The sequence below is a fragment of the Podarcis tiliguerta genome (assembly GCF_965153285.1).
Source record: "Podarcis tiliguerta genome assembly, chromosome: 4".
Taxonomy (NCBI): domain Eukaryota; kingdom Metazoa; phylum Chordata; class Lepidosauria; order Squamata; family Lacertidae; genus Podarcis; species Podarcis tiliguerta.
The window spans coordinates 93044887-93189065 of NC_139537.1; the positions used below are offsets into that span (position 1 = coordinate 93044887).

At 43.7% G+C, this 144179-nt stretch overlaps 2 protein-coding genes across 9 annotated transcripts; both read right to left on the reverse strand.

The window, feature by feature from the left end:
• Positions 1-10770: 10770 nt before the first annotated feature.
• On the reverse strand, positions 10771-47443 carry SLAIN1 (SLAIN motif family member 1). 3 transcript variants are annotated; one of them, XM_083435838.1, is made up of 8 exons: positions 46577-47443; positions 37639-37778; positions 27529-27678; positions 25703-25852; positions 23699-24046; positions 18924-19079; positions 15902-16205; positions 10771-12130 (listed from the first exon to the last, which is right to left on the reverse strand). In XM_083435838.1, the coding sequence occupies exons 1-8, from the start codon at positions 47041-47043 to the stop codon at positions 12055-12057; spliced, it is 1791 nt and encodes a 596-aa protein (XP_083291964.1). In that variant the 5' UTR covers positions 47044-47443; the 3' UTR covers positions 10771-12054. The 3 variants fall into 3 exon arrangements, with proteins under 3 accessions (XP_083291964.1, XP_083291965.1, XP_083291966.1); XM_083435839.1 differs by lacking the exon at positions 27529-27678 and having other exon boundaries at positions 46577-47145; XM_083435840.1 differs by lacking the exons at positions 25703-25852; positions 27529-27678 and having other exon boundaries at positions 46577-47145.
• Positions 47444-54900: 7457 nt separating this feature from the next.
• SCEL (sciellin) lies at positions 54901-120185 on the reverse strand. 6 transcript variants are annotated; one of them, XM_083435846.1, is made up of 23 exons: positions 119583-120185; positions 109203-109275; positions 107473-107590; positions 103880-103942; positions 103033-103101; positions 98555-98623; positions 97966-98025; positions 95638-95703; positions 92031-92084; positions 90209-90247; positions 89532-89603; positions 83232-83300; positions 82423-82482; positions 81201-81260; positions 80412-80471; positions 66413-66469; positions 65432-65494; positions 63963-64049; positions 62570-62638; positions 61397-61471; positions 59574-59682; positions 58335-58437; positions 54901-57529 (listed from the first exon to the last, which is right to left on the reverse strand). In XM_083435846.1, the coding sequence occupies exons 2-23, from the start codon at positions 109243-109245 to the stop codon at positions 57513-57515; spliced, it is 1482 nt and encodes a 493-aa protein (XP_083291972.1). In that variant the 5' UTR covers positions 109246-109275; positions 119583-120185; the 3' UTR covers positions 54901-57512. The 6 variants fall into 6 exon arrangements, with proteins under 6 accessions (XP_083291972.1, XP_083291974.1, XP_083291973.1 ...); XM_083435848.1 differs by having other exon boundaries at positions 81201-81257; positions 119583-120128; XM_083435847.1 differs by having other exon boundaries at positions 61397-61468; positions 119583-120128.
• Between the last annotated feature and the right edge of the window lie 23994 nt (positions 120186-144179).

Below are 144179 nucleotides of genomic sequence, written 5' to 3' on the forward strand. Positions count from 1 at the left end.
CTGGTGGTGGAGTGGGATGTCAGCATCGCCCTTGAGCCAGTGTCACCAACTGGACTCATCCACTTCGGCCCCGACTGGGCTAGGCGAGCTGGGTAGCACTTCCAGAGACCACCTTCCTCACAGGAACAGGTCTAAGTGCTGTGGACTCACAACTCAGAGCTGTGAGCACCGCAAATCACTCCACCAAGAAGACAGTCGTTGTACAGCAGAGTACAGCAGAGCATAAATCACTCGGACGACAGCGCTGAGGAATATCTTCTTTTATTCACTAACAGCTACTGTACTATACAAACTATATACAAATGGAGATGCTGGACTGCACTGAGTGTTACAGCTGCTTTCTGCAGCGACCTTATCTACACAGAGATAACACTCAGTCTTTCCGACACACTGACTGACTGACTAACTGACCGACTCTCTCTCTCACTGACCGACTCACTCTCTGACTGTGGTGCTGGAACAGAATATGTAGATATCAGAACACGCCTCCTCCTCTCTGCAGAATCAGCAGACTGCTCAGGAGATTCTTGGGTATGGGAGGGGTGAAATCTCCTCATGGGAAACTGAAGGTACCCCTATAGCACGAGCTGAAGCACACTCATACAAGGGAACTTTCTGCATCCAAGATAATGTTCCTGTTCAAAGATCCTAAAGCAGCACCCGCATTTTATGCCATTTCATCACTGATCGTGTCATGTGACGTCACGGTCAGCTTATTGTCCTAAATCTCTTTCAGTCATGCTTCTGAATTCTTCCCTCATGTCTTCAGTACAGTTCATATTGTTGCCATTTGCCGCTTTAATTTGTTAAGTTGGTTCTGAGTTTTCAGGCCTGTCCTCTAAAGCCTCTTTATATCAATTAAACAATTCCAGGCTGCAAATTGGAACTTTATGCGTTCCCTTGCTAAACAGCTGTTTGGCGAAAACAGTAGTAGATTGTGCACTGTGCTTTGGTAGAAAGATAAATGAATCTACCTTATTACAATTCTTCCATCTCTCCCACGGGTCCCTTTTCTAGGCCAGTATAATATCTGCTATTAAAAAAACCCCAGATGCTTGTTATCAAAAGTTTTATGTGGGGTTTGTTCAGGGTGCTGGGAATTGCAGTTCTGTGAGGGCTCTCCTAAGAACTTTCAGCACCTTTCACAAACTACAGTTCTCAGGATTCTTTGGGGAAAACCATCACTGTTAAAGTGGTGTAAGAGTTCCATAAGCTGTGGAGGAATTGGTCACAGCCTGGCAGAATTTCCCCCATACCCGTGAGGTTAAGTGGTGAGAGATAAGGCCCAGGCTTGGGCATAGATGTGATGAAACGGGCATCTGACCTTGGTAAGACAAGCATCCTGTTTTTCAGTTCTCATTGTGTACGTGGCTCAACTTCTATGCATGCGTCAAACTAAGGTGAGGAAATGCCTCTGTACAGTGGTACCTCGGCTTAAGTACTTAATTCGTTCTGGAGGTCCGTTCTTAACCTGAAACTGTTCTTAACCTGAAGCACCACTTTAGCTAATGGGGCCTCCTGCTGCTGCCGCGCCACCGGAGCACGATTTCTGTTCTCATCCTGAAGCAAAGTTCTTAACCCGAGGTACTATTTCTGGGTCAGCGGTGTCTGTAACCTGAAGCGTATGTAACTCGAGGTACCATTGTATAACCCTGTGTAATCTATGCACTGTTGGAATTCACCTTGGTGTCTTCCTCAACAGCTGTTGCCCTTTGCCAAATAACTCTCCTACTGTGTTTCTCATGGGAAGTGGAAGTTTTTCCCCATGACACAATGTATGGTGTGCATGTGACCTTGAATGAAAATGTCCTCTTTATTTTCTTGATGGCGGACAATTAAACTGGATGCGCTCTCTGCTTCCTCTCATAGGTCCTTGCCCAGAGCTCCCAGGTTTCACTTTTGCTCAGGGTTTGCGGGAATATAAGACAGGTGTGGTGACAGTGCACCTGAGAGCCCATTGCACAACTGCCCTATCCAAACCAGCAGTCATAGAAGGGAATAAAGTAACAGAAATGATTAATGGGTTTTGTGACCAAAAGATCATTTGCTTTTGGAAAGTGACAATGAGAAATTCCAGCCTTATTACAGCTTTGAAAGTGACTTGCTGTTGTTGGTTTTGTTCTTGCTACTGTGCCTATTATACACTGTGTGTGCCTATTATACACACACAGAGAGAGAGACACAAACATTAAATGGGCTCAATTCAATGAGAATTAAGCATTTTAAAATCCCTTCGACCTTAGTGAACTGTATATATGTTTAACTCTATTTAATTTTGACTGGATTGTGCCCTATATACATGGCAATAATAAGCAGCTAAGGTTGTAGTCCTGTGCATGTTTGCCTGAACACAAGTACCATTGAGCATATTGGGAGAAATGTGTGCAGGAGAAATATGCAAAAGATTGCACCATAAATTTCATAGGAATACTGTGTGCATTGCATCCAGTTAGTTACTGCACACCAATCCTGTATCTCTAGAATAATAGTTCAAGTGGAAAATGTTGCTTTATTTTCTTTCAGAAATTCATTTCTCTGTTAGATTTTCTTGAGAGCTTGTGATACGTAATTTCAGCAAAAAATAGGAATGGAACGAAATGGCTTTGCTCTGGATACGTTAGATTTTGGTACTGGTGGTGTGATATTTTTGTCTGCTTTATCAACACATGTACAGATGGATAGTTTGGTTGCTTGCAAAATCATTGCCCTCTCCCCACTAGAATCTGGAAGGAGCTGTATGTGAAAACGTCCAAAGGGAGCCATCTAGTGTCTTAAAAAGCATGCTACTCAGCAGCAGAAAAAATGAGCGAAGACAGGCTGGGAAGCTTTCTAGTAGGAAAGCAGGAACAATCAAATTACAATTGGGACTACATGCCTTCACTGACGGCTCACTTGTATGCATGTCCACTTAGAAGTCAGTCCCATGGCAAATTCAATGCGATTTACTTACAGGTTGGTGTGTAATAGGGTTGCGGCCTATATCTGGTCCCCCTTCCCATCCCCTCCCCCCCCCAACTCACAAGCAACTGTGAAAGGATCCCTCCACAATAGGATCCCACTGTTGCGAATGACTCAACATCTGTTCCAAAATGAGTCTCACTATTGGACCTGGAGCCACAGGGGTGGCGTGATCCATGCAGGGGGGTGGGGCATCACATGGGGGCACTGTGGTAATCCGTGCACAGGGGCACCGCGGCAAGCTGCCCATAGAGTCCGCCTGGCAGACACAAGCCCCATGCTGCCATTTCAGGCAGCGCAGGGCCCTGAGCAACTGCGTCACTCCCAGGAGAGATGCATGGCTTGGGTGGGCTGTAGGCGAGGCCCCACGGTAAGTGCCGCCCCCCGCGGTGTGCCATTTTGTCACCCCCTCAAGGGTGACACCTGGGGGCGGGCTGCACCCCCCTTCCTACGCCCCTGACCATTTACAGGGTCTCTTATCACAAAGTGACTCCAAAGAGATACTTTTTGTGCAGGGCTAGGGCCAGTTTGGAGGGATTCTGGGCTCTGTTAGGATTTTTATCCATCCGTGCTGCTCCAGCAGTAGAACTATGTTTTGTGTATATCCTGTGTGTGACTGAGAGAGCGTGAAACAGGAAGTCTCAGCACTGTTGGAAGTTAGTTTCACTTCTGATTGTGTTGCTGTTCTGGACTGATGCTCAAAGAGCACAGACGTGCTGATGGATTCTCTGCATATATAGACTGTAAATAAAGTAGTTTTAGAACTATGATTGACTCTTTCTTCTGCTATGACATGCCAGAAGTGCTCCTCTCAGGAGGGAGGGGTCGCTTATTACCGGTCTCTCTGGACTGAGAGAGATTTACAGCCAGGGAGGACCACTAGAGAGATGCCCTGGTGTCTTGGGAAGTTGGCAGCCTTCCCGGGCGTGTTTCCAACAGGCTCTGGGGTCACCCTTGCTTCACCCTTGAATCACCCTGCGCTCCCCCAGCTCCCTGGGAGTGGAGGGCTGGGTGGCCAAGCTGCAGTTCACACTAACAGGAGAACTGTCAGGCAAAGCATGGCTGCCACTGCCCTCTTTATAGGCCCTGAGGTTGTTCCGCTATACGCCATTTGCTCATTCACAGATAACAGGCCATTTTTATTGAGGGAGGTCTGTTTAATGTATGTGTTTTTTCTCCTCCGAGTTATTTTATTGTGCTGAATCTTACTGGAATCTTGTATCTATGGCAAATGTTTGATATTTGATCGAGTTTCTCTTTTCCCTTCCCTTTTTATCCCCACAACCACCCTGGGAGGTGATTGGCTCAAGATCAGCCAGTCAGCTTTATGGTCTGTATGGGGATTTGAACCCAGGTCTCTCCACTCCTAGAGATCAACACTCTGCTGCACTATACGTATTGGCATACACTGCAATTATTACATTATTAATATGTATGTATGGTCATAAGGTCGGCGGTTCAAATCTCCGCGATGGGGTGAGCTCCCGTTGCTCGGTCCCTGCTCCTGCCAACCTAGCAGTTCGAAAGTACGTCAAAGTGCAAGTAGATAAATAGGTACCGCTCTGGCGGGAAGGTAAACGGCGTTTCCGTGCGCTGCTCTGGTTCGCCAGAAGCGGCTTAGTCATGCTGGCCACATGACCCGGAAGCTGTACGCCGGCTCCCTCGGCCAATAAAGTGAGATGAGCACCGCAACCCCAGAGTCGGCCACGACTGGACCTAATGGTCAGGGGTCACTTTACCCTTTACCTTTACGAACCAGTCCCCACATACAGAATATACTCTCCATGCTAAACAGCATCAAACAACAATATTTTAAAACTAGGATGTTTTACTTCAAGCCAAAATATTGGCAGATAACTTTCTAATGAATGCCCGAAACTTCACATTCCTTATGCCACCACTTCTGATAGAAGCCAATAATGAGCATTACTCATAGTAGCTCTCCCCGCAAGATGAAATGGTGAATTTCTGTATCTGAACACAAGGCAGGAAACAACCTGCTGTGTCAGCAGATGATATTGGCAAGATGACGAAAGAGCCCAGAGGATGACCAAGGAAAATTCAGAGTGCATAGTGCCCTCATGTGGACAGCAAAATAATTACCATTCACAGTGACAGGAAAAAGCTTAAATTCAGTTTCAGATTCTGTTAGTACAGTGGTGCCTCGCAAGACGAATTTAATTCGTTCTGCGAGTTTTTTCGTTCTGCGAGTTTTTTCGTCTTGCGAAGCACCAATGTGTATTGACGGTTTCCCATAGGAATGCATTGGCGGTTTTAAAAAGAAGGCGTAAGACGTTTCGTCTTGCGAAGCAAGCCTATAGGGAAATCTGTCTTGCGAAGCAACTCAGAAAACGAAAAACTCTTTCGTCTTGCGAGTTTTTCGTCTTCTGAGGCATTCATCTTGCGAGGTACCACTGTAGTTTGAATTCGAAAAGAATCACAAAATGATGTTGACTTAAGAATGGAGAAAAGAAATTGAAAGAAACCAGAATTAGGAGATTCATGCATCCCTAGACTCCACTGAGCTTAAACTAAAAGCTAAGCTTACACTTTTTGTCTGTAGACTTCCCCATCAGCTAGTTCTGCACTGTGGGCTTAGCTAATGTGGAACTCTATACTTTTTTGCCTCCCTTTTCCAAAGTTAGGTTTAGTTTAGGTCCCTGGCTGAAGTTTACTGCAGCCACTCAGGGCTTCTCTGCTAGAGGAGAGCTGCAAGTTTTTACAGGATATTCTCTGGAAACCAAGGAGCTAAACTGCAGTTTTCTAAGGGATTACCCAGCTCAGATTAGAGTGCTCCTGCAGATCCCCAGTTGCTATACCCTTGTTTCACCTCCAGCTGATGAATAACTCAAATGATTAAATATCATTCACCTTCTACTCACACTGACATTTAGCTCACCTGTCTGCTTAACTTCCTTTTACCTTCATGCTTAGTCACTTGGGTGGAGATGCTACACAAGCTAGATCTTCTCCCTTGCACTAATCCTTTGCTGATGGGTCACAAATGGACTGTTTTCAAAAAAAAATCAAATCAATAAATCCCTTCTCTTATTACAAACTGTGCCTTGCAATGAGTTGCTTTGGGAGAAGGCTGGACGTGTTCGGTAATGTTTATGGCAGATGCTTCTGAATCTGCTGTCTGAATTGGACATGTAGATTATGCGTCATTATGAAGATGGTTTTTTTTTGGGTGAGGCTCACAGAGCACCTAGGCTTAATCAGCTGAGAACTTTAGATTTTTTTCAAGGACCCCTTATTCCCTGAACTGAGGTAGCAGCTTTTTTGTGTGCAAGGGGGCAGGGTTGGGGAAGCCATCCTTAAAAAAAACCCCTGATGCCCCACTTATTTCACATAGGCTTGCTTTTACTCTATGTTTTTGACCTAGCCCACTACTGAGTATGTAGCCCTGGGCTCAGGGGAGTGATGCTGTTTCCCCTGCCCGGCCCCCTTGGTGTACAGGGTTGCAACCTAACTGGGAAGGAATCTGAGATGTGCCGAAGTGCAAGCCTGCTGAAATAGCATGCCATCGGCTGTGACATTCCACCCAGGGGCGTAGCGTGGGGGGTGCAGGGGGGGCCGGCCGCACCGGGCGCAACATCTGGGGGTTAGGGTTAGGGGCCGCAAATCCACGGGTCAGGGGGCGCAAATCCACGGGTTAGGGGGCGCAAATTACTTGCCTTGCCCCGGGTGCTGACAACCCACGCTACGCCACTGATTCCACCCTTTTAATTGGACTCTTTAATGGACTCGAACTACTGTCACGAGGAAAAAGCACACTGCACATGCTCAAAGGCACTTTTCTTCACCATCCCATGGTCTGGCATGTAAAACTGATTCCGGGGCTAAGCCCTGGTATAATTTAAAAGCCACAGCTGTCATGGATTTGCAACGCAATGTACAGGGGAAAAAATGCAGCAATTGAGATTTGCACAAGTACATGCTTTACTTCTATGGATTTTAAATTAAAATAATAATAATAATAATAATAATAATAATAATAATAATAATAATAATATATTTATTTATATCCTGCCCTCCCCGGCCAGAGCTGGGCTCAGGGTGGCTAACACCAATAAAATTACAGTAAAAGCATAATAGAAAAAAAAAACCAATTTAAAATTCAGGTTAAAATGCAATTTAAAATGCAGCCTCATTTTAAAAATAGCCCATAGATCAAAACCTTAAGGGGAGGGAAACATAAGGGTCAGACTGAGTCCAAACCAAAGGCCAGGCGGAACAGTTCTGTCTTGCAGACCCTGCGGAAAGATGTCAAGTCCCACAGGGCCCTAGTCTCTTGTGACAGAGCGTTCCACCAAGTCGGGGCCAGTACTGAAAAGGCCCTGGCCATAGTTGAAACCAATCTAACCTCCTTGAGGCTTGGGACCTTCAAAGGGTTGTTATTTATGGAACTTAAGGTCCTCCGCGGGGCATATCAGGAGAGGCGGTTCCATAGGTACGAGGGTCCTAGGCCGTATAGGGCTTTAAAAGTCAAAACCAGCACCTTAAACCTGACCCTGTACTCCACTGGAAGCCAGTGCAGTTGGTAAAGCACGGGATGAATGTGATCCCTTGGCAAGGACCCTGTAAGGAGCCTCGCTGTGGCATTCTGCACTTTACCTTTAAAGGCAGCCCTGAGTAGAGCGAGTTACAATAATCAAGCCCGGAGGTGACCATCGCCTGGTTCACTGTGGGCAGATCAGGGTGAGAAAGGTAATGGACCAACTGCTTAATACGGCAGAGATGGGAAAATGCCACCTTTGCTGTGGCTGCAACCTGTGCCTCCATGGAAAGGGAGGCATCGAAGGTTACACCCAAGCTCTTGACAGAAGGCCCTGGCACTAATTGAGCCCCTGCAAGAGATGGGAATTGGTCCCCCAACACCATGTCGTCCCGACCCAGCCAGAGGACCTCTGCCTTCGAAGGATTTAACTTCAACAAGCTCCCGCACAGCCATCTAGCCACAGCTTCCAAGCATCTGGTCAGTGTGTTTGGGGCCGAGTCAGGGCGGCTGTCCATCAACAGATAAAGCATATTGATGACAACCCAGCCCAAAGCTCTGGACAATCTGGGCAAGGGTTAATGTCTTCTTGCATCTGTGGCAGAAATTGCTGCTTGAGGGAGATGTAGATTTGACTGAAGTGCATTTCTTATTCAATTTGCATGTGAATGCTCTGATTCAGAGATCCATATTGCTCCTGAACTGAACGAGGAGGGTTGAATGAGTTGAACAGCGGGCCCCCTTGCTATTAAGAGATTAGACAGTTCCTACCAGCTTATACTTCTGTAGTTGATAAAATGATATGCCATGAACACACTCTTCACACTTTTGCCAGTGTGTCTTTCTTATGCATAGAAGCAGATGCCCCCCCCCCCCCCCGTTCCCAGCCAGCAACTGTGGTCCTCTGATGAGGTGCTGTTGCATACCTCCGAGGTGTGCGTAGCATACAGCATAAACTGGGCTTTTAGTGTTGCAACTCCAGCCTTCTGGAGTTAGCACTTGAATTCAGGTAAGCAGCTACTGAAGACAATTTTTGTGTGACCCAACCAGTCCATGGAATTAACTGCATAATTATAAAAACAAAACAATTTTATATTTAATATTTCATTGTACAATGCTCCAATAACTTTTAGTTGTGAACCAATTTATAATTCTGCAAAATAAATGTGAAACGGCCAGGGTCCTGCTCATTTTGAAGGGGAAAGTGACCAAAACCATACTAATATGACTTTCGTATCTGATGTAGCACACAAGATTGCCTTGAGGTGGGTGGAAAGGGAAGATGAGTTTCTGTAAAGTGACCCTCACATAGTGTGTATGGTTATTGTAAAGTGGAGTTTCTACAGGACCCAAAAAGAACATGGACATTTAATTAGTTACTGTTTTACTCCCTGGTTTTAACAGGGCCAATTGAACTGAGGAAGGCACAAAGTGCCAGCAACAATTTCTCCACCTCATTGATTTGCCCTTAGGGGAGCCCAGACCCAGGTTAGGGCTCTGTAACCCACAATCTCCCACTATGAACAGAAACAAGAAACTGTAGCAGTTACCTCCTTTTTAAAATGTTCCTTTCCAGCCACAGAGACACGCACAAATTGAACTAAACAACTCTAGGCTGATAAGAAATTAGGCCAGGATGGTAAACTGAGGAATGTTGTGCTCCATGTCTTTTCACTTTTGCTCATTTAGGTCTTTGTATGCTGCAAGGCAAAAAGCCAGAACACCTTATAGTGCAACATGCTGAGTGTCATACCAGCGACCTGTGGCACTGATGCATGGTGCGCTAATGGAGGCTCCGGTGACAGGGTTCAACAAGTGACCTTTTTCAGTCCACTTCTGCGACCCTGGAGGACAGCCCTGCAAGTTCAAGTTTCCCACCCACCCTTTTCCAAATATACCTGGCCTCAGAACACCAGGTGCTTTCAGGTAGAGCTATGAGGGGGAGCAAAGGGTGTGCGGTGCAGGAAAATATGTCTGAGTTACGTAATAAAGGAGCTAGGAGTGGGACCCGCAACCCCATGTTTCAGTGTTCCAGCTAGCCATGTTGACTGTCAGAACATTCCATTATTCTCCACCCCACAATGTAATGTTCCTAATTCTTTGGCCACCAAGAATGCTTAGAGCTCAGTAATTTTGTCCACCCTTCTCTCCGTTGGTTTTTCTGTATCTTAAAGTGGTCAATGATGCTAAGCAGGAACAGGGTTGATTAACTGAAGCTCACAGGTGTATGTTTGCAGTTTGACCTACTGTATTTTTTGCTCTATAAGACTCACCTTTTCCCTCCAGCTGGAGGCCCAAGTTTGGGAAAACCTGCTCTCGCCTCTCCATTCTTAGTATCGCCAGCAGCCCTGTTTCAAGCAGTGGAGCACAGAGAAGAAAGGCAGCAAAAGTACCGTATTTTTTGCTCTATAAGACTCACTTCCCCCCCCAAAAAAGTAAGGGGAAATGTGTGTGCGTCTTATGGAGCGAATGCAGGCTGCACAGCTATCCCAGAAGCCAGAACAGCAAGAGGGATTGCTGCTTTCGCTGCACAGTGATCCCTCTTGTTGTTCTGGCTTCTGAGATTCAGAGTATTTTTTTTCCTCCTCCAAAAACTAGGTGTGTCTTATGGTCTGGTGCGTTTTATAGAGCGACAAATACGGTACTTAGCTTCACACCTGTGGTCTCTTGCCTATTTGACTAATTATTTTCTGCACTGGATGCAGGAAGGGATGTGATAGGATAATTGATTATTTGAAAACTGTATTTAAGTTGATTAAAATTTTTGTATGCTGCTGGTGAGGAGGAGTGATAGCTTGCAGCGTTCGCATTATGTTTTTGAAATAAATCTAAGCAAAGATATTGCGGACAGCCTTTTATTTTTACGCCACTGCGCACACTTTGTGTTGGCACAAAAGTCCAACACTCTCCACTTAGGTTTTATTCTGCCCCCTAAAGATTTTGTGTAGATCTGCAAATTGTGGGGCTCCCTGAAGGATGGGGCTATATCAAGACCAGCACCTGGGGACTGAGTTTGCTCTTGGTATATAGTCCAGTATCCTGCCCCCGGCCATCGCTGGGTGGGCTTCAACCACCAACCTCCTGGTTAACAGCCAGGTGCATGGATCAGTTGTGCCACCCATATGTGGTTATGGAGGACAAATGGAACACCTAAAAGGCTGGATTGAGCAGCTGGAGTACCAAGTGCCTGTAACTTACACTGTCAATTTTTTCCAGTCATAATTTGCTCACGCTACCACAGGAACTCTCCATTCTACTAAGGAAATAAGAGGCAGACTCACTATTTCTATTGCACATCCAAGAATGGCATGAGATTGCTGAAATAGATTTCTTTATTTCTGAAACATTCCAGATCAGCAGAATACAAGTTGTAATCAAGTATTAAAATCATATCCCCATAGTAAGAAAGCATTGATTAGTGCAATTTTTTTTTCTTGCAAAAGGTCTATCAAAAAAGTTTTACTTCCATGAAAACCTGTTTGTTTTCACCAAACACAAGTGTTAATAAAACATTGCAATTTTATTCTTTATTACAAAGTATCGAAACCCAACCATTTAAGAGACCATCGCATCTTTCAAGTGCAATGCAATTTACGCCCTCTTTATAAATACAACACCCCCGTGATAATAAATTAACATTGGAACAAGGAAATGAGAGACAGGTTCGTGTTGACCAGGAAGTCATGGCAGTTTCGAGCAAATACTTTAGTGTGTGCTCTCACAACATAAACATACAACACAGCTGTCATCTTGTCCATCATGGCCCCAATCCAACAATATATGTACTCAAGAATAGACCTGGCATGTGATGTAAGGGGGGGGGGGATACTCTTTTTCAAGTCCCAAGAGTGGGGAAAGGTCTAAATCCAGACACCTCGCCCCATCTCTCTAACATACACACAGGCCCAAGAACAGGTGAACTGAGTATCAAAGAATCTGACTGGAATTGGATGTGACTTCTTAAGCAGCTGAAAACCATCCATATTCCCCCATGCAGTTAGAAATATGTGTATGGATGTCTGCATCTGTGCGTGGATAGCTGTAGCTGGATTTGGGGAGATTGGCATGGTTAGAAACATATTGGAACATAACAGTACCTTGCTATTAAAAAGTGGGGGGGGGGTAGATTTATGGCACACACAAAATGCTTTGCTACCCTATGATTCAAGCAAAATGTGGGGTGTGTGTGTGCAAAAATACACTCCCTTGGAAAGGCTACAAAAGAAGAAGCAGGTAAGGATATGGATCTATTTTGTCAATTTGCAAGGGAACTCGTCTTAGCAACAAAAAGTAGTACACAAATCAAAGAGATCTGAACACTGTTATGGCAAAGCACCCAGAAGTCACATTTTGGCTCCCCCCAGTGGGACACTTTATGCATGTGTTTTTAAAAACCTAAACCATAATGCTGCAACGTTAATTTGACAACACTGCTGTTTGTATGTTTTTCTGAGCAAACAACTAAGTGTAATATGTTTAGCGACCAACGACAATGACAGAAGAGTAAGAAACAGCCCTGTGTTATTCACCCAGCCTCTCACAGTTATATTTACCCAGCCAGCTGGGTAGGAGAATCTGAATTTCGGCTCGACCCATTGTCAATAGCAGCCATCCCTCCAGTTGCCGTCCCGTAGAGTACTAAGCGAAGAAAGAGGTTTTGGCGGCTGGAGAAAACTGTTTCAAGAAACAAACCATAGTTCAGGGTAAGCACTGGGGAAAAGAGTGACAACACACATTACAGAGAAGAAACTACTTTGTCGATGCATCTGTTGCCTTTCACAATGCAAAAGATGGGGTCAAGAGAGCCTTTTGACTGCGTGACTGTGAGGAAAGCAGCTAAGGCTATAGCTTCAAAGCACATTTTCCCCACTCAAAGAAGTTTGGGCACTGTAGGATTGCTGGCAATTTTAACTCTGAAAGCAGTAAACTACAGTGCCCAGAATTCTTTGAGGGAAAGAATGTACTTTAAAGGTGCAGTGTGTAGGCAGCCCCAGTTATCTACGTTGTGAAGGGAAGGATATCAAGAATCAAGATAGGAAGCCCCCGGGAGATGTTATGACTCCTAATATCTAAAATGACACAGTAATAAAGAATTCAGAATTTCTCTTCTATTTTCCCCATGGACTAAACCAGGGGTAGGCAATCTAAGGCCCAATCGCCTTCTCAATCCAGCCCACAGATGGTCCGGGAATCAGCATGTTTTTACATGAGTAGAAATTGTCCTTTTATTTAAAATGCATCTCTGGGTTATTTGTGGGGCATAGGAATTGGTTCATTATTTTTTTCCAAAATATAGTCCAGCCCACCACATGGTCTGAGGGATGGTGGACTTTTTCACAGCTTAAAAAGGATGCTGACCCCTGGACTAAACTGCCAACTGAGGATGGACCACTAGTCTACACCTTGTTGAAACTCACTTCTCCTCAGCGCTCCCCCACCCCACCCCGACATGAAAAAATGCCTAGGCTGCTAGTGGTAGATTTCAGGGGCCACTTCAGAGGAACAGAGGTACTAAATTATAGCTTAAGAGAAGGCAACACACAGTATCTGTCTGTCATCCCTACAGAGTTTGGAAAGAGGCTTTAGCCTTCTTTTCATTTTTAAAAATGAACCATCGCTCTCAGATAAGAGGCTTCTGATAGTCCCTCAAAGATGGAACAAGTAGGTTTTTCAAATACAACAAGACACATGTAAATTTTATGCAAAGCTGTGTCAGTCGGCTTCATCCACATACAGTGTAGTGGGCCCAGAAAATCCTGACCATACATGTCAACCATGCATCACAAGTGATGAAATATGCGGTGCAAAATTAGTGATTCAAAAGGTTAACAAATGGCAACACAGAGGCACTAAAAACACTCAGTTTGGTCTACAGTTCAAATTTTTTTTTTTAAGTATTAACAGAGCTGGGAGGTTGGCTGAATCACAAGATCCATGACGAAGGTACACATCTTCCAGATTATGTATGAAGTCTTCCTCACGTAACCATTTTACCATGTGGTACATGCTAAAAACATGCTCCATGTACATACCATGCATTTGAAGCACACGGCTTCTCTCAAAGAATCCTGGGAAATGTAGTTTCCCAGCACCCTTAAACTATAGCTCCTACAATTCTTTAGGGGCAGTCATGTGCTTTAAATGTATGGCATGTGCGCAGCCATAATTTGTGAGCTACTGCTAAGAGAGACCATTTTCTCAACAGCTGTAAACATGCAGAGTTCCTTCCAAAATATGAGTGAGCTTCGAATCCACCTTCCCCGCCCTTTTTTCAGTAATTTTGGGAGACATGGTAGCTCTGTGGTAGATTCAGCAACTGTGTGCCAATGATTTTGCAGATTTCCAGACAGTGTTTTTGGATAGACTGTCCAAGGTAAGAGGTACAAGGTTAATATACTTTACTGCCAATTATAGAAGGCTTCCCTGCATCTCCCACATGCTACTATTTCAAGAACGATGCAGTTCTCCCTGACCCAGTGCTGAACCACCTTAGCAGCAATCCATGCACACAGTTAAGTTGCTCAAATCCTACTGAAGCCAAAGGTATTTTTAAGCTGCCCAGCAGTGGGCCAGAACTTAGCCCTTGGGTTGCTACCTTTAATTACAGATATCTAACATTTAGTAACACTTCATTATCAAACTATCAACACAATTAAAATGGATGTCGAATTGTTAAATGGCTCTTGGCTTAACGAAACGGGATAACTTAATCAGGGTTCTCCCCAAGGAAATATCGTACTGTAGTAGCTGACAGTGTTCCAGCTGCTCCGTTAGAAAAAAAACAAAACATAGCTGGTCTGCACAACTTGTGACCTACAAAACCAGGCACAGCTCATCAGCCACAGGAACACAGGCTGAGGCCTCCTTCTATTGAGTCAGACCATTAATGTACCTACCCAAGCATCGTCTGTCTCATCAGGATCTTTCCCATCACATGCTACTTGGAGATGCCTGAAATTGGTCCTGGGGCCTTCTGCATGCCAAGCACATGTCCTACCGCTGAAGTATGCCTCCTCTCCAATGCGACGGGCTCTGCTAGGGGCTGTGTGATCTCTATTTGCTGCTCGCTAGCAGGGCAGCATTCTCTTTAGTGGGTCGCAGGCTACGTTTATACGATCCCTGGCTTCCTTTTGCTTTAAAATATTCTTAAAAGGAGGGAGTTGGAAAGCACTTTTCTTATTCTTCTTGGGAAAGTCTGCTGATCAACCCCGCAGAAGAGCAGAACAAGAGTAGGCCTGACTCTCCAAGCCAACTGCAGCTTTGTTTGGGCAACTCTCAAAATCTTATCTCCAGTTGGTTCGGCTGCAGTCAGGCAGCAAAAAAAAAGAGAGAAAAAGTCTATTTCCCTCAAAAATTACACATGGCACAGCGTAATTTATTTCTGAAGGATATAGAAAGTGTTGCATGAAAGGGACTTATTGCATATTATTAAAGGCAATTTCTCATTCCTTTTTTGCCCGCGGCAGGTGCTTATTTAAAGACTACAACATCCTGTTCTCACATGGGCCAACAAAATACCTGCGGGGAAACACACAGGTGGGACCTGAGTACAAGAGCCTTCTCCTTTGCTGAGGTTTCCAACAACAGCTAAATTTGTGGGGAGTGACTCCTCTGAACTAAAGTCTATACTCAGCCCTAGAAAAAGTGGTCATGTGAGGCTTCTATTATGGGCTCAGGTGGTGGCCAAGTGCATCCTTTTTAGGTAGTCCATAAAGGCAGCCCTAAAAGGGACGGGGGTGGCGCTGTGGGTTAAACCACAGAGCCTAGGACTTGCCGATCGGAAGGTCGGCAGTTCGAATCCCCATGACGGGGTGAGCTCCCATTGCTTGGTCCCTGCTCCTGCCAACCTAGCAGTTTGAAAGCACGTTAAAGTGCAAGTAGATAAATAGGTACCACTCCGGCAGGAAGGTAAATGGCGTTTCCGTGCGCTGCTCTGGTTCTCCAGAAACGGCTTAGTCATGCTGGCCACATGACCCGGAAGCTGTACGCCGGCTCCCTTGGCCAATAAAGCGAGATGAGCGCTGCAACCCCAGAGTCGGTCACGACTGGACCTAACAGTCAGGGGTCCCTTTACCTTTAAAGGCAACCCTATGCATGTTTACTCAGAAGTAAATTGCAACTTGCTTTTCTTTAATCACCCTCTGTCCCCCGTAACAGAGTTGGTTATAACTTCAAGAAAAAGTATTGATCTACAACAGACTTGTTAAGCTAAGGCATTATATTCAAATCTGCACTGTTCAGCCTATATCCATTTGATAGCAGTTTGGCTCTCATGACTCTCCCAGAGAATCCGAGCTATTCCAGGGCTGCAAATTCTCACTCAAGAGATGTCCAGCCTCCTCCTGACAGCCTTACAGCTCTTCGGAGAGCGCTGATCGCTCAACTAGCTGTCCAGTTGCTGCATAAATACACTCCAATTTTTCCCTTTAGCAAGTCAACTCCTACCTTCGGATTGGCTGTGCAATTTTGCTTCTGGGTATGCTGCTCCCTCCTATAGCCAGGGAAGGCCTTGGGAGGCCACTGCGAGCTGCAATGCTGGCGTTTGCAGTCTTGTTTGGCATCGGGATGCCTGTGTTGGAGTGTAGCTGTAAGTTGCCGGACAACGGAACACCACCACCGCTGCTGCTGCTGCTGCTGCTCCCTTGAACGGTTGGGCTGACATAGGCTGTGGCTTTGAGAGGCTGCCGAACCGATATTGGAAAGTGTCCCACACTGTGAACTCTGTGTTGAAGTTGCCCTGGAGAAGGAACTAGAGAAAAGGAGTGCAAAAAATAATAAACACCACAAAAAACCCAAGGGGTTACAGAGATCTACACACTCCTGAAGGCAACCCTAGACTTGTCAAATGCATTTATAGGTCAAGTACGTAAGACAATAAAGCCAGCCCAAAAGATGCAGTAACCTAGAAAGAGACAAGGCTTTGTTCCACGTATATTGTTAATATTTCCTTGCTGTGTTTTGCTCAGAGCAGCATTTCGCCCTCACAAACCTCCAGTGGAGCAGGCCGAGAGATTGCAGATAGCCAATTACTAGGTTATATTATTGGGGACGTGCGTGGCGCTGTGGGTAAAAGCCTCAGTGCCTAGGGCTTGCCGATTGCATGGTCGGCGGTTCGAATCCCCGCGGCGGGCTGCGCTCCCGTTGTTCGGTCCCAGCGCCTGCCAACCTAGCAGTTCGAAAGCACTCCCGGGTGCAAGTAGATAAATAGGGACCGCTTACTAGCGGGAAGGTAAACGGCGTTTCCGTGTGTGGCTCTGGCTCACCAGAGCAGCGATGTCACGCTGGCCACGTGACCCGGAAGTGTCTCCGGACAGCGCTGGCCCCCGGCCTCTTGAGTGAGATGGGCGCACAACCCTAGAGTCTGTCAAGACTGGCGCGTACGGGCAGGGGTACCTTTACCTTTTTAGGTAATATTATTATATGCCAAATTTTCTCTGTCGTTCCGTTTTATTTTATATACCACCTTATGTCACGCAGACTTCAACGTGCGCCAATAAAAGTACAGTGGTACCTCAGATTACATATGCTTCAGGTTACAGACTCCGCGAACCCAGAAATATTACCTCGGGTTAAGAACTTTGCTTTAGGATGAGAACAGAAATCGTGCTCCGGCGGCGCAGCAGCAGAGGGAGGCCCCATTAGCTAAAGTGGTACCTCAGGTTAAGAACAGTTTCAGGTTAAGAACGGACCTCCGGAACGAATTAAGTACTTAACCCGTGGTACCACTGTATTGTACTACAGTACATGAATTCAGAACCATTTCTTTCTACTTCAGTAGGAGCCATGGGTGCCTATCCCCTAGAAAACCCTGGGAACTGTAGCTTGGCAAAAGTGCTTCAGATCCCTTGTGTACCTTGCAGAACTACAACTCACTTCACGCATCTCGCGGAGTGAACTCAAGTCCATGGAAAATTATGCCGCAAAATATTGTGTTAAACTTTTAAGGTACCGCAAGGCACTGCGCTGCTACAATTCCCAGGGGAAGCAACTGTTGAAAACAGTTCTGTGCGTCTATCTTAATTCCAGCACTGGTTCCCTAAAGAATTCTGAATTCATTCTGGCCAGTTCCAGCGAGTCAAATTCTTACTCAGCTAGAATTTTAAGCCAGACTGATGTAAATATCTGACACCCTTCAAAAATATTGTCAAGGCAGAACACTGCTACTCAGTATCTGTTACTTCAAAAAACCACATCCCCTCAGCTTCATGTTTCACAGCTAAAAAGTGACAGTACAGATTTAGCAGCACAATCTAAATTTGGCTTGGTACAAATTGTCACTAGGAATCAGCGCTAAAGCACCGAAGACATTATGCAATTCTGCTCTCTGGTGGTATCAGCTGCTGTTTTATTTCACCAAGTTGATGGAAAAGTCATACGGCAGCCTCAAGACCTTGAACTACCTTGTTTGGTTGTTTAGCTGAGGGGAAGCTGTTTGAAAGTCACCTTCCAAAAGGCAGAGGAAGAGTGACAAGAAGGTGAAACCCCAAACTACACAGCATTCAGTTACCGTATTTTTTTGCTCTATAAGACTCACTTTTTCCCTCCTAAAAAGTAAGGGGAAATGTGTGTGCGTCTTATGGAGTGAATGCAGGCTGCGCAGCTATCCCAGAAGCCAGAACAGCAAGAGTGATTGCTGCTTTCACTGTGCAGCGATCCCTCTTGCTGTTCTGGCTTCTGAGATTCAGAATATTTTTTTTCTTGTTTTCCTCCTCAAAAACTAGATGCGTCTTGTGGTCTGGTGCGTCTTATAGAGCGAAAAATACGGTACCTTTAAAAAACCAAGAAAGGGGCAAAATAGCACCAAACCACATTTACCCTCAATATATATATATATATCAATATATATTGATTTTTTTCTTTTTCAGTGCCATCAACGGCTGCATTTTGTGCCAGAACATTTTAACAGACTAATCGGTTTGGACTAATGTATGCATTCCTTGTATGTTAAACAGAACCACACTTGAACCTCGCCACCCCCAATCCTTTATAAAGCTTAGTAACTTGTTCCTGTTGAATGGGTAAAATGGTTTTTTTAAGCACACAAACAATTTTGACCCTTTAGGAAGGGGGGAAAACCCATTAAAATGGCTACAGCTTTGCTAAGCCATACACAAATGCATGCTAGGAAAACCCAGACATGTCTGGTATTAAAGGATCACTGCCCATCATTCATCCCAGAATACTGGTGATTTAAAATATAGTGGTACCTCGGGTTAAGTACTTAATTTGTTCTGGAGGTCTGTTCTTAATCTGAAACTGTCCTTAACCTGAGGTACCACATTAGCTAATGGGGCCTCCTGCTGCTGCCGCGCCGCCGCCACACGATTTCTTTTCTTATCCTGAAGGTACTATTTCTGGGTTAGTGGAGTCTGTAACCTGGAGTGTCTGTAACCTGAGGTGCCACTGTAAAGCGCTGTACCCTGACAGCCTCCCATCCCACAATGAAATATAAAGATTCCACACTTACTGCAGGACTGTATTCTTGACATCCCGTTACCAGCTCCATGCAGATTAGAATCAAAGCTTAGGCTGTTCCTCACAGTGATGGCAGGGCCAACATTGGTACTGAGGGTTGGGGTGCTGGGCATCCGAGCCAAGTTTGGCATGCTCCTTCGGAGCTTGTCTGCAACAAAGGCAAATCACTGTCACTTATTAGGAACCGCTTGTGGTCAAGTCGCCTCTCACCAATGTCTCATAACATAAAAAGAAACTCTCTTTGACTGGGCCCAAGGAGAACTTAATGTGACATTCTGTCCTCAGCAATGGCAACAACGGCTGCATTTCAGCAAGGCAAAATTCCACCTACTCCATTCTCTGTGCCACCTCCAGGAGGAGCTATGATACCACCACCACCTAATATCCCGAGTCTTCCGCGGCCTGGTATGATGCCAGCGTTTAGGGAAGCTTTTAATGTTTAGATTCCTGTATTTTAATATTTTGTTGTAAGCTGCCCAGAGTGGCTGGGGAAACCCAGCCAGATGGGCAGGATATAAATAATTTATTATTATTATTATTATTATTATTATTATTATTATTATTATTCACGTCCCAGAAGTTAACTTGCTGGCTAAGTAAGGTACTAAAGGCAACAGCCGCTCTGACTCTTTGTTCTCAGTATCTGATATCTGTAGAACCGCTGTCTTAAGAGCTGCAAGAAATTAAGTTAGGGCAAAATTATTTTGACATTGAAAAGTCGAAGGTACCTAGTTATATGCTGTTTTTGTATTTACATGAAAAACCATAAAAATCATTGGGCAAAGTTCAAAGTACTGTCAACGGTAGAAGTGCTATGCACTAACATGGAAGGCAAGAAACCTCCCTGGAGGAAGGATAGCTTTTCCTTTATAATATGCTCATGCTACCTTCAGACTCTTGATTATACTCCCAATAGAGCCAATGCGTATGTTACTGCAGCCACATATAAGCCTCTTCCCCAGGGATAGGGAATGTGTGGCCGCCAACACCCATTATTGAACCATCTTAACTTTGGAAACTGAAGACCATAAACCTGCCTAACACAACATCTCCCCAAGTCAGATGCAGCCACCAGCCATGGACACGGGCTACACAACCACTCTGTTGTTCCAGCCCCAGCCAACCAACAGAACATGAGGTTTGTTGAGCCATCACACAGGGTAGGTCACCAAACTTGGCTTGGTGGGCCATATTCAGTTTCACAAGTCAAAGGCAACGTAGTATGTACATGACATTCAAACCAGCCACACTGGGGGTGGGGGGGGGGAGGGAGATTCTCCTTCTCCTGCCTTTATGATTCTGGCATTGCAGGGGGGTTGGACTAGAAGGTCCCGTCAAACTCTATGATTCTATGAAATGCCCACCTCCTGCCCAGTGTGGTGTAGTGGTTAAGAGCAGTGGACTCATAATCTGGTGAACTGGGTTCGCTTCCCCGCTCCTCCACATGCAGCTGCTGGGTTACCTTGGGCCAGTCACACTTCTCTGAAGTCTCTCAGCCCCACTCACCTCACAGAGTGTTTGTTGTGGGGGAGGAAGGGAAAGGAGATTGTCAGCCGCTTTGAGACTCCTTAGGGTAGTGATAAAGCGGGATATCAAATCCAAACTCTTCTCTTCTTCTATTTGTCATACTGCAGCTAGATTTAACTGCGTGCGCTTGTGTTACAGCCCTGCCAAAAGCTATTTGCCCAGAATGCAAAACTGCACACTGAGAACAATAGTAACTAGTTTACGCATGGCTGCTTGTACCCAATATGCTGCTTTGTGACAAGACTTCCACTTACATAATGGAATTTCCTTCTCCTCTTCTCCCTGATTCAGCCTCCTGCACACCCTCAGAATCTTTTCCCGCGGTTTGGGGGAACCTCAAGAGTAGATTTGGAGGGTGCCCAGGGAGAGGGAAGGAGCGGGGAGCCTCACTGCCTGCAGATAACACTGCTTGTGCAGCGCTGGAAGCAACCCAATATGTTAACTTTCCATAGAGATGTTTGCTACAGTTGACACCAGTCGCAGTGACAATTAGTAGAGTGCAAAGGCATTGGCATGCGTTATTCAAGACCACCAACGGGGTGAGAAGGAAGATGATGAAGTAAAGGGAAGCCATGATAAGCTAAGTAAAGCGTCCATGCTAGAGGCAGTATACCACAGAGTATTAGATGCTGACGGGGAACAAAAAAACTGCCTCCATTTCTAGAAGGACCTGCCTGGCTACTGATGGCAGGGATGGTCCTGTGGTGAATCCAGGTGAAGCCATCTGCTTCAGGCAGCACCATGAACGTTGTGGGAGGAAATAGTTGAAGGCAGGGACTGGTATCTGAAGGATGCTGCATGTACCTGGTGATGCACCCGGAGGGGGCCAATTCAGGCAGCGAAATGCTTTGGCCTGACACCAACCACTGAGAGCAGAATGCTGGACCAAATGAATATACAGTCCAATTTAACAGATGTCTTCATAAGTTCTTATGGAAGGAAACAGGTGAGATAAGAGAGAGAGAGAGAGAGAGAGAGAGAGAGAGAGAGAGAGAGAGAAGCAGGGTAAGGGGATAGGAAAAACTGCTTCCAGAATGATGCCACTATGCTAGATTAATGTGGGATATAATGACAAAAAGAACAGCAAAACCCCATGACAGATGATCAGATAGAAAAGGGAGACAAACTTATTTTCTTAGGACTACATTTGCAACATATTTAAACAGCTTCTGGGCACCGATCACCGTGATCACTTATGATGTATTTATTATTCATGCTTATTTTACATAGCTATTAACTTCTAATTAATAATATAGGTTCAGGGACCTGTTTCTACAGCTAGATATTCAGCCTGTATAATTAATGTAAAATGATTGAGAAATAAGAATAATGTTTAACGTTTACTTAACGCTTTAGGGTGTTCCCCCCCCAAAAAAGTCTTGCATCCATAATCACAGGAAATCTTTACAAAGCGTAGATTATTATTATTCTCCAATTGCAGAGGGGAGCTATAGCAGCTTAAGCCTGCCTGCTCCATTAACGGCAGAGGTAAAACTGTACTGGGGGTGGGGGTGCTGGTTCAGTGCTTAGCCTTCCAGGCTGCACAGTGGCGTAGCGTGGGTTGTCAGCACCCGGGGCAAGGCAAGTAATTTGCGCCCCCCGCTGCACTGTCCCTCCCCCAGATAGCCCCTCGCTCTCTCTCCGCACCGCACCACACGCCTGGCACCCCCGCCTCCACAGTGGGCGGCGACCCGGCGGCTCGGATTGGATTCACACAGCCAGCACTGCAGTGAGAGAGAGTGAGTGAGCCAGGTAGGGGCAGAGAGCTGCGAGTGCGAGCGAGCGCCCCCCAGATGTTGCGCCCGGTGCGGCCGGCCCCCCCTGCACCCCCCATGCTACGCCACTGAGGCTGCATAAGTGTTGATGAAGCAGATGAAAGTCTGATGTGTGCTCACAGGCAGAGATTGTACAGCAGCACTTCCGCTAAAAACTTACTCAGAGGAGACTCAAAAGTTCATCCTGTGCAGCCTACTGTATTCATTAAGATTCAATATAACAGAATTCTGGCATGCGCCATCTTTGGGGGAGATTCACAAATGAAATGCATGTCCATAAGATACTGAACCTTCCCTTCTCAGGAATCATACCCAAACTCTTCCAACAGGTTCTCGATTACTACTAGATGAGTGTTACACTACTGCATCCATATGTAATCAGGGCTCTACACTGCCCCCATTTTCACTAGCTGTTAAAAAACTGTTAAATGAAAAGGGGGGGAATTAAATATGAATGATAAAATGCTAAAATATTTTAAGTACTGAAATGGAATTGGGAAAAGTACGTTACATTGAGCAGCAAGTAAAGGAGGGACGAGAAACGTCATGGAAGCGAGGTGGGAAGTCAACTTTTAAATTTGTATTAAATTGGAATTAATTTGATGTTGATTTGTTAAAATTTTTGAAAAGCAATAAAAACAACTGGCTAACAAAAAAACTATTTTACTTCAGAAAGCATTCTCTTCTGTTGGCAACCAGTATTAAGGAAGGCAAGATTGTGTTGAGACAGTTTCCAGTGTGCACTGCTTAATGGGTGACATACAACTAAGTCCTACTCAGAATAAACTGATTGAAAGCAATGGATACTGGAGACCACACACTGACTCTGCCATTATATACACACACACACACACACACACACACACACTTTAGATCTTTATGAATAGCATTCAGTACTGTTTCTTCAAAAGGGGATTCATAAACTAAACCAAAGATGCCCAACTGGCAAACTGAATCTTGACTCTACATCCTCCTGTCTTCTAATAATGGTGTTGTAAAAGTTTAGCTGACTATTTCCCTTGTAAGAAAAATAAAAGTGATGGGATGGGATGGGAAAGCTCTGGCCTCTCAGGTGCTGACGAAATCCAACTCCCCTCAGCAACTGGGATGATAAGAGCTGTAGTATCACAAAAACTGGAAGATCACAGGTTTTCCACCCCTGTTTAAAACAGTGAGTGATGTGACCAGCAAGGGAGACAGAGACAGGGACACTGAGGATCTACACTTTAACATTTCACCTCTAAGTTATAATGACTCGGGACATGTGTCCCATAATAGTGGACCATGCATTGGAGACCTGTTTGTGGTCTTCATATTTCCAGCCTCCAGCCATTGCCTAGAGAAGTGAATGCCCACCAGGAATACAGAATTTGGCCAAAAGAAACCTGCCTCAAAATTAAAGATTTGGCACCAGAAGGGCAAAATAAATCCATACATCAGAAAACAGCCAGCCAGCCAACTTTACCTCCATTAATCCTGTTTGGTTGTGGCTCAAGAGGATTCTGGGCTTGAGGAGAGTAACACTGTTGTTGCGGATAATTGTTTGAGGGGAAATATGGGGAGGTCGGGCTTCTCCTACAGTCCCGTATACTGGAAAAAGTCTGTGAATGGGGAATTCCTCTTTGGAAAGGGGAGCAGCGGGTCAACCGAGGCTGCGGAGGGGGCAGGTGGTCAAATTCTTCCTCTTCGTCCTCAAGGCTGTAGCGATCAAATTCCTGGTCGCTGCTTGTCCCTTTCTTGCTCGAATGGAGAGAGACGCTGGAGCTGTTTCTTGATACAGATGCTGAAGTAGACGCATAATCTTGTCTCAGACCTGGTAAGTGTAAGGAAAAGGCGAGGTGAGAGCCCCAAATGGTCAACATTTGTAACAAACATCACCCCTTCTGCAAGAGTCCGTTTTCGTATGGAAGGCATGGGTTCTGCAACTTACTCCCATGTCTACAAGATGCATGAAAACATGAGGCAAAATGTAAATGCATGCAAGTGGGAAGGAAAACTATGGAACACCAACTAGACATACACGGATTTTCACGTCCTATTCCAAAGAGGGGAATGAATATGAAGTTCTTAATGAAGGCAGAGCAATATATTTGAAGTGCATTATGAAGAGAGGTGGTCCTCAAGCAGGCTGATTAAGCAAAGAACTAGCTCTGTGTGAACATACAACGTAATTCATCATAGTCCTGTGAAATGCATTAATATGAGAGATAGACCAAAAACATTCTTCACACACCTGACATTCCTAGGCTCCCCCGCTGTGGCACCCAGACTATGGAACTCCCTGCACTGAAAATCCTATATTCCAGCAGCAGGGAATCTCCAGACATCGAAGTGTTAGACTATAGCTTCTATCTTCCCTACCCATTAGCCATGCCGGCTGTTGCAGATGGTTGCAAAGAGCATACATATCTATTCTGTGCAAATGGCTCACTCAAAGCTATGTGCAAACTATGTCATAGTGACAATGCTGCAGAAAATAAATCTAAAGAGCATCATTTGAAATTCTCCAGATGATCTGGTATTCTCCTTGTACCTTCTATCTATCTAAAACCTGCAGGATACCTTAGTTAGTCAACAGAGCATGAGACTCTTAATCTCAAGGTTGTGAGTTTGAGCAAAAAGATTCCTGCATTGCTGGGGGGGGGGGGTGTTAACTAAATGACCCTTGTGGTTCCTCGCTACAATTCTATTATTCCAGCCTCCTTGAAATCTCCCCCCCCCCTTATTGCTCTGCTGCCTCCTCCTTAATGCCATTGGCTGATCTGCTGTGATGTCACAGCAAGCCTTTACAGACACGGGTATAGGTGTGATTCCTGCATTGAGGGGGCTGGGCTAGAAGACCCCTGAGGTCCCTTCCAACTCTACAGATATAGGATTCTATGAAGGATCCCTCTGTAACTATCACCCCCTTACATGCCCTAATGTCACAGAAGACCTAGACAGCCTTGAGCAAAGTTGGTGAATTCTGAGGGGGAAACAGGAAAGCTTTGAATTCTAAGACCTTTAACAGCTTGTGCCCAATTAACCCCCTTCGTGTGTCTGCGTATGGCATGGGATTCTGAACGACAACTCCTTGACGCAGATCAGACCAGTGCTTTCAGAGCCTTTCAAAGAAAATAAGATGGCATTTTCTCTTTGTGAACACAATTACCCCATAGCCCACTTAGCTCCCCCTCAAAAAACAAATTAGGCTCCTTTTCTTCACAGTACTAAACATGATACATTACTCAACCATATTTAAGACTTATTCATGCTAGGAATTTTTTTGGAGGGGGAACATTCAAGTGTAACAACATGAAAGCCAAACCAAAGCACCAACATGGTGTTATTGTTTTTTTAAAAAACCATCCCAGACAATAGCTTAGACAGGCCTAAAATCAAGTATTTTCCCTGAGGCATTAACATGCAGCTTTTAAAAGAAGTGGGGGGGGGCAGAGCGGAGGGAGAGGAATGACAGTTAATGGCCTACTCTCTTCTTGCAGTCGAGCCATGATCTGGACGTCTGTGAGGTCTTGCAGTTTATATCCCATGGAGATGGAATCGTCTTCTAGTTCTGAGGTGCTCAGTTCACTGTCTATGGAGGACTGGGGGCTGAGAGGGGAACTTCTAGAAACACAACCTGTAGAACAACAACACAGCAAACCCCTTAACTTCAAGCGACGTGCAAAAGCATCTACTTTTCAAGCAACGATGATGCTACATTCCGTTATTTACTTTTACTTTTACTTTTACATTGTGAAGATCTTTAAGTCTATTTAAAATGGTCCTGTACTTTGGTGTTCCCGTTAGTGTGGAAAAGAAGCAATTCTGCAGCATGAATCTACAGTAGAGGGAAGACTAGTGGGCTCAAGTATACGATTTCAAACATTAAGAAACAAAAACAAAAGTCTCAGTGCAAATTCTGGTGTGAATTTGGATTCCTGGAAGGCCCAGATTATTATTTTTCCAATGCTTTTAGCCCTTATGTAAGTAAATCTGAAACGCAGCATATGAAGGAAGATAACCTAAGAATGTCTGCCTTTCTTCTTTTCTTCCAGACAGATCATTATATTCGTACATCCCTTAAATGCAACCCTTAATTTACTGATGTCTCTCCTTCTGGTGGCCCCAAACATACACAGGCCAGACCCACATTATTGCCATTGCTTAGTAGTGTAGGTGCTGGCCCTACTGTCGCAGCCTGATGTTTCCATGGGCCATGGGCTAGAGCAGATCACAATAACTCTAAATAACAGCAGAGTGGGGGGACCCCTTTGTTCAATGTAACATGGAAGAAGAAGCTGTCCATGCTCTCCAGGGTACATCCTGTGTGGATGGGTGGGAGGAAGGGATAGTAAGAATTTTCCTGTTCCTTGGGAAACAACATGAAGACAAAAGTAAGAGAATGAAAGAAAATGTATCCACGAAGCAGAATTTTAAGTCTAGGTCATGGCATTGGCCCCAGACCTGTGGGACCAAACTAGATGCAATGGGGGCAACCATATATGTTTATACCCATGTTTCCCTCATTCACATACACCGTGAAGGAATGGGTAATTTTTTCTGAATGTGAAAAGCAGTGCATGCACGAAGGCAGCTAAATCCTTTCGTTTTCCTTCTTTACTTCAATATTCTCCATCCCCCCTTCCCTCCATATTTCCACCTGTCCCCCAATGTCTGCATTCAGAGCTGGGATGGGCAAAAAGCTGCTTCGAATCAAAGCAGGCTGTAGGTGGAGAGCTTGCAGAGTGCTACCCAGTATCCCAACCCATCAGTGGCATAGGCTAGCCAAGGTATTTGCAAGCCACCTGCCATTTTGGTTCCCTCAACATAGAGGCACTGTGGAGCAGTGTGGGGATGTCAAAATAGCGGCTTCCTACCCGCCTACCGCTGTTGCTCCATAAATCTGAGTCAAGATAAGGGTAAGTGGGGAGGACCAACTCAAGGACTCAGAGGCCTTTCCCAGAGGCTCTTGACCAGTGTTTCCCAAACTTGGGTCTCCAGCTGTTGTGTGACTACAATCCCCATCATCCCTGACCACTGCTGGGGATGATGGGCGTTGTAGTCCAAAAACAGCTGGAGACCCAAGTTTGGGAAAACCTGCTCTCGCCTCTCCATTCTTAGTATCGCCAGCAGCCCTGTTTCAAGCAGTGGAGCACAGAGAAGAAAGGCAGCCAAAGTATATTACATAGCTCCCCCCTGTCATGCTTAGTTTGGCCTCTCAAAGCTACATACGTATCTCAACACTGAACCAAAGTCAACAGGAACTAGTTAGGCCTTATTACAGTGCTATGTTAGTAAGAAAACAAGCATTACCTGTTCTTTCAGGTGTTAATATTGCTTTATTGAAGGTTTTAGAGAAGGCAGGAGTGTTAAAGCCATTGCTATATGGAGTGAGCCTTGCAACAGGGCTATAGGGGAAAGCCAAGGAGACAGACGTAGAGAAGAGACTCCGCCATCGACTAGCTGTTAACAGACATAGTAAAGGAAGAGATGAGGTTATATTTGGAGCAGACTCTTATCCATTAGGAAGTTAGACATAAAAAGCTTAACAGCACAAATCTACACACATCTGCTCAGAAGCTAAGTCCTATTAAACACAACTTAGCCCCAGGTAAGTGTAGATATGATTGCAGTTTCAGCCGCAGTAGACGAGAGAGAGAAAACAGCAGGTGTTCAAAGACAAAATAAATAAAGGTTATTAAAGACAGGATGTGAATCTCCAGAAACAGATTTAGAGTGCAATGTTTCTAATTTTTTGCCTCTCCCAGTACACAGCACTATTGATGATGTCAGCTATCTCAAGGCTTAAGAGACAAGATTTCAAGTATTTCAAACATTAAAAAATGCTAATGCAAGTTTGTATATAAAGAAAGTGAGAGATTGTGAAAAGATTTTGATAATGGACAAAATCATGTTATTGTACATAGTGGAGCCAGAAATGGACTAAATTGGCACGCAATTAATTAAGTTTATTATGAATTGGAACTGCTCTTTTCCTTACTGAAATTACTTAGTAAATGCTACAGAACAGATGCTGAGCTCACTGTATTTGTTTCTAGTATCTTGACAAGGTATTGTTGTAGAACAGATTTTAACTCAATATTTCATTAAATTGCTTTAATATTGCATTTTAAATTGTTGTAGCCCACCCTGGCACCTTGGTTGAAAGGAAAGTAACAAATTGACTTAATAAAGCTGGATCATTGTCTTGATTTTCTTTAAGTATATGGTGTAACAGATAATACATATGACATTTATTTGTACAAAACATTACTGGGTGTGGTTAATTGGGACATAACTGAACTGAGAGTTAAGCTACAGGGCACACAGTAAAGTACAGGCTCCCTCATCAAGTGCTAAAAACAAACTTAATCCCCTTCATAAGCTTTTAAGCCATCAGACACAAATATTTCTTCCTTTTAACAACATGAAATTCCAAGTTACATAAGCATGAATATATTTAATGCATATCTGCACACTCTGAAGTAGACATCTCTCCCATATCTATCAAATATGCAACATCAGAAAGCCTCAGTAATCTCACAGCCACATCCAGGGCAAGGCTTAAGGAATTTTTACATATACAGAAAATGATATTCAAAATAGGATTCTTAAAGGTAGAATAAAATTTCTCTATGTATCTAAGAAAGCTACTAGTGTGGTGTAATGGTTACAGCATCAGGCTAGGACCAGGGAGACAAGGGTTCAAGAACCAGGTATACCACTCTGGGCGAGATAAAAATGTAACAAAATAAAGGAAAGAAAAGCAGGGCAACATCCGTATTCTCTACTCCTCCAGACACTGTTCTGTAAGTTCAAAATGTCATGCAAATCACGCCCCCCCCCCCTCGCATGCCATTATACTCTGGGACAGCATTACCACAACCTGCCATTAACAGCATCACAGCTGTTGTTGAGCAACAAAATATTAATATGAAATCTACAGAGAGATGTAACATTCCAGGTGTGAGACTCTGAGTCTTACAACTTTTTTTTAATAAAAAAAATATATGGGTATCTTCCGTATTAGTGAACCTGATAGCACGTCTTCAAGCAAAATTTGGCAGGGCCACGGGATTCAGATTTAAAAGTAGTTGAACGTACTATTAATACCACCTATTATTAAAACAATAGGGCCAACCCCACACATCAAATGTCAACATGCTATAGAAGACTCCTAGGACTTGCCACTGAAAGTTACGTGATGTCCAAGAGTGTCAATCTCATATCATTTGGGTACCAATATTTTAAATGGGCACACTTTCCTTTAAGTCCCACCTCATTCCAGGGCAACAGACATCCCAGAATACACTGGGCATTCCCACTGTCAATACATTGCACTCAATGAACCACAGACAACACAGATCTATGGAGTTCCTTGTTTTTTAAGCTTTGATGCGGCAATCCTGTAAATGAGACACATGATCACTGTAGTATTGGGCGCCACTTGGGTCTACAATCTACGCATGTCAAGTCCCATCATGCTGAACAAAGCACATTAGCAATGAACGGCACCCCAGCCAGGCCTCCTGTTTTTAGGACTTGGTCACAAGTTACAGAGGCCTCCTTTGCCAAAATCAAGCCGGGTCTATTAATTCATGAGCTTTAATGACTAAATGAATTTTCCACAAATGCAAAATATATTTTAGGATCAAGCAGACAGCTGCCACCTTAGAAGAAATCTACAGTATACCTGTGATTTTAAAACCACTGGCAACGTTTTGTACTTCTCATTATAAACCAGCAAAAGGAGGCAGACGTTAAAAGGCCTTTGTGATTCTCCTTTTAAACACAAGACAGTTTTGTAACAGCGTGGTCATTTGCCAAGGCCAATTAATGGCCTGCATGCTCTCACCCACAGATGCAGTCAACAACGCAACTGCAAACCGCATTCATTATTTTGCACAATAACTCCTGTGACAAGACTTGTCCTGAACAAAGCTACTGTTATTGCAGCTGTGACTCTTAAGAACCACACGAAGAACACCACGTTTGTCACTAAGGAAATGGATGAGAGGTGAAAATATACTCTAGAGCCATCAGCCGTTCTTCAGAGAGGGGCAAGATCCATCCTTGCTTGGCACAGAAAGTGGGGAAACAGTGCTCACCTATTCTCATCCTTATAAATGCAACTGGAATAATTTGGCGGACTGTCAGCTCAGACACACACATGCCAGATCACTAGTTTTACATGATAAGAAGTTTGCAGCCCCAAACAATTAGATTGGCCCATGTACTAGATATCCATGCCGAAAGGTGTCACCCTCTCTGCTTTGATAACAAGGACCCCTCTGTTCACCAATGCTACTCAAATTCTTAGAAACTTCCCTGGGGATTGTTATATGGTGCAGTTAGGCACAGCCAGATCCTGCACGTGTTTTGCAGCCCCTCAAGACATGCCCACTGCCCCACACGTCAGTGAAGGCACCCATCTCAGTTCAGCACTTAAGCCCAACTTTAATCATAGAATCGAATCATAGAATCATAGAGTTGGAAGAGACCACAAGGGCCATCGAGTCCAACCCCCTGCCAAGCAGGAAACACCATCAGAGCACTCCTGACATATGGTTGTCAAGCCTCTGCTTAAAGACCTCCAAAGAAGGAGACTCCACCACACTCCTTGGCAGCAAATTCCACTGTCAAACAGCTCTTACTGTCAGGAAGTTCTTCCTAATGTTTAGGTGGAATCTTCTTTCTTGTAGTTTGGATCCATTGCTCCGTGTCCGCTTCTCTGGAGCAGCAGAAAACAACCTTTCTCCCTCCTCTATGTGACATCCTTTTATATATTTGAACATGGCTATCATATCACCCCTTAACCTCCTCTTCTCCAGGCTAAACATGCCCTTAGCCGTTCCTCATAAGGCATCGTTTCCAGGCCTTTGACCATTTTGGTTGCCCTCCTCTGCACACGTTCCAGTTTGTCAGTGTCCTTCTTGAACTGTGGTGCCCAGAACTGGACACAGTACTCCAGGTGAGGTCTGACCAGAGCAGAATACAGTGGCACTATTACTTAAGAATATTAACCACCTAAGAATCCTGGGCACTGCAGTTTGCTAAGGGTGCTGGGAGCTTTTTGAGAGACCCCTATTCCCCTCACAGAACTACAATTCCCAGAGTACCCTGGGGAAGAGGGATTAACTGTTTAAGCACTCTGCAAATTGTAGCTTCACACGTTTGGGCAGGGCTTGATTGGCTAAAGAGGTGTGGCGGACAGGGTGAACAAGCTATGTGCTTTATACCTGATTGATCAATGGGTTGCCCAGAACAGCTACTGGTGAAATGATGGACATTCACAAGTGTTTTTTCCCATGGTAGAGAGAACACTGGGTTGCTGAGATGAAGATGTCCCATTTGTGGGGTGCAGAGTAAATAACAAGGTGTGAAACTAAGCACTGAGTAATAAAGGTTGTGCTCTGGACTACATTGCACCGTTAACTTTGTTCCAGGTAAAGATAGTGAAACAATCACTTCAGTTCCTCTGCATCCCTTCCTTTTTGCAAGCCAGCCTAGGAGCAAGGCAGGCTGCCCATGGATTTCACAACGAGGAGGTGGGCAGGGAAATGAGGCTGTGTCCAGGAAGACTTAAGGCAGGAGGGAGAGGCACACAGACAATGGACAGAGTTCATTGTGCAGCTGCTCCATCCTCCCATTATTGTAGCCAAGCACAAGAAAGATCCTGCCAGCATGATTTCAGAGTTTGGAAGCATACACAGGTATCACTATGTGTTTCCAGGAAAACTTCCGTAAGATTTTAGATAGTTACGACACTGGGACTTGTATGGGAAGCCACTGTTTGCAAACAGTATATTGCACTAACTTCAAACCATGGTTTCACATTCTGGTTTTTAGGCCTCAAACAAACCATGGTTTGTAGGCAAGCTTGGGTTCAATCATGAGTTAGCTAAGCTAGGGATGAAGAACATGTAGCTGTCTAAATGTTGCTGGATTCCAACTCCCATCAGCCCCAAAGAGGGGTAATGGGACTTGGAGATCAACAACCCCTGCAAGACCACAAGTTCCTCAGTCCAAAACAAAAAAAAAAAAACACCACGGTTTCAAGTGACATTTTAACTGGGTCACAGAACACAGTACGCCACAACCAGAGGTTCTAGACTACTTGCCATGGTTTTAAGCCAAAGTGTGTTCTGCACTTATAAGGAAGATGGCCATTATCTAAACCAGGCTTCCTCAAACTCGGCCCTCCAGATGTTTTGAGACTACAATTCCCATCATCCCTGACCACTGGTCCTGCTAGCTAGGGATCATGGGAGTTGTGGGCCAAAAACATCTGGAGGGCCAAGTTTGAGGAAGCCTGATCTAAACCTTTCAGAATATGAACCATTTCTTCCTTGCAAGAACAAAATATAACCATAAGCGTTAAAGGCAAAACCATATTTCCACAATGTGCCCCCCCCCACATATACAGCAAAAGGGCAAATGCAAAAACAACCGTTCCCCTCAATGAGTAAGCACTGTTCAAGAGGCACAGAAAAACTTGCTGCACCAACTTCTACTAAGTCAACATTTGATGAGAAGTGATGGTGCAGCTCAAGCGTGGAGGCTTAAAAAATGAAAATATAACTTACAGAGGCACTTGGGCCAGACAGAAACAAGAGAAAACAGATCAAGAGCCTTTCCTACCGTGTCTGGTATGATCTAGCTCTTATAGAAGAGTCGTTTCTCAAAGGAAAGACAAGTCACATGATTCCCTAAAGCCCGTATGCATGTCACATAAGAACGTAAGGAAAGCCTGCTGTATCAGGCCAATGGCCCACATAGTCCAACGTCCTGTTTTCACAGTGGCCAAACAGATGCCTATGGGAAGCCTGCAAGCACAAAAGCACCCAGTCTCCAACAATTGTGTGCTCTTTTTGTATGTGGGTATGTGCTATAAAGGTAAAGGTACCCCTGCCCGTACGGGCCAGTCTTGACAGACTCTAGGGTTGTGCGCCCATCTCACTCAAGAGGCCCGGGGCCAGCGCTGTCCGGAGACACGTCCGGGTCACGTGGCCAGCGTGACATTGCTGCTCTGGCGAGCCAGCGCAGCACACGGAAATGCCGTTTACCTTCCCGCTAGTAAGCGGTCCCTATTTATCTACTTGCACCCGGGGGTGCTTTCGAACTGCTAGGTTGGCAGGCGCTGGGACCGAGCAACGGGAGCGCACCCTGCCGCGGGGATTCGAACCGCGACCTTTTGATCGGCAAGCCCTAGGTGCTGAGCCTTTTACCCACAGCGCCACCTGCGTCCCGGGAGGTATGTGCTATACTTTCCTTTAAAAAAGAACGAATTATGGGTTCTTGTTTGAAAATGGAAACCTATATAAAGATAATTTATTTTCTTTCTGTTTGTCCTAGAATTTCAAATCCCTCTAAATTGCTCAAATTGTTAGGCGATTGGGCAAATTTTATTTTTTTTACACCCCTTCATCAACTAAATTATATACTTTTTTCTTGTGAACTGCCCTGAGATCTTTTGATGAAGGGTGGTATATAAATCTTATCATCATCACCACAAGCATTACTGCCTCTGACTGTGGAGGAAGAGCGTGGGCCTTCATGGCAAGTAGTGACCGACAGCATCGTCCTCCATGACCGAATCCTCTTTTAAAGTCATCGAAGTTGGTGGCCGTTGCTGCTTCCTGCAGGAGTGAGGTCCATAGTTTAACTCGGTGGGACATAGTGATTTATTTTACCTGTTATGAATCTTCCAACATTCAGCTTCACTGAATGTTCACAAGCTCTAGTGTTCCGAGAGAGATCTTTCCCCCCTCCACTTTCTCCATGCAGTCAATCACGATATTTGGATGAAGTTTGGCTGGACCACCTCTGAACAAGAGCCCAGAGGGTGGGACAACAAAGGACAGGGCAACAACTTCACACAAATAAGCAACCTCACAACAGCTGGAATTTACCATATGGCAGACCCATCGTTCTACTATGATTAGGGGCCAGCAATCTGGCCTCCTGAGAAGGACTCCTCTTTTCTTCTGTTGCCAGTCTAGCAGATGGAAAAGGTGTGCGGAAAACACAATCTGGGGAACATGACTTGCAGAATTTATTCCCCCTCCCCCTCCTGATAAAATTAGCACTGACTTGTGAAGGGCAAGTTAGTCCCTAGGGCTGTTTCTTACTGGAACTTTCCTGGGTGCATCTTTTGAATGAGGAAGCAGAAGAAGAGAAACAACAAGCCGTACCCAAGAGCAATTAGAGACAGTGATATATAGAAAGAGACTGCAAATGCGTGTGAAGCAGCTGAAATATGGATTTGTGCTGATGGCTTGTTGTTGTTGTTGCTAGCAAGACAGCTGATGAAACCATTGCCATGGTTATGAAACCTCTGCACAAAAACCCAGTGAAACACAGTAAGAATGTGAATCACAGATTTGTGGAGTTGCAAGGGACCCCAGTCCAACCCCTGCTATGCAGGAATAATGAAATAAACTATCGATCAGTAAAAATAAGTCACAGAATAGGAATGGAAACATGTCCTTATAATCGTAAGAACATTATAGACTACTGTCTCACACTAGGTCCGCCTATTGGTCTGTCTTGACCCACTACTGTCCACTCGGCTAGGAAAAAGTCCTTCAGGGTGTCCAGAAGTCTCCTCCATCATCTACTACCTGCTCATTACGTGGAGACACCAGATATTGAACTTGGAACCTTGCATGTGTTCTACCACTGAGCTACAACACCTCCATTTATTTCTGCATTGCATTTGGTTCTCCAAGAACTGTAGTTTCAGACAGAAGGTGCAGAAAGAAGAGTCTAGGTAGGCTGATGCAAACCATCAACTAACGACGACTGAGAGGACTTCCAAATATGCCCGGTAAGTTCCTTCATGATACTCTCCTCCACCAACTTTTGCCGTTTGCTTAGTGTGGCCGAAAATGCCCGCGTTATGTAACCTCATAGCTGCCTTTTCCTAAGAATATTTTTGTCAGAGGAACCAAATGCAGCAGAGACCTGCAGCCAAATGTCTTGGTGATTATCTCAAATCAATATGTTGAAATTCCGTACCTCCAGAGCTTGCATGACTCTTCAATCTTCCCCCCGCCCCCAGACGGTACATAGTGTTTCTTCTCACTCGCTTGCCATTCTGCTTCTCAGTTATCTACTTCCTACGGGCCCTTATTTCTCAGTACTGCTCAATCTGTTCTGCTGCAGCTGCCCTGGAGGTCCTTATTCCTGAAACCTCCAACTCTGGGACCCTCTCCCCACTTATACCCTTCTGCACATAGCATTCAACCTTTCCCAGGGCTAGACCCCCGTGTGAGGTTTTAAACCTACACACTATAGCTTCCCTCACAGCAGACGCATACTGTCAGCTCAGTCACTGCTTAGAAAGAAAGGGTGGCTGGCAGGTACCAGACAAGAGATTGTCTTGCTACGGATAGATACACAAAGGACAGGGTGCGCTTTCAGAGGACATGGAGCTGCGACCCAAGAGTTCCTGAAATGGCCCAACCATTGCAATGTGCGACAGATATCACAGGGGAAATGACACTCTCACAAGCACTCTCATAAGCTTGTTGCTTATAGCCACCTCCAGACTCTCAGTATTTTTGCAAGAGGGATTCAATCACATAACAGAAATTTAGGTTTGTGCAATGAAAGCACTAGGCGTTCCTTTTTATTCGTTATCGTTTGTGCTCATGGTGGTGTTGGAGCTGTCCTGTGCAATCCTGCTTTCAATTCTGTTCCATGCCTGCTGCAGGTTTGGGGCAGACGTACGGCTTAGTTTCCAAATAGGGGCACATCCTGTTGATTCCTGCTAAAATTCTGTACTGTTTCAGACCATAAGTGTCCAGGATTGGGCCGGGGGGTGTGCGTTGTTCTCCTTTTGTTGCACATTATAGCAGAAGAGTGCCCCGCCAGAGGCATTAGGGAAGCATTGTAGAACAACTAAGAGAATGCAGTATAAATCCGCTACGAATGCGTTATTATTTTATGAATGACACACTGCAGAATATATTTGCCAAAAAGAAAAGAAAAGCCATCAGTCTGAAGGAGCCCAGAGTCCTCCATGTGCTCAGTTCATTGGGCCATTGCAGAATAAAATTAAGATACTATCATGCTCTCACACACAAAGCCAAGTATTTGGCAAGTTTCATGCCAGAATATACTTTCAGTAACAAAAGCAAGCACCTGAATGGAGCATTTCCCCCTTTCTTAAAAACAAGTTCTCAAGAGATTAACATGTGTTCATCCCTCATTTGCTTCTGAAACCTCAGCATCCTGAGGCTGAAGTAAAACACAGACTGTGGAAATAAACATGACATGGGGAAACAGAAACTCTTGAGTGTTATTAACGCATATAACAACTCTCTCAGATGCTGCAGAAAAACAAAGGAAATGATAAACGAGAGATCAACTGACAAGTTTCACAGGGAATTTTGAAAGTGAACTGATCTCCTATTCATTATAAAGATTCTTTCTGTCGGGAAATCTGGCCAGTTTTACTTAATGAACTCTTGTTTTGTGAACAGTTATCGCTATAAATTTGTTTAGCTCTTTTAGTGTTGCACGCGACTACAGTTGCAATCCTGTATACACTTACCTGTGAATAAGTCTTACTTAACTCAGTGAGGCTTACTTCTGAGCAGATATGTATAGGCTGTAAAGAATAGGGTTTAGCAGTTTTCATTTTTAAAACCACCACCACAAAACTATTAATAAACCCACTGACATTTTCGGTACCAGCATTTCCTCATGATGGTGACACATGATCACACACACACATACACACACACACGGGATATTCTGATGGTCCAGCATGCTCTATTTATTTTTATTAAAATTATCTATATTCTATTTTTTAGGTAATTTGCCATCCCCACCAAAGAAACCCTGTCTTTAAAAATCAGATACCAATTCAACAAGGGGAATCGGATTAAAACATATACAAAGTCAGCAGTAAAAAAAAATCAATACAATGTTGTAGCTTTGTCAGTGCAGATATGATAAACCCACCTTCTCCCCAATTTACCTTCAGTGAGGAGGGGGTGGTCTGGGTGGTGGGCAGCTGGTATCTGAACCCAGACACTCATGTACAAGCTCATTGAAGGTATAAGAACAGAGGTGTACATGCAAATGTACATCACACTGAAAGCAAAGAAGCACATCCTTATTTAGATGTGAATCTGATTTTAGGACATAAATCCTCAAACAAGGAAATCTGGGACACTGCAGAGCTCCCATAAATATTTGAGACTGTGGGGCAGAAAGCTCTGAAGAAAAACAGCACCTGGTTTCAAACATCCCTACTTCGGCGGTTTTCAATGTGTAGGCCACAGAAATACAGAACACCTTGAACACAGGCAATCCTTTACGCCGCTACTCAACTGGACCAGCCTAAAACCAGTAGGAAGAGATTCTCTGAGAAAGCAATGGAAACACAATGAATAAAAACCCCAAAGCTACCTTGTTCCAACCTGAAGCAGAGAGAGCGTTTTGCAGCTTCCATCTCAGGGCTTGGATTATCTAGAACATGGCGACACCACTGCAAAGGGGTCAGTGATTTTTCTTGGGGTACGATGCTCTTTGTTGGTGCAACATACAACCTAAATAGAATCAAAGAAAAGCTTTAGCACAACACATAAATTTGATGCTTCTAACGGAAGATGTACAGCACTACAAAATCAGAGACGGTGGCATATCTCAAATTGAAATTAATAAATAATAATAATAATAAAATGTACTCTCATTCTAATTGGTTTATAATTACTATGTTTGGAGTGTACAGCCTTGAAGGCAAGCCTCAAATAGGTCCGGAACTGTATCTAAACTAAATAGCTTTCAGAAAAAACTACAGTCCTATTTAATGGTCAGGTAAAGGTAAAGGTACCCCTGCCCATACGGGCCAGTCTTGACAGACTCTAGGGTTGTGCGCCCATCTCACTCAAAGAGGCCAAGGGCCAGCACTGTCCGAAGACACTTCGGGGTCACGTGGCCAGCGTGACATCGCTGCTCTGGCGAGCCAGAGCCGCACACGGAAACACCGTTTACCTTCCCGCTAGTAAGCGGTCCCTATTTATCTACTTGCACCCGGGAGTGCTTTCAAACTGCTAGGTTGGCAGGCGCTGGGACCGAACAGCAGGAGCGCACCCCGCCACGGGGATTCGAACCGCCGACCTTTCGATCGGCAAGCCCTAGGCACTGAGGCTTTAACCCACAGCGCCATAAAGTTAAACAACCCTTCCCCAACATGGTACCTTCCAGATGTTGTTAGAACTCCCATCATCTCCAGCCATTGGCCATGCTGGCTGAGGCTGTCTGGGAGCGGAGTATAATGTCATCTACAGGGCAACAGGGTTTGGAAGGATGGTTGAGCCACAGTGAAATCCAGTTTTCGGCTAAGCACATAAAACATGTTGGTATAATCTGAGAGTTCAGAAAATTCTAGAATACTGAACTCCATTCTAGATGTTAATTCCCTATTTGTGCAATTTACTGGAAACACAATTCTGTACTTACCTTTTGGTCCCCTATCTGAGCCTGCTACCCTTTTGAGAGTGCATATCGCAAGTCCCTCTAACTGAAGAACAGTAAGCCTGAGATGTGCATCTGGAGTGTGAAGGGGCATATTCAACATCTAATAATAGCTCCTCTTGTCATATTCTTCGAAGTGAAGAGTTGCTTGTTAAGGATTTCAAAAGAGGTAAGCAGACAGAAGCTTTTTAATACCTTGGGTGCCATCCAGAGAAAGTTAAGCACTCTTAACTTGGACAAAAACAAGTTAAGAACTCATCAAGAGTCTTTGTACAGATTACATGGCCATAAGCCCAGGTTCATGTCCAAGTATATACTAGACAGGGAGCTGCAGCCAATCTTAACTCAGAGAGGTTAAAGAATCACATGACTAGAAGGGAAAGGTCATCTAATTTAACCTCCATGCAGGGAATTCCGCTTCTACAGCACCCCTGTCAGAGGCCAAGGCCTCTACTTCAAAAACCTCTAATGCCTAAGAGTCTACCATCTTCTGAAGGCAATCTGTTGCATGGTTGAACAACTTGTACCCCAGGAAGTTTCTCCTAACGTTTGGTGGAAATCCCCTTTCCTTGTAAATTGGACCTGTTGGTTTGGGTCCTACTTCTGAAGCAATATATATCTATATATATCTATATCTATCTATACACACACACACACACACACACACACATATATATACATATATATACAAATTTGCTCCATCCGTGTGAAAGCCCATCAAATATCACATCACCTCTCAATCGAATTGTGATTTTGCCACCCTAGATTAAAGTCAACTCCATTCTGCCATCCTTTTGTAGGGTGGTTTTGGGGTAGGTGGGTGGGTTCAGAGGAAGATTCCCCTTTTCCATGAACCATACAACTGGGTGTTACAAACAATGAAGGAAAGGGCTTCAGTTAAGAAAACTGTGAACTCTGTCGACACGAACGCTGTAAGAATGAAGGTCAAATGTGGCCCTCCAGGAATCTCTGTCCTAACTCCTCCCTGGCGCTGTTTTGCACACTCCTTGAGCGTTCTTGCCAGGCTAGAACGCACGTTGGAACTACACTGGCAGCTGTCATAAGGATATTTGGAATGAGGCATCAGTAATATGTGGATGACACCCAGCTGTCTCTCCAATCCATTGGAATAAGGAGAGGAGGTTGAAGTGCTAGACTGCTCCTTGGAGGCAGTAATGGGCAGGGTACAGGCCAATGAACTGAAGGGGAATCTTGAAGAGGCAGAGGGGTTATGCGTTCCAAGTTCTTGAGTCCAGGAGGAAGATGGCTTCTCCTGGGCAGGTTACACTCCCCTGGATGGAGCAGGTTCATAGCTTGGGGTGCTACTGGATCCAACACTGTTGCTGGAGACTGGGCAGGCTCAGTGGCTAAGCACACCTGTTTCCATCTCCAGCTGGTTTGCCAGCTACAGAGATTGTCACTGTTCCCCATGCTCTGATAATCTACAGACTGGACTATTGCAACGCAATTGGACCCCCAAGGATGTACTCTACAGGAAGCTGACTTCAGGAACCAGGTTCATTGGCAGACCAACTCTGTGTTGTAGAGTTGTCTGCAAACCCAACATGAAGGCTGGCAACATTAATATTGCAATGTTGGAATCCTTTGCAGATGACTGTAGTGACTAGAGACAATCATTTAGGTTGTGTATCAGTAACCAGAGGAGGAATGACTGTTGGGAGGAGCACAGCGAGAATAAATGTCATGGTACACCTGTAGCAGCAAAACTAGACATCTTTATCTGCCCCAGATGCAACAAAACATGTCTCTCCCATAGCAGTCTTTACAGCCACAGCTGGTGCTGAAACTCAACCATGGTTTGACTTCACCCCTGAAGCCACACTCTTTCACTGTCTCCTGAGGCAAACAGATGTCAACCATTAACCCCAAGGTTCATTCCCCCATGGCTATCCCTCCACTCCCCACAGACACTGCCCACCCCCCACAGCAATTTGAAAGGCCAAACGTTAAACAGAAGAAGTGATGCAAAACTAACCATATTATCTATTTTACATAAATCATGTTTAAGAAATCAACCACATACACAGCTTGGCTTTTCTTTTTTAAGACGAATGCACAAAGCCCAAAGAAATCAGAAATTGTTGTTGTTTAGTCGTGTCCGACTCTTCGTGACCCCCTGGACCAGAGTACGCCAGGCACTCCTGTCTTCCACTGCCTCCCACAGTTTCGTCAAACTCATGCTGGTAGCTTCGACAAACTGTGCAACCATATCATCCTCTGTCGTCCCCTTCTTCCCAGACAAATGACCCACATTGAGAAGGTCATTATGTGGGAGGGAAAGGAAGGGGCAGGCTACTTTGGGAGATTAATAGTAAACTCCAGCTGCAGCCACAGGATGGAAGTCCATAGGTTTTGAATGTCTGATGTTCTATTGTGTTTGTATATTTTTCTGGAAGCTGCCCTGAGTGTCTAGGGCAACCCAGTCAGATGGGTGGCTAATAATAATAATAATAATAATAATAATAATAATAATGGCTTGCACCAACTTAGAATCCACTAGGCTTAGATCAGTAAGGTGGGTCCTGGGCTGAGCCAGAATGGGAGAGCATATCTCCAGCAAAGCCAAGGATGTGGGAGTTAAGCTGGCCTGGCTGTGCCAGGAACCTCCTGGCTTAGCTGGAGAGCCACTGGATCCTAATCCACTCACCCCAGCAGAGCTTGCTACAGGATTGCTCTCTAAACAATGCAGCCTTTGATTTATCTCGGGGAAAAACTGTTCTATTCTACTGCAAGCCTCACTGAAATCTACAGGCCAGTTGCCAGTACAGTCTAGAGTCCTCTGTAGACACCTCCATGCTGCAGTCTTCAAAGGAAGAAATACAGATGTGTTTTCTTGACAAACAGTTCGCGATATGCAACTGCCAACATGTCTTCAAGATCAAAGTTTTAATGCCAAGAGCTAAATGCAGAACCCGACCAGAATTCAGAATAGCAGCCCTTGGAGACTAGTTTTAATCAAAACAGGAGTTTCACAGTGTGAGCCTATGCATGACTACTGAGAAGCAAGTCTCATTTAGTTCAATGGGACTTATTACCTAGCCAAGGTCTAGCCTAGCAATATAGCAAAGACAGCTCTGCTGTGGCAGAGAATCCTCCTCCTTATTCAACACTTTCCCGAGTCTAGAACAATTTGCAATTAACACCTGTTCATGCTCCAGCTCCATGAGAGAGAACGGGTGGTGGTTACAAGTTATAATTTGTAATAACCTTGAAATATGCCTACTATTAAGTATGAGCTGGTGTTTGCACAGTTATTTCCAGAATCTCATAGAAGTTAACAGACTTCGCTGCTAATTAAGCTAGAAATAAAGGACATCTATATACCAATACTGATTTGAGTCTTTCTGTGCACTTACCATTTTACAGATGCATTAGAGATACAGGCAGACTTTAGGATTAAAAATACCCCTTAGGAACACATTCCACCAATACTCAATGGCATGGAGCCAACAAGGGACTGAGGAACAGGAGGTCGGAGAAAAATAGATATGCAAGTTCAGAAAGAACCAGTTCATGATCTGGATAGATCACATCCTTGTACACACTTAGGAGCTGTTTTCCCCCAATGTCCCCAGGGGCTGAGGGGAGAGCTGTCCGTACAATCAGTAAAAAAAATTAACAAGTGCAACACCTCACTGCTCTACCATCCATGAACCAGAACGGAGAGTTGTGAATCTACAAATAGCCCACCTGAGGACTGAGCCAGGGGCTGGTCTTAATATTAGGCAGAATATGTCTGCAATCTCAATTAGCTGGCTTTGAGTGCCACAAAAGGAAAGCAAACTGTTAATTGTTTAAGTAAGTAAACAACTATTATTCCAACTTTACTCTTGGGAAGTGGTACCTGCAGGATTTTTCTGCCTTCAGTGCCAAAACAACTTGGCTGGCCTGTGACACAATGCACTTTGTCTGGTGGAGGTGGGTGAGAGATGACAGGAAACAAAAGGTCCCAGGCCAGTTCTGGTCCAATCAGAAGAGGGGGAAGAGAGAGAACTGAATGCCTGTTAAGGTAAGGTTACCAGATTTTTTCCAATGAATCCAGGGACACTTTTCAACTTCAATGGATTTTGTATGGGGACAGATTTGTAAATCTGGGGACTGTCCCCGGGAAACGGGGATGTCTGGTAACCTTATGTTAAGGCGGGGTGTGGAGGAGAGTGAGAGAAAGATGGAAGAAAAACCAGGAGAGGGAATACGAACCAAGAAAAAGTTCCCGAACAGAAGCACTCCACAAGGCAACATTTTGTTGCAGGACCCTAGCTGCTGACCTTTAATTGTCACAATACTCTTGTTTTCCTCCCTAAAGTAAAAGTAAAAACTGGCTATGTAACCACAGTTACAGCCCAATCCAGGGTATGTGTATTAATAAGGAATGCCCTTTGACACCAGCTGCTACAACCCTCACTCATCCTCAGTGGCGTAGCGTGGGGGGTGCAGGGGGGGCCGGCCGCACCGGGCGCAACATCTGGGGGTTAGGGTTAGGGGGCGCAAATCCACGGGTTAGGGGGCGCAAATTACTTGCCTTGCCCCGGGTGCTGACAACCCACGCTACACCACTGCTCATCCTGGCTAGGACAAAAGGTGGTGAGGAAGTAGAAAAGGCAACTTGGAGCTGGCATATTATATCGGAATTGAACCCCATGTCATCAACTGATGTCAGAGGGGGCAGTTCAGGATCCAGCAGATCCCAGGCTAGCTCAACCTCTTCCCATCCTGCCACCAAAACACCAGGGAAGCCCACCAGCAAGAAGAATGGTATCTTTGCTCTTTCTCCTCTGGGGACTTGGATCATTGCTCCATTTAATTCCTGACACCCGGTAGCAGTTCTGCGGGATCTTTGCCAGTTCTGTTATCTGAAATTTGTTAACTGGAATGATTGATCCTGGTGCCTTCCACATGCAATGTGTCAGCCACCTGAAAGTCATCTCTGGAAAACCACCAGGGGGTGAGGAAGAACCACCAATTACCTTCAAATTTCAAAATATTTGCTGCCTGCTCGCCAGGGGTGATTATTACTTACTGCAGGCAACCAGGGGCACAGTTCCACATGCCTATTTACAAAGAGTAAACTATGATTACTTGGTGGTGAGAAAAATACACTCTGTATATGTTCAGATGTGCTTCACATTTTCCATGACTGAGCCTTGATTTTTATTTTTATGTGCATCTGAGCTCTCCCTAGTTATCACTAACTCAAGTCCATTTGCAGGTCAGTTACCTTAGAAATGCAGCCTTAAATCAAGGCACTTTACAGCACTGAAAGCACACAACCCATTGAATTTTGGGAAATGCTCCTTTCTGTCTTCATATATAACTGCACCTAGTTGATTTCCACCAGTCCTCTTGCCGGTTACAGTGATACATACTCTACAAAATTATATGTAGCCCCCTGGAATTAAAAATCATGAATGCATCTATTAACCACACTGGATGTGAGCCAGTTAGAATTAAATACATGTAAATGCCACTGATTATAATGGGGCAGAGAGAGAATGAGGCAACTGCTGGCTCATTCTCTCCTATCAAAATCAGTAGGATTTAAATGTGTTCAGCTTCATGTGGATTGACATCCATTCACAAGAGCAGATGTGTGTTTTGTGCGTGTGCAGACAGAAATCATTTGCATTGACATATATTCTGTGCTATATACTTTGAAAAAATGAGGCACATCAAGCTTGGGACAATTATGAAGTATTATTCTCCGTACTTTGAAAAAGTGGTATAGAATTTAAATTTTTTTAAAAAAAGAAAAGGTAACATTAACACAATACCATCCTACAATGCATCAGTCTTCAACTGGTGGGTTGAACTGCGATGTACAATTATGTCACAACTAGAGTCAAGGTGTGTTGCACCAAAGTGACTAACATTTTGGGGTTTTTAAGAAAAGGAGCAGGAAACTGATAGGGAGAGTGCAGAATGACCAGAGTAGAAGAGAAAGACAGATTACCAGAAAGGACTATATTATATGTGAACGTATTTAAACCCTAACAGCTGCTGCTTCTAGGAGAAAAGAGGATTGGGAAGGAGGCAATTTTGAGTGAATAAGCTGTTTTGCGCCTGTGATTGAGCATGCATGTTCACACTTAGCCCTTCTTTCACCTGACACCTTGTTTGCAGCTCTCCCCACCCCACTCCTGCAAGGATTCCAGATGCATTTTTGAGATGCAAGCATGCATTACAGAACCCACTGGGGAGGCAGCATATTGGGGTGAGGGGGAATTGTGGTGGTAGGAAACTGGCGAAGGAAGGAATACTCAAGCATTCCTCCCCCCGCGCTTCCCTGGAGGAAACAGCCATCAAAATTTGAATATACAAACATTTTTGTTTAACATATAGCTTGCCCCAGACAGAAATGTAAAACACAGATAAAGAAGAATCCACAACAAGAAATAAAATGAGAGTGGATTTTTGTTGCAGACAGGAATTAAAACAAGGGTCTGAAAAGACGGAAGGTTGCTGCTACCATCTCTGCAGTATTTTTTTAACAATGGGAGGGGGCGGTTTGCAGGCTACTTCGACTGTCACACTTTACACAGTTTGCTGCAGCTGTATAAATCACTGGTGCTACCTCCATTTTCATTCTGCTTCCAGAGCTACTCGGCAGCTTCGCTTCACAAAGCATCCATTCAGGAGCAAGCAGCAGCCCTCTCGGATAAGGGTTGCTGACCACAGTCCTGAAATCCCTTGTGATCTTTTCAAAGCAATGGGATCTCAAGCTTCCACAGAAGCATCAGTACTAACGAAGCGTCATTTTCAAGGCATTCCCCATTATCTTCATTGCCATTTATGACATGCATAAAATGCTAATTCATAAGATGCATCAAATAAGCCCCACTGATTGCCTTTGGGGGTTAACTAATTGGATGCAAGCTTTGAACAAAACCACATTTTTTTGCATGTCAGGTTTCCCTCCTCCTCCAAACTGCCAGAGCGGTGTTTAAAGGTAGTATCTCAGCAGCACGGCTCAACAAACGTTAAGGTGCTCAACCAAGAAAAAAAGGAGCAAAAACACGTTCAGTTCAAACCACTGATTCCATTCTTACTTCCCTTTCAGAATATAAACTATTACTTGGCTGCTGCCCCCAACCCGTTTTCAGCGATAATCCTGGAATTCTATATTAAATGAACATCAAAAAGGCTTGTGGTGGCAAAGGATTTTCTGTGGGTGCAATGAAAGCTTATAACCATTCTAAAATTTGCTCAGGTGTCGGAAGACCTCTGTTTGGTTTTGCTGCAACCAACTGCTTACCCCTCTGGAAATCACATTCAATGAGAGCATGCCATTGCTTTTGAGCGTGATCTACTTGATCAGCCCAATGCAAGAAGACAAAACTCCATTCTTAACACCCCAGTCATTAGGCCGAAGCGTTTGTGAAGGATTCGGGGTGGGGTAGGACCCCATAAATATAAGCATGCAGCTTCTAAGCAAGCAGGCTCAAGGAGGCAAATCCTGGGCTTGCGGGAAGCAGGAAGCGACAACACGAGTCCCCTAAGCGAGCCCCCCTTGGCGGGGGAAGGAGTTAATAACGATGACCGAGGAGACGTTAAGGGGGTGAAAAAGGCTGATTTAAATCGCTGCGAAACAGGATCAAGGGGGATTGCGGAGTTAATGCTAATAAGGCAGCCTTGAAAAGCGCCAGCTGGGGAGAGAGGAGGGGGCTTTCCTGAAAGGGCCCCAGGCGATGAGCAGGGGAGGGGGAACCCTTTCCTTCGGTGAGGATGGAAGCAATAATACTTTTATTATTATTTATATGCCGCCCATCTGACTGCGTTGTCCCACTCTGGCGGGGGGGGGGGCGGTTGGATCTGGAGCCTGCCTAGAAATGCACCCGAGTGGGGCACCCACCACGTCTCGTCGTCGCCGTCGTCCTCCGGATCGCAGCACTCGACCCCCTGCAGATCCAGCACCTCCACTTCATCCAGGACGGTGTCGGCTGGGGGAGAGGCTTCGTGGCCTCCGGGGCGGCAGCTTCCTTCTCCTCCTCCTCCTCCGGGGGGCGACGGCTTGAAGTAGACGAAGGGCTCGGCTTGGCACAGGAGCGCGGGCACCGGGCTGGGCATGCAGGCCGTCGGGGAGGTGCTGGGGGTCGCGGCGGGCGCCTGGGCTGCGGCGGGGAGCAGCAGGAGCGCGCCGGCGGCGGCGGCGCTTCCCGGCGAGGCGGCGGGCGAGGTGGCGGCCGCCCGGCTGCGCAGCTGCTCGTTCTGCTTCTCCAGCTTGCGCACCAGCTCCTGCAGCTTCTTCACCTCCAGCTCGGCGCTGACGGCGCCCGGCTTCACCTCGGCCACGAGGGGCTTCAGCACAGCAGCCTCCATCCCTCCGCCAAGGAGGCTGCAGACGCGGCGCCTGCCCGCCCGCCTGCCACCTCCAAGACGCGCCTCGCCGGAGACGCGCCTGGCGCGCAGCGGCGCTCGCTCGCTCGCCCGCCTGCCTCCCCACCCTCCGCCGGGCCGAGCGAGGCGCACAATGGGAACAAAGCAGGGCGGGGAGAGGCTAATGAGCGGCGCGCGGGGCTCTGGGCCTGCGCGGAGGGAAGGGGAGCGCGCGCGCGCGAGGAGCTGGGAAGGGGGGCGGGGGGACGCGCAGACGTCGCCCCCGTGGAGGGAAATGGTTCCCCCCACGTCTACGTTCGCTGGGTGAGGAAAGGGGTCGTGGAAGTCCGGCTGAGAGGGGTGGGAGCCGAAGCGGGCGCAGACGTCCAGTTCTGGCCTGGCCAGGAATAGGCGGGAAGGGGCACGTGCTGAGGGCGAGTTAGTGCTAATGGCGACGTTTCCTAGCAGGGGGGACGAGGGACAAAGTTTGAGGGAAGAAATGCCGTTATTTATTTTGAGGTATTTTTTAAGGCGCTAATAATAATAATAATAATAATAATAATAATAGTAATAATAATAATACCTATATTTATCTTTATAAATACTGAGAAGTTCCAGTAAAAAAGCAATGCCAAAAGGAATCATTGTGAAACCAAGGGTATAGGACGGTATATAAATTCAATTAATAATAATAATAGTAAAAATAATAATATTGAGGGGGGAGGACCAATTTTGTCCTCTCTCAAGGTGCCATGTTACCAAAGTCTGCCCCCACCCAAAGGAGCCTAGGGTGGCAAACCCATTAAGCGATAAAATAATTGAAACATCTAAGATCTTTAATACTCATAAAATATGAGGTAGCTGACCAACACTGAATCAAACTGGATTATCTGAAAACACTTGGTTATTATTAGTGATTGTTTAACCCACGCTGTACAGGAGGGTAATTGACTGTGGCTGAAATCTCAGGGAAACAAAATGGTGGAAGTTGATGGGAGGTTTTGCTTCTGCACATGAGCCTGGCAAACCGCTCTGAGCTGAAGCATTCCTTCCTCACCCACCCTAGAATGTTTAGTTCACATTGAGTTCATGAAACATCGTACCCTGACCTGTTCTTAATGCATGGTTGACCACATCTATGGAATGCGATAGTTATGCCCTTTTAAGTTTTGCTATATCAATCACTAGTAATAGTTTAATAAGGAGGTTTTCATACCTGTCCAATTCTGTGTTCCCTTTCCCAACCTTTAATCTATTGATGATTAATGCCTATATGCAACCCTTGCATATGATTTGTGTCAACCAATCAGCAACAAGCACATATGTGGCAATGCTGTAATATTCAATAAAAGGGACTCCCCGAGACATGCTCGAGAGATGCCTCCCATATGACACTTGTCACTCATCTGTCGTTTATTTCAACCCAACAGGAAGTAAATTCTGTGCGTTGGGAATTACAAGCCCTGGCTAACCCTTGGCATTGTCCCTGCTTCTCAGCGGACCTGTGAGCCTCCTGAGTCAAGAAGGCTGCTCATACGCTGAGCCACTGTTTGGAAATGGCCTTAAAGCAGGATGGGGTGTCAGTTGTGCACCTCTAGCCAAGCAGCACACCATGCTCTCTGGCAACTGAATGGAGCAGTAATTCTGGGGTCGGTGTGCATCGTGATCAGCTTCCTACTACACAGTAGGTGCCCTTGACGTGGAAGGTTGGCAACTCTACCTGCCACCAACAGCGATCTTTGTGCTGCTCACCGCAGCCTGGTATTCTGATGTTGAGAACAGGCAAAGTGGTTCCTAGCATGGAGATCAAGTGATTAAACAAGCAGCCTGTGTTTAATGTCTGTATGCTGAAAGTGCAGAAGCAAGGTCTCTGCAAAAGCAAAGTGACCCAAAAGGTTGAATTAGGCTGCCGCTTTGGTTGATATCCAATGCTAGTTATCCACAGAGCAGGACCCAATGAAATTGATTTCAGTGAGTCGTATAACTTGGCTAGCTTATGCCCACTTGCCACCTGGGAGTAAGCCCCAGCTGAGCTCAATGACTTTTTGAGTAGCCGTGTCTAGGACTTGCACATCGTTTCCAGTGAAATATGATAGCTGTGACTAACTCATCCCACTGATTTCAGCTGGAATGAACTGTTACTTAGGCTGCAATCCTGTACAACCTTACCTGGGAAGAAGCACCATCTTACACTCAAAGGCACATACTTCTGAGTAGACATTATAGGATTGTGCCTTTAGTCTGGATACAACCCACAGTAAAATCAGAGTTCAGAAATTATCCCATTCACAAGCGTTTCTAACAATCATTTGGTAGCAAGGTATACTTGCATAAAACTATGGAATGCTGGGATGTTGAATTTTCTTTGCTTAGTCTCTGGGACAAGACTTACTCAGACGTATGGAAGCTTTGGCCCTCAATATGCTGCTAAACTACATTACCCATCACCCCTGGCCATGCTTGGTGGGGCTGAAGGGAGTTGTTGTTCAGCAACATTATGAAGGCCTAAGGTGCCCCATGCCTGGACTGGATGGCCTTCAGAAACAGTACTGAAAACTATTGTTCCAAATACACCACAAAAATGTAGGCTTATATCTATTGCTGAATTAGGAAGCTCCCAGAATTACGTTCCTTCAAAAAGGCGGAGAAAAGATAACAAACCATATAATTAGAAGCTGAAACTGCTAATTTCAGGGTTGTAATTATGCAAATGTAACATTGCTGAAACACAAATCACCAATATAGGTTGATTGTTTTAAACGACTGATAACCTAAGGGGAAGCTGCACGTGTGCTTTCTATACCCAATCATTTGGAGGGAAGAGGTCCTCTTAATTCATATGTATTAACATGCAATGATTCCATTGTAGATGCACTGTAGACAAAGAAACACTGGAAAGATAAGAGTTTCATATTCTAAGACTGCGTTTTCATGAGCAAAACGCTAACATTGGGAATAGAATGCACATGGTTAGGATGGTAATTAAATTGCATTTACAAAATGCTTTTTTGTTTAAAAATACACAAAACGTACAATAAATCAAATAAAGGATTTGATTTCTATAGAGCTAACTCAACAGAATGTATCTTTCGTATAAATGAATAGTTTTGCACCGTGATTGCAATTTACTCATTGGAGTTGTCCTGAGGGTTATGAAGTCCAGGTCATCCAGACTCGGCGGACAGCATGCTGTAATTTATTTTCACAGTACAGTAGTACCTCGGGTTACATATGCTTCAGGTTACATACGCTTCAGGTTACACACTCCTCTAACCCAGAAATAGTGCGTCAGGTTAAGAACTTTGCTTCAGGATAAGAACAGAAATCGGGCTCCGGCGGCGTGGCAGCAGCAGGAAGCCCCATTAGCTAAACTGGTGCTTCAGGTTAAGAACAGTTTCAGGTTAAGAACGGACCTCCGGAATGAATTAAGTACTTAACCTGAGGTACCACTGTACAGTACTATGCAGATAAAATTGCACGCCTCCACCTCAGTCTGAAAGCCAGCTTTGTTGCAACTAAGTTGCTGGCTCCTACTCTGAGGGCATCTTGTTTGCGTTCAGCGGATCAAGATACTGTCTTTAATCCTGTAACAGACCCTGGGACCTTACAGTGAAGGGCGGAAAATCAATCAATCAATCAATCAAATCATGTCCATAAAGTGCATGTTTAGTCATTCTTTGCTGGGGGGGGGGGGGGGAGATGTCCATATGGGTTCAGGAAGTTACTAATGCCTCTTTAAAAGATAAGATAGTCTCAGCTGCTTGGACAACTCCATAAGAAATTCTCTTTGGAACCTGAAAATTGTTCTAATTGCTGGCTAGTCTCAACTCTTCACATTTTGGGAAAAGGTTCCCAGACACTCTTGAAGGACACATTATGTGGATCCATTTCAGTCTGGCATCTGACCTGGGTTTATTCCTGAAACTACATTGGGTGTCCTGATGGACAACCTGCGCTGGGAGAAAAAAGAGAACCATGGTGACCTTTCTAATTCTCCTGGGCATCTCAGTGGTTTTTGATATCATGGGCCAAGGTATCTTTCTGGACTGTCTAGGTTAGCGATTGGGAGTATAGAAAGCACCCGTGCAGCATACAAATGTGAAGCTATGGGCAATCCTAACTTGTTGGATAACTTTGGCTCAACCCAGAAGGAAAATACCCACACAACTTTGGTGGTAGCAAATACCAGAAGACATGCAAGAGCTGTGTGCCATGGCATTTATGCTATGCAATACAAAAGGACCAAATATTGTCTTCTGTGCTATTTCACATCTACCTCATGGTTGGGGACCCTTCAACCCGTGAGCCAAAGTTATCCAATGAGTTCAGATTGCCCATAGCTGGACCTTTGTATGCATTCATCGTGTAGTCTTTTCCTTTTTTATCCTATCTGGGATCACTTCTCATAGGGCAGAAGAATCTATTCAGCATATCCTGAGCGGTGTGGTGGCAATGGCGGGACTCAAATGTTCTCATTATTTCAATATTTATTTATTATTACCATGTCCGTAATAAAACCAACCCGTATCTTACGCCATATTTAAATAATGCATAATCTTGCATTCTTGCTATTCGATTATTGCCATTCGATTATAAGCGACACATCAGTGTCCATAATGATAGATACAGATGTGATGCTTAATGGGTAGTTTGGGATTTGACAATATAACTCCATAATGTCCCTTTAATGACTGTTTGTTTCCTCAGTGAGTTGGTCTGCTTTATTGTCTTGATTGGCCGTTTCAGCTTCAGGAGTAAGTGCTGGGAGTATGGGGGCTGAAGGCTGATACGCCTGCCAGAAGTAGCACAGCTGCAGAATTTATTAACCATGCTGGCCCCTATTAGCCTATTACACCTGGCAGGTGATGTAACATCCTTCACACCCTCCCAATAACTTATGGAACAGGTGTGAGGCATTTGGTCTAAGGTATACACAGTTCCCTGATGGGGCCTGACTTTTTGACATAACAGGAGGGGGAAGTAATTTATCTTGCTTGTGCTACGTTATTCTGCTTAACGACTGCTCCACTGCTTTTTATTACGTATTCAAGCCTGCTACTTAATAAAAGCACTGAACTTCTTTCCGCTAGAGGCGTTATTGCCCCAAATCCAAAAGAACTATTGCATTTGGCAAAACATCATCTTGTTCTGCCTCAGGTCTCTTGGCCTCAGTCAGGTTGTGAAGCTCACTGGGTGACCTTAGCTAGTCACTGTTTCTCAGCATCTACTGCCTCACTGGATTTGTGAGAGGACAGAATTTGGTTTAGTCTGACATATACCAGCCTGAGCTCTTCCAAAGCAAATGGAATAAAGACAGACACACCCAACGTACGAAGCACAAAATGCCACAATGGGCCAAACATGCAACGCATAAAACCTGGCATATAGAATAACTTCATCACCAACACCAGCTTCGCAAATGAATGCTTTAGTAGTGTAGAACCATGCTCTGCTTTTTTAAAGTTAGGACCATCCTCTCTCCACACAGGAAAAACCCAGGCAGGGGAGAGAATGGCAAAACGAATGGCCTGTTCTGATTGATTCCTTTCCTTTAGGAATTGTGCCTTGATTAGTAAAATAAAGAAGTAGTTTCATTATGTGAATGGGAAAATGGACTTGATGAGTCACAGATACCCCTATAATTTATGAGTGCATTCTTCAATGTGGCTAATTTAATCTGTTATTGAAGAAAAACCATTCGTTAAAACAGCTGCCAGCAAACCATTCCTTTGAGGAATCCATCATAAAAACATCCAAAGAAAAACGAAAGCCTCAAGGCAAGTGATATGTAAAACAGATGTAAAAAGAACTCCTGGGTTGTGGGGTTTTTTTTTACATCAGCATTGAAATGACCCCCCCCCCCCATTTTGTTTTTGTTTTAAATAAGAGATTGTGTACATCCTATAAAGTTACACATTCCAGAATCCATTAAAGCACCCTTTATTTCATGGCTCAGTTATTAGATAATCTATAATAAGAGCAATAAAACACAACATGGTGCAGTTACCACAGCTGCTTAGCAAGGATTTGTAAGTGTGAACCAGCCCTTATTGTTCATGCCTTGCTGAAAAACAAGACATAGCCAGCTTATGGTGTCGATGGTCTTTGATCAAAACCTTGCAGAAAAAGATGCTCCCAAACATCTTTAATTTTTGAATCACTCGAAGGGCAAAAGAGCTCACGTTCTTTCTCAATGGCCTAGTGAAAACACTGGATGCAGCGCTCCTCCAAAGCCTACATTCACCACGGATGCCAAAATAAAATGTCATCCAGTTGAGATCAGGCTTTAGAGAGAGATTCTTATTGCTAGGGGGAGAAAGGCTTACAGTGTGTTAGGTCCTACACAGTATGTGATTTTGATGTAACCAATTAGCCATGCTTAGAAGCCGTGCAACGTAGAATCAGTTAGAAAAGGTGCTTGTGTAAATTGCATGTAAGAGGCTACATACATTGAAGGGGCTGCTCTCCCTGACATCCCACACACTGGGCAGGGAGCGTGCATAGTCTTCCACAATAGCTAGAACTCCAGTGGCACAGATTTCCAGCTTGCATGGAAAGTCTACAGGCATTGAGATTTGAATGTATGGGGTTTCCCAATAATAAATGTTGGAAATGTAAAGAGACTGAAGGTACATTCTTTCACCTTTGGTGGACGTGCCCAAGGATTAAGACCTGGGAGATGATCTATAATGAAATGAAAAAGGTATTTAAATATACCTTTCTGAAGAAACCAGAGGCCTTTCTCCTGGGCATGGTTGGCCAATTGGTGCCAAAGAAGGATAGAGCTTTCTTTATGTACGCCACAACAGCAGCAAGAATACTCATCGCAAAGTATTGGAAGACACAAGATCTACCCACCCGGGAAGAATGGCAGATGAAGCTGATGGACTACATGGAATTGGAGGAAATGACTGGCAGAATCCGAGACCAGGGAGAAGAGTCGGTGGAAGAAGACTGGGAAAAATTCAGAGTATATTTACAGAAATATTGTAAAATTAATGAATGTTAGAAGAATGCTTGAATGAAGCTATATGGTTTTAGCAGAAACATTATAAGGAATTAAGTGAAAACTGATTGGCAATGGGCCAAAGTGGAAAATTTAAAGTTAGATTGTGTTAAGATTAATTATAGAACAAAAATTTGAGAAAGATGGAAAGGATTTGCTGAAATAGCTATGAACTAGAATACAAAAAAGGGAGGTGAGAGGAGGTTGATGAAACAAGTAAATGAAAAGTAAGGATATGGAAACATTGGATATGTTTTTAAATTTTGCTGTGGTTTTTAATGTACTGTTTTTTCTGGGTTTTTTTTTTTACTTTTGATGCATTGATTGTTACATTTTTTAATGTTTTTTGTTGTCTCCCCCCCCCTTTTTTCTGTAATTATTAAATTTCTAATAAATATTATTATTAAAAAAGAAAATGAATGCATGGGGTTTCCATACATGGTCTGTGCACATCAGTGTTTGAGTTCAGTGAAGTGCTGGGGACAGCCCAGCAATGCAGCCCTGCTGTGGCCTAAGTTGTCCAGAAATGGCTGTGGTCCTGAGGAATGACATCATTTCTTAAATACAGAGGCAGGGAAATCTCTGAAAAGGTATCTCTGCCTGACAGAACACAGTGCATGCCTGGTAGACTGTGTGCAGCAAAGTACATATAATAAAATATCACCTTCTGGTGTGGTTTTCGGTAGTCTGACTATTTTTACCCATCCTTGTAGAATTATATTTCACTTTGAAAAGAGCTTCTAATTGGCTTTCCTCCTTCCTCATTGCTGAGAAATCTCCCCAGAGCAGTCTGTTATGTACATACTTTGAAATTCGGCGCTTCCTTTGAAAAATGTATTATTCCCTAGTCACACTTGATCTTTAGTAATCTTTATTGGAAAGATTCAGGCAGGGGAAAATCAATTTCAAACAACATTGATATGAGAGACAAGTAACAAATAAAATAACTGTACAACCACTTCTTTTTCCAATGTCACTGAAACACTATTCTATGTGGATTATTTTTAGGATTGTATATGAACAAATAGGCTTTACTATGCACTAAATGGTAATTTTAATGGCTGCATCGCAATAAACCTCAAGCTCACACACTTCCACCCCCAGAACAATCATGGAGAAACTAGAAAACTTTACTTCCATTTTTGGAACCACCAGGGTTTAGCATTCTGTCCAAACCCTAAACCTTGGTTAATTTTAACTATGACCTGCGAAGGAAAGCCAGTTCCATAGCCCATGCTATTACCGTAATTTGGCTTGTTTCAAACAAACAATAGTTAGGGTTCATGGCAATTTGTCTGGTTCACATGAAACAAGCTGCACTTAATCAAAAATGGAAGCAAGATCATACAGTCACCTTTGTTCTAATCACAACCATGGTTTATCTCAGAATGTCTGGATTCAACCAGGATCTTATTTTTAAAAATCTTTTATATCTTTGGTTTAATAAGTTCTACATAACAGCAAACTTTCTCTACTCTTTATCACTAGTGGAGTTAAGCTGTTTGCATGCACTAAGACTGACGAAAGGTAGAGAGAGAGAAAAGAATTCACCTTTACAATTCTATACAATTATAAATCCATTAGTTTTAAATAAAACAGTGCAAGCTGAGTCCCAATCATTAGAATATTTATCTCTCATATGCGGAGGATGAGTGTTTGCAGGATCATTGTATCTGCAGTAGATTTTAATGGAGATGGGCTGAAACTTTCCAAGCCAAATATATGTATGTATCCACCAGGGCGTCCAGTCCCTGCTGCTGCTGCTTCACAATCACCACCTTAGCTCACATTAGCATTTATTTCAGCTGCCATACTACTCCATGCAGAGGTCCTGCCTAACTGAAGTATACTCAGAGTCGCAAAGTGATTTCATGCTAGCATAACTCATTCATTGCCTACTCAGCCCAGTGATTACCGGAAGACCTCTATCCCACGGGTGAGCAACCTACAACCCTCAACCTCATTTTGTCCACTCCATCACTTCCTGAAATCAACCCCTTTCTGCCATCCCATTAGACTTCCTTCCTGTTTGTTTCCTTCTTACTTTCCCTATTTTTTTAAAAAAGTGTTTCCTCCCGATTCCTTTCATTGCAGGTTCAGTACAATTGGAAGGGGGAAATAATTTGATAAGAATAAATTGATGCCTTAAAAAAAGGTTTGTCCTGGTTGTATGGCTTAAGGAAAAGACCTCCCCTTCCCTGCTGCCGTGGGTTTGCACAGGGCACCCATGTCAAAAAGGAATTACTTGCACTTGCTTTCCAGAATAGGAGCTGTGTCAATTACTGTGTTGAATAATAATAATAATAATAAAATTCTGTACTCATTTGAAAGTAACCCCATCAAACTCAGTGGAGCTTACTTCTGAGTAGAGCGGAATAGGATTAGGAATTCTGAGACAGCCACAGAAGCAGAGCAGTCTTTATTCTTGATTAGTTAACCCAGGACATTTTTGTCTCTCCGCCCATCATTGGTTCTGTCCATGCTCACTGCAAGAATGTGACCCCCCCCCCCGCCCCCTGACAGATTACCTCTGAGCAACTGTAGCCCCGGAAAGAAAATAGTTAGCTAACCCCTGCTCTAGCTTGTGATGCTGCAGACTGTGTTGACATGACCACTGTCGTCTCCTCTGTGTATCTGGGGAGAGGATGTGGTTGCATGGTAGAATTCTGTGGATGCCCCCAATCTGTCCCATGATCAATCCATCATTGCTTTATTTACATTTCTTTTAATTGCCTGGGAACTGCAGAAGGTCAACGTGCAGACCTGTCCACGTTGCCATTAGGCCGAATAAGATGGTTGGCTTTGGACACAATTGAAAGAGTGCCACTCACACACAGATAACCAAACAATATTGAACCTTCTGCCTCACCTAGTGCTGCTCCTATTACTTCCAGTGTAGCAGTAAAATGATGAAAGGGAGTAGAGGAAGCCCTTATGTGGTAACTGTCTCATGATTTTGGTTCTTACCCACTGATTCCCATGGGACTTAAAACACAACTCAAGTTATCCGGACTGGACCCACTGAGCTGAGATGTTGTCTTAGATCTATAATGACTCATTTACAGACACAAGTATTCGGATTATAAGCACGGGTGTGTGAATTGTTTCAGAATGAACCGCAGTCAAGAATAGCCAAGATACACTTTCACTACAATCCTATGAGTGTTTACTCAGAAAAATAAGCTGTACTGTTTTCAGTGAGACTCATTCCTAAGTAAGCAGACAGAGGACTGCAGTCTTAGACGTTGTTTTCTTACTGATAATGCACACACACACACATTCTAGGCAGAAGCCACCATGCGCTTCCTTCTTTTTAGAAGTAGTGTTATAGTTTCATTTTTTCACATCTTCAAATGTCTACCATTTTTTATTATTCTTGGAGTTCTTTACTCATCCTAAAAAAGCATATGATTTTCAAAGAAACGCATGCAGCTGATCCATCGACCTGAACTGTCTTCAGTCAACATTAGTAGGCCCATGAGGCTGTAAGGCAAAGAAAATGCCCATTAGAAACTGAAAATGTGCACAGCCTTAAAAAGTCAACCATTTCAGACCAATGTGTTAAGTTTCTCTAAACACGGAGCTATTTCAGTTGCATATTATTTGAGGTATTCCAGATACTGATTGTCTTTTAAATGTGATTCTTAACATCACTGGTGTTCAGGGATGGAAGGATCTGTCAGTTTCAGATCTCTCAGTTTATCATTTTTACAATCTTAAATTCAGTTCAGCAGTTTGCACCTTAAAGTTATCATGACAATTTGCCAGCATTTTACTAAGAATTTCTCCTAATCCACACATTTTTGCACAGTTGTGACTAACTTGTACCCAAATTTTGCAAGCCATTCCCCCTAAAATAATGCATGTTAATATGTTGATCTTAACTAATGCATTCATTTTAATGTGCATTTTTACTCAATATATGCATTTTGTAAAAACTGGTTAGAGAACGGTATCACAAAATTTGGATAAGTGTGAATTTAGAAGGGTAACTGTGTCTCGATTTGCATATTGTTTCAGAAAGCATGAGTTTGATATATTTCTCTTTACACGCAAAGTGAACTGAATTTTATCCCCATACCTACCGGTGTTGTGACTATCAAGCAGGGAAACATATTTGGACATTCAAGAAATGCACTTTGAACTTCTGCATTCACCAAATCCTGCAATCTACAGCACCATAAACAGGAACTGAACTGAAGTGTTTCAGAGGCACTTTGAACCCCATGCCTCCCTGGTTGTTGTTAACAACTGAACCTTCAAGCAGGTGTCCTCCAGTACAACTTACATTTAACTCCGGAATAGCATGGTTCACAATGCACCGTGTTCTTGTAAATCCAAATGCTATCTCCCGCCTTCACGTTTTCCAAAGGTGCTTTGCAGATTTCGCACTAGGAACACACAGAGTTAAACAAAAACCTTTAGTTGTTAATATTTATTTCATCAATTCTGAGTCAGATACCAACCGGGATAAAAGCTTTAGAAAGCTTGTTGAAAAAGTGTGAGCGCCTTTAGCTGGTGCCAAAAAGACAACAGAGAAGGTGCCTGCCTGATATGAAGTGGGAGGGAGTTCCAAAAGGCAACTGCTGCCCAGCTTCAGCAATATGCAGGACACACCTCTTGACAAGGTGGCATCTGCAGGATGTGTTTGCCTGCGGAGCACAGTGACCAGATGGGCATGCAGGAAATGATGCAATCTTTTAGGCATCTTGTTCCCAAAGCTCTGCAAGGCTTTGTACACCAAGACCTTGAATCCAGTCCAGTAGCTAATCAGCAGCCGTGTTATGAAAATGCCTGATAGCGAGTCACCTTTAATATACGTTATGGTGTGCAAAGCACGGAAGACTCACTAACATTTCAGTACAGCTGAACTTAAGATTTCAGAGAAATTCAGCCTCAGGGTTGTTTTCCCCCTGTACAAATATAGTTTTCTTTATTCTTCGGCTGTCGTAAGGAGAATGCAGGATCTGTTTAAATGCCATATTCCCATGTTTTCCCCCCTTCCTTACTGCACACCGATGCTACATTCTCTTATAACTTGGTTCTACAGAAGGAAAATCAGTGTAGCAGCTTCAGGGCTAGTATACTCCCTCCGCTGTTCTGGGTGCTTCCTCCAATCTGTCCCATGATGACTCCATTGTTATCTTCATAAGAGTACCAATAGCAGAGCAGCAAGAGCAGTGAATATTTCCACCTGTGGACCTCCCTTTCCATGAGACAAAGAGGGAGATCATCCTTGGGATGCCCTTCCAGCAGTGGCGTAGCGTGGGTTGTCAGCACCCGGGGCAAGGCAAGTAATTTGCGCCCCCTAACCCGTGGATTTGCGCCCCCTAACCCTAACCCCCAGATGTTGCGCCCGGTGCGGCTGGGCCCCCCCTGCACCCCCACGCTACGCCATTGCCTTCCAGGGACCATGGGGTTGCTCTCTAATTTGATTTAGAACCCGGTGCTTTGATCAAAATTCACAATTGTCACACTACAAATCCATGCATATTTAACGACAGTTGGGTGAAAGACATGTTCCTACCTTGAAGCAAGTTGCATGACAGCAAATCTGCAAGGCATCAAGAATCATCTTTGTGTCTGTGCCCAAGGGCTTCCGGCAGTAAGTGCACATTTCTTTTTCAATAACGGCCCTGTGGAAGAACAGGATTCATTGAGTGCACACTGTAGTACAGTACTGGAAGGTTTCACTGTGCAAATATTCTCACTTTTCCATGCCTGCGTGAAGCTGTGACCTTCTCAACATGGCTCGATGTGCAAAGAGCGGGCTAGAACTGGTTTCAAAAGATTGGGTTGTCTGAAGGCATAAGGTGCAAGTCACCTGGGCAAGCCCCCATTTAAATGAAGGGGAGCTGCATAACTGCACTGCTAAGCTCTTGCACAGCTCTCATTCATTCAGGAAGGTAGCCAAAGCACAGATAAACAGATCACTTGGAAGAGCTGTTGCTAAACAGTGAATCTCCCAAGGCAGGTATGGGAAACCTGTGGACCTCCAGATATTGATGGAATCTGACCCATCAGCCCCAGCTAGCATGGTCCATGGTTTAGGGATAACGGTAGCTGCGGTGCAGTAACATCAAGCGACAACTTAAATGTATGAATGGACTGACACAAATCTAACACTACAGACAAATTTTCATATTCACTGACATCATCTTAGTAGTCATACCTTTTCAGTGAAATCAATTCACCCACTCTACTGCTAACAATCTAGCATACAGTGTAGAGAAATCAAGTGAAGAATGTGGACATGTGAACGGGAAAAGCTTTCAGGTAATAAGTGTAAAAACTTGAGTATGGGGCAAAACGGACAAGATGTTTCTCACTTTGATGTAAAGAGACAGTAGGAACATTCTACCACATGTGGTGGTCTTGTAGGGTTATTAAAGACTACTGGGAATTAATCCATAACGAACTGGAAAAAATGTTTAAAAGATCCTTTACGAAAAACCCAGAAGCTTATCTTCTGGGTATAATATCGATAGAAGTCTCAAATGAAGAAGAAGCCAGTGAGTCTATTGCAACTGCGGCCATGTGGATTTTACTTGCACAGAAGTAGAGAACAGTCGCAGTTCCAAGGAGCAGTAGCATCATAAACTGCTGGAATATGTGGAACTAGCGGGTGTGACTAATAGAATAAGAAACAGAGATTTAAAAGAACTTAAAGAGGATTGGATGTTATCTATAGAATATATGAAAAAGTATTATAGTAAGATAATGAACCTAGTGGGATGAGTATAATTTAGCAGCGTAAGTTATAACATGAGATAAAGAGAAGGAGAGAGGAAAATTTAGAATAAGACAATGTGGATAGGTTGGGAACAGAGAGGAAATTTGGGAAGGAGTGGAAGGGAAGTACCGTATTTTGCACTCTATAAGACGCACCAGACCACAAGACGCACCTAGTTTTTGGAGGAGGAAAACAAGAAAAAAAATATTCTGAATCTCAGAAGCCAGAACAGCAAGAGGGATCACTGTGCAGTGAAAGCAGCAATCCCTCTTGCTGTTCTGGCTTCTGGGATAGCTGCGCAGCCTGCATTCGCTCCATAAGACGCACACACATTTCCTCTTACTTTTTAGGACAGAAAAAGTGAGTCTTATAGAGCAAAAAATATGGTATATGAAAAGAAGTTTTCTTTCTTATTCTTTTTTGAATGCAACAGTTGTACTAATGTGGATCTACTAATGAAGAACTGCAGCAGAAAAGCAAATAATAGATGATAGATAGATGATAGATAGATAGATAGATAGATAGATAGATAGATAGATATAGATAGATAGATGTTTCTCTCTTTGCTTTCTTCCTCTATATTTCTTCATTCTACAGTGTTCAGTATATATACCCACCTATCAGAAGTAGAGTAAACAGTTTTGATAGATTTTCCAGGGATGTTGTCTTCATAAGCATCATGGGGAAATCTGCTGTGATAGAAGGAACATGAGCCGAGTGATGAACAATAGGGTTGGTTTTTTTTAAAAAAAAACACTTTTCAAGTTTGCACTCCGACAAAGAGAGTGTATCATCAATCAACATCAAAGCCATCCACAGAGACTTGAGGGCAGACTTCAAAAATATACAGATATACAAGAAACAGTTTTAAAAGAACAGTGGGGGGAGCAGGGCAAGATGAGACTTGTATTGCATTATACGAAAAGGGCACAGAACTTGCTTTTGCATGGCTCCCATTATTCAGCAGGGCTCATGCAGAATGAGGATTTTAGCCCCAAGGGGCTTATATCTTAAGAGCATGCTTAAGCACTTGATATTTTAGAAGTAATGGATTTCTAAAATAACAGAAAAGCACACAATAGTGTCAGATAGAGATGTCATATGTGAAACCATTCAGCAGAATGAAGACAGATAAGGCACAAGGTGAAATAAGAAAACATAAAAATGTGCTATTTTATGTTTTGCAACACTGTTCATTTATGACTCTCCGAAATTTATTGCAGGGCCAGAAAAGAGTCAATAGAAATGCTGCAATCATTGTTTACATGTTTGCAGTCCCAGCCAGGCCAGCAAAACCAGGAGATTTATGATACCCCTGATGGGTTCAACAAACATGACTGCATTCATCTTTGTGGGTCAATGCATGTCTCCCTCCATAAATCCTAACTATTATCTTGTGTTTACATGCATGTATACATTCTCTCTCTCTTTCTCCACATAGATCCCAGCATTAGGCATGCTAAACCTCTATAGGAATCAATGAGCTGAGCTGAGCTGTGTATTGTACTGTGGCTATAGTCTGGTAATATATATCCAGCCATTTTGTTTTAATCCCTCATCACTTGCATTTAATTTCACATTTTATTCTGGGATGACATAAAACCATATATTGTATTAGATTATCATTCATTCTATGCATTCAAGAAACCAGAATATTAGCCACGCCATAGCTGGGGGTGGGGGAAAATAACATTGCTTGTGTTTAAACAAATCATGTTTAAACTGTTATTTTTGGAATTAGTACACGAGGAAGTATTTCTGGAAAAATACGACGTGTATTTTTCAGGTACCTATTCTCATATGTCCTTGTGTACACAATTGTGTCCTTTGGACTTGAGTAACTGCTTGAGGCAATAGAGCTGAAACACATACAAAAAATGAGGAGAATTTCATTCTCTAAAAATAAACATACAAAAGCGGTAAGAAAAAGCAATGTCATAAGAACAGAACAAGAGATCCCTGATGCGTCAAGCCAGAGGCCTGTCTTGTTCCAGCACCCTGGTTCAGAGTGCCCAACCTGATTTAGTTGGACAGGGACACAATAGCTCTCTCCTGGTATTATTTCCAGCAACTGGGGTTTGGAGGCAGGCTGCCCCTGTTGCTGGGGGGTAGCTTATAACCACTGTGACTAGTTGCCATTGCCTCAGCCTTTAAACTTGCTGGACATCACCATAGCTTGGGTAGCAAATTCCATAATTAACACTGCATGGTGTGAAGAACTGCAATTCCGTTTGTCTGGCCCAAATCTCCTGCTATTCCATTTCAGCGGATGGCCCCAGATTTATTAAGAGAAAGGGAGGAAAGCTTTTCTCCAGCCACCTTCATGATGCCACCTGCAAAATACTACGGGTTCCATTGTTCACTGTTTAGGCCCTGTTCTTGACCACATTTTTGAAACACTGGATTGATACGGACAGATGTTTAACAAATGGTAACTTAACACAGGGCACACATATTTGTTTAGAAAGCTGTTCCTGTTTCAGGTTTTACCTGATGGAGAGAAGTTGTTGTTTTTTTTAATCACAAGTCTGTGTAGGATCACGGGCGAATATAATCCTAAACTCATTGGAACAAAGCAAGAATACAGAGTTCCAAGGTGGTAGAATGGACGGTAAAACTTGATACTGCGGCCAGAAAGAACTATGGGAAAGGGAGCTTCTGAGAGGAGTTTGTTCTCCGATGCCTGCCCAAGCTGTTCTTTTAAATAAAGGGGGTGGTTTGCACATGCAGAACAATTTTCTTCCCTGAGATTTACAGACGGGCAAAGCTATGTGTTGAGAAGAGAAGACTCCTTGGAAAAGACCCTGATGTTGGGAAAGATGGAGGGCACAAGGAGAAGGGGATGACAGAGGACAAGATGGTTGGATAGTGTCTTCGAAGCTACAAACATGAGTCTGACCAAACTGCGGGAGGCAGTGGAAGACAGAAGTGCCTGGCGTCTCTGGTCCATGGAGTCACGAAGAGTCGGACACGACTAAACGACTAAACAACAACAACAACAAAGCTACGTGTGTGTGTTACCCACATTGAACTTCCCCACCTGTACTCAGAAAGAGTTGCTGGACTGGGGAAGCTGAATTTCTTCCAACACATTTTCCTTGATAGGGGTTTATAGGAGAGATAGCCTTTTGCAGCTGGGGAAAAAGGAAAAACACTCAATTTATTGGCTTAAGAATACTGTACCTGGATCCTCTTGTGTCCTGGTAAAAATGGTTCATTTCTGACGGACCACCTGGAATACTGGCAGATTCATGGTCCTGCTCTGGTGCCCTGTGGAGGACAAGGTTGGAGTAAGAAAAAGAAGTCTAGCCATGATTTATCTTCACCGCCATTTCTCTATTCTTCTACTATGCATGTAGCAAAGGAGGGGGATTTAAAATATTAAAAGGGGAAAGAGGAGGGTGGGAACTTAAGAGGGAAAACTCTCAGAGGGAATGCATTCATCAAACACTGGCTACTCTGCCTTTATTTTGAATGCCTGTTGTTTTTGTGCCAGAGCCTTAAGCTCTGCTAAATGAATAGCCATCAGTGCCAAGCACTGTTTTATATGCAGAACATGTAGCCTGAGAGAGGGCCTCTCCGCTGTTCTTCCAATCTAAAGCAATGAGGCTGATCTGAGAGCAGAGAACGGAGCTCATTCTTCACATACAATCTTTGGCTGCAGTCCTACTCTTGCTTGAGCTGACTCTGAAGTTAGAGAGGTTTCACCCCTGCCACTATTCCATCAAAGGCTTCGTTTTTTAAAAAAACAGGCAGCAGCCTAAGGGGTTTTCCAGACCCCAGAGAAGCATCTCCAGTGGTGAATGGAGAAGGGGAAAAGGAAGGGGGAAAGGCAACATTGTATACTCACACCAAGTCATACTGGTGAGGAAATGGAAAGTGTGGGATGTCATTGGCTTGACACTTCATCTGACCTCCCCACAAACAAATCAGAACAAATGCACAATAAACAAATCCTCTCAATTAATAAACAAGTAACATGAATTAACTTCTACAGGACTGCCATGGTTATAAGAACTAAGATTTAAGCATAGGTGTCAACTTACAGATTTGAAAATAAGGGACCAGCCGCCTTGAAAATAAGGGACCAGCATCCAAAATAAGGGACCTGCAGCCTCACCTCTTCCAGGCACTCTAGTCTTCCTGTCCTCCTGCAGTCTGGTCAAACTCATGCTGGTAGCTTCGAGAACACTGTCCAACCAACTTTGTAACCAGAGGTTCAACTGAATAGAATCTGAATCACATGCACCACAAGGCCTATGCAGCCTCAACTTAAGATGGCTCCCCGGCCTGGCTTTGCACTGCAAAGTTTGCAGCAGCACGTGCAACAAAATGGCGTCCAGCATTCAAAAAAACCCTCAGCTTGCATTAGCTAGCCACACACAAGGCATGCAAGCTCCACCCCCTAGTCATTCTTAGACTTCTTATTGGGTGAGCTACACAGCCAAGCAACACAGTTGGAGCCTCCCTCCTCCCTGGCCGGCAGGGAGGGAGGGAGAGGAGCTGCTTCCTTTGAAATTTAAGGGACATCATTTAAGGGACATCATTTAAGGGACATCCATCAATAAGGGACAGCAGCGGGACATGGCGCTGGAATAAGGGACTGTCCCTTCAAATAAGGGACACTTGACAGCTATGGATTTAAGACTCACCTCTTTTTGTTTTGATCCTCAGGAGAGGATTTTACTACAATGAGATCATCTAGTTCTTGGCTCCTGTCAAAGATAAAGAGCAGAGCCTGATGACCACAAAATACTGGACGTTTAAAAAAATGCAAACACAAATGTTACTTTATCAAGTCACCAATGATTTCTGTGAGGAACTGTTTTAATTTTTATATCAGATTCAAGCACCAGACAAAAAGTATGAAGCATTATCTGCTGTGAAGAAATATGGCCCCTTCATTACATATCAAGACCTTTGACTTCATGTCCCATAAGCTGATCCTGTGATTATTTATCCTGACATAAAGCCTACTGTATCTAATAGGACTTGGTCCCAAGTCCTTACACATTATTGCAGTAATTTCTTAGAAAGTAAGTGTGCTTACGACTATCCCACTGACCACACCTACAGCTCACTAAGCCCTAATTCCATGTATCAGTCATTTATTCATTTTTGAAGAGGCTTGCTTAGTTAAACGTTTGGAGCATAGCAGCCTACTACCCTCACCCAGCAGACTTCACAGGAAGGAGTGCTCCATTCCAGAGCTTCATGTTCACAATGATGCACACAGAACTCTTTCCTGACCTGTAGGACCCCACATGCTTCTATCCTCCTGGTCACCAATCACTGCCATCTTCTAGGCCCCATTTCCTGCCCCTCCCAGGCTATCCTTTTCCAGGTTCTCTCCCATGGAGGGAGGGAAAATTCTGTACATGCATTTGATACAGTGCTGCATGGGCAAGGAAACCATGGGCTCACAGCTACACATATGTGGGATGTAGCCAATGTTAGTTCTACTCAAGGGCAGACCCACTGAAATGAATGGCCACGACTAACTTAGGTCTGTTCATTCCACTCATACTCTGAGGAGACCTTAGTTGGCTACAAACCCTCCCTATATTTTTAACTCAAGCCACAGGTAACAGATTTTCTAAAGTGCAGGAGAGATAAAAAAATTTAAAAATTGCCTTTTGTTTTTCTCTGCAGTGTTATTTACAGCGATGAGGTCATCTAGGTCTCTTCCTCTGTGAGAAAAGCAAAGAAACAAAAAAAAATGGACTAGTTACTTTTGCAAGAAACGGACCGCTGATCACAAATGCTCTCAGGGAAGAGCGAGGGGAAGAACTTAATGCATTAGGTAATTGTCAACTCATATGGATATTCATTGCAGCTAATAATTCCACCAAAATGTTTTCCTTCCAAGATTTAAATATACTAAAATTATCCTGAGATTTGTTTCTCTTTTCCTGATTAAGCGACATGATCAAAACTAAGCTTCCTGAAGAACTCTAATGCCAGCACATAAACCAACCCTGATATAATGCACCCATTTATGTCAATGTAAAGGAAATGCCGTCTGAATTGGAGGGAAGGAAACATCACTAATTTCATGTCATTTGCAGACTGAAAGCAGCAACAACAGTGAATATCAATGGTATTCGCTGAATTGATTTTGTTTCCAGACCTAGAATAAATAAGCCATTTCTACTCCTGTTCCCATTTTCAATGGAATTCTCTGCACAAACTGGCCTTGTTCACGGGTCATGAAAAGCCAAACCATGGCTTAGCGCAAACACCTAAGCATGCAAACTCCCAGAAAGAGATTGCAACCAATCTGCTCCTTCCTGGTTGTTTTGCTGCTTCAGGACACTGAGCTAAGCCTTGGTTTGGATTTAGTCTGCCATCTGAACCCGGGCTCACAGTTTAGCTCTCCCGGTATGCCTCACGGAGGACCTTAAGGTTCATAAATAGCCTCTTGAAGCTACATCTGGTTGAGGCTAATCTAACTTCCTTAGGGACTGGGACTCTAGAGGTCCCAGTCCCTAAGGAAGTTAGATTAGCCTCAACCAGAGCCAGGGCCTTTCCAACACTGGCTCCAGCCTGGTGGAACGCTCTGTCTCATGAGACCAGGGCCCTGCGGGATCTGATCTCTTTCCGCAGGGCCTGTAAGACAGAGTTGTTCCACCTGGCCTTTGGCTTAGAATCAGTTTGATTCCCTCCCCCTCTTTCTTTTTCCTTTCTCCTCCTGTGAAGAGGATGCATCCTAATGTTTTAATGTTGTATCTTAATCTTTTAAATTGTATTTTAATCAACTTGTTTTTATTATTGGTTGTTAGTCACCCTGAGCCCGGTCTTGGATGGGGAGGGCGGGGTATAAATAAAATTATTATTATTATTATTATTATTATTATTATTATTATTATTACTACTACTACTACTATTATCCAGGTTGACCACATGCCGTAACACAGGTTGGTCCTTCCCTGTCCAGTATTTATCTCCCCTCAGCTACTCTCCCACAGGTGCTTTTATCCCGGTCAGGCTCACTGTTGGAATTGGGAGCTCAGCTGGGGGACAAATGATGTCAGCAGGGAAAGTGAAGGGAAGGAATTAGCAGGGAAGTGCCGGCAAGATCCTGTGCTCACTCACACATCCCTTTTGCTCTTAAAAATCAGACTCCTTATCCACACCGGACCCACTTTCTTCTACCTGACTGCAGCCGATTCAGGTTTGACCACTGGAGCCTGCTACCATCAAATGTAGCTTCAGCAGCTCTTGCTGTTTGCTCAAGTAGCTGACACTTTGGTGCTAAGTATTTTGAATCTCTAGGCAGCCACCGGAACGTTGACTTGAGGATAAACGTAGATACTTCCGATGTTAAGCAGACTGCATTAGCGCACCATGTCTTAAGACATAAAAATGCAATGCGCTGTCTTCTTAATACAGCTGTTAATATAAGCATTTCATAACGTTCCTGTTGTTCAAGAATTATGCTTATAGCCAAACCATAAACAAACTGCAGTGCAATAAATATAACATTAGTTCGGGATATATTTTTTTTCTGGAGCAGAGTTACGAGTCATATATCTTAGGGGGAGTTTTATTTTATCTATTTTCTTACAGGTACATTCTGCCTTTTTTGTGCCATAAGAGGTTCCTAACCAGTTTCCCATCCAACCACTGACCAGACCCAAACCTGCTTAGTTTCACCAACATGGTGGCCTCCTATAATTTCAGACCATACCCTGGGACATTATAGGGAGATGAACATCTCTGAAGACTTCCTCATTAATAAAAACAGACCAAACTAGACTTCTAATGTCAACAGAATCAATGTGGTTGCCTAGTGGTTAGGGCACTGGACTCTGAACTCAACTCTCTATTTGGCTACAAAGCTTACTGAATGGCCTGGGTTCAGTTAGTTGTAAGTTGCCTTGAGCTGCCTTTGGCAAGAAAAAGCAACCAATAAATTTAGTAATAATAATGTACCACATCTGAGCAGCCTTTACTTTTCAAGGAGTTGCTGTGAGGGCAGAAGCTCTGATTTATTTTATACATCCATATATATATATATATATATATATATATGCAGGTTTTGGTGTCCTCGGGTGTCTTCCCGTGTAAAAGTTGGGGTGTCTAGGCGACGTTTCGACGAGGTCTCACTCGTCATCTTCAGGCTGGTGCTTTCGGCTTCTTGTTACTGGAACAGAGCAGGATCTCAGTGTTTGAGTTCCTATAAATACTGTTGAGGAGGTGTGGTGTATAGCCTCCAATGTTCTGGGCAGAGAGGAGGTTCCCAGGCTAGTGTGCCTTTTCTTCTTTTGTTCCTTAATTACTTGAGGGATATCTTGAGTGATTTCTTGAGTGATTTCCTGAATCCCACTTAGGTGGGTCATTAGGTGTGGATTAGTTGCTAAAGCCTTCGTGTCTTGAACTCTTGAACTTTGTGAAGAGTTTTTCTGAGAAGATGGCTGTACTGCACTTGGTTGTGCTCTGGCTTGGCTTCGTGTATAGGGGCGAGCTGTGGTTTTGTGGCCTGTGCCAGCCAGATCTGTGTAGGGATTGCAGGGGGGTGCAGCATCCGGAGGTGCCACCCTGGTTTGGCTACTGGATGGTGTCTGTAATTTATCTGTGGAGAGGGTCTGGGTTTGGGTCTGGTGTGGTTGATTGGTGATGGCGTTCTGTGTGCCTCTGGATCTGGTGTCAGATTTTGTGGGGAGGGCTAATTTCCAGATGTCTGGCAAGCGGGATGTGTCGTCACGCTTGTTCATGTTGTGAGGGTGTTTCTCTATCTCGATGGCTTCCATGATTATTCTCTTGTGGTGATGTTCCATGTTAAAGAGCAATTTGGAACATCACCACAAGAGAATAACATGGAACATCACCACAAGAGAATAATCATGGAAGCCATCGAGATAGAGAAACACCCTCACAACATGAACAAGCGTGACGACACATCCCGCTTGCCAGACATCTGGAAATTAGCCCTCCCCACAAAATCTGACACCAGATCCAGAGGCACACAGAACGCCATCACCAATCAACCACACCAGACCCAAACCCAGACCCTCTCCACAGATAAATTACAGACACCATCCAGTAGCCAAACCAGGGTGGCACCTCCGGATGCTGCACCCCCCTGCAATCCCTACACAGATCTGGCTGGCACAGGCCACAAAACCACAGCTCGCCCCTATACACGAAGCCAAGCCAGAGCACAACCAAGTGCAGTACAGCCATCTTCTCAGAAAAACTCTTCACAAAGTTCAAGAGTTCAAGACACGAAGGCTTTAGCAACTAATCCACACCTAATGACCCACCTAAGTGGGATTCAGGAAATCACTCAAGAAATCACTCAAGATATCCCTCAAGTAATTAAGGAACAAAAGAAGAAAAGGCACACTAGCCTGGGAACCTCCTCTCTGCCCAGAACATTGGAGGCTATACACCACACCTCCTCAACAGTATTTATAGGAACTCAAACACTGAGATCCTGCTCTGTTCCAGTAACAAGAAGCCGAAAGCACCAGCCTGAAGATGACGAGTGAGACCTCGTCGAAACGTCGCCTAGACACCCCAACTTTTACACGAGAAGACACCCGAGGACACCAAAACCTGCATTCCTGTACCCGTGAAAATCTACGAAAGCAAATATATATATATATATATATACACAGAGAGAGAGAGAGAGAACCGTATTTTTCGCCCTATAGGACGCACTTTTTTCCCTCCAAAAATGAAGGGGAAATGTGTGTGTGTCCTATGGGGCGAATGCAGGCTTTCACTGAAGCCTGGAGAGCGAGGGGGGTCGGTGCGCACTGACCCCTCTCGCTCTCCAGGCTTCAGGAGAGCCCCACCAGCAGCCCCACAAGCTCGGGGGACAGCGGGGAGGCGGAACGCCGCCATCCCGCTGTCTCCCGACGTCGTTTGGAGGCTGGTGGCGGGGAGAAGCCCGCAAGCGCCGGGGGGGGGGGGATAATTCCCCCCTTTATTCCCCCCCCAAAAAAATTAGGTGCGTCCTATGGGCCAGTGCGTCCTATAGGGTGAAAAATACGGTATATCTATATCTATATCTATATCTATATCTCTATATATCTATATCGAACTCTTGCTAAGTCTGACCTTTAAGACATTGAACCGAAATGACTGAGAATTGTAAATAAGCAACGGACTTTACTTTTCTTTCTTCTTCGCTCTCCACTCCCCTGCTTCCTACAATACTCTCTAAGGTGTATTAGGATACTTCCAATTATTGTGGATATTGCTTCTAATCTCCACTATGGGCCATGGCAAGCGGCCAAGGGACCTGGATGAGGTAATGCCTCCCCCGAGGCCCAAACAGTCCAAGATTGATACTTTTTTTCTTAACTGTAATAGAAATAATGAGGAAGTTAGCTACATGGTTGAAACTCACAATCGTTTTAATCCTTTAATTGACCTCGCAGCCGATATAGAAGTGGAGGGGGTGAACTCGAAGACAACGAATAATGCCAACGATAATGACAAAGAGGTGAGAGCCACCTCGAAGGGGGAGCCCGAGTTGGCCCTCGGCGATGGCATGGGACTCGATCATTTCCAATTAATAACCAGGACCCTGCGCTGCATCTTTAAGAGCATAAATGGGATCTCCATGCAGGTGGATAATCTCCACCAAAAGCTTGAGGCCCATTTGCTAGAGCTCCAGCTCAACCACACTCTGCCTCCGAGGGATTTAAAGGGACAGAGGTATACCTCCCTTATTAGACATGAAAGTGGTACTGGTGGTCACCTCCTAAAAACTCAATTGGACTCTCAATCTCTGATTTTACAACCAAACAAAATATGTCTAACTATACACAGTAGGGACCCCAGGTCCCCAAGGTGGAATAATTCGAGAGATGTCAAAGATCATCTGAGGCAACTCCTTCAGATTTGGCCTCCGCTAATAGACCTCAGTACAGTGAAACTTTTAAACTACCACCATCGGCTCCAAAAAGTATTGCTCTCCTTCCAGTCTCCAAAAATTCCCTCCATACTGGTTAGGCGTAAAGCGTTTCTGGCCACCTGGGGCATCTTCCCAACAAGAGTCTTTAATGACACCAGGATTAAACCTCTCTTCCGCAGCACCGTACAAAAAGGTAGCTGCCCGCCAGACAGGCGCGACTCAGTCTTGAAACTCAAGTTGTCCACCCGGGAACCTCACCCTCCCTCTCAGCCCAAGCTTCCTGGTTTATCTACTCCAGCAACAAAGAAGCATGACCAAAGCGGGCCCAGCCATCTGGATATCTCAGAGGAGAGGGACCTTATTTCATCCTATGGCGAGTTGCCATTAGTAGAACAGCAGGAAGTTACAAACAGGCTTGATACACTCAAGCAGCATCTTACACATGTACTTCAAGAGAAAACCTCCTCAAATCCTGGACATAGCAACCTATTAAATCAAAGGAAACCAGTTATGAAGGGGCTAACACCCCAGAAACCCCTGCCAAATACTGGGACTCCAATAACGGATGATTTGGCAGTCTGCCTGGCGGAAGCTCCTCATACACCGTCGCAATGCAGACCCCCTTCACCTCTACTAATAGATCTGCAATCAACTACCTCGTCCTCCGCCTTAAAGAGTAACGCGCCAAACACACCTCATCCTGGTAATCTGTCAATGTCCTATTCTTCTATGCCTGACCTGGAGTCTTCATTTAGTGCGGTCCAGTCAAATGACTCTATATCCTCGTCCTTTGCCAGTCAACCTCTTTTGGTAGAACCTCATTTATCCGCAACCTTTTCAAGCCAATATATAAACGTTAAGGAACCCACTGTGCAAAGAGACAACTTAGGTTTTACTGAAGACCCTGCTGGTCACATCAATCAACTCACCACCCCTTCGATACCTTCGGTAGTACCTCGCCTGGAGCTGTCTCAGACCCCTGGCAATGTCCTTCCCACCAGCAACCAGAGCAATTGACTAGCACATAGTCCCTCCTCAAATTGCTTTAATGTGCTATCCTGGAATGTGGCAGGATGGACGTCCAAACAGGATGACGGGGATATGAAAGAGTTTTTAGCGAAATTCCAGATTATGGGTATACAAGAGACCTGGTGCTTAGAATCTTCACCCCCCCCATCCCTACCGGGCTATGACGCCTTTGTGATTCCTGCGACCAAAACACACTTGTATGGGCGCCCTAGTGGAGGCCTGGTAACATTTGTTTCGCAGGAGCTTCAGCTTAATATCTCTCCTATCTTTTGGTTAGAGAGTAATTACATTCAAACTTTGCACATCACTAACAGCTCGCTTGGGGAATTCATATGTGTAAACTTGTACAATCCATCTACCTACTCCTCCTCTCACTCAAATCAGCTTTGGGAGGATTTAAGATTTATTCTAGATAAATCTGGGGCTGAATTTCCAAAGTCAGAGATCCTTATAATGGGGGACTTCAATGCCAGAATCGGAGCAGATATAAGCTTATTCACCGATAAGTCGCAATTATTCATAGAAGAGGAGTGGTTTCCTACGTGGAATTCACAGGACAAGACCATTAATAGGGCTGGCATCATACTGCTGGAGTTCACTATAAACTGCGGGCTGCACAGCTTGCACGGCACACCCAAAGACTGGTCCGGGGGATACTATACTTTTCTAGGATCTAGAGGGGCAAGTGTTATAGATTACATCTGGTCCTCCTCAGCATTTAAGGATGAGGCATACTGTTTCAATGTGTTCAACAGAACCGAAAGCGACCACCTTCCAATTGCCATCTCCTTTCACCACACACAGCTGGGGCCTCCCAGCTCACCACACCCCCAGGATTCATCGACCCTGGCCCCCGGACGCAAGAAGTGGGACATCTACCTGGAGCAAGACATAAAAGTCCTCCTAAATTCCCCTGAGACCCTAGCCCTGAAAGCTCAGCTGTTAACAACGAATGTGAATCATTTCTCAAATTTCCAGCAAATTCTAGCCTACTTGCTCCCTTCGCTTACGAAACCTTCCCGTGCGATTCTATCCTGGAAGAATCAAACCTGGTTCGACCAAGAATGCAAACAGTGCAGAAGTAGGCTTAGATTTCTCCAGTCAGACATGAAAACAGACAGCACTCAGAGCAAAATCAGGGAGTTAGCCCAATTTCGTTCATACTATAAGAAGCTGCTCCAACATAAGAAATTGCTCTTTGCGAAAGAACGCTGGTCGGCTCTGTCAGTGGCCATTAAAACCCGTGACGACAAGAAATTTTGGAATTTAATTAATGCAGGTCTAAGACCCCCCTCATTCATTGTTAATAACATCACAGCAGCCAGCTGGCACTCTCACTTTGCTCAGCTGTATTCCACCTCAGATTCTGACGTAAATGTAGTCACCACCCTTCCAGCATCTGCCTTGCCCACCTGGGAGCCAGTCTCCCCAGAGAGATGTATTCAACTAATTAGCATGCTATCAGGGGATAAATCCCCGGGGGAGGATATGATACCACCTGAGGTATTCTTATCGAACCAGTCGTGGTGGGCCCCTATCTTAGCATCTCTCTTTACCACCATTAATGCTACTCTTAAGATTCCACCTAACTGGAAACAGAGCATAGTTATCCCAATACATAAAAAGGGGGACCCACAAGATCCGCGCAACTACCGACCTATCAGCCTGTTGGACATATCATACAAGGTTTACTCTAGATTCTTGCTAGAGAAATTAATTGAGTGGGCAGAAGAAACAAAGCTATTCCATCCGGAACAGGCTGGCTTCCGCAAAGGTCACAGCACATCTGGCCAATGTCTTGTTCTACTTACCCTGATTGATAAATACCTAAACAGGTTCAACTGCAAACTACACGCGGCTTTTGTGGACCTGACCTCCGCCTTTGACTCCATTCCCAGAGATAGGCTATGGCAGAAGCTTAGTCATACCAGCATAGATAAGAGACTCCTCCTCCTTCTTATGGAAATTCATAATGACATATCGGCCAGAGTAAAATTCGGCCCTCTGGGAGCTCTTTCTGATTCTTTCCCTCTGAATAAAGGGGTCAAACAGGGCTGCCTCTTGGCCCCTTTTCTATTCAATTTCTATATCAATGACATCGTCACAACCATGAAGGCCCTAAATCAACCTGCCCCCTCCTTACAACAGCTCAAGATCCCCATATTACTCTATGCGGACGACATGGTGATACTGTCATTAACCAAGCTGGGCTTAAACAACATGCTCAGAGGGCTCATGACATATTGTGATACCAACTCCCTTAAAATTAATTTCGCCAAAACCAAAATTCTTACTTTTGGCATGAAAACTCGGAAGTCACTCTGGAATTTTGAGGGCCATTCTATTGAACATTGTTCAGCATTCAAGTACTTGGGTATCATTTTTCAGCATGGGCTTAGCTGGTCAGCTCACCTAAATACAACCATCCTGGCTGCCCGCAGAACCATCAAAGCCTTGGAGAAATTCTACTATGCAAAAGGCGGCCAGCTGGTTCCACCAATCAGAAAAGCATTTATCAGCAAAGTCCTCCCGATGTTATTGTATGGGGTTGAAATCTGGGGGTGGAATTTAAAAACACTACAACGGCTGGAGATTCTACAAAACACTTTTGCACGGAAGATACTGGGTCTCCCCAAGGGCTCGGTTGCAGCACAGTTAAGAACAGAACTGGGCCTCCCCTCCATTGTTGCGAGAGCCCACATTAGAATTATTAGCTTTTATTGTAAATTAATCAATGCCCCAGGTCCCCTACTAGCCAGGCAAGCCTTTTTAACGTGTTCTCAAAGCAATAAATGGTCCAAGGCCATGGTGACTATTACTGCACGCTACTCTCTCCCAAATCTTGACTCGCTGTCCTCTTGGGACAAACATAAAATCCGGGCCTGGATTCTTACAAGAGACGAGGCCATGGACCGGGCACAGTCCACCTCAGCTCGCCTCTCCATGTGGCTCCCTAAAGTGAAAGTGGTAAGATCACTTGCCAACTACTTGATAGACCTGACGGAGCCCAACTTGAGAAGAGCGTTTACTATGGCCCGCTTCCATTCTATACCCACGGCCTTCCTGCAGGGGATTTATTCTAAGACCCCTATTACCCAGCGTCTATGTCCATGCACAATGAATGAAGTAGAGGACTTCATACATTTCTTTTTCTACTGCCCTATTTATGAGCCAATAAGATCTAAGCTCCTCCTTTTGATCCCGTCCACCATTACATCTAAGGAAGACTGTTTGAAATCGCTTCTTGTGGACGCAAATCCCCAAATCTCACGTGGGGTGGCAATATTCATAGTGCAGGCTCTGAAACTCAGGGCTACTCTGACAGGGTAGCGTGCCCTAGACCTGGACCTGTTTTAATCTTTTTATTACTTTTAACTCAATATGCTGAGTCTGTTCTGGGGCCATTTTGTGCTTTATATATACCCGCATACTAGTTTTTGGGCGCTGGCTATTATATCTTTGCATTATTGTCTTCGGGTAACTTAAATGTCACTACGCCAGCCAAAACACCTGAATTTTGCTGGGCTGCTTGTCTCTAGTTTGTCTTTTTTCTTTTTGTATTGTCTTATTTTGCTATGGCAGTTTGCTAATGCAATAAAGGTTTTGAAAATATATCTATATCTATAGACAGATAGATAGATGATAGATAGATGATAGATAGATAGATAGATAGATGATAGATATATGCTTCCCTTCAAATGAATTTGCATCAAAAGCTGGCTTATAGAAAAAAATAAAAGACAATAGCATGAAAACAGAAACAGAAAATTTGCAAACATTCTAAACAAATTCAGGAAACATCCTAAAACGAGGGTCAGACACATAACCCGCCTGCCATCAGTAAGACAAATGGTTGATAGAACAGGAACATATTAGTCAGTTGGTGGGAAACAGTAAGAGAGGGGTCCAGATGGATCTGCCAGGAGAACCCCCAGCCCAGGAACTGCTTATTAAATAAATAATATCTCCATGCTCTCAAAATGGAACATAAATGCATACATCTAAAATCATGGTACAAATAGTGCCAAACTGATAGCTGACAAAATGAGGAAAGGGATGGAATTCTCACCGGTCTTTGGGGATTTCTGCAGTAAGTGCCAAGCCCATCACGCCCACCAAACCTTCTGGATAGCCCAAGCACAACAACTGGCTCTGATGCTACAGGTAAGAGCCCAGCCCTGTTGTACCAAACATGTTTACAGCCATTCGGAACACGTGCAGATATAGTCTTACAACTGGAAAATCCTGCTAAGTCCTCGCCTAAACATTGTTTTGACCATTCCTTGGTAACGTGTGTTATTTTCCCTGCTTCTAATACCTCCAAAAGCTTTCCATTAAATGCCACCTTCTCTGGTCCAGTCTTTTAAGAATGCAATTCTAACTTTCCCCCAGCCCAGCAGGGCAGGGTCATTGCTGCCTCTGCAATCATGCCAGAAGGTGGGGACAGAGGCAGTTTTAGGGTAGCGTATGGTTACCAGACGTCCCCGTTTCCCGGGGACAGTCCCCGGATTTACAAATCTGTGCCTGGACAAAATCCGTCCCCGGAATGTCCCTGGATTTCATTTAATGTCATTTAATTTATATTTTATTTTAATAAATTTTCATTTAAGTGTTGTAGATTTATGAGTAGGGAATGAATGTTGTGTGATTGGTTCAACGGCACAAGACACATCATATGGGGACTTCTGGTGAGGCAAAATGGCGAGCACCACAGCAGTGAGCAGTTCCTGAAGCCAGCCAGAACCAACTGCGCTACCAGGCTGGCTCCGGGCCGCTGAGACTGCTGCTGCTACCACTGCTGAGGTGGAACCAGGGACGCCTGGCACATCAACAGGGGGAACCACTGGCACACACACACACACCCGTGACCCAAATGGAGCTGGGAGTGAGAGCGCCTGGCTGACTGCCCAGCAGCACTCTGGGGCCAGTAAAAACCCTGGAGCCGATGCAGGGAGAAGGAGGAGAGGAGGTAAGAGGGAATATTATGAAAATGATATACAGGTGGTACATGACACCAGTCAAGCTAGCAAAAATCGATCATTTGCCCGATAATAAATGCTGGAAATGTAAAGAAACTGAAGGCACATTTTTTCACCTTTGGTGGACGTGCCCAAGAATTAAGGATTTCTGGGAGATGATTTATAATGAAATGAAAAAGGTATTTAAATATACCTTCTTGAAGAAACCAGAGGCCTTTCTCCTGGGCATGGTTGGCCAATTGGTGTTAAAGAAGGATAGAACTTTCTTTATGTATGCTACAACAGCAGCAAGAATACTTATTGCGAAGTATTGGAAGAACAAGAATTACCCACTCTGGAAGAATGGCAGATGAAGGTGATGGACTATATGGAATTGGCGGAAATGACTGGCAGAATCCGAGACCAGGGAGAGGAGTCAGTGGAAGAAGATTGGAAGAAATTTAAAGACTATTTACAGAAACATTGCAAAATTAATGAATGTTAGAATGATGCTGGATTGAAGTTAAGTGGGTTTTTTAGCAGCAATGTTAAGGAGTATGTAAAAATGGATTGTTAATGGGTGATAATTTAAAGCTATAATATATTAAAATAAAAGAGTAAGATAAAATTAAAGAGGGAAAGGATTTGCTGAATTAACCAACTGAATTGGAATACAAGAAGGGGAAGTGTGAGGAGGTCAGAGAAACAAGTAAATGAAAGATAAGTTATGGAAAGACTGATTTTTTTTAACTGTTTTTATTTTGTATTTTCTTTTTCTTTTCTTTGTTTCTAATTTTTGTAATATGTTGAAATGTCAATAAATATCTTTTTTAAAAAAAGAGAAGGAAGAGAGAGAAAGAGGAAGGAGAAAAAAGAGGGGGGGCCGTGCTTGCTACACCGCTGCGCCACTGAGGAAGAGAGGTAGGAGAGCACCAGGAAGGCAACGGCACATGGCCAAGCCCAGGCCCAACCCAAGCCTACTCCATGGTGGCTAATACTCCAAGAGAGCAGGCCAGGGCCCAGAGGAAGGCCACGCGACAGAGGAGACCACAGAAGAGAAGATATTACTTATTTTTAATAATAATAATAATAATTGTAATAACTTTTCTTTTCTCTTTTAAAAAAAAAAATAAAAAATTTCCCCAGATTCTTTGAAAAAAGTCTGGTAATCTTAGGGTAGCGCAACCAGTTTGGTCATGTTTATTCAGGAAGCCCTGCAGCAATGTTGCAGAATGGAGCACGAGAGGTGGAGGGCACAAAATTTTAGTGGTGCACAGGGCGCCGCTGAAATTTGAGAGCCCAAAGTCTACCATTGGTGGGGGTAAGCAGGTAGCTGAGACAGCCTGGCACTGACTCAGGCCTGAAGTGCCCATTTCTGCCCATCCATCTCATAAAGAACTGGATCACACAGTAGGTTGGTTCCATACTTAAGGTTGCAACCCTCACCATGTTTATTCAGTAAGCTCTGCTGAATTCAGTGGGGCTTACTCCCACTTGGAGACAATCAGTCAGGTTGTGTATCCACAGCAGTGACCAGAGGAGGAATGACCTCTGGGAACAGTGCAGACGGAGGAAACGCCATGGTACACCTTTTAAGTTAGTCATGACTACAAGTCCCATTGATTTCAATGTACTCTGCGCATGACTGAGTCTGGATTAAATGATGCACAATGGATTAAATGATGCACAATGATGCATCTATGTGGGAAATGTCTAGCATAAACAGGGATTTCCATGAGTACAAATATATAAAAGGATGTCACATAGAGGAGGGAGAAAGGTTGTTTTCTGCTGCTCCAGAGAAGCGGACATGGAGCAATGGATCCAAACTACAAGAAAGAAGATTCCACCTAAACATTAGGAAGAACTTTCTGACAGTAAGAGCTGTTTGACAGTGGAATTTGCTGCCAAGGAGTGTGGTGGAGTCTCCTTCTTTGGAGGTCTTTAAGCAGGGGCTTGACAACCATATGTCAGGAGTGCTCTGATGGTGTTTCCTGTTTGGCAGGGGGTTGGACTCAATGGCCCTTGTGGTCTCTTCCAACTCTATGATTCTATGATTCTATGATTCTATAACTACCATTCTTGTTTCAATTTCTTTAATTCTCCGGGTCGTGAGAATTGTCCCTGTGAGAAACAATGGTGGTATCTGTGGTTCATATGAGAAATTCTCTATCTACAGGGTCAAAACTGGCAACATAGACCAGCCCAAATAGTTTCGTGGGAAGATACCACCCACGTTTTTGATAGGGAGTTAGATTCACTGGCTTTTTATGTTTTCCTACTATTCTGTGGTTTTATGACCATACAGGCTATTTTCACATGTGGATTTTTTTTTAAGAGGCATTCCATCTAATCCTACCTTGGAAAACTAATCTTTGGATGCCTTTTCTCTTTTATTGTCAACTCCTTACACCTGTGAAAAGGAGATCTTGCTGATATAAGGAGAAAACTCTGTGCTGTATTTAAATTCTGTTGCCTTCCTTTGAATTTGTGCAGTTACACAGCACTTGAGCTGGGAGGTGGGGGAGTTAACTAAAGGCATGTCTCTCCAACAAATTTAAACAAGCGCTTAACTGTTTCAGTTCCCAGCTAAGAAATCATGGAAATTCTAGTTCAATTAAGGAGCTATCAATTGCCTTAAATCTCTTACAAAACCAACATTTGCCAAGTTGGGTGGGGTAAGGAAACATTAGAAGTCACACTGTTAAAACCAAAAACCAAAACCAGATTAAGCCTTTACTGCATGTAGATGTGCAGCTCAATGACAAGACTCACCCCTTGGCATGTCCATTAGATGTACGGTTCACTTTGATGAAATCATCAAGATCTTGGTGTCTTAAAGAGGAAAGAAACACAAAGGAAGGTTATGGTCAATGTACAGGACCTTTTAGGTAGCGTAAGGACCAAGGAGGAAGGGGAGGAACCACCACAGGTCCCTTGCATCACATCCAAAACTTTAGGACCTAAGTGCCATGGATTCAACCACAGCCACCTGACTCCAGCACAACTTTGCATGAGTAAGAAAGCGCAACAGAAGGGGACCAGTAGTGATTTCTCAAAAAATGCTCTGTCCCACTTGGCCTTGCAGAATCTTCAACTTTGCTTCTTGCAGTGCAAGCCTCCCTTAGAATTAGATTGCCCCACAAACCATGGACTTACTTTGAACCACAGATTTGAAAAAAGAGTTTGTATGACAGGGGCAGGGAGATTTATATGCATGTAGTATTGATCCAATGGCTTTCCAGGGTCTGGAATATATGCCAGAGGATCCTGCTTCTCTTGGACCTCCTCTGAGGAGACTTCAGGTTCAACGTCTGGATGGGACTGGGCAGTTACTAACCTCAGCATGTTACAGATTCTGGGAGCAGATTGGCAGGGTAGGGGGAGAATTGTTGGAAGAGGATTTCATAGCATTAGATCATTCCTCCTTTGCTTGGAATCCAGTGTTTTCCTTCTAATTGATTAAACTGCTTTATGAAATCGTTCTTGGCATTTATCCCGTGCCCTCTCCACAGCTTCAACTTCGGAAATAAATTAAGTGGTAAAGAAACTTCCGAGACTTACCCTTTATCACCTTTATCGCTTTTAGTTTTGACTTGGATGAGATTGTCCAGCTCTTGACTTCTTTAAACAAAATCAGTGGGAACAAGTACAGAGATATTTCATTTCTTAACGATGATTTTGATATCGAAACTAAATAAACCACACAAAATATCTTACGGCTGGAGTATATCCATGGCAATTTATAATTAAGATAGATTTGATTTTAGGCAACAACAACAACAAAGTCTCTCAACTGGAACCTTTTGCTTCATAATGTCCTGCACAAATAAATACTATGCCTTGTTCCTTAATAGACTATTTATCACATTTGTATCTCGCCCTTCCTCCACAGAATTTGAGACAACAAGGTCCTCAACTTCTACAGGTCTGATGACATCCAACTTTAAGACTAGGGCAATGGCATTTCACTAAGGGATATCCAAGATGGGGTGATGGATCTACTGTGTAGTGGGCAGAGATCTTAGGTCAAGGGATGGCTGGAGTCCAATTCTCACATACCACCTATGCGTCCTTTGAAGGTTGGAGATTGCATGTCAACTCATTCCCAGCAGCTAGCTTAACAACTATACCCCACTCCCAGGTGAGCATTGCTCACAGATGGTCAAGGTGATTAGCTCTCTTGGACATCCTTTCCACTCAGGTACCCCAGGAAGTAGCTCTTCTGTCAGCAGATGGGCTGCCAGGTCCTCCCTGACTATGTGTACCAAAATTCATGTAGCCCGATTAAACCAATTTTTCTCAGGTTTGCATGAAAGAGATGCCTTCTGCCATTCCGAACCCTGACCTTCAGCTTTGCCTCAGTCAGCACCCCAGGTATTTACATGGTGACCCCAGGGTTTTTCATGTTTGCACTTAGATGGCCAGCTGATTGGGTCTTCCTCTTTGTCCTGAGCCCACAAGTCTCGGAGGATTCACACTGCCTTGCCTAGAGTCTCGTGGCTTCTGGAAGATGGCTTCCAGAGGAGCCATCTGGAAGCCTTTCTGGACACTCTGCAGGACCAGGTCTTATTGCTGGAGGAGAAAACTTAGAAGCTGTACTGGAAAACAAGCAAACTTAGTGTCCTTCATTGTTTCGGTGTCATGGACATGGCACATGAGCTGGGCCTTATGATTCCATGCATTATTACCTTTCATGCTCTCATTCCCATGCCTTCCCTGCTATGGTCACAATCCATGCCCTCTCCATCACTTTATTGAAGCCATAGAGCCTTTCAAGACTTACCCCTGGTTACTCTTATTGCCTTTGGTTTTGACATCAATGAGATCATCCAGTTCTTGGCCTCTTCAGAGATTAAGCAAAATCAGTGGAAGAAAGCACAGAGATATTTCAACAGTCAGCTAGAATTTGACATTCAAAGCAAATAAACCACATGAAATGAGACTAAGCCTTCTGCTTCATGCTGTTCTGTATAAATAAGCGCTGTGCATCATGTCATGTTATATTTACTATATGTCATATTTACTATATCTGTAGCCCAGCTTCCCTCCACAGAGTTCAGGGCAGCATATACAGGCTCCTTTCTTGACAACAGCCTTGTAAGGTTAGTTATGGTGAGATATTCACCAAGCCCAATCAATGAGCTGCCTAGCTAACTGGGAATTTGAACCCTGGTTCCTTGAACTCACGCCTCCCTACTTCATGTTCACGTTCCACAGTCTGCACAGCGTGGAACAACTAGGCTGAACACAACTTCAAACATCACTCTTTAATATCACACATCCTTCTTGCTGGCTTTTGAAGTCACAGACTGTCAAACAAAGACTTCTCAGGTAGTCCCCAGTGAGCTGTTATACATGGCCAGTGAGCTGCATTTAGCTTGATGGGTCAGACGATGTACAGGCCTGTTCTGACCCAGTCGGCACTGACAGTTGTAAATAAAATGCATCCTATCCTCCTTCAAAGAAGCTCAGAACATCAAACATGGTTATCCCACTTTATCCTCAGAACAAGCCTACATGAGGTGCTTAGGATGTAGTTCACACAGTTAGCTCTCATTCTGAAAATGACAGATCAAACACAATAGGGCCTACCTCCCAGCTCTCTCTTTTGCCATGGTTTTGTTAGCATCTGATTCGCTGGGTTTTGCTGGGGCTATCTGCCTAAAAAACAGAGAAAATGGGTCCATCTAAATAAGTTGTGTTGTTCATGTTCAATTATTCAGCTTGCCCAGATTAAGGAGAGAAACCAAAATGATATTCCAGGGAAGTTAGAAAGATTCATCTTGACACGGTTCATACTCTGACAATACAAAGTCTAGCAACTGCTTGGATATGTGCAGCACAAATGTCTCACTCTGAGAGTTGCTAGTTGTCTAGTGGTTCTCGCAGTGCAGTAAGTTTGGACTGTGCAATGAAGCTTGGATATCAAAGGAATAGCTAAAAGAAGTTATTGTTGTGACGTAACCAGGTCAAAATGAAGTGATTATGAGAGAGAACTGAATAGCACCTTCTTCTGCAGGTACCTATTATAATAATCCAGCATAGCTTCTACGGAAATGCTAAGAAGCATTTATCACAAGTTAAACACACACATTATTATTATTTATTATTATTAAATTTGTATACCACCCTTCAGCTCTCAGAGTGGTTCACAGGATAAAATCAGAATATAAAATAACAAAATACATAATCAAAATAAAAACAAGAACAACCCAAGAACCCCTAATAGGGACCAGAAAGGAATGCAAAAACTACAAGTGATCCCTGCCATTCTCCCATGCCTGTCTTGCAGTTTTATTTATATAACTGCTTATAAGAGTTAACCCAAAAGCTAATACTTTGAAAGAGGAGGCTACATCATTGGATGTTGTGTCTCAAGAGAATATTTTTAGAAAAGGCATTGTAAGGGGCAGATCAGGCTGCTCTCTTGGAGATAAGGCTATACTGAGTTCTGATCACACCAGGTCAGTAGCAAACATCTAAATGAGATATTGCCAGGTTTGTTTGGTGGGTTCAGGGAGATGTTAGATATAAAACGAAACATTTTCCCCAAACTCTTTTGACAAAGACTGCATAAGCAATGCAAATTGCACTCTCAAGCTACTTCATGGAAAAGCACTTTGAGACGTTTAATATAATGAGATGCATTCAACTAAGTAGTCCCATGCCTGCCGGAAGAAACCTACACAAGCACAATAAAGCTTCCCTCCCTCCTCCATGAAACTGGCTCTGGGGGTGTCAGAAGACCCCCCCCCCCCAGAACAGCACACAGGGTGAGAAGAGAGCAGATCATTCCATCAAGCAAGAAGAATCTGCTTAGCACTACACTGAACCCCACCCATTAGGAACAGGCAGAAGCAGGTGAGACAAAAATGTAGAGATGTTCAGTGTTTAGTTTCATACAGTGAGGAAATAACACACAAAAACCCCTCCAGGCTTCTACAGAACCCCAAATGTAAACAAGGGCCTGTGTACATAAATTTGTGCAATATGTGTTGTGATCTGCCCACCATTAAAAAGTATTGGGTGGGTTGCATGAACAGGGTTTGTGTAGACTCTACACTGTATATAGCATTTGCACAGAACGGCTGAGTTCCCATAAAAGTTTAGAAGGATGAGAGACAGTATATGAGCTCAAGACTTGCTTTCTCACCTTGCAACATGTATGACCCCTATACACTAGAACTATGCGTCAATCGGCTCAGTGACTGAAACATCTAGTGATGATCTCAAACCGCAAGCAAGATCAAGCAAGACCAGATTTTCCATGGAAGCCGTTTACCATTTCTGCAGGATGAATCACTAAGTGATATATGTGAATGTGCACTCCAGCCATCTCAACATCTAACCCAGCCAACTCAAGATGAAACACTACCACTTTCCAGGCTTTTCTGATTTGTCTAATAAATCAATGCTCCTCTTTTCCTCGTGGATAAAACTTAATGCTGATTGAGTTGGCTACAAGTCAGGTCCCCATCCAGAAACTGCAACGCAAGATGCCAAGAATATTTAAATAGGATTTCAGACACAGGAACACCTCACAGGAGTCCAGTGGGTAAGAGAACTAACAGTAAGTGCTTAGGATATGAACAGTTGCAGCCGCATGTCAAAATTATGATATTACACTGGAATTTCAGGAACAAAACCCCATCATCTACAGGTATGATAGATGAACATTTGAGATTTTCACACCAGTATCATTAGAGCAGGAAGTACCATGAACCATGGTTACAAAATGTGGTTTAGGGGAGAGGCATGTTTACTTTCAAAACCACCAGTGTACTCAAATACTGCTGGCTTTGATAGCAGCCCATACATTTAGGGGACCTAGTGCAGCATCCTATACATATCTCCTCAGAAGGACTTCTCATTGTTCAATTGGATTTACTCCCAGCAGGTAAGTATAAAACATATTTACCATGGAGCAAGCACCAATGGGGACAGGATGATAACCTGCAGCACATTTGCCTCCCAACACTACTGCCAGGGCTTTGAAAGAATGAAGAACCTGAAATGAAGAACATGGGCAAATCCTTTCCTCTTCCTGCATTTTCCTTTTATAGATAACAACAACCCAATTCCAAACGTCTAGTGTCACTGGCCACAATAAATATTCAACCTGACCGTTCTGTGCAAGGCCACGCACCTTTGCACCTGCTGAGCTTATGTCCAGTGGCGTAGCGTGGGGGGTGCAGGGGGGGCCGGCCGCACCGGGCGCAACATCTGGGGGTTAGGGTTAGGGGGCGCAAATCCACAGGTTAGGGGGCGCAAATTACTTGCCTTGCCCCGGGTGCTGACAACCCACGCTACGCCACTGCTTATGTCTGCACACACAAGGCTCTCCAATTTACTCCAACATGCTCACACAACTTCCCGGATGCTGCAGTTAGCCCATACTAAATGCCAGACAATTTGTATGGAGGAATTAGCTTAAGCTATAAAAGAACCAGCAATAACTATCTATTCCTGTGCGGGAGTTGGCGATGAAAAGGGTAATCTGTCGTAATAGAAATCTGTGGCCTCAGCAAAAGAGGATTGCCTTCGAACACGGTGTCAAGAGTGCATCGGTAATGTCTGGATTTGATAGGCCAAGGCTATTTGTGTCCAGGACGGCCCTCACTCACAGGGCAATTTGTAAGCTAGCCAGCAAATGAGGCTGATACAGGAATAGCATTTGTTCCGATTCAGGACGTCGTTTTCATCTCTGCCAAGACATTGACCAGACAGTGCCAGGCTGATTTAAATTCACCTCACTGAAGGCTGGACCACAAACAGTTGCCAAGAATTAAGAAACTAAAGAGCACTGTAGCAAACCATGAGAGCACATTTACAGCCTGCCAAAAATACCCCGAGCTGCTGAGTACAGTAATTTTCAGAATTAAACGGATGGGAAGAAGCTGTCTTTCAGGATGTTTTGAGAAGTAGCATGAGCAAACAATTACTGGGAAAGGAACGCCAACTTGCTCAGTTATGCTTTCGGAATAAACACAGCCTACCAAGCTCTCTATTGACTTCACAACTATAAAAAGCACACATCTGAGCACTCCGCAGCAATTCCATAAAACGTAAAACAATTAGATTATTCATACAGAGAAGTCCTTAAAGATGGAACATTTGGCTGCAAAGGTGAACCAGGTGGCATGCTGGTTTCAAGTTAATTCAAAGAACTATTTTCCCTTGCGTTAGAATGCAACCCACAGGCCAAGAACCATTTATTTGCAGGATCAAAAGGCAGGGAGGGAGTCATAGGAACAAAGGAAGCTGCCATATACTGAGTCAGAACATTTGCCCATCTTGCTCAGTGCTGAATACACTAACTGGCTTGAAAATAGTACTGCATGTTTCCCTCCACTGCTCCAAATTACACACAGCACCATTTCCCTAAGAGCTTGCATCATTGGATCCTATTTCGCTCTGCCCACACTGATAATTTTCCCTAGCGTTCATCTTGTCGGATGAATAGGATAGGTAGGCTGGGATGGAATCTATCTTTGATAGCAGGTTCAGACTGATAACCAAAGCATTTCCATAAATACTGCAGGTTATCAGAGGGACAACTGACCTATTTAACAATCAGGTTGTGCAAATCATTCATTGGTGCTGGTGTGAGCGAAAGGAAGGTAGAGTTAGCATTAATTTCACAGAAAGGACAAAACTTCGGTTTTTGCATTTCCCCCCATGCAAATGGATAATACATTTTCGGCATCTCCTTCACATCTCTTCTAACATTACTACACTAAGTTGGGTTTTAATAAAAAAAACTCTTTAAAATAAGTAAATGAACTTAGTGGGTTTAAAGCAAAACAAAAATAAGTTGTTGTTTCTCTTGACAACAATTAATATGGATGCATCTTTCTGGTGTCCTCAATTGGATTTTTGAGCCCCACCTTGCCAGGTGTCAGATTTGCTCCCCTCCCCCGCTGCCTGGGGGCCAAATTCAAGGATGTTGCACCAGAATCATGTCTCCCAATTAAGCTTCTCAAGCTGCTTATGGTTTAGATACTGACACAAAATAGCCATATAGCACGGTTACTATAGCAACTTGTAGCTCAGTCAAATACTGTTACCGCAGCTCTCTACCAATGGTGAAACCGGAGCAGAACGCTTGATATGCTAATAAAAACCACAGAGGAGAGTGAATATGAAATGAGTGAGGAAGGGGATTAGGAAAAGGCTTGAACAAGCCTTTGTAAGTGGGTAGTGACAGCAGCTTTTCCTAGTTAATTTGCCGATGTTTTATTCTCTAAGATCTCCAGATCTGACAGCAGAAATCTTTAATCAACGTATTGTTTCCTTCCTGGAAATATTTCATGACTCAAACTCTTTCAAGAGGGGAGATCCCATTGTAGTCCAGTACGTGCCGTGGGATTTATTAAAGACGTCTGGCTATGCACTTTAGACGAGGAATGCACACAACGATGCCAGAAATAATCTCTAAAATGTGACCCAAGTAAATTAAGACTAGAGTTGCTGGGTTGGAACCCAGAGATTACCACTGTAAACAGACTTTAAGTCTGATGCTGGGATAAGCTGTCAGTTGAATGTTTTCCTCAGACACAGTTGTTTCTGGTCAGATGCGTTCGCAGTATAAATCAGCCTCTGCCAACCTGGTATCTTGTAGAATATTGTTGGACTACAACTCCCATCATCCTTAATCATTGGCCATGCTGGCTGGGCACATGGGAGTTGGAGTCCAACAACATCCAGAGAGCAGTGGATTGTGGAAGGATGGTATAAGTAAACTAAGTTGCATTATGATGATATATTGGATCTGTCCACTGTGTTTCAGCTGCCTCATATGTTTGTATGGTATTCTTTCTCTAAACATCATCTCTCTCAACTTTGACTTTTCCTCTTTCAAAATGTCAATCTTAATGTCAATCTTCATACGTATCTACAGTTCTTTCTCTTGGCATCCCTCCCCTTTCCAACTTCCTTACATTTCATGGCTAATTTCTAAAAAGAAGCCAGAGCTCAGATCTGCTGGGAATCTGTTCTTGTCCATCTGGGCTGGGCTGTAGATACTCTGGGCTGCTTTGTAAGAAAACACATGAATGTATATTGCAGCAAAACTGGTGTATCGATACATAGATGTCTAATGAAGTGGATGGCTTTTCTACTGTGACAAACAAGCACTTCTGTGGATTGTCTTTGCAGGACCAGAGCCAAAGTGAAGAATATAACTTTACCATCAAAGCTGAATGTTGCACTACAAATTACACTGAAAGGGGCATAATCAAATCCCAAAGGTTCCTTCCAGGGAAAGCACCTTCAGAAGCAAACCACCTTCATGGGTGAAGTACTGGAGAAAGGGAAACTTCACCCTTTTTCCCACTGCCACTTTCACACTGGAAATGTCCCCAATTGACCCCTTCCCACATGGTGTTCCAGCTGCATGTTTGCAAGGTATCCCCAGGACGTGAGTTATAACTGGATAGGGTAAGGGTTATGCACTTTCTCTCTCCCACTGTTTTTCTTTTGCCAAATCCCCCCTCCAAAAGCTACATTGCCTAGAACAGGCATAGGCAAACTCGGCCCTCCAGATGTTTTGGGACTACAACTCCCATCACCCGTAGCTAACAGGACCAGTGGTCAGGGATGATGGGAGTTGTAGCCCCAAACCATCTGGAGGGCCGAGTTTGCCTGTGCCTGGCCTAAAAGAAGCAGAATAAGGTTTTGCTGCAATTTTCTTACATGAAGTTTGCCCTGGATTTTGGGGGCACAGGTCACAGGGGATGTATAAAACATTTCAAAGCTGTTCCTGCTACTTTCCTGGCTTACATCTCTTCCACTGAAATCAGCGGGGCTTATAAGTGTTTTGCTTTGCACCCATCATTGGTTATCGTGTCATCACATAAAACACCAATCATTAATCACATTACTTTATGTTACCTAGTTCTGGCTGGATCACTCACGGCAGCATGAGACTTTGGAGATGTAATTGGTTCCGATGAATAGATAGTCCTGCAGAATGAAAAGGAAAATTCATTTTTTTGCAGGACCCCACACTGAAGGGTGTGAGGAACCTTTGCTCCTCCAGATATTGTTGGGCTATAATTCCCACCAACCTATGCTGGTTGGGGCTGTAATAATAATAATAATAATAATAATAATAATAATAATAATAATAAATTATTATTTATCCCCTGCCCATCTGGCTGGGTTTCCCCAGCCACTCTGGCGGCTTCCAGCAAAACACTAAAATACAATAACCTATTAAGGAGTTGGAATCCAACCACATCTGGAAGGCCAAAGCTTTTAGAGGAACACACACTAAAATGTCAACATGGTAATGGCAGTAAATGCCGTCCCAATCTCAAACATTGCTGCTACTTTTGCTGTGATGCGCAATTTGATCAGTGAAGCCAAAAGATGACAAACAGAATCATTCAGCAACCACATGTCCCCACAAAGTAGGCCAGTCTTCTCAATACCCTTGCAAAGTAATGGTTGTCTTTCTTTTTTCTCTCTTTCTTTGGATAACTATGAAATAAACTATAAATAACAGGTGCTGGCCTGTACACTATTTCCAAGTTTAAAGTCTAAATACTAGAAATGAAAATACATACATCTTTGGTCCTCCTCCTTTGTTTGAAGTATTTGAAACTCTGAAGCAACAAACAAACAGACAGACAGACAGACAGACAGACAGACCTCTGGTTAGAAATCATATATACTTTATGACTTCTATGATTATATAATGGATGCTTTCCAAATTCCCTTTACAGGCAGGGATCATCACAATATGGAGTAATTCCAGGACTGAACTGAACAGCAATGGGAACCTTGATTTCTTCTTGTGCTGCAGTCAGTCAATAGATGCAACCCAGAAACTGATAACAAGGAAGCCCTACCTTTTCTACTATGGGGTTGTATCTCATACCATATGGTTGCAATGCACAGAAATTATGAGTCATATCTCTGACATCCCCCAGAAAATAAGTGTTTTTTTAATTGCCCCTGCTGATCATCTGTGGAAGAATGTAAGCAAATTTAACACAGAACAAAAATCTCAGGAATAAAACCCAAGCTTTGAGCACTTTTAACACTCCTATGGGGAGGAAAAGGAATGCCTTTAACATGGCCCTCTTGGTAGTTTGGTAGTTTCCACTCAGAAATTTGGGTGGGGGAGCCTGGGAAAGGGCATTCTCTGGGTCAGCCCCCTAAATTGTGGGATTTCCTCCCCACAGAGGGAAGCAGAAGAACACCCCTATTTACACTGGCTGTTGACACCTGAGATAGAGATTTTTAGGATCCACTACATTCTCTTCATTGTAGTTTGTTTTTAAATGATTTTAATATATATATATATTTTAAAGTGATGGAATCTTATGGTGAAAGCCGGGAAATAAAGGAAGATAATGGAAATAGAAGAAAGGAATTATATTTTGAGGGTATCAAAAAGTAGGTGCTACTTTTCTCCATTTTGCCTGGTGGAGAATAAGTTCAGGGAAATCTTTTCCAGAGTTAGGGATGGGAGTCTTATGGGTTATTTATAACCTCTATTTACAAAGCATCAAGGGGAGACGGGATAGTATGAAAACAGTAGTCAGTTCATTAAGAAGAAGAAGATTTCTATACCACCATTCACCCAAGTTCACAGGACAGTTTACAATATAAAAGCACAAAAAAAAACATAATAACAAACAAAAACAATGCACCCCTATTTTAAAAGGCAATAGATTGTATTATTATATTGTGTAGACAGTGTTAGGCTCAAAGAGCCTCAGCATCCACCTAGCTCACAGGTAAGGAGGATCTGTGCACCTCTCCTTTGAATGACCTTACGTGATGAGCTTTCTCTTGTCTTGACTCATTCAAGCCTTCTCTATTTGCACATATCATTAATGCTCAAAGTCATTCAAAGTCCATCTCTTTCATAGATGACACGGCAGCAAAGCCAGGTTTGCCACCAAGTGTGAACTCAATGAGGGAATCAGTGGCGTAGCGTGGGTTGTCAGCACCCGGGGCAAGGCAAGTAATTTGCGCCCCCTAACCCTAACCCCCAGATGTTGTGCCCTGTGCGGCCGGCCCCCCCTGCACCCCCCACACTACGCCACTGGAGGGAATGAAAACCACTTAGTCTCCCTAAACATGCTTGAATGATCTATATGTTTGCAAACGAACATTTCATGGAATTTTAGAATTGAAGAGTTGGAAGGGACCACAAGGGTCATCTAGTCCAACCCCCTGCAGGGCAGGAATCTTTTGCCCAACTGTGCTCAAATCCACATCTCTAAGATTAAGAATCTCATGCTCTGACTGAGACTCACACCTTACATTATTAGATGCACACACTTAAAAAATGAGACAAATGAAAACGTAACATATGAAGAAGTCCCGTATTATGTTCTTTAAAAAAGAATAATCCAATAAGCACTATATACTTACGGTTTGTTATTGGTGGCTACAACTGTAGTTGTATTTTGTGAGGCCCAGGAATGCCTGTGTGATGGAACAAAATACTGAATTAATTTGTGTGTTGAACATGTGTATTTAAAAGATGTACCCCCAGAAAAAAGCACTGCTGCTTGTGTAGCTTTTTGAAGCACATGAATCTTATTTTGGGGCGGTTTGTAACCCTGTTTAACTTACCAAATGTGTGGTCTTTTTTCTATGTCATGGGAAGAGAGAAACTTTGGAACTCACTTTAAAGGGCCTATTTTAAAGGTCCAGCAACCTATATTTCCACAGTTAACCTTGCTGCATATATTTTTATTTTAAATCTCTGCTGTGTTCTCTCACTAAAGGGTACCAGCCCCAAACTTGGATCTTGGCATCCAGGAATATTCTCTCCCTCCTGCTCTCTCTCTATATATCCCTGAACCAACAGAAAATGGGAGCACAGGTACATGTGAGTGCATTCAGACATTATTGCGTCGTTTCTCCTTATTATAATGCTAGTAATTTCGTTGTCCCCGAAGGGGGCAATGACAATAAAGATATTATTATTATTATTATTATTATTATTATTATTATTATTATTAGTGTTGTGATCCCAGACCTAATGTTCCTTTTACACTGCATTACCTATTGAATTTAAAGGGATGCGGGTGGCGCTGTGGGTAAAAGCCTCAGCACCTAGGGCTTGCCGATCGAAAGGTCGGCGGTTCGAATCCCCGCGGCGGGGTGCGCTCCCGTTGCTCGGTCCCAGCGCCTGCCAACCTAGCAGTTCGAAAGCACCCCCGGGTGCAAGTAGATAAATAGGGACCGCTTACTAGCGGGAAGGTAAACGGCGTTCTGTGTGTGGCTCTGGCTCGCCAGAGCAGCGATGTCACGCTGGCCACGTGACCCGGAAGTGTCTCCGGACAGCGCTGGCCCTTGGCGTCTTTGAGTGAGATGGGCGCACAACCCTAGAGTCTGTCAAGACTGGCCCGTACGGGCAGGGGTACCTTTACCTTTACCTTTACCTATTGAATTATGAAACAGCAACTTTTTGATCAATGTACCGCCATGTCATAGGTAAAGGGACCCCTGACCGTTAGGTCCAGTAGCTGATGACTCTGGGGTTGCGGCACTCATTTCACTTTACTGGCCAAGGGAGCCGGCATACAGCTTCCGGGTCATGTGGCCAGCATGACTAAGCCACTTTCTGGCAAACCAGAGCAGCGCACGGAAACGCCGTTTACCTTCCCACCGGAGTGGTACCTATTTATCTACTTGCACTTTGATGTGCTTTCGAACTGCTAGGTTGGCAGGAGCAGGGACTGAGCAACGGGAGCTCACCCTGTTGCGGGGATTCGAACCGCCGACCGTCTGATCAGCAAGCCCTAGGCTCTGTGGTTTAACCCACAGCGCCACCCACGTCATACTACATTTAAAATTGCAGGAAAGATCTGTATGCCCCGATGAAATTAAAATGCAAAACTCCCAGGATTTTTGCAAATCATACAAACAGGTTTATTTTTCTGGAAGCAAAAAAACATGGAAATGAGCACTAAACTTCCATGAGAAAGAGGACGGAAGCAATGGTTGAGTGAATGTGGTCTGTCCCTGGGCAGAAGGTAAAGAGCTCAGTTTTTTCAATAGAGGGAGATATTTTACCATGCACTGCCAAGGTTTACAAGAATTATTCTGCTGATGTGCAGGAAAATGTTTACCCACGCTGAAAAACAATGACATGGCTTTGTGATGAAGAAACCACAATGCCTCAAGTCCACACACCAGCAATTCACATTCATGTTGAGGATCACTTTACTTTCAATGTTGTGTTTCTCTGTGTGCATTCTTGCAAGCTAAAATATTCTTTTCAGGTAGCATGGATGCCATACGTTGTGGCAGAGCACTTCCTTTTCATGCATACAGTGAGTCTCAGGTCCAGTCATTTGCATCTGCAGCTAAAAGGTCTCCAATAGCAGGACTGGGAAAGACCCCAGAATCCTACAGAGCAACGTACAGTCAAAGGAGAAAGTGCTTGCCTAGACGAGCCATTGGACTGACTCCAGCTCCTTATATCTGTCCATAAGGGTGTATTACATATTGAGTCAACGTCATGATAGCATTCAAAACCAGCCAAACCAAAGCCCAAACCACTTTACACCACAGTCATAAACATTTCTACTCAAATTTTCAATAAGCGAGAAGCCAAGTTACAGGGAACCAGGCAGAGGGCCTTCTCGGTAGTGGCGCCCTCCCTGTGGAACGCCCTCCCACCAGATGTCAAAGAGAACAACAACTACCAGACTTTTAGAAGACATCTGAAGGCAGCCCTGTTTAGGGAAGCTTTTAATGTTTGATGTATCACAGTATTTTAATATTCTTTTGGAAGCTGCCCAGAGTGGCTGGGGAAACCCAGCCAGATTGGCGGGGTATAAATAATAAATTATTATTATTATTATTATTATTATTATTATTAGGCACAGAGGTTTAAAATTCCAAAGTCTAATTGATTTCAGTGGGAAAGGAAAACATGAGCTCTCTTGAAATCACACATAACCGTCAGCCAAATCATCGCTTAGCAAATGTGTGGGTTCCCACAGCTTTTGCTGCCAACATGCTAAATTGGCCAAACCATTGTTTGGCTTCATATTACATATGAACCCAGACTTGTGGTTTAGAATCCCCAAATAAACAGGGTGGCGCTGTGGGTTAAAGCCTCAGTGCCTAGGGCTTGCCGATCGAAAGGTCGGCGGTTCGAATCCCCGCGGCGGGGTGCGCTCCCGTCGCTCGGTCCCAGCGCCTGCCAACCTAGCAGTTCAAAAGCACGTCTAAGTGCAAGTAGATAAATAGGGACCGCTTACTAGCGGAAAGGTAAACGGCGATTCCGTGTGCGGCTCTGGCTCGCCAGAGCAGCGATGTCACGCTGGCCACATGACCCGGAAGTGTTTCGGACAGCGCTGGCCCCCGGCCTCTTGAGTGAGATGGGCGCACAACCCTAGAGTCTGTCAAGACTGGCCCGTACGGGCAGGGGTACCTTTACCTTTACCTTTAGTAAAAACAAACCTTGGTTACAGCTTGTGGTTTGTTTAGAGTGAGATAAACCATGAGCCCAGGTTTGGCCATAATGCTAAGACAAACCATAGAGCATAGCAGCCATTGTCTTCATTCCAGGAATCTGCAAGCTGACTTGTTTGCACCCAGCTATGGTTTGGCTTAGCTGCACTCGCAGTCTGGGTTACTAGGGCTTAACTTTGCCTGGATCTTACACAAGATATGTATTTTATTTAATTTGTCATTTTTATCCCACAGTGTTTAGCTACCCAGAGGCTCTCACCATGGCAGACAAGCTTAGAATATTTCAGGATGCAATTCTGAACAGAATTAATAGGAAGTAAGCCTCCATGAATATAATGGGACTTTCTTTTGAGCAAAGATGCATAGGATTACACTGTCACAGATTTTTTCAAGTTTGTATCTAAAATTAGAACAATGATGTGGGCTAGATATTCCTCAAAAACTCAACCAAAGCTGTCAACATAACAACCAAAGAGAAATTCTTTTGATGCATTTCCTAACATTTAGGAGCTGAACATAACTTGGATAAAATTCAAATTCTTACCTTTTGTGTTGTTCATCATCTATGGTGACCTTCTGACTGGAGACCGGAGGAGGCATCCATGACTGCCTAATAATGTACAGCCATATAGTTCATATTACAGGTCTTTTGTATTTGGACCCAAAGTCTAAGAAGTTTATGCTGCCTGTTATCAACTTAAATCCCATTGTTTAAATCCTAATTAAAATTAAGCACTCAACTGTGGCTTGATCTTGCTTATAGTGATGTTCATTAATACGAACTGCAAAGCTGTCACTGTATAATTCCGCATTTTTGTCTCCCCACTGAGAATTTCTGGGAATAAATTTATTTTTTGATGTGTCTAATGTTTCCTATCTCAGGAATAAGGCTGCTACTTCTCTTAAGAACAGAGGAAACAACATAGCTATTGCTTGTTTGTGTCTGCAGAGATTCCTAGAATGACTTTCCCATCCTTTGCTTGCAGAAGATTTTAGGTTCAATCCCGGCTAACTTCAGATGGCAAGAGTGGGAAAGAACATACCGTAGCTATAATTTTCCTGCAAATGGAAGCAGCTACTAATCACATTCTCACCTCCAGGAGGGGGAAAAAAAACCACCAAGAAGGAAGAAACCAGAGGCCTTTCTCCTGGGCATGGTCGGCCAATTGGTGCCAAGGAAGGATAGAACCTTTTTATGTACGCTACAACAGCAGCAAGAATGCTCATCGCAAAGTATTGGAAGTCACAAGATCTACCCACCCGGGAAGAATGTCAGATGAAGCTGTTGGACTACATGGAAATGGCGGAAATGACTGGCAGAATCCGAGACCAGGGAGAAGAGTCGGTGGAAGAAGATTGGAAAAAATTCAAGGTATATTTACAGAAATACTGCAAAATTAATGAATGTTAGAAGAATATTGGAATGAAGTTATATGGTTTTAGTAGAAATGTTATAAAGAATTAAGCAAAAACTGATTGTCAATGGGCTAAAGTGGAAAATTGAAAGTTAGATTGTGTTAAGATAAATTATAGAACAAAAATTGGGAAAGAGGGAAAAGATTTGCTGAATTAGCTAATTTGAACTAGAATACAGAAAACGGAGGCGTGAGGAAGTCGAGGAAACAAGCATATGAAAGATAAAGAAATGAAATTTGGATGTGTTTTTAAACGTTTTTGTTTTTTCTTGTTCTTTTGATGTACTGTTTTTTCTTTCTATTTTTGATGTATTGTTTGTTAAAATACTTTTACTGTTTTTTCTTATTCTCCCATACTTTCTTTTTGTAACTATAAAACTTTTAATAAATATTATTAAAAAAATAAACAAAAAAACCACCTTTCAAACTATTAAATACCTAAAAGACTATGCCTGACATATGAAAAAAAAATTGTGTTACTAACTCAGATCAGCCTGGAACTATCCTTGGCAGTAAGAGGGTTCCATTCTCTCCCATCCCCCATGTTTTACAAGATCCGTAAAAACATTTGCCAAGTATAGAGTAGAATAGGGAGCAACACTATTGAGTCACTACTACAGTGGTACCTCAGGTTAAGTACTTAATTCGTTCCGGAGGTCCGTACTTAACCTGAAACGGTTCTTAACCTGAAGCACCACTTTAGCCAATGGGGCCTCCTGCTGCCGCCGTGCCACCGGAGCACGATTTCTGTTCTCATCCTGAAGCAAAGTTCTTAACCTGAAGCACTATTTCTGGGTTAGCGCAGTCTGTAACCTGAAGTGTATGTAACCTGAAGCATATGCAACCCGAGGTACCACTGTACTTAGTCTCACCGAGGTTTCCTCAGTGTAAGTGCTCTTCAAATCCATCTTTTACTTGTATGTTTCACTTAAATTTCTCTTTTAAAGGATGAGCAGAGCAGTCCTAATGAGGGGTTGGGGAGGCACAGATTTGCCACAGCACCCAAAGTCCTGCCAGTTCCTGCAGAAAGCTGGGTGGGGGAGCCATTTCTTTCCCCACTACTTTAGCTCCAGACTGGTGCAGCTGTAAGGCCTGAGGACTAGACCCTTCATGGGATATGTGGGTCTTCAAACCCAGCTGATCCAAAGCCTCTGGTGCCCTGCTGCTGTCCCTAATATCCTTTCTGCTGGTTATCCTCAATGGGAGAACCGCTGGTGGAAGCTTGGGACTTCTGCCGTAACACAGGTCTCCCACAGCGATTTTCTACTGTGTTGGTGAAGGTTGGCAAACCGTCAACAGTACACCATCCTAACCCCTTCCCCAAGACATCAACACCAGGGGATTATGAGGGCTCCACTCTCAGTTGGAGTAATTATTAGACTCAATTTCTATATTAGATAGATAGCTTTTGCGAAAACGTTGATATCTACAGTAAAAACGAAGAAGGTCTTGAATACCTTTTCTTCTTCACAGGCGATGTGGCGTTGCCAGTGTTGATAGAGGCATCAAGCTCCTTCCTGGAAAAATCATAAACCAAAGTTTAAAGTTTTGTCGTTTCAGTTAACCATACTTAAGGATAACTACTTTTTCCATGGTTAGGGACGACAAACCGTGCTTAATCAAAAACAGAAGTACTGTAAAGGTTGTTGTTGTTTTTCACTTTTTACTCCTCACATCTGCACTAAAAGACGAGAGGGGGTGGACTGCTTGCTTGGGCTTCTGACAAGAAACCATTCAATCTGAATGAGGCCACTGTGGTTTGTGTACAAAGCACTGGCAAGTGATGCTTAGAATCAAGAGTTGTTGCTCTTACACAAGGTGTGATTCACCCTTAAGGCTTCCTCCATGACCAGCTGCAACAGTATATCAATAACTTCTGAAGATCTGTATCCTAGATCTACAGTAAAGTATGTGATCTGCTAGGTCCCACACCAGCACCAGTGGCTCCCAGGAAGGAAGGATTCCTAGAGAGATCCACCCACTTGATTTGTACTAAACTTGAGGTGCACCCTAAACGGATGGCTATGAAGCATGGCTTACACATACCTGCTACTTGGCTTGCCATCCAAGGTGGGAAGCTTATTTGCTTTGTCAGCATCACTGTTGCCAGGAATCCTAAATAAATAGCAAAACAACCTTTCACCAACGGTAGAAATTAGCTTTTCTTGAAAAAAGAAAAAGATTGCCTGAATTAAAATGTCAACATCTAATATTTCCTAGCAAGGCAGAAAAAGCTTCCCGTGGCTTCTGCACACACTTCTACAGTGATAATGAGACCAGCATACTAGCTGACTCAATATAACGTTAGTGCTTATTAGTTTTAAAAAGTTTTTCGGCTTGCTGAAAGAGTATTTTAATTAAGTCTTAGAAAACCAATGAATTATTAAATGTCCAGAGATTATTACACGCTCTTTTTTAAACGAGTAGTGAAAAACAGCAAATCCTTTGAGAAGCCCCTTAATAAAGAACTAAAATGCACCTTCAGTCGAAACAGCTCATTGTCACTCCCTATATATTGTTGCTCACCCCCCACCATCAAGTGTTTCCGGAGATCAATATGATTTGAAGTTGCCCGTTGTGTATTATTCCTTGTGGAGCGCAGCCATTGCATCAAACCAAGGAGGCCAGCCTAGCTGTGCTTACCATTGATTTCATTAAGCCATTAGATTTACATTAAAGAAAAAGCACATGCACTTTCCTGGCCTTTATGGATTTCAAAGTCACTGCTGGAAAACCTTTTCCTGACTTCCACTTAAATGGAAGGCTCCTGCTGTCGGAGCTGAATTAACCATTTAAGGTAGCAATGCCATTTATATCTTCCACAAAGTGGTGCTTCTGAAGCATCTCATGCTGAAGAATGAGCAACATGGAGGCAATGCAACAGATCTGGGGGCATATTGCAGCTCACAAAACAATTGTTGTGCTACAAAAGCATAAGCTGAGGGAGCATTTTGAATCCTATGAGCTTTAGAGCTATGAAGCTGGATCTTACTCAAAAGGGCCTTTTATTTGACTGTTATGCCCCCATATGGGTTTGAGGAATTTCAGAAACACAACTCCAGCGAAAGGGAGCCATGCTGTTATAATAATGTGGTAGACTGGGGGCAGTGTGGTGTATAATAATGTGGTAGACTGGGGCAGAGCCAGTGTGGTGTAGTGGTTAAGAGCGGTAGTCTCCTAATCTGGGGAACCGGGTTCGTGTCTCCACTCCTCCACATGCAGCTGCTGGGTGACCTTGGGCCAGTCACACTTCTCTGAAGTCTCTCAGCCCCACTCACCTCACAGAGTGTTTGCTGTGGGGGAGGAAGGGAAAGGAGAATGTTAGCCGCTTTGAGACTCCTTAAAGGGAGTGAAAGGTGGGATATCAAATCCAAACTCTTCTTCTTCTTCTCTATACGTAGGCAATATCCCGTGGTTTTCTCTATGTCACTTCCTCCAACAGTTTTGTAAGGTAGAGGAGGTTGCTGCACCTAGCTGAGGAAACCTAGTTGATGTTTCATCATCAGCAAACACACGACCACATCTCTCCTGTGAGAAAATGCTTGCTGTGAAGGCAGCAGGCTGGTTTTGAGGAGGAATGTCCTTAAGAAAAGTCCTGGGGGTTGTTACAAGACACACAGGAATCCCAAAGATCTCTGGAGTTCACAAGAGCTCTGTAATTTACCATCTTGCCCATCATCTAGTTATATCTGATGTGCCCAGAGACAGTGTGAAAGCAATAAACTAAAGGACAATCTGAGCTGGTCTTTGTAATATAATTTTACTGTATCCAGGGTAGCATTTGCTGCAGAAACTAGTGGTTATCAATTGACTCACTCGATGTCTTACTATGATTATGACTATATGCTGAAATTTCACTGTCTATAATAAACCAACCAAGAGTATGCAATTCATTCAACTTTCTCTTTTCAGACAGACTTTTATTAAAGGCTGAGCTACATGTGACCACAGGGCCATCCCACTGAAGCAAAATGAGACTATTGCCTCAGGTGACGGACATGGGAGAACAGCAACACGGTGTAGAATCATAGAATCATAGAGTTGGAAGAGACCACAAGGGCCATCGAGTCCAACCCCCTGCCAAGCAGGAAACACCATCAGAGCACTCCTGACATATGGTTCTCAAGCCTCTGCTTAAAGACCTCCAAAGAAGGAGACTCCACCACACTCCTTGGCAGCAAATTCCACTGTTGAACAGCTCTTACTGCCAGGAAGTTCTTCCTAATGTTTAGGTGGAATCTTCTTTCTTGTAGTTTGGATCCATTGCTCCGTGTCCGCTTCTCTGGAGCAGCAGAAAACAACCTTTCTCCCTCCTCTATGTGACATCCTTTTATATATTTGAACATGGCTATCATATCACCCCTTAACCTCCTCTTCTCCAGGCTAAACATGCCCAGCTCCCTTAGCCGTTCCTCATAAGGCACTGTTTCCAGGCCTTTGACCATTTTGGTTGCCCTCCTCTGGACACGTTCCAGTTTGTCAGTGTCCTTCTTGAACTGTGGTGCCCAGAACTGGACACAGTACTCCAGATGAGGTCTGACCAGAGCAGAATACTGTGGCACTATTACTTCCCTTGATCTAGATGCTATACTCCTATTGATGCAGCCCAGAATCGCATTGGATTGTTTAGCTGCCGCATCACACTGTTGGCTCATGTCAAGTTTGTGGTCAACCAAGACTCCTAGATCCTTTTCACATGTACTGCTCTCAAGCCAGGTGTCTTCCTGCTTCCCCCTCCCCTCATGGCAAAATGGATCTCTGTGAAAATTATGTGAGGCTAATCTCCTCCAACCTGCCTCAGTCTGAGAATGGGCTTTGAGGGGGGTCCATCTTCAGAGAAAGGCATGCTGGGCCTTGCTGTGGTAGCTAGAAGTTCTGTTGAGGTGAAAATCTAAAGTCAAAAGATGGCTCTCGCCCAGCCGAGTGCCTCACTCGGAGGAAGGACCCTCTTGGCCCTTTTGCAGAGCGAGGCTGGGAGTACAGGAAGGGGAAGGGGAAGTGCAATGGCAACAGTGGATGAGAGGAGGTGGCTCCTGTTACGCACCTCAGGCAGAATGGCCCTGTGTTACAATAAGGATAGAGATATTACTAAAAAAGGCAGCCCCATGCCAGGTTCTCTGCTAATATGTACAGCCGTACCTCGGAAGTCGAACAGAATCCGTTCCAGAAGTCCATTCGACTTCCAAAATGTTCAGAAACCAAAGCGCGGCTTCCGATTGGCTGCAGGAAGCTCCTGCAGCCAATCAGAAGCCCCGGAAGCCCCGTTGGACATTCGGGTTCCAAAGAACATTCGCAAACCAGAACAGACATTTCCAGGTTTGTGGCATTCGGGAGCAAAAACATTTGACTCTCAAGGCATTCGGGGTTCAAGGTATGACAGTATTATATACTGCTCTGTGTCTGGGGTATTTTACCATACTGTATATTTATTGTTATTATTAATATCATCATTAATTTATTAATCAGAGGGCCACAACAGCTTTGTGGGGAACCTATGGGTGTAGTCAGTAGTTTTTCAAATTAATATTAAAATTAAATTAATTAACAAATAAAATTGGGGGGGGGTGGCAAATACATTTTAGAATTATGACTCACAGTGGGGGACCCATAAGAACAGTCAATTTATGACAGCTTTGGGAAAAATCACTTAAGAAGAAGAGTTTGGATTTGATATCCCGCTTTTCACTCCCTTTAAGGAGTCTCAAAGCGGCTAACATTCTCCTTTCCCTTCCTCCCCCACAACAAACACTCTGTGAGGTGAGTGGGGCTGAGAGACTTCAAGGAAGTGTGACTAGCCCAAGGTCACCCAGCAGCTGCATGTGGAGGAGCGGAGACGCAAACCCGGTTCCCCAGATTACAAGACTACCGCTCTCAACCACTACACCACACTGGCTCTCTTAGGGGGCCATATGCAACCCACAGGTTAGCCACCTCTGCTGAATAAAAATTCATGAAGATTGAATTCCACTAGCATTGGTTGGAATGGGAAAGTCCCATTCCAAGAGGAGAACAGATGTTAGGATCCAAGCCAAAGCATCTCTTAAGACAAGAACGGGAAACCTGTGGCTCTGCAGATTCTGCAGGACTCCAACTCCCAGCAGCCTCAGCTAGCCAGGCCAACAGTCAGGGGTGATGGGAGTTGTAGTCAGAAACATCTGAAAGGCCACAGGTTCCCCTTCAATGTCTTAAGGCAGATATTCAATTTAATTATCAAATGTGTACGCCATCCTTCTTCAAGAGCACTCTGGATACATAAAATGATATCATTTTATTCTTGTGATGTAAGTTAGGCTATGTGACAGCAACTTTGTAAAGGCAACTTGATGAGTTTCATGGCTGAATGGGGAAGTCTGAATTCAGGTCTCATCTATCCAAAACACTATTTGTTACACCAAACCACATTTTCCCCACAACACAGTTATAAGCGTAGCATGATTTTGTAGCCGTGTAGAAATCCAAACTTTGCCGAGAGCATCCAAACTTTATAATACAAAAAAATAAAGCCATCTATATAAAACTCTTACCTGTCTAAAGTTGTATCAGATCTATATCGGCTAAGCAAAGCTTTCTGATCATCCTTTTCATCTGTGCTCCTGACATTAAGAAAGATTAATTAATTATAGTAACTGAGGGTTAGTAATGACTTTAAAGAAGATTTTCAGTCACTAAAGTATCCAAATTAGATCTGCCAGAGGATTAACATCTGCAATTTAATAAGTGATCTTTTGAGATAAGAAATAAATTGAAATATTCCAATATCACAGTTGAGGTGATCATTTCAATATATTTAATAAACATTTTGATTCTCTTGACTAAATTGAACAAAAAAAAAATGTTGAGAAATTATCTTCACATTTCCAGAGAATCTAGTATCATGTGAATACATGGCAATATCCTCAGTAGTCAATATCCTTTCACAGCTGTCTTGTCCAATTTAATGTGGGTCTATCTCTTCAAAAGTTTGTTGGAGTTATCACATATTACAAATCCATTTTCCATCTTCTCATTTTTAAAAGCAGTGGATGAGAGGAGATGGATGGGTAGATCCAGCACATTTTTAACTTGAAATGTAGAATTCTGTCACTAATATACGTAATTTGCAAGGGGAATATTGTATTGCAATCAAAGACATAGACTTTGCTGAACCAATAAAGCAAATTCTTCAGATGTTAGTCTCCAACTCCTATCAGTCCGAAGCAGCATTGCCAATGATCAGGACTGATTGACGTGAGTTACAACAACACCTAGAAGATCTCAAGTTCCTCAGCCCTGCTATAGGTTATTAATGAGAACAAACAACCATAGCTTGCATATATTTCCATAGCTGGGAAAAAGTGGAGGAAACTTATAGAGATTAACAGGCTACTGTACCTGTGTAAACCATCTTGTGATTTGTATTGATTAAGGACCACTCTGCCATAGTTTTCATCAGCGCTGCAATAAACCAAATATTTCATATTATTTTCATTTATATAGTGCCTATAAACTAATGATGCTGTCTGAAGGCCCCGTTCAAGGAAGTGTGTCAATGTAGGAAGAGGCTGACAAAGGGAAAATACTCAAGGGGCCATACACTTTTCCACTGATTCTACTTCTAAATGTAGCATATATTGGTAATGTAATCAGATAAAAGCCCTGGGCATCTGTTCAGATGCACCTCCTCATTTTTACACAACAATTTATGAACGGGTGTGGATCCATAAATTGCTATAAACCTTTCACCAAGGGCGCGCGCGCGCACACACACACACTGAAGCTACAGCATATGAACATACACTCAGATTTTATATAGCTATCCATATGACTTCTTGGAAGTTATAATTCTGCAGCTACAATGCACAAATCATGGAGCTATCGAGCTTTCTTGAGTTTCAAGTTATTAATGTAATACAAATAAATGAATTCTGTTGCCAGAGCACAAAAGATTGATTCTTATAATGGAGTTAAGGCCTTCATCTTGAGTTAAATATGGACGGGCCCAATGCCAACATGTGTGACAAAGTTCACATACTTTAATCATCAGGCTTTGTTTGCTGAACTTTTCCCTTGCTCTACAGATAACTCTTCTGCAAAATACTGTTTGATTCCTTTCAGCCCTCACCTTCTGGCTATTATAAACTAGATCAGGCATAGGCAAACTCGGCCCTCCAGATGATTTGGGACTGCAACTCCCATCATCCCTGATCACTGGTCCTGTTAGCTAGGGATGGTGGGAGTTGTAGTCCCAAAACATCTGGAGGGCCGAGTTTGCCTATGCCTGAACTAGATGTCCATAAACCCTATTCTTCCATTATGAAAGCAAGACCAGTAATTTTTGAACTTTCAAAACTTGAGGGAACCCCTTCCAGTCAGATCTGTTGGTCAAAGGAGTGGTCATTTATAAATCCATTCCATCCCATTTTCACATTAATTTGCAAACCTGTACTATCACAAAGTGCTCATTTAAATATGTATTATATCAATGAACGCATTACTAAACATATACACGTGCAATCCCCCCCACACACATTTTGGTAAATTTTTTTGAGCTAAGAAACTTTGGAAAAGTGCAAAATCTGAAGGATAATTAGGTCTAATCCATGTATTTGCCTGGGAGGTGTGAATTAGGTCGGTTTGCTTAAAAACGAGTATGGAACAAAATTCTGTTCCAGATTTGAGAGACAAAGGTGATCATTTCAAGATATTTAAAAAATATTTTGATTCTGTTGACTAAATTTAGCAGTTGCGTCAAAGCAGGAATTTCAGCAGTTGTTGATTATAATATTGTAGCTGTAGTCTATGTGCAGTGTAGAGAATTCTGGGAAGTGTATACTGTCCATAGTCAGTTCATGCAAGGTATTGACCAGGATATTTCGACCTCACCATTATACTATGTTTACAGAGAATGTGCTTTAGAATATGGGTAGTTGTGAGCTAGCCATCTTTCAGGTAAGCTTGTTTGTCTGTACTGATCATTAAGGAATGCCTGGAGAATTTATGAGGCACCCCAGGGTTCCCCGGAACACAGTTTGAAATGCACAGAGTTAGACTCACCATTGGATATGCAATAGATTGGATGTAACAGATGTTGACTGGACAAAGGAGACTTTACAGATGCATCCCAGACCTCTCCTACTTTTACTGTTTTGTTTTAAGTGTTAAGTGCCCTGCCACTTGGAGTGAAACTCTGACATCTGCATGCCTTGGCAATATGCTACATACGACAAGCTTTCTCTAAAGCATTTTTAATCTTTCTATCTCTTGTGCTACCTGTGTTTAATTTAAACATCTCCCGAAGTACTTTGATCTTATCCTTTGATCTGCAGCGCCTAGCCCTGGGAGAAGTTTTATTAAGATTACACATAAAACCACAGACACACACGCCTTAGTGGCCTGCCTTCCATCTCTCCTCTCTCTGAAGCTGATGGCTGCATCAAGAGCTGCAAGCACAGGCAAGCCTCTCAGAAGAAGCAAACTGGCTGCCCAACTACTGTAGCAGCCAACTCCTTTCTGTGTCATTTAGCAAGAACTTGTTGGTTTGGGGCAGGGATGGGCAACCAGTGACCAACATTCAGGAAAAGTGAGGACTGCAGCCCAACAACATCTGGCAGGCCACAGGTTCCCCATTCTTGGTCTAGGGCCAAGATTCAAAGAGCCCATACAACCGAGGAAAAGGTGGGCTGGTAGACAAATTCATGGAGCATCAATCCAGTAGTGGTTATTAAACATCATTGATCATTAGAAACTCCTTTTCAGAGGCAGGATGCCATAGACTGGTTGGAAGCAGAGGAATGGTGGGAGACACTAGCTGGGGAACAGCCAAGGTGTGATGGCCTGGGATTCGGACTTGGAGGCTGAACCTGAGGAATCCCAGCCTGCACAGGAGTCCCCGCCTCCAGAACCAGCTGAGCCGGGGCTGGAGCATGAGCCTGAAGGGTCGTCACCTGTGCTGGATCCTCAGGTGCAGGCACCAGCTGAGTCTGCTCTGGCTCCTGAGGTGATGGAGGACTCATTGCCTGCAGGTGCTCCACTCTCAGCCCCTTCAGGAGAAGCTGAGGATGCCTCTGGGTCCGGTAACCCTTCAGCCTTTCCTGAGCTGCAGAGGCTCAGGGCAGAGAGGCGGAGGGAACTAAGTTCCTGCAGGAGGAGTGCTCGCCTCCAGGCCAGGAGAGGCGAGTCACCTGTGGACCGGGGCCACCCTATGCCCTAGGGCAGATAAAAGTCAGCCAGCCCCAGTCCCAGGTTGCGGGAGCAACATTGTTGGTAGCCCGTCCCTGCCTGCACCCTGTCCTGCTCTTCTGCCAGAGTTCCTGACCTCACCCGACTCCCTGCCTCGGACCCCGCTTCAGCTTTGATGGACAGCCTCCTCGACCTTGGACTGGACATGGACCTCACCGCACAGTTAACCCTCGGGACCAGCACACAAGGGAAGAAGGCTTCAGATTGGGGGTGGGATGATGGTGAATGATCAGAGGGAGAAGAGAGGCTGGGAGGAGGAGATGTTGGAAGCTGAAGAGGTAACAGGTTTTAGTGAGCAGGGAGAATCTGTGGCAGAGGGAAGTGCAGAAGCAGAAACAGGAGAGGAGGGAGGTCAAGAGGCAGAGATGAGTCAGGCTGGTGAAGAAGCCAGGGTGTCTCCCACTCCTGCTGCGACCAGCTCCCCTCCTCCCTGGTCTCCCAGGACCAGGAGAGGCATGAAGTAGGCGCAAAGGCAGGCATGCAGGTACAGTCTCAAATTGCTTGGGGAAAACCCTGGACAGGAGGAGACTTAGGCAGCTGGGGGAAGGCAGAGTCCTTCAGTTTCCACAACTGCCTCATAGTGACAAGACCTACCGAGAAGAGTGGCTGTGCCTTTCAAGGACTACAAAACATGAAGTTTGTCCACGGCAAGCCTCTTGGCAGGCCACAATACCAAGCTGCTGGGCCATGTTTGGATTAGCAGATCACAACAAGATAAAAGCCAAAATGTGTCTCCCCCCCCTTACTTTTCCTCCTCGGGTCTTTTCTTTATCCAGCTGTTATCTTGTAACAGAGTCCTCTTCTTGTTGACCTCATTAATAACTTGTTGTCTACTCTTCATTGCAATGGAAGCATTCTTCGTATCTATTAATGCGCAGGCAAGAAAATTAGAAATTACATACCAAATGTAATTTTTGATCAAATATTTGCATTGTTCACTTTGCAGATTTCATTGATGTGTGCTATAGTTTCTAATAAAATATCTATCTTAAAATAGTAATTAAGAGAAGGAGTGTGAGACTTGGATAAACCTCAAAGCTGAAATCAGGGTGGTAGACTATTGCCTGCATGTCACACAACTATTAACTATTTTGCTAGAAATACCTACAGTGCAACCCTGAACATTTCTACTGAGACACAAGCTCCATTGAGTTCAGTGAGATTTTCTCCCAGGCAGGTTTGCATGGGATTAGAGCCTGATGCATGTGAAATCTCTTGCCACACTATACCAGGGTTCGCCCAAAGGATGAAGTCCTATAGGCGTAGCATGTTGATCAACATCATGATGTTATCTTTCCAATGCATAATTAAAAACAACAACCCAATTTTCAGTAAACTCGTTCCCCCCCCCCATTGTCTTCCTCCATAAATGCTTCCAAACAGGGTAGAATTCAATGTCAAGCCATGACAAAATTATATCTGTGCAAGCATTTCGACTTGGCTAATGGGACTTTGCTCCTTTTCCTCCCCCTCCTATGCACTGTTCTGGGGGCTCTGCCAGCCCTCCCTTAGGACCATCTGGGGAGCATGGGGGTGTGGGGAGAGGAAGAAGAAAGCTGCATGGCACAAGTGGAAGTACTTGCACATGGCTTCCGCTTATGGGGCCCATTAGGTGAATCCCATCCAAAGTGCCATACAACATAATACAAAAATAATAATCAATATAAAACTTTTAAAAAACCTATAAACACATCCCATCCAATATAAGAGGCCACCATATCTAAAACTCTCCAAATTCATATTATTTACTGCAGGTCTACTCAGAAGTAAATCTCACTGAGTACAATGGAGCTTACTTCCAGTTAACTGTGTAAAAGGACTGTACTCAAAGTCTGTTCACACACTTGCCATATTCCTTGAAAACTCTCTGAGCTAGTTCCCCCGCCCCACCATAAGATTTTATTAAAGCTGTAATGAAAGCTAAACCTCTCTGAATAGAAACATTTGCTTTTTTTCCAGTTTGCAGCTCTGCACAAATGTACTGTTGTCAGCAAAAGCTCGATATTCAGTACATTTTATTGTATTTTATTGCTATGGCTAGTAGCTGATGCAAATAAAGATTCTTTTGCTTTTGCGTGATAGAACTTTTAAAAATGATTATATTGCATTTGTGAGGTGCTTCTGGCTGAATGGAAGATACTGACAGCACAATCTTATGCATTTTTGCTCAAAAATGTGTTCAGTGGGACTTCTAGATCCCCTTGTAGAGGAGTAGCAGCAGCCATCTCAACCGATCTCAAGACCAGTTTGAAACTCAAACTGGGACCTCATAGCATAACCAAAAAACAGACAAACAACAAGGGTTAATCAGCATGTAGTTAAATTTGAAGTACAGCTGACACAAAATGCAAAGGGCTGGAAGACATTTTGCCAATCTGTTGGTTTGACATTTTAAAAAGAGGGGGCTATGTTATTCCCCCCCCAACCCCTTGACTAACTCAACAGAAGCAGAACAGAAAGAGTGATAGCACATTACCACTTTTGTTAGGGGCTGATTTTCCTACAGTGAAGGTTGTCATTTTGTTCAGAGGTGTTTTCTTTACGGTGCACTGAAAGAAAGTAAAAATACGAGAGATTAAGTATGGGGTGGTGGGAGGGTGGGGGGAGACCCAATCTGGCAAAAGAGATAAATGGCAGGCTAAAATAATGAGCCCACAACTCTTCCTCAGCCTCACTTTCCAGATGCCAGCTTTCATATAACTGAACATAAGAAGAATCCTGATGGGTCAGACTATTTAGCCAAGTATCCTGTTTCCCACAAAGGCCAATTGGCCAATAGCCCTTTCCTGTTGTTGCTCCAAGCAGCTGATATTCAGTGGGATATTGTCTCTGATTCAAACCTGGAGTTACACATAGACATTTTGACTAGCCACAACCCAATACATCTCAAGCAAGGACCCAAGTCCTCACTTCAGCTGTCAGTTCACACAGGCCTCAGATACAAGAATATGAATGGGCTCTTTGCTTCTCTGAGATGTGGAGGAATAGGAGAGACTCCTTTTCACCAACATACAGAGCAGTCGGCTGCTGAAAGAGAGGTTTCGATATTGGCTTGCTGACATTTCCTCTTCAGACAGGAGGCAGGAACAGCTGTCCACCCTCCTCAGCAGCTTCTGTTGTCTTTTAAAGCTGGTATTCCTTATTTGCTCTGCTTTACACTAGTCAGCAGAGACCCTCTGCTTTCTGATTCCTGACCACACAACTAAACAAGCACTTAGGAGCTTCTATGCCTTATGCTTGACCACCGCTAACTAAAAGTCTGGTGGCAATTTTTAGAAAGGGAAAGAAGGGAACGAGCGAAAGTATCAAATTAAGTAAATAATGGTTGGCTTCAGCGTGTCTCCAACTGGCTGGGTACATGTAAGTTTTGGTACTAATGACAAAACAAAACCAGTTTTTTTAGATACAATAAATGACTGTGCCATAGAACAAGGAAAAACAGGAGAAGAGAGAATATATTCAACGTAATCATTCACACACTGCTTGGATATAGTGACTGCAACATTATTAAATTTAAAATCAAGTGCTACTTTCCACTTGGGCAGATGAGGCTCATCAACCTGGGAAGGTAGTGTTAAGTTGTGGGTGAACATATCAGACGACACAGCGATTCTTCAAACAGCTCTTGTTTATTCACATGCCAGAACAGAACTGAACTGAAGGGTTCAGCCAACCTGGTTATATAGAGCGCCACTACAAAAGCAGCAGTAACAACTTTCTGTAACATCCAATCACTGAACGTCACTTTCAATTCCTTATTTAAATATGAGGACCTGAGTGAAAACTATCTACAGTATCCCCCTGCTGGCCCAGGGTGAGAACTTCAGTACATAACAGGTAGCTCACCTAGGAGAAGGCAAACTCTGATCCTAAGCCTCTACAGTGGTACCTTGGTTTACGAACTTAATCCGTTCCGGAAGTCCGTTCTTAAACCAAAGCGTTCTTAAACCAAGGCGTGCTTTCCCATAGCAGCGGGGGACTCAATTTACAAATGGAACACACTCAACAGGAAGCGGAACATGTTCTGCTTCCAAGGCAAAGTTCACAAACCAAAACACCTCCTTCCGGGTTTGCAGCGTTCTTAATCCAAGTTGTTCATAAACTAAGCTGTTCTTAAACCAAGGTACCACTGTATTGCCTTGCAGGACATATTCGGTAGAAGAAACAGCTAAGGGGCAAACCCTACACAAATCTGGAGTGAAGTCCCTAAGACAGTTGCATAGTGCCAAGTCCTCCACAGGAAACAAAGCAAATGCCAGTACACTGATCAGAAGGTGCCGCACAACACCATGTTTTACGCTCCATTCCCAGGGTGTCCTGCAGCAAGATAAAGGGGCACGAGAGATAGACTCTTCCACTAGTTCCAGCCAAGTGATTCTAGTTGATTCTTTTCTCAAAAGAAAGGAGAAAGTTTAAATTGTTTGCTATCACGAGTATTCAGGACGCGGCTGGCGCTGTGGGTTAAACCACAGAGCCTAGGACTTGCCAATCAGAAGGTCGGCGGTTCGAATCCCCGCGACTGGGTGAGCTCCCGTTGCTCGGTCCCTGCTCATGCCAATCTAGCAGTTCGAAAGCATGTCAAAGTGCAAGTAGATAAATAGGTACCGCTCCGGCGGGAAGGTAAACGGCGTTTCCGTGCGCCACATGACCTGGAAGCTGTACGCCGGTTCCCTCAGCCAATAAAGCGAGATGTGCGCCACATCCCCAGAGTCAGCCACAACTGGACCTAATGGTCAGGAGTCCCTTTACCTTTGCCTTTTATCAGAAGTATTGTAACAACCAAGGCACTGAACAACAGGCCTGAACAATTGTGACTTGTCAAGCTGACTGCAGATCATCAACCTATGGGAGAACAATACATCTCCTGTTTTTAATACTTGCTGGAGAATGTGACACCAAGGCTATTTCTGAGCATCTAGCAGAGCACCCAGGTCGGTAGGTAGCAACTCTTGGTGGATCACAGATTGTTCAGGCCCTTTCAAACAAGTATTTCATAAATGACTGAAAACAGCATCAGACTGAGGCCAAAAACCTTGGTCCTGCCACACCTATTAATTCACACCTGTCTGCATAAGCTTCAGAATTCTACTTGTTGATCACGAAAATGTTAGCAACACCCTTGCCCTTTCAATTTATGTCAAATTCATTGGCAAAGTGCAACAGGCAGAACATATGACGGGAAGCTTTTCTTCTCACCCAACAACAACAAAAATGTTCAAGCCTTCTGTAAGAAGTTGTTTTGAAATGCTCACTGGGCATTGAGCCAACACGGAGTATTTCCTAGTAACCACTCTTTTTATACTATCAGATAAGCTTTGTTGGGGACGGGGTGGGATAGTTGATTTTTGGCTTCAGGTTTATGTTGTTTCGATAGCTACTGCCATTCCAAATAAAGGCTATACCAAAGTGTGCTTGATCAATTTAAAAGCAACAAGAAAGGTGCTGAATGCTCATTGTGGCTGCTTTTTATTTTTTCCATGCTATCTGAATTAGAGGAATTTTGTTTTTATAAGCATTCGACCCTGGCAAAGCTTTCATTGCAAGACTCCACCTTCACAGACTGTTGACACTCTTTGGTGTGCCAACATATAAATTAAAGGCTCCATGTTGCAAATTTGGACTTCATTTTGCATTTGCATTTCGCTTTTGGTGTTTAGGAGTCTCTTCCAGAATTGTTAATGCTGTCATGCCTGTGCTGTTGTTTAATATTTTTTTCCTGGGGAGCCAGTCCTTTAAAAATGATCACTCTGTGCTGCTTTTAAATGTTTGCAATGTGGTATTGCTTGGTACGCTACCCTGATATTTTATGAAGTCTCATTATGTAAATACTTTTCTAAAGGAAGGAAGGACATTCTTGTCAACTTTATAAACCTCCCAAAGCTATATCAAGTGTGTGAAGAGGCAAACGATCAGCTCCCACAACCCCAAATTCCCTCCCAAGTTATTGCTTTGCTTGCTCTGGACCACAGTGCAAGCATTTTACTCACTTTGGCCCTGTTTTCAAACCTTTCAAGTATACAGGACATCTTAAACAATGCATGCTACCAATTTCAGTTTTCAAGCCAGCGTTTGGTATATAATTCCCCTTGACTTGTCTGGGTGTTTTAAAACAAATGGGGAGGGGTGAGGGAAGCAAAAATAATGATACCCTCCCCCCAATTGCTTTGATAATTTTAGTGACTAAAGTTGAAACAAACAAAAAACCCATTTCCTTCTCACTTGCTCTTATTTTAATTTCCCCAAAGGACACCCAACTAATATTTTTTCAGCATGCAGCTTGAAAATGCTGTCGTTACAGCCCCTCGGGCCAATATTCCTCTGAGCTCTAGCTCATGGTGGGATGATTTGAGATGAAACAATACATATCTGCCAGATGTTTTGGGATGTTCAATTTGCATTGCAATTTCAAAAAAAATTAAAATGCTTCGGGGAAGGCTGAGGGAACAGTTCAAATCGTGACTACAGCCTTGTGACCTAAAAGGGCAACAAAGTAAATGGATGGAAGGTCTGGATTTCATATGCTGATTTGAATTTTTAGACCCCTAGAAGCAACAAATGGTTCTTCAAACAATTGAAAAAGTAACTTGGAGCACATGATGGAGTGTAAAACAAAAAGGCTGAAATAGAAGGGGTTAAGCACCTCCCCTGCCCCACCTACTTTCCCACCACTGGGCTCTCCTTTTTCACATGTACTATGTAATTTAAACATTTGGCTACAAGAAGTCAGAAAAGTAATTTGATCTGGTGGCAAAATCCATCCATTCTTTATCACAGACCAAAAGAAACTGGCACAGATCTACCGTATTTTTCACTCTATAAGATGCACCAGACCACAAGACGCACCTAGTTTTTGGAGGAGGAAAACAGGAAAAAAAATATTCTGAATCTCAGAAGCCAGAACAGCAAGAGGGATCGCTGTGCAGTGAAAGCAGCAATCCCTCTTGCTGTTCTGGCTTCTGGGATAGCTGCGCAGCCTGCATTCGCTCCATAAGACGCACACACATTTCCCCTTACTTTTTAGGAGGGGAAAAGTGAGGCTTATAGAGCAAAAAATATGGTATTTGATAATACTGCCAGTTGTCTGGCTAACTAAATAAAGGCTTTGATTTCACTGCAATAGATCTTGATTTGTTTTATCCACATTTGATAACTGTTATTTATGAGGCTATGGTCTGCTGCTTAGACATCACATGGTTTAGCTCCTTGCTCTCTGTAAGATTAAGCACCCAAGTTCATTTATCCCTTTCTCTTCATCCCAAGCTGAGAGATCTTCTGCAGATGTGCTGTCTGATCGATCTACTGTATGTATACCAGTGACCACCGATTATTTGGCCACTACTTCACTTGTTTGTCGTACGCTGGTGAGTCATAGTTTCAGCATACACCAGGGTACTCACAATATGACAGCTCCGCGACAGGCATCCTTGTATCCGGCTGACAAACAAACGTGAACCCAAAATAGCAAACAATCTTGGGTGGACTCCCATCTCCAAGTCATCATGATGTGAATAAGCTTACAATACCAGTCCTCAACAGCTGAAAAAATGATGAAGGGCAGCTGCATTTTTGTGTTGCTGTCATGGGGTGTGTATGTTTTAATCCACACATGCTTACTTTTAGTTTTGATAACTCCATCCTGTTTGGGCAAGGGAGCATGGTAATTGGGCGTGGTGATTACTAAAGGAATGATGGCTTTGGGGGGAGGGAAATGAGCTGGCCTCAAGGAGGGATGCAAAAGGTATTTCACATGTGAGGAGCGCAAGTCTGGCTCCAAAACTGGCATGGATTCACAAGGAAAAGGCACGCAGGTGAAATAAGGACCCTGGCAAAGCTATGTTTACCATGTAGATGCTGCTGGAAATGGCCTCTGTGTAATAACTAATCTGTAGTCTGGCAGGAAAATTTAATAGGGTGACTACTTAAGCATGGGATGCCGGTAGCACTGTGGGTTAAACCACAGAGCCTAGGACTTGCCAATCAGAAGGTCGGTGGTTCGAATCCCCGCGACGGGGTGAGCTCCCATTGCTCGGTCTCTGCTCCTGCCCACCTAGCAGTTCAAAAGCACGTCAAAGTGCAAATAGATAAATAGGAACCGCTCCGGCGGGAAGGTAAATGGCGTTTCCGTGCGCTATTCTGGTTCGCCAAAAGCGGCTTAGTCATGCTGGCCACATGACCCGGAAGCTGTACGCCGGCTCCCTCGGCCAATAAAGCGAGATGAGCGCTGCAACCCCAGAGCTGGTCACGACTGGACCGAATGGTCAGGGGTCCCTTTACCTTTACCTTTACTTAAGAATAATTATTAAAAAGGGAAATGCATCACCTAAAAAAGGAGGGCAAATGAGGATTTGCATAACATTTGCGCATAAGAACTTAAGAGCCACCTCCTGGATCAGGCCCATGACCTATCTAGTCCAGCATCCTGATCTCAGTGACTGACCACATAAACATCAGACATGCTAGCTTCTACGTATTAGCAAGCTTAGATATAATACCTGTAATTTTTAAAAGAAATATAGTCTTGTCACATCCACAGCTCAGTGTTAGCCACACCCACACTGTACATTTTAAGCAGTCTTATACCAGTTTGCTGGTTATATCTTTCCCCCAAAGAAACTGTAATCCTTTAAGGGTGCTGAGAGCTGCTAGGAGACCCCTTGCACAAAACCAGAAAACTTCAAAGGTGTGTGCTGAGAGTTCACAATTGCCTGAGACTGTGTATTATTTTGTTTCACACTTCCTGGGTGGAGAATTTTTGGTTATTTATCTGAATGCATGCTCTGCTGGTCTTAATCAGCATAATATAATCAACAAATTAGAAGGTGGGAACAAACACAATAGGGAATTCCTATGCGTATTAATGGACAACATCAAAGTTGCTCTTCATATACAAATTCAAATGCATTCAGGGGTGGGTCTAATTTGAATGGGGGGAAATGGGTCAACAGCTAAATAATACTCAAATGTGGAAAATATATTTATACTGTATAAGTACTGTAGTTCCTATGTAAGCTCAAGTGTGCCTCAGATTGTTTTTGCTGCTCCTACAACACACCCCTGTCCTTATGCCCTTGTTCCTGTGTGATAGACTGTGTGATTAGACTGAGCAAGGGCCCAACTCTGGCCCTTCACAGCTCCGGACTGGACTACTCCTTTTAGACAACAAGGCTTTCACTATCCTCAAATTCCAGCTGCTGTCCAGCTGGACATGGTGGACCATATTGTACCAAGTTGATTTCCCAAAGTGTACCTCAGCTGTCTATGTGAACTAAATAACCAGGCTCCCGGGGAGGGAGAGGCAGGCGTGTGAACAGTTGCTAATGCTGGGTTGTAAACTTTGTGCTCCTTGTTCTTTATCGCAGGTCTACAAACAATCTCACCCTGGCCTAATTCTCCCACCTCTGTTTTACCTATTATCCTGTGACTCCACAAGATTTAATTTCTCGCTTTGCCCCAGGCTCCAGAATCCACACCTTAACAAATTAAGGATAGTTTCCTGTAGCACCGAGAAAAGAACTTTTGTTTCAGAATTGTGGTGGATGACAAAATCACCACACACACAAAATAGGGGTTAACTGCAGGGGGCAACGTTAAAAAACAAACAAAAAATAGGTTTGCTATAGAGTAGACAATTAGAAACATTAGAGCTGCCTTTATTTTATCCCTGCTGAAACTTGTGGAGATTCTAAGTTCTCAGTATTTAAAAAACAAACAAACATTGCTACTGTCCCACAATAAGTCAGCTTAGCCCAGATCTGTTGTGAGGAAAAAATACTGTCAAAATCCTTGGTCCTTTTGGTTCCCTCAGGCACAAGTCTCCTGCTTCTGTCAGCTCCCAGCTCATCCCTTCTGCTGACTGCTCCTCAGTGTCCCACCACCAGGCCCTGGGCTCTAAGGTGAAGTCTTCAGAGCCCTCCCTGGTGGGGGCTCTTGGGAGGCAGGCTTCCATCACTCTTTTTCATCAAGCCAGTCCCTGACATGCTTCACACGTGCCAGGAGAAAGAGAAGAACCCAGTTACGGACCACCAGAGCTAGAACAACCTTCTCAGTTGCTGCCCTCTGTGAGAAAGAGAACAAATGGCTTGTGGATGAATGGTGTGAGCGCTTGGCTGCATGCCTGCATGTGTGTGACATTTGTGTAAATGGATGAGAGAGGACAAGACAATGGGTGGATGAATGGGAATAATGCTGGTGTCGAGTGTATGTGGATGAATGGATGGATGGATGGATGGGAGATGCTAGTGTGGAAGAAAGTGAATGAAGAAGAAGAAGAAGAAGAAGAAGAAGAAGAAGAAGAAGAAGGGAGAGAGAAAGGGGTTGAACCCTCAAGGGAATGCATCCATTAACTTCAAAAAGATTATTCACCCCTGCTCTAATGCCTACTCTCCAATTTTTCTCCGATGAAAATAGAAGAAGAGGAGTTTGGATTTGATATCTCACTTTATCACTACCCGAAGGAGTCTCAAAGCGGCTAACATTCTCCTTTCCCTTCCTCCCCCACAACAAGCACTCTGTGGGGTGAGTGGGGCTGAGAGACTTCAGAGAAGTGTGACTGGCCCAAGGACACCCAGCAGCTGCATGTGGAGGAGCAGGGAATTGAAGCCGGTTCACCAGATTACGAGACTACCGCTCTTAACCACTACACCACACTGGCTCTAGGGAATTCCTATTTCATAATAATAACAAAAAATAATTTTATTATTTACCTCGCTTCCATCTGACTAGGTTGCCCCAGTCACTCTGGGCGGCTCCCAACATATAACAAAACTTTTTTTAAAAAATAAACATTTTAAACTTCCTTATACAGGGCTGCCTTCAAATGGCTCAGGGGTCAGATAACTCCAACATTTCTCCAATGAAAATAGGGATGTCCTAAGGAAAAGCATGACATTCTGGGATCAAATCAGAAACTGGTACATTTTCTGTAAATTTGGGACTGTCCCTGGAAGCAGGGATACTTGGAGGGTTGCTAATGCAGTTTTTAGGACAGCACGCTGGAAGTAAAATTAAGTTTTGTAAAGTATATAAAATGGCAAAGCTTTTGTAAAACAGATTTAAAACAGGTGAAAGTCACTGGCAGCAGGATCCCCTAAGCATGCACGATCTGATCCTTTTCCACAGAGGAAATCATAATAATAGCCATTCTAACTACTGGTGTTTTAAGAAGAGCATCTTCACACTTTCCACTGCCGAGGCAATCATCTAAGCCACATCAATGCTTCATGCAGCAAATAATATGTAATACATTGATGTATGCACATCTTTAGATGACCAGCAATAAAGATCTGGTCAAAAGCAACTAGGCAGTGGCACCCAAGTCTATGGGGAGCATTTAAATCAGGTTTATCTATCACTGTAAATGTGCACAGCTTGCAATGCAGCAGATAGAAGAATCAACCACAGAAAGGTTTACACCACTTCAGGAACTCGTTTGCCAGCAACCGTGTTCTGTAGTAGCTTAATGAGCATAGTAGTTAATACTACGGGAGCCGAAACACTGTTTATGCAGAACAGTTAAGTAGAGGGAACAGAAACAAAACCTTCTCAGCAAAAAGTTTCTCAGTGTAACCATAAATACAGTTAGGGTCTCCTTTGCATTGGTGTGTTAAAAGCTGAATTCAGCTCATCATGGTGGTGGGCAAATAGTCATGAAACTAAATAACCATCTGCTGTATCTCTGGACTTCCTTCCTCAAGCTGACTGTTGTACTAGATAGTCTACAAAAGAACCCTCCAACTCTATGGTTAAATGAATCTGGGCCACCCACAGTAATCAGAGGCAAGTGTAGTGACAGGTTGTAGTGATTCTGAGAACAGGTCTTCAGGGCACACAGTTAATTAGATTAGGCCAAAATGGCAGTTTACTACATGCATGTTTTAGGGACCAAACTGATCATCAGGCTTCAGTCTCATCTCACAAGTTTCACACCCTAAATAGCATTTTTGCAGGCAGACATGTATTCTGTTTTGCACTTAAGGAATGACGTATTTAGTAAAATATGATCATCATTATCTCAGTCATGGGAGATTACAAATACAAAAGAGAAGGTTTAACGACCCAGTACAAAAGTGTAATGCTGAAATCACTTGTCTATTCATAGCAAAGCAAGCTTCTGGAACTGGTTTTACAGGATTTGGGTGGAGAAGATTCTGCCTTGAAAGAAATTAATCTTTAAAATTGTACATAGCCTGAAATCAGCTAGTTAAAGATGACAAAGTTTTGATTTGTGTGAATTTGTTTTCCTTCCAACACTCCTGTGCTTCGTATGTAAATTGTTTCTGCACGGTGGAACATTTTGTACAACTTGAAACTTATTTCTTTGTTATTTTGAAGAAAACAAAGCAAAACACCTTCCTTCAAAAATCTGCTACTTACTTGAAATAAAGCAGAACTTTTAATCCCTGCCATCCACCCAATTTATTTCATACTTTGTTTTGAAAGACACGTCTGATTTCTAATGCCCTTCCTATGAAAAGAATGTACTGGTATATTTCCACCACAATGCACATAAGATTAACATGCGTAAAATGCTACTCCTTCCACCGTCTTCCACGTGTAAAAATAGATAAAAAGATTAAGCTGTTTTCCTTCCAGGGTGAGTGCACACTAGAGTTATCATTTAAGCAAACAACTACAAATTAGAGAATCGTTTGAACCAGCAAGTTTTCAAAACTGACACCCCAGCTTTTGCGTAGCCTTCAGAAGTTCCATCAGATTATACAGAGGTCTATGAAGCAGGAATGTGGTAAAGGAATAATAAAACCAGTCCTCAAAACTGAAGTTGGCTGCTGTAAGTCCAAACTCACTAGAAGAGTTTGGCCTGTAACAATTCCCAGTATATATTAAAATCCATGCTTACCTCTTCAAACCATGAATGAAAAAGTCCAGAACCCGGCACCCAGTGGTCTCTGTTACGCAGTTCAGTTTACAGAAGAGCAGGATCGTCCTCCATCTGAGAGTCTTAACAGCTTGGAGGCTTCTCTACCAGAGGCTGACTCATTCAGGGAGGAGAAAGGAGGTGCAGAAGAGGGAGGTTCACCTTGCGCAAATACCAGTTCAGTTAAAATCCACTGGCATATTTTTGTACTCTGGTCTCTGCTAAATTCTCTCCTGTGATGTAGAGACAGATTGCAGCGGACAGCAAAAAAACACACAGGTTGCTAATGATAACAATACATTTTTGTTACAAGGTGCCTAATCCCATAAAAAACAAGAAGCCAGTTGTCACTGTGCAATAGACCTATCACTTTAGTTGGAAGTTGAATGTATATATTTTTTTAAAAAAAACAAAAAACCCTGCCAAGCATGTGAGGAATCTTCAGGGCTGAAACCTGAGAAATTTACACACTGCAGTCCTAGGTCTACTGGCTGAAGAATTTCAGTCGTTTTGCTGAAGCCTTCTTAGAAGCTGGTGTTGTAGGAACTCCAGAAGAAAACTTGCTCTGCTCTGGAAAATCAGGTTTAGCTATTAAGCAATCTGAAGTATAACCAAATAAAGGGCTACAATTGCTGTTTGTATGGAAACAGATACCTTGCTCTCCAAGGATGTAATTCTAATTCATGAAGAAGGTGGACACCCCATAGAGGATGTGAGGCAACCAACATATGATGTCAGATTATGCGCTATCATTCAGCATTAAACACCCATGCCAAGAGGTGAGCCAAACAAATATATAGCAAAATAATGATTCTGGAGCCTGCTGTGAGGTACAGTCATACCTCGGGTTACAGGCGCTTCAGGTTGCGGTTTTTCGGGTTATGGACTGCCAGAACCTGGAAGTACCAGAATGGGTTACTTCCAGGTTTCGGCAGTCGTGCATGCGCGGAAGTGCTAAATTGTGCTTTGCGCATAAGTGCCGAATTGCAACCCGCGAATGCGCAGATGCGCCGCTGCGGGTTGCGAATGCTTCAGGTTGCGAACGTGCATCCCACACAGATAATTTTCTCAACCTGAGCGTCCTCTGTATTTAATGTTGCATATATCTCTTTTGATTAAAATAAATCCTCAAAGTTAATTCCTGATTTTTTAATTGTTTTCCGTTAACCTAACATAAGTAAGGGGTTACAGTGAGGGGGGGGAAGTATTTGAACCCCTGCTAAATTTGCCCGTTTGCCCTCTGATGAAGAAATGACCAGTCCATTATTTTAATGGTAGGTTTATTTTAGCTGTGAGAGACAGAAAAACAACAGGAAAAACCCCTGTTTACTTTTTTCTGCCATGACTGTTCTCAAAACAACTACTTCAGTTCAACCAACTTCAAGGTCAGAGCTACCAACTCATATCTCTTTCCCTCTGGAGAGCTCGGTACTGGAAAATTTCACTTCCAAGCCCACCAGCTATGTCTCACTAACTCCCAAAATTTACAGAGTTTATACACAAAACAATTCAAAAACTATATATGCACAAGGTTAGAAATATCTCACCCAGGAAAGAAGCAAGGAAAAAGGGAAAAAAGAAAAAGAAGAAGGAATTTGATTGTTAAATAGTTTTAGCATCTAACTCTCCTTCTGCATTGGAGACCTGTTCTGACATCTACAAATAATAGTGGCTATCTCTGTTTTGGTAGTAACGTGGGTGGCGCTGTGGGTTAAACCACAGAGCCTAGGGCTTGCCGATCAGAAGGTTGGCTGTTCGAATCCCCGCGATGGGATGAGCTCCCGTTGCTCTGTCCCTGCTCCTGCCAACCTAGCAGTTCGAAAGCACGTCAAAGTGCAAGTAGATCAATAGGTACCACTCCGGCAGGAAGGTAAATAGTGTTTCCCTGCACTGCTCTGGTTCGTCAGAAGCAACTTAGTTATGCTGGCCACATGACCCGGAAGCTGTACGTTGGCTCCCTCGGCCAATAAAGCGAGATGAGCGCCACAACCCCAGAGTCATCCGCGACTGGACCTAATGGTCAGGGGTCCCTTTACCTTTACCTTATCTTTGTTTTGGTAGCCTTAGTATATGTTGTAACTAAGTTGTGGCATGAGGTGCTGAATATAGCAAAATGAATCAGAAATTCTAGGTGATCTACTGCAGATCTACCAATCAGTAGATCCAAATCCAAGTCCAACCAGGGGCATTGGATAAAGTGGACTTCAATATGAGAAATGTTTGTTTTTACCCATGAAACTCAAAGTTGGGCAAGCCACATTGGCAGCATAACCTACTTCACAAGGTGGTTATAAGCAGGTTTAATTGGGGAGGGGGGAATTACGCTATGCTGTCCTTTGGAGGAATGGCAGGATACAAAAGTGATTGATACACCCTCTCTGAGCCTATTCCTGGAATGGAGGCTGCAAGCTATTAATAGAACTGCAAATGCAAGAGTGAATTATATGAACCTAGAACATGTATATCTTGTTCCCAAGGCTTTGTGCTTATCTTGAGGAGAAATTTGCTCGTCTTTAAGTTTCAGGTACGCAGCAAGAGCATGAACCGAGCCACACCTTAATCCATACAAGAGAGAACACTGTAAGAGTGGCCACAGGTTGGCAAACACATACTTCAGATGCCAAGAGAGCCTTCAGTGACAGCGAAAAGGCTCCTGGCGATACATTTTATTCCCACAAGTCTCAGCAAAGTTCACATGCCGAAGGCAGAAGGAGAATTAATGAGATTGGCTGGAAATGCCATGAATACTCACGGCACCCTGAACATCAGCCTATTCACTGCAATTTTACAGTGGCTCTTGATTCAGACACTGCTGGACTTAGTAGGGGCTGAGATGGTAGGAGTCTTTGGGTCCATATAGGAATTAAGGGTCTCTCTTCGTGGGTACATTAGCAAAGGTGGTGCCTAGGAACATTGACCTTACAGAATGCCACCACCTTTGCTTTCCAAAGAGTAAAAAGGACAAACCAGCTAGACATTTATGCATTTGCTGACATTTGTGTCTTTACTCAGAACACAAAGGTTAAATGAGTAAGCGTGACTATACTTCCCAAACATGTGTTTATGTATTTTATTGTGCACAGCGTTGTCATGGACAATTAGTAACTGGGATTAATTAACAAGTACCACTGCACAATTTTTGCCAAAATGCATATAATGACAACCAGCATGTCTTCTGAAAGGAGGAGTTTACTTCAGGAGTGAATCAGGAGTCCTAAGCTAAATTGGCCCATATCCTTAGTTTGCACTGGTGCTTATCATCACACAGGCAAACACAAGCACATCCCAGTAGAAAAGCATATATTAGAAAACAAAACAAACAAAAATGTGCAGGCAACCAGTCTACATAAACAGTAGATCATGTGTTACAACTGTTTCTGCTCTACACCAGTTTAGACTGCAGGTGGGGTAAGCCACATGAATTAATTGTTCACACCACACACAAAAATTCAGTTCCTTTTCACTGAAGACCAGCATGCTGGACTGGAAATAGCACGATGTCTAACTGTTTATGGCCATGTAGATTTTTACATGGGATAGCATTCTATAATGCAATTCCTTATCTAAAATTTTGAAGTGGAACAGTCCAGGAACCATTTTACCAAGTGACATGATGTCTGTGAAAATATGCCTGTTAGGCTGATTTTAAGGTTTGGGGGGGGGGCTATATTGCAATCAGTCAAAATCCATATTGTGTATATCTATATATGTACTTCAAATTAGCACTTTATTTATTGTTTTTTCTTCTGTTACAGGTAAATAAAAGTTCTATACATGTCCAATAGCAGCACAATAAGTGCTACTGAGATCAACAAAACTTACTTCCAGGCTGAAGCCCACACTATCTGAAGTATTTTATTTCTACTGAATCTTTTTTTATCATGGCTATAGCTCTCCCTGCGATGATACCTCAGCCTGAAGGAGATTCTGGCCATGTGAAAAGATATTTAACCTTCATTTTTTAAAAAAGAAAACCCCAAAGTTCTTAATCTTAACTGGAAAGCACTTAGATTGGAAGATGAGAAAAGTCTCAGCCAGTGAACTGTAATGAAACTTAAAGAACATGACTGACTTGGGTGTGTATTTAAATTAATGACAACATGTTGCATGACAAATCACCAAGTTGGGTTTTACTTGATTTGCAACTTGCTTTCAGTGTGTGTGGTTCTCAGGGAGCGGCAAATACAGGGCAGGGTAAAACAGGTTCAATAACATTTCATCGTCAGGCTTGAAGCACAGCATTTAATTCATTCTCTTCTACTCCCAGCATACAAAATAAAGGATGGATGCCAATGAAATAGGCTGGGTCTTACCCACACTGGTGTTTTGTCTTGGAGTGAGCCACCACTTTATACAGCACTACTAACAGCAAACAAGTGTTCAAAGCTACTGTCTTCATTTGTTAATCTTGCCCCTCTTGAAATGTTTCCTGTTCTGTGGAGGTTAGTGCACCATACTGGATTGTTTTAGAAATCAGCGATGTTAGATTTTACTTGGATTCTCCCCTGAAGAATGGACAGCTGGGGTGTATTTTTGTTTTTGTTAAGATAAAAAAAGCAGTCATCATAAAGCTACATTCCCTTCAAGAAAACTAATCACCTGTTGTGTAGGGGAAAATCCACTTTTTTGTCATCATTCTTTACTGGAGAAATAATGAGCACTTTTCAAATGCTTAAATTATGTGTTTTTTGGCCAGAATTAGTTTTACTAAAGGCTGCTTACCAAAGCCAGGACTAGCAGCAGGGATACGTTAATTATAATGTTCAGTAAGGTGTAGAGAAGAGGAACAATTCAGCCAAACATGAACTCACGCAATTATGGGAGGACAACTCTGCTTGAAAGATACATGTTCTCTTTGCCGTATGTGTACCTATTCTGTTCCCTGTACAAAACACTTGAAATTCCTCACAGCTCAAGATGCAATTACCTTTCTGCAACTCACGCCTATAACACGCTGAAGCAGACTCCTGTGTTTCTATCCCAAACCAGGTGTGCTGAAACTTTTCTAGTTGGGTCAGAGAATTTCCTTGACAAAAACATAATTCCTAATGGATTGAGAAAAGGGGCAAAATGTCCTCACTGCTGGACAAATCATTGGAACTACGTACGGACTTGTTTTTGGACAAAGACCAAACACATAAATAAAAATGGTACGTAGGCTCAGATTGGTGTGCACAGAACCACAGGCGCAAAAGATGTACAAATACATGGCTAAGCACAAGCTAAGATGTTGTTCGAACAAGTGGCACGCCCCTTTCACCTTGCTTTGGAAGGACAGAGCAGGCACAGCATTCATGTGGCAAGCAGCCACAGAGTCCCAGAATTGGGCAAGCAATCGGGTTGAACCTTCAAGTTTTGTTTGTGCTGGCAGATGCTTCTATGTCATTGGAGTCGGATTTCCTGAACCACTGTCCCCGTCTCCAGACTCAGAGCCTTCTCAGGGTCCCACGCTCATCTTCCCCTGTTCCCACTAAGACCTTCTCCTGAATCACCCAGCTCCAATTCCAAGCTCCTCCCTTTCCTTCTCCATATCCAACCTCTCGTTCCATGGCCCCTCCACATGGCTCATGACACAAAATGGACGTTGAAGGGAGAGTTCTGTTGTGCTCAGGTCCTGCTTCCAGGTTTTCCATATGCATCTGGTTGGCCACTGTGAGAACAAGATGCTAGACTAGATGGGCCATTGGCCTGATCTTCTTAAGCTTTTCTTAGTGTTTTTTTTTCTTGTTTTGTTTTTTGCTTATCAGATTTCCCCCAGAAAGTGTAAACCTGGATTAAAATGCAGGTTGGTATTTCAATGGCAATGATATTATGTGAGCACTTCAAAACTGATAAGTATGGGGAGCAACTATTGGGACGCAGGTGGCGCTGTGGACTTGCCAATCATGAAGGTCGGCGCCTAGGACTTGCCAATCATGAAGGTCGGCGGTTCGAATCCCCGCGACGGGGTGAGCTCCCGTTGCTCGGTCCCAGCTCCTGCCAACCTAGCAGTTCGAAAGCACGTCAAAGTGCAAGTAGATAAATAGGTACCGCTCCGGCGGGAAGGTAAACGGCATTTCCATGTGCTGCTCTGGTTTGCCAGAAGCGGCTTAGTCATGCTGGCCACATGACCCGGAAGCTGTACGCCAGCTCCCTCGGCCAATAAAGTGAGATGAGCGCCGCAACCCCAGTTGGCCACGACTGGACCTAATGGTCAGGGGTCCATTTACCTTTATCTTTATGAGGAGCAACTGAACCCACAATAAGGACCCTTCTGGAAATACAGTGGAACCTTGGTTCTCAAACGCCTTGGTACTCAAACATTTTGGCTCCCGAATGCTAAAAAGCTGGAAGTAAGTGTTCTGGTTTTCAAATGTTTTTTGGAAGCTGAACGTCCGATGCAGATGTCGGCTATTGTTCCTGGGGCGCCTGCACAAATTGGAAGCTGCGCCTTGGTTTTCAAACATTTTGGAAGTTGAATGGACTTCTGGAATGGGTTACGTTTGAGAACCAAGGTACCATTGTACTCTTGGTTTTCCCTCATGCTGCTGTCCTATCAAAAAGCTGATCAGTGGGACTCCAGCTGCATAGTTTTACAGGTCGTAGCTCAAACATATAGAAAGAGAGCCCACTAGCTGACTGATGCCCATCACAAACTGTGTGCATCAGGAGCCTGATAGCTAGCTGCGTCCTTCCCCTGACAACTTCCTATAAATTCAGTAAGACAAGTGTACATAGACACTGTATCAGTGTTGCAAGGTACTGTGGTTATATCCTGAGAGATTCATTCATAAGGACCATTTGAACATTGACATATAGGTTGATAGGTACCCTTGACCATTAGGTCCAGTCGCGGACGACTCTGGGGTTGCATGCTCATTTTGCTCTATAGGCCGAGGGAGCTGGCGTTTGTCCGCAGACAGCTTCTGGGTCATGTGGTCAACATGACTAAGCCGCTTCTGGCAAACCAGAGCTGCGCACGGAAATGCCGTTTACCTTCCCGCCAGAGCGGTACCTGTTTATCTACTTGCACTTTGACGTGCTTTCGAACCGCTAGGTGGGCAGGAGCTGGGACTGAACAACAGGAGCTCACCCCATTGTGGGGATTCGAACTGCCGACCTTCTGATCGGCAAGCCCTAGGCTCAGTGGTTTAGACCACAGCGCCACCTGCGTCCCTCTTATATGTTGATAGTGGGACTAATAAATGGATTTTTCATTATTTGATTACTATGTTTAGCTCATCTAACCTCTCTCACCACCACCCACCCCCTGTCCTCTTCTCCCACTTAAAACAACCACCACCTTTTGTCTCAAATCTAGCCTGTTATCTTCATAGAATTATAGACATGAAAGGAACTCAAGGGTCATCTAGTCCAACCCCCTGTGATTCAGGAATCTCAGCTAAGGCATCCGTGACAGATGGCCTTCCAACCTTTGTTTTGATCTGTAATGGCTCAGTCAAAAATCACCACCCATGAGGCAAGGTGAGGTGATTGCCTCAGATGATAGGCTCCATAGGGCAGCAGATTCCAATGTAGATCTTTATCCCTCTGCCCCATACCCTGTTCCTGATGTAGGTCTTCACTCATTCTGTGGTTTGTCTCAGGTGCCAAAAAGTCTTGGCACCTGTAAATCACTGTGATGCAGGAGTGGTAATCAAGTATAGAGTCACACCACTCAGACATGAGAAATCTGAAGAGATGGTATTTCAGCAATTGGGGGATATGAACATTGCTGAAAGTTTCAGGGGGCACATTTGCAACTTTGAGGGGAATTACTTTCTTTTACTTTTTTTAAAAATTGCTGTCACCCATTGAAATTAATGAAGGTGACTAAGTTAGGTTCGTTATTTTCAATACTCTCAGCAAAAGTTGAATACTGCGTAATATATTTTTAGCCCCACCAAAATATCACAAAATAGACTGTGTGTGTCCTTTAAGCCTTCCATAGCAAAGGAGCAGTTTGTACTTTCTTGCCATCATACATTAAACAAAATTACCCAGCTATCACATTTCTTTCCCCAGTTGGACAGCATGATCTGCTAATGCTTCAATATTAAATGGAATGTAGTTTGTGAAGCTTGAACAGCAGCAGTTGGCCTTGAGAATTCAAACAAAACAGCAGCAATGCCACTTTTTACCAGATTCATACAAAAAGCTGAAAAAAGCTACAGCTTAATGTAATTTGCTGTTGGAACACTAGATGGAAGCAGAGAAGGGAAAATGAGATATTTTGTAAGCGCCACCCATGGAAATGGCCTTCAGCTGCTTCTGGAAACAAAAGCCCAAATTTTCCCAGTATTTCCTCATCTTATTTAGCAGGTGGGAAAGTATTAATTAGATCTTTAAAATGAGGGGCTTGTTCCCCCACACTCCCCAAGTCGATTATAAAAAATGCATGGTGTTAGAAGTATACCGGCAAAAATAATCTCATTCTGTTAATGGTTACCATAAATTCAGCAAAAAGAATAATTACACAGCTCTGTCCAAGAACTTAATCATCAATCAAGACTGCACTTCTGTACCCAATCACTTGGGAGTAAATTCCACTGAATCCAATGGGACTTACTTCTGAGTAGACTTTAAGATTACTTTAGAAGCAATAAAACTGCTGGCACATTTGCAAAGCTTAGAAGAGTTTCAGATTGGATGGGGGACCACCTGTTGAGATTCCTGTGTTGCAGGAGGGACTAGATGACCCTCAGGGACCCTTCCAACTCCACAATTCTATGATTCAACTCTTGATTATTTCCTTGTATCTAGCAATTGTTGCCATCTTTTTAATTGGCTTTTTAGCCATGCCTTCGATAGTCATGTGATCTGCAACAAATGGCTTATCTCCATGTTAGCGAAAGCGTCACCTGCTAATTCCTGCATCTCATGCCTGTTAAAGACACATGTTCAGTTACCACAGTTCAGGTTTTCCTTTGCTACAGGACTAGAAACTTAGACCAGGACCAGACAATATGTTTGCCATGCGATCGTTTATTCAGAGCTTGTTTTTTTTACTTAGAAGCAGCAGCTGCAGGCAGTGATGGGTAATTATTATATATATATATATATATATATATATATATATATATATATATATATATAATTAGTTTTCCAACAAATTGAACACAAATTACAAAAAAAGAAAAAAGAAAAAACATACAAAAATACAATACAATCCAAAAAAAGAAAAAAACACTACAAAACACTAGCATACAACCAACAAAACAGAACAAAACCCATTTAAAACACAATCCAATTTCAATATCTTGTCTTTCTTTCACTAATTTCCATGACCTCCTCACACCTCCCTTTTTGTATTCCACTTCTATTAATTGTTTCAGCAATTCCTTTCCATCTTTCTCTGTTTTCTATCCTGTAAATTATCTTAACTCTTTCTAACCTTATTTTTCCCTTTAATGCTCTAATAACCTATTTATACTTAGTTCCTTATAACATTTCTACTAAAGCCATATAACTTCATTCCAACATTTTTCTAACATTCATTAATTTTACAGTATTTCTGTAAATAGTCTTTAAACTTTTTCCAATCTTCTTCCACCGACTCTTCTCCCTGGTCTCGGATTCTGCCAGTCATTTCCGCCAGTTCCATATAGTCCATCAACTTCATCTGCCATTCATCCCTGGTGGGTAAATCTTGTGTCTTCCAATATTTCGCGATGAGTATTCTTGCTGCTGTTGTTGCATACATAAAGAAAGTTCTATCCTTCTTTAACACCGATTGGCCGACCATGCCCAGTAGAAAGGCCTCTGGTTTCTTAAGGAAGGTATATTTAAATACCTTTTTCATTTCATTATAAATCATCTCCCAGAATGCCTTGATCCTTGGGCACATCCACCAAAGGTGAAAAAATGTACCTTCAGTCAGTGATGGGTAATTTTAGATTCTGGACTTAATGGCCTAATGGAGATGCCTTCCTCTTTACGTAGTAAACATGTGTTATTTCACTTTCTACAGAAGGTGGTCAGCCAGCCTTGCTGCATCTGGGGGCTTCCCTGGCAGCACTGCAAGGAAAGCTCTATGGGCGACCTGCTGCAATGGCCTCTTCTACACAACTGTTCTACCAATAATAATAATAATACAGTCATACCTCTGGTTGCGAACATGATCCGTGCGGGAGGCATGTTCGCAACCTGCAGCGTTCGTAAGCTGAAGCATCGCGTCTGTGCACATGTGTGATGCGATTCAGTGCTTCTGCACATGATGTCATTTTGTGCTTCTGCGCATGTGCAAGTGCTGAAACCTGGAAGTAACCTGTTCCGGTACTTCCAGGTTTGGCGCAGTCCACAACCCGAAAACACACAACCCGCAGAGTTCATAACCCGAGGTATGACTGTAATAATAATAATAATAATAATTTATTTATTTATTTATACCCCGGCCATCTGGCTGGGTTTCTCCAGCCACTCTGGGCGACTTCCAACAAAGATTAAAAATACATTAAAACATCAGTCATTTAAAACTTCCCTAAACAGGGCTGCCTTCAGATGTCTTCTAAAAGTCAGATAGCTGTTTATTTCCTTGACATCTGGTGGGAGGGCGTTCCACAGGGCGGGCGCCACTACCAAGAAGGCCCTCTGCCTGGTTCACTATAACCTGCCTTCTCACAGTGAGGGAACCGCCAGAAGGCCCTCGGCGCTGGATCTGTGTCCAAGACAGTAAGTGGTGGACAGAGCTACCCCATACATTTAAAGCACCTCCAATTCATGTTTCAAACACATTACTTTCCCCAAAGAATCCTGGAAACTGTCATTTCCTCCTCACAAGAGCTACAGTCCCCAGTATCCTGAACAAACCACAGTTCCCAAGGTTCTTTGGGGGAAGTCATGTCGCGTGCTGAATGTATGGTGCGGGTCTGTGTAGATTCTCTAGTAGGAGAGAAAGTGGGTTGTTATCTTACAATAGCTAATGCTGGGAATTGGTAGCAGGCTAACACGTTCTCCTTTTCATTATGTAAGGAGTTCAATTATATATGCTCCCTGTCCAGGAATCAAGTATTCTTTGTGCCCTGGATGAAAGTGCATCAGGTGGAACAGGAATGCTGCAATTAAATCTGCCCAGGTGAGTCATGATTATCATCATGAGAACCACACCTAACAATGATCTTACACCAATGATGCAGAAGAGAAACTGCAACTTTCTGCTTTCAAGTTGACCTTCACACCAAACCTTGGAAGCACATATGAAATATACTCGGAGTCGAGAGTGGATTTCATGCTCTTTATTCAGCTCATAGTGGTGTGGAGGAATCAAAGTTTCCCCAAAGTATCTGCTTTATATACATTATTTACACAACGGGCTGCACGTGATTGGCTAATTCCGGAATTCTCCTGTAGGCCAATCAGGTTGTGGATTCACTTCCATCTGGAGCTGGATTGGGTGGCTCCTGCAGACCAATCATACTGCTTCATTGTTCTAGGACCAATCAGACTGCTGCATTCTGAATCCTATTGTTCTATGACCAATCAGACTGCTGCATTTTGGATCCTATTCAACTCAGTACATAACACATAGGAAGCAGATTTCCCCCTGCAAAGAATTCTGGGCACTGCAGTTTTGTTAAGGGATACTGGGAATTGTAACTCTGTGAGGGTTAAACTACAGTGCCCAGAATTCTTTGAGGGAAAGAAGGTGCTTAAAATGTGCTTTAAAGGTACAGTGAATATGTAAACATCCACAAGATCAAGTTCTTTCTTTCTGCTGACGTTTCAACGGGAGCCACCTCAGATGGATGAGAGAGAGAACCAGGCTTTTTCTCCTAAAAAAAAAAGGTCAACAAGTTCCGGCACCTCTTTTTCTAGGAAAAAAGCGCTGGAGAGAGGCACACCTGCACTTTGAAAGAGATGCATAGAGGGAGACTAGCAACTCCATGGGGAGAAATTCAGTTCGTTTCCCATTAAAAGCAAATCTATCATATTTGCACAATATGACAGCCAAAACATAGCTGTTCAAAATTCGCCCTTATCAAATTTTGCAGTAAAGTTCCCCAACCGAACAATGTTTATAAAAACACATATATTAGGTAAAGGTGTCCATAAACAATGAATATATAAGTTTTTAAAAATGTACCAAAATGCCTTGCGTTTGGAGAAACTGCATGCAAAAATTGTACACGCATCAAAACGGCGTACAAAAATGTGTTTTATCAGGAGAAATTTCATGGGGGGGTATGAAAAAGAAAATTTGCAAATTGCTGCAGAAATGTAGAGGAAATGTGAACATTGGGAATATGAGAAACTGAGAGAAGTGGAACTGGCAAATCCTTGCATCCATACCACTGACGCAGCTGAGAGCCTTTTGATCCCCATTGGATATACAGGTATAGACATAATTGTAAAGGGGAGAAATTTTAAAAATCGACAACCATTCAATATAGAAGCACAAAAACTGTACCATGTTTTCAGTTTTTGTGCTTCTATATTGAATGGTTGTCATTTTTAAAAAATTCTCTTTAGCATTTAATGTTCCATTGTTAGGCTATTTAGACTGTGATAAGAGACCCAAGTAGGGAACATTTTTTTTTTTTTTGCTTTTGTTTTAATGCCTAGAGCAGCAGCAACTTTAGAGAAAGGAACTCCTAGATTAGCAAAGGTGATCCAAGGATAAGCTTGGAGTGTCATTTTAGAAACACAGTTAATTCAATATTATACATTTACTATTTTCTGTGTGCACCCACACACCAATTTCCTCCACATTTCTGTCGAGGGCCCCCCCCCCCCACTTCTTTTTTAAAAAACAAAACGAAAAGCAAATGTTTTGGTAACTAGCATTTTAGGCTGATTCTCCAGCTGAATGAGGTTAAAGACTAAGACCTAAAAAAACCCTCCCTCTCTCTTAAAATAGCAATAGCGCAGCACCCGAGATTTTTAATAGCTGGTAGGAGTCAGCGGTCTGCATAACCTGGCTGACTGCTGCAGGCCCTTCCTCATTACCAGCTAATGAGACGCTTTCTCCACAGAGTGACCCTGTCTCTTGAGAGAGTGCAGCACTAACATAATGATTCAGAACATGCTGTTTTGATGACATCACTCTCCTCCCCCCCCCAGTCCATGCTGCAAAATGCCTGCTGCAAAATGGCAGCAGTTCAAGATCAAAAGCAAACGGCAGGTAGCAGAGAGGAGAGAAGACGTATACCATTCACTGGCAAGCGCTATCATGCACTCAGACTAATTGACGTTTGGGGCAGAGGGAAATCCAGCTTCTGTCACGAAGCGGTGAATGGAAAAGCACCTAATCCAATCGCTGCCATTGGATCTAAAATGTACGTTTCTTTTTAAATAGGAAGGGAATACACAAGGCCATTCGCCAAACGGTAGCTCAATACGTACTAGCACTCAGTAAGGCCACCATCTTCTCCCTCCTGCCAAACAGCAAAACAAATCTTCCCATCTGATCAGAGAGCCTGAGAAGAAAAAGGGTTGGTATGATTACTAGGTAAGGTAAAGGACCCCTGGGTGGTTAAGTCCAGTCAAAGGCGACTATGGGGTTGCGACGCTCATCTCGCTTTCAGGCCAAGGGAGCCGGCGTTTGTCCACAGACAGCTTTCTGGGTCATTTGGCCAGCATGACAAAACCGCTTCAGGCACAACGGGACACCATGAGAGAAACCAGAGCGCATGGAGACGCTGTTTACCTTCCACCACAGCGGTATCTATTTATCTACTTGCACTGGTGTGCTTTCAAACTGCTAGGTTGGCAGGAGCTGGGACAGAGCAACAGGAGCTCACCCTGTTGCAGGGATTCGAACCGCCAAACTTCCGATTGGCATGCCCAAGGGGCTCAGGGGTTTAGACCATAGCGCCATCTGCATATGATTACCACCATGTGGCAAGACAGAAATTCAATTTACAAGCAGTTATGTGCACACTGTGGGAAATAATGCACATTAGTAAATTATAGAGATACGGCTGGCCCTGCCACGATACCACATCAGGGAGATTATCACAATACCTTATCCCCCTCAAGATGGTCACAACTGCCCCCCCACCACTCCACCTTGCTTATTCCTCTGCACTCTGTCCCCGCCATGACTTAGTTGGGTGGCCATTCCTTAGCCTCCGACTCTCTCCTCTGAGTTCGGCCCAGGTGTCCCTCAGAGAAAAGCACTGTGGGTATGAAGGCTGCTTGTGCTGACAAGGCTTTGCCACCACAGCTAGAAATTCTTTTTTTAAAAAATAGAACCTTAAAGTTCCTTTCATAAATTCAACACATTTTCAAAGGTAATATCTACCTGCAGCAGTGCAGGCTGTCTTCTGCGCCACCTTGCCCAGAATGCCTTGCTACAAAGAGCCCCTGGTCCTTTCTCAGAGCAAGATGGAGTTGTGGTTCGAGGACCCGACCCCCGCGAGGTGGAAATGAATACACAAGGACACATGATATATGGTTTATGGGCAAGAAAAGGCCACAACTTTTATTGGTTACAGCAGTGAAAAGGTATTGGCTTAGGCATTGGATGTCCACCACAGGGGTTGAATCGGAGCCTGTTGATGCTAATCCAACTATAAGCTCTCCCCTGATGTCACCGAGGGTCGTGCCATGGCCTCCCGCCAAGCAGGCATCGGACAGAAAACACGACCGCCAGATTCCTTTAACGGAATACCCAAAATTGAAGGCATAGACGATGGCCACACCTAGCCTTCCAACACACCACAACGCAATAATCCAATGCCTAACCTACCCACCAATACCACCAAAGTTGTGACGGTTGCTACGAGGCAGGCGAAAAAACCAAATGGCCTAATGCTGTAGCACCCTGCTTGTGGTTAACGCTTAGCTGGAATGAAATATTCAACGCAGCAATAGAGAAATTAAAATAATAATTTATTTGTCAGACAAATAAATGATTGGCACAGTGGTATATTTACCAAAAGCTCTGCACACCCCATCCCTGGTGGCCAGCACTTATATTCCCTCAGCCCAGCCTCCTTACTCATCCTTTGGCTGCCTCTGTCCAATCAGCCTGGTTGAAATTCCTATTGGCTGTTTGCTAGAACCAATCATAAAAGATACACCCATTTCCTATTACCTTTTATGGGAGACAAAGAGCTATATTTCCTTCTATCATATATCTTACATTTGCCTTGACAAGGCATCTTAATTATCAGATCACCCTATGCCCTTTGCTCTTCTGCTCTTGGCTCTTCTGCCCTTGGTGACAGGGACAAATGGCTAAAACAGATGGCTCATGGTTTTAAATCTTGTCATATAAACAGAGGTCTTGGGTTCACCTTCTCACACACCATCAATGAAATAAGAATCTAACATAAGAATCTAACATTTCTTACTTTCTAGATTTTGCATAATTACACTAAAGTCAATACATTTCATATATATATAACATAGATTGATTTTTTGGAAGAAACGATTAGTAAAGAACAGTTTCCAAAGTGACCTAAAAACAACCTCAGAGCAGTCTCTCTTCCTCACCAGGCTGCAGCTGTTGTTGCTATTAGCTCTTTGCCTTTTAACCTTCTAAGGATATCTTAAACCTTGAGAAGATATGGCTGAGTTTGAGTAATTACCAACTCTAATTAATGTTTTTGCAGCTTGGATTGTATTCTGTAAATTGTATGACCTTTGTTCCCAGCTTTTGCTCCTTTTTACAACTTTGAAGTACTGCAACAAATCAATGAGGGGCCCTGTTCAGAAAAATAAACATCTGCCAAGGCTAAACCTCTGCCAAGGCACTCAGCCAGTGCCTAGCCTGGAGCAAGCATCTACAGATATATTTTTAAGCTTATTTAAAATACAGATCTTTGATCAGATGCCTCAATGCCATGTGGAAAAACTCCTATCAGGCCCCCCGACTAACCAGGGCGACCAACCTAAGGTCCATAGCAAGGCCGAGACCCTGAGCTAAAGGGAGTGGAGGGTGGGTGACTCTCGACGGGACGAAGAGGAGTGAGGCTGAGGAGAGGGCTGGCGCGGTAAGTTAAAGTTAGCAGGACCCGCCCCCTGCAGCACCCGATTGGGTGCCGGCCGGTGGGCAGGGTGCCAGCCAGGTAAACTAGGAAAGCAGGGGGCGGTTTCCCCCTGCTAGGGGCGGTGCTCGGGCTCCCGCCCACAACCTCTCCCCTCCCTTCCAGGGAGGAGAGTCTTTGTGGGATGTAGGGGCAGAGGGAATGGTCAGCATTGCTGTCACATTAGCAGCAAGGAGGAGAGATGAGCAAGAGGGGGCCGCAATGGCTGCAAGCAAGGAAGAGATGGCCCGGAGTCTACTCTGGAGAGCCACGCACGACCCGAGTGGCTGGGGTCGCCACCTGAGGCAGTTCACTCATTTTGCCTCAGGAAAGAACCATCACTGCAGTCCTTCTTGGGTTTCATAAAAGATCAACAAATCATGCACTATTTAATTTATCACTGTTATATGTTGACTGCCACGAGAGGAGCTTGTGAGAGTTTATGCCTCAGGTGCCAACTAATTTGGCTGCCTTGAGGTCTATGAACCTTGACCTGGAGGAGCACAGGGGGCAGCAAAATGCCTTGGTCTGTTCCTGCCTCCATCTGAACCCTTAAAATGCATCTAAGTATTAATGCCCTTATTGTTCAAAAAAAAGAAGAATATAAGATGTCTGCCTCTGACTTGTGACCCAAAATGCATTGGAGAGGATTCCCGCCCCCCTCAGAAAAAGAAAAGCATACCTATGTAATTTCTTTAAATTACAGTATTAAAAATAACGTCAAACTTCAGTTAATCAATCAATAGATTGATTCCGGCTGAATAAAAGCCAAGTTTATCCAGACTAAAAGCCCTGGGGCCTAGAGAGGAAAGAGATTGCTTTGCATTCAGACTAGCTTGCTGTCATGAGGGGAAAGAAGCTCACCCTGAGAAATTTCACTGGCAGGTGCTGATTAATTATGACTCATCCTTCACAGCTGGATTGAAAGGCACTTAATATTACACCAGCCATACTGACTGACACCTTGCAAAAATGCAGAGCAGATTGAAAAAGATTGAAAGAGATACCTCTTGTGCACAGTACCTCTTGTCCACAGGTTGCACCATTTTGGCTATGTAAGCATTGGTGCCTAGCTACCAAAAATAGAGGGAATAAAAGGCAGCTAGTGGCCTGCAGGCTGCGTTCAGCCAGAAGCAGTTTTATCTTACCTGCATCCCATTTACCCTACTAATTTGTATTTAAAAACAGCACTTTCACTTTTCTTCTTCTTCTTCTTCTTCTTCTTCTTCTTCTTCTTCTTCTTTAAAAAAGAGATATATAAATATTCCAGTCACACTTCAATGTTCTTTCTTTCTTTTTCTTCTTGTATGCCATCTCCTAGTCATCCCTGGGCTCCTGTATTCCATAACTGTGAAGCCCTCACTACTAAATGGCATAAACTTTGTTACAGAGAATGAAAAAGTCAATTTTTATAGCAAAATACACTTTGAGACCTAGATGATGAAGTGGCCCACAATCCTGTATAGCTTCCCTGTTTCCCAGCAATCTTCCTATTGCCTTTCAAGCACCCTCCATGCAGACAGACGGAGGCTGTGTCCACACTAGAAGTCTTTAGCATTGCTGAGGCATCATTCTTCTGCTTTTCAGCAACAGCCTGCTATATCCACCCCATAGCTGTCAAGTGTCCCTTATTTGAAGGGACAGTCCCTTATTCCAACGCCATGTCCCGCTGCTGTCCCTTATTGATGGATGTCCCTTAAATGTCCCTTAAATGATGTCCCTTAAATTTCAAAGGAAGCAGCTCCTCTCCCTCTCTCCCTGCCGGCCAGGGAGGAGGGAGGCTCCAACTGTGTTGCTTGGCTGTGTTGCTCACCCAATAAGAAGTCTAAGAACGACTGGGGGGTGGAGCTTGCATGCCTTGTGTGTGGCTAGTTAATGCAAGCTGAGGGGGGGGGGTTGAATGCTGGACGCCATTTTGTTGCATGTGCTGCTGCAAACTCTGCAGTGCAAAGCCAGGCCGGGGAGCCATTTAAAGTTGAGGCTGCATAGGCCTTGTGGTGCATGTGATTCAGAGTCTATTCAGTTGAACCTCTGGTTACTATATGAAGCCGCTGGGAGAGATCATCAGGGGGTTTGGACTGGGTGTCCATCAATATGCAGATGATACCCAGCTCTACCTCTCTTTCAAATCAGAACCAGTGAAGGCGGTGAAGGTCCTGCGTGAGTGCCTGGAGGCTGTTGGAGGATGGATGGCGGCTAATGGATTGAGGTTGAATCCTGACAAGACAGAAGTACTGTTTTTGGGGGACAAAGTGCGGGCTGGAGTGGAGGACTCCCTGGTCCTGAATGGGGTAACTGTGCCCCTGAGGGACCAGGTGTGCAGCCTGGGAGTCATTTTGGACTCACAGATGTCCATGGAGGCGCAGGTCAATTCTGTATCCAGGGCAGCTGTCTACCAACTCCACCTGGTACGCAGGCTGAGACCCTACCTGCCCGCGGACTGTCTCGTTTCCGAGCACAATTCAAAGTGTTGGTGCTGACCTTTAAAGCCCTAAACAGCTTCGGCCCAGTATACCTGAAGGAGCGTCTCCACCCCCATCGTTCTGCCCGGACACTGAGATCCAGCGCCGAGGGCCTTCTGGCGGTTCCCTCATTGCAAGAAGCAAAGCTACAGGGAACCAGGCAGAGGGCCTTCTCGGTAGTGGTGCCTGCCCTGTGGCACGCCCTCCCATCAGGTGTCAAAGCGATAAACAACTACCTGACATTCAGAAGACATCTTAGGGCAGCTCTGTTCAGGGAAGTTTTTAATGTGTGATTTTACTGTATTTTTGGTTTCTGTGGAAGCCGCCCAGAGTGGCTGGGGAAACCCAGCCAGATGGGCGGGGTACAAATAAATAAATAAATAAATATTATTATTATTACACCCACAGCAGAATCTAGAATCAATCTAAATTGAAAGCAGCAGGTTGAGGATGAGTATAAACAATCCCAGATTGAGAAAAACTACCAGTACTTTTTCTGTGCTGCATACGGGTTTGTGTGTATGCAGCCATTATCATGCAGAAAGCCAAATGAGTAGTCCATATGGAAATAATAAATCTAAGCTAATAATTCAATAATTTGAGGCTTGATCCTACCACATTTGTTTCAGTTTAAGATGAAGCATCCCCAGAAAGCATATATTCAGCATTTTTTATCTGTCTGAACTGCTGGCAAAAAATACACACTCCAACTATAATGGAAGTATTTAGTAGTTCTCTTTCATCCTGTGTTTAATATATCACACTAAAAAGAGTGTCAGGGGGAACGGTTTGCAACTTCTCCTACGAAATAATCTGAATCAATGAAAGTAATTTATTTCAACCTTTCCAGCAAGTCCACAAAGGACTTATATATTTAACAGTATAAATTGTATGGAGGCCTAGGAGCATGTAAAGAAAAGGATTTAACTTTCAATGCTAGTTTTTTTTTTAATATGCCCTTTAATGCATGCACACACGTGCATTATACAGCTACACTATATATTAGTATACAATTGTATACTCGCCAACTGGTGGTAGAGACAAAGGTTGGACAGCCCTTGACAGTGTGTTACAGCCCCTGAATTCTTATTAGATCCCAGTTACCATTAAAACACATGCAAACATGTTTTGTAGATCTGTGTGCTTGAAGAAGTTTGAATGTGAAACATTTTCATGGCTGAACACCGTTGTCCATGCTTATATTTCTCAGTAGGAAAGTACTGCTGGTAGGGTTGCCATATGCCAGCAGCAGTGTCTGGGCGGAAATCGGCAAAAATGTGCAGGAAAATCCAGATGTATGGCAGCCCATGTCAGCAGTGCCGTTTCCCCATAAAAATAGCTCTAAAACAGCAATAAATAAATAAATCAGATTTTGCCAAAAAAGCTGAACAACTTTGGGCAAAACTCAAAAAAAGCTTGAAGTTTGAAATATGGCAACCCTAACTGCTGGTAAAAGAACCCATTATGGTCAAAATGTGTATGTGTTAGAATAAGAATATTTTGGTTGGCACTCAACCACTTTCTCTGGAGGTTGAGCTGCTTTGTGTCATTGGGTTGGGTTGCCAGATTGCAACCTGCATATCTTCACAGTTTGGCACAGCAGGGAATCCTACTTTTTATGGTGAGGGAGAGAGCCAGGCATAGGAATAGGCTAGAACGTAAAAGCCATTGCTATGCTGTCTACCGCGTCATTCTGATGTTTAAGACCACAGTATACGTCAGATCAGCCTGTGAATTCTTAGGCACTGCTGCACCAGAAACCACTATGCACCTAGAATTTAATTGTTAGAAGCTGCTTAAACACAAACCTAAAGTTCTGACAATCCAGCCAAAAAGAATAACTTTTGACTGCCTTTTATTTCTATGGGAGAGATGTAACATGGCACATACTTAACTCTTCTAGTGAAATGGATGGGACTTAGAAGCACTTAACCCTGGCTGGATTGTCAGCAGGGTGTTTTCAGTGCAAATTCTGCCAGTGACATTGGAATTGAGAGAGCATAAAACTCAAGCCAACCACAGCTTCAGTTTTCATTTAGGAAAGTCACATTGACATCATCTGGCCAAGTTCCTATTGGAGGACTGGCTAGAAAATGAGCCAAGTCTTCGCATTTGTCCCAATTCTTCCTAATGCAATGATAACTGGTTTTATGTTTCAAAGGTTATGCAAGATCTTTAACCTCTAAGTTACAGCTTATGCAAGCAAGACTCTGTTACCTAACACCATCCCTTCTCTGAAAAGATGACTTGACTCTTGCAAAGGAAGCCAGCCATAGGTACAACTCAAACAACAAATTAATCCCAGCCTGTCATTCTCAAAGGACGTGCCAGGGACCAATGTTCCTGTGGAATTAGTGCAAAATATAATCAGTTAATGGTCTCAACAACATAGATAGATAGATGATAGATAGATAGATAGATAGATAGATATAGATAGATGATAGATGATAGATAATTCTTGCAGCAAATCTCTTCAAATTTAAATTATGGTGGATTAAGTCCAGTTTGAAAAGTGTGAATCTGAAAGTTTAAAAAACCATACATGTGTGACATGAGCTCACGTCACTCCTTGCCACCCTCCCCATTCAAATAAGTTTCAGGTGAGAAGAGAAAGCAGTTCTGCTAATAGAATATGAACAAGCATGAGAAGGTTGAATCCAACAAAGTCTTTATTAAGGAAGCAGAACACTTGGTGGCCAATGCTCTGACTCTGTATAAGGCAGCTTCCTATGTTCCTATGATCTACCAGCTACAGCCAAATACAAAAGACATACTGGTTAGAATGAAATAACTGAGTGTCCCTGAGCACATTTGGAGCTTGGGAAATTGTTTTCAGTCCTTTCACGAAGTTCACTCCTGGTTCCTCCAAGCTTTCTTTGTTTTAGCAGTCTAAGAGCTCATTCAGACTTCCCCTTTAGCTGACATCCTTAATAAAATTAATTAAACACTGCCCTGACATGCAATATGATGGATTACAATATATAAATCTATAAATAAATAAAGAGGCCACCAGGTCCGTCCTCAGATTATCGTCCTTCAGTCTGTCCATTCTGGGATCTGATCACCTAACATGTGAGATTAAAATAAAAAATGAGCATACATCAAGTTCTTAGACGATTCTTTAAAATTTGGCCTGTGTTTGTTTTTGCTGCTGTGGGCAACAATTCTCCAGTAACAGCTAGTTTTAAAAAATCAGAGTTGTTATCAGGAAGATAATGAACATGGATCTGGAAAGGAGGCAGCTATGTCTTGGGAGCTGCTCTTGACAGGTAAGGTTAACAACCTCAGCTCTTGGTGTCAGAAATATATCTGATCTGTTTGCAAGTGAAAGAGCTGCTATCAGATCCAATTCCACAGCACAAAATAAATCGTTTGAAGGATGACCCTGCCAGCGGTCTCCCAATTGATGGGGGATTTCAGAGCACCCTGTCTAGCTGGAAGCTCCCTCACGGCGGCTACACAGGAATAGACACCAATGTACTGGCTGCTTTGGCTGACATCCTATGGAGATGGTTTCTGTCTGGGGAGCTTCTTATCTCTAGATCGTCCCCCTTGTACTCTGTTGTTCTCAACTATTCTCTTTTCTTTCCAGATGAATGTAGCCAATGAAACTGATGAAAAATGCCGATAATAATGGCTTTGCAGATTTGTAAGGCTTAGTGGGCTCTAGCTTGCAAAAGCTTATGGCATAATAAATCTGTGGTAGAAGGTACCACAAGACTCTGTTGATTTTGATGCAAAAGGCTAACAATGTTATTTCTCCAGATGTTTGGCCAAATTAAGTTGCAAAATTAAGGTGCGCGTTGCAAACACCACTTGAAACACCCAGAATGAATGACTGCACATTCCTTTAATGTGCAAATGTCGTTTGAAACGCTGTGAAAAAGAATGACCTTGTGTTTTAAACTGGTAAAGTTCATCAACCTATATCATATTTTTAATCAATTTCTTAAAAATCCACAGCAGATCAGAGTCACACTTGTCTTACTGATCATGCAGAATCGGCTATATAGGTTGTCTGTTTTGCATCCGGACACCTCTCTAGCAATGTTAGGTATAAGGCTGCAAGTAAGAATTAAGAAAAAAGAAGCAAAATCTTTATTCAGAGAAGCTGGTGCGGAAAAAGTTGAATATTCAGAAAACTTGCATCTGGCATTAAACTCTTGTTGATTGGAACAAAAAATAACTGTGTAAGGTGCTCTTTGAAAAACAAAAACAAAAACAAAAAGCTTTGCCTAAAAAGAGCAGCCACACCCATTGTCAGTGCTTCCCAAAAGTCAGCAACTGGTTCGTAGGTGCTGTTGGTTTACTTTACTTTGATTTTACATGCAGCACATTCCTGCATAGATTTGCTGTCTGTTTCCTAGCAACTCCACCTGCTGTCTTGTCTATAGTAGGTTAAACAAATATGTAAGATTTTTCATAGTAATAAACAGAAGCCAGCTATCACCCTTTCTTCGCCTCGTTTAACCCAAAGAAGATTGAAATGCACATTTATTTATTTCCTGTGCAGAATATTTTCTTCTCCTTTATGTATCCTTGCGCTCCCTGGACCACACAAAAAACCCGCTCTCAATTACCTTGGAGGAGCCACTTGCCTCCACAAGCAGGCCCCTCATGACTACATGACCTGTAGAGCAAGGGTGTTGGCCTTGGTCTTCAGCCATAGACTTAACACCCTCAGTCTCCCTGGTGGGAAAGAAAGCATACTGCTCAACTGCCCCGTTTTCAGTGGGACATCCCAATTGACAAAGTCATTGTCACAGTCCAGTTCACGGGCAATCAAAGTCCAGGCTGGGGATGTCAGGACCGGTGGCAAGATGGCGGGGTGGGAGCAGGAACAGGAGTCCAGAAGCCAGGAATCAGGAAGCCAAGAGTCTGAGGGTCAGAGAATCGGGACTCAAGAAGCCAAGGGTCCGAGGATCAAGAAGCAATGAGTCAAGGAACCAAACACAGCAGGGCAGGGAACGCGTTGCTGTGGCAAAGAGCCGAAGGGAAAACGCTGACCTTACATCCCTTCCTGGCTCTTGCCACCAGGTGCTGTGAGTTACCAATCGACCTCACCTGTGTGCCTTGCTTCTTCAGAACAAACTTAGAAAGGCAGAGGCCTATTGGTCACAGGGCCTGGCTCCTGCACGCACACCATCTTGGCTTGACAGTCATCTTGGCTTCTGTTCCCAATCCCGGGTGTCCCATTTTGGCTCCCATGCTCTGGCCACACCAGACCATGGGGCCCAAAGACAGGCATTTTACCACCCTGCCCTGTGGAGTGAGTCAGTTGGCTAACACCACAGCATGGGACTGAAAAATGGACTGGCCGGCGCAGCTTCTCCCAAGGCAGCGCTGGCTGGTGTAGGCTTAGGCTGTGGAGAAGGAGGAGGCAGAGGCTACAGATGAAGGTACGAGGAGGGAAGGGGAGACATGGCGGCTGGGAGCAAGCAAGGGGGTCGAGGGAAAGGGGTGGCGACGGGGCGAGCAACGGGGGCAGCGGGGTGGCGGTACCTTGATTTTTTTCTCCCAAAATGTTGGGTGGTATGGGAAAGTGCCCACACCACTAGGAGATTTCTGTGTTCCCCCAAGCTTGAATGACCTGCTCGTTGATAAGCTGTTCACATATGGCTGGCTGCATATGTGTGACCTCGGGTGCTTCAGGTTACAGACTCCGCTAACCTAGAAATAGTACCTCGGGTTAAGAACTTTGCTTCAGGATGAGAACAGAAATTGTGCGGCGGCGGCGTGGCGATAGTGGGAGGTCCCATTAGCTAAAGTGGTACCTCAGGTTAAGAACAGTTTCAAGTTAAGAACGTACCTCCGGAACGAATTAAGTTCTTAACCCGAGGTACCACTGTATCCACCTTCAGTCCTGTGCACTATCAAGTTCTAGAGGACATGGACTAGGAAATCACTTAGTTATGCTCGGCCAAATTATGGCAGAGAAGGGAATGGAACCATTCTACCCTGCCTAAGGCCATGGAAGGGATCTTACAATTACTTCTAGGCATGTGAAAAATGACGTTGCTGGCTTCTTTGTGCATGCTTAACTAGGAATACGTGAATGGGGGGCCCTTCAGGAAGCCGACTAGCCAACTCTGCTACACCGGAGAAAAGGAGAACCCAAAGACAGAACAGGAAATTACCCTGTATTTTCTGAAACCCACAAAAAGAGC

Bases quoted from the DNA above. Each gene is read 5' to 3' on its own strand.
- SLAIN1 (XM_083435838.1), bottom strand. From the start codon at position 47,043: ATGGAGGCTGCTGTGCTGAAGCCCCTCGTGGCCGAGGTGAAGCCGGGC. The intron at 37,779-46,576 runs GTGGGTGCCCCA...GATTCTATTTAG, and splicing joins GACGGCGACGACGAGACGTG to GTTGTATGTTGCACCAACAA. The intron at 19,080-23,698 runs GTAAAGTTGGCT...CCTTTGTTGCAG, and splicing joins ACCAAACAGGATTAATGGAG to ACAAGCTCCGAAGGAGCATG.
- SCEL (XM_083435846.1), bottom strand. From the start codon at position 109,245: ATGACAACCTTCACTGTAGGAAAATCAGCCCCTAACAAAAGTG. The intron at 98,624-103,032 runs GTAAGAGTTTTA...CTATTTATTTAG, and splicing joins TCTGATACAACTTTAGACAG to GATTCCTGGCAACAGTGATG. The intron at 80,472-81,200 runs GTAAGTCTCGGA...TTCCTCTTTAAG, and splicing joins AGCGATAAAGGTGATAAAGG to ACACCAAGATCTTGATGATT.